This window comes from Gigantopelta aegis, chromosome 7, assembly GCF_016097555.1.
Source record: "Gigantopelta aegis isolate Gae_Host chromosome 7, Gae_host_genome, whole genome shotgun sequence".
In the NCBI taxonomy this organism is placed as follows: domain Eukaryota; kingdom Metazoa; phylum Mollusca; class Gastropoda; order Neomphalida; family Peltospiridae; genus Gigantopelta; species Gigantopelta aegis.
In genome coordinates, this window is record NC_054705.1 from 23,786,144 (window position 1) to 23,930,322 (window position 144,179).

The following is a 144,179-nucleotide window of genomic DNA, read 5'->3' on the forward strand; positions in this document are numbered from 1 at the left end:
ACTACCTGGCGTGGAAGGTTTGATACAAAGTTACCTCCACAAGGAGGCCACTGGTTTTATTAAACATATCAAGTTGGGAGACTCGGAAGGAAAGCCACCAAGAGTAACAATACCTCGGGAAGGTTTGTTGGATTCTCGTTTAATTAAACTATTTAAAGGAAACATAAGCGTACGAGACAGGGAGACAGGGCTGGAGCAAATCCTTAAATTTTGACAAAAAAGACAGATATTTGGTCAAAATGAGATTGCCTGCCTGAAACCTGTATTTCCGAAAATGTTTTCCATAATATTAATTGTAATCCATGTAAAAATGCATAGTGATTAGCTTGGACGCCTATATAGCCATTTGGCATAATGCTAATATGAATAAAAGTTGTTATTCAGATTCGGGAATTTTCGTTTAATTCGGTCAAAAATCAGCCTGCTCCACTACAAAAATGAGAGCCTGTACGCCTATGAAAGGAAATGGATAATTATGGACATATGTTTGCACATTTGGGGGTACTTTAGTATGAGAGAGTGTGCGTGGCGGGGAGGGGGAGTGAGAGAGTGCGATACGGTGGTGAAGTGGTTTTCTAACCACAGGTTTGTGTGATGCATCTGATGGCCGGCTGTCTCGTAATCTTCTCGCTTTCAGCTGAAGGACTAACTAGTCTAACAAGGTTAAAAAAAAGTCGACAGAGGCATGTTAGTGCTACCATTCTGGTACACAACTTCTCCACAAACACGACCCTCATTGGCCGCTGTGTACACAGCTGGGTACATCCCGGTGTATCTCAAGTACACGGGCTGAGGGGATCTTGGTGCAGCTGTCCAAAAAAAAAAAAAAAATTGTTTTATTTAACGACGCACTCAACACATTTTATTTACGGTTATATGGCGTCAGACATATGGTTAAGGACCACACGGATTTGGAGAGGAAACCCGCTGTCGCCACATAGGCTACTCTTTTACGACAGGCAGCAAGGGATCTTTTATTTGCGCTTCCCACAGGCAGGATAGCACAAACCATGGCCTTTGTTGAACCAGTTATGGAACACTGGTCGGTGCAAGTGGTTTACACCTACCCATTGAGCCTTGCGGAGCACTCACTCAGGGTTTGGAGTCGGTATCTGAATTAAAAATCCCATGCCTCGACTGGGATCCGAACCCAGTACCTACCAGCCTGTAGACCGATGGCCTAACCACTACTCCACCGAGGCCGGTCTGCAGCTGTCCAAGTTTTATAAACACCAGGCCTGGAGCAAAGCGAACTCTTATATGTTATCTTAAATTAGAGCTGGCATTTAGGGAACATCTTTGTAAAGTGGAAAGAAGCCAACATCAGACCTATCCTTAAGAAAGAAAAATACAAGCCAGAAAATAGCGGCCAATCTGTCTCAATAGTTGTGTGGGTAAACTGATGGAGTGAATCATAAAAAAGCGACTTATATGGCATCTGGAGTCTCTATCCTGACTCCATCACCGACAGGTTTATCGACAGTACCACAGTGCGGAAGATTAGCTGGCTTACTATACCCAGGACATAGAGAATGCCTTCCAAGAGAAAAGAGGCGGGATTTAGCTCAGTCAGTTGAGTGTTCGCTTGAGGTGGTTGCGTAGCAGGATCGAACCACCTCGGTGGATCCATTCAGCTGACTGTCTTTTTTTTCTCATTCAAGCCAGTGCACCACAACTGGACACAGGCCGTGGTATGTGCTTTCCTGTCTGTGGGAAAGTGCATATAAAAGATCCCTTGTTGCACTAGGAAAAATGTAGCGGTTTTTCCTCTGATGACTACGTGTCAGAATTACCAAATGTTTGACATCCAATAGCCAATGATTAATTAATCAATGTGCTCCAGTGGTGTCGTTAAACAAAACAAACTTCTTCCAAGAGAAACAAAAAGTGCATGCTGTCATCGCTGACCTGTCAAGAGGGCTTCTGCTCAAATTTCTGGACACAGGTGTTAATGGAAAGATGTACATATGGTCGAGCGATTACTGGTATCAACACACAGCAACAGTGACGGTAAACAACATGGCCGGCTACATTGTCAAAATGGGGAGGAGGAGTGCCCCATGGACTTTTAATCTCACGAAACCTCTTCCTTGTCTTCAACAATCACATCACATCAGTCACACGAAAGCAAGTCTCCAACACCCTACATGCTGAGTTGGATCAATCTAAGGATACACCAACAGCAACCTACAGTATTCAACTCATTATTAACAAAGTAAATGATAGGACGAAAAAGCGGGGACTCCAGCTTAACGAAACAAGAACAGTTTTGACACTCTTGTTTTTTGTCTACTCAAAAAAAAGAAAATCATGTGAAACCTAGGGCTAACACTGGGTACATATAATATGGAAGCTTCACATCGAAGCCACAAAGGCACGAGCTCTCAGAAAACTCACTGATAAAAAAAATGGCTGGAACCAACTGGGACCGCCAACTCCTAAATCTTCAAGTAGGTATACACTGGAACTATAAGATCTACCATGCCTAACCAACCTAAGCAAGTTGGATGAAGTGCAGCACATGGGACTCAGAATCATCCTTGATGCTAAGAAGAGCACTCCAATCAGAGGAATGGAAAAAACCCCAACTAACACCAACAGACCTTGAGGTGCTTATTCCTTGAGGTGCTTATTCAAGGAGAAAAGTTGACAAGACTGCCTTCACATCCCTTAAATCAAAAACTAAAGGACAAAACTAGAAACAGACTAAGATGCAAAGTCTCAACCACCAGGTGAAGGACCTGTAAAATGTCCATACAGATGTGCTTATTCAACATACCATTCAATATGAAGAGCTCTGCCAAATGTCTGGTTACCAACACATCACCTCCTAGAAATCAAGTTGCATGCTCCAGGATTTCCATGAACATGGATGGGAGCAATCAGCACCTTAACACCAAACACTCACCCTTGAAATGATAGACAAACGATGTCCAAAGATGACCTGGTTCCACGCATTCACAGATGGCTCAGCAGAGAAGAATGATGTATGGAAAGGTAGAATACGAGCATGCATCAGTAATTCAGAGGGGTCCTCAGCTTCCTTCTCAATTTCAGTTGTAGAGCAAAATGGTTGGCTTACAAATGAATGAATGAATGAATAAAACAAATGAATGGATGCACTATAATAATTATAGATTTGATTGACTAAATGAAAGTATGGATGGATTGATGGGTGGATGGATGGACATAATGCATGCATTGTTTGATGGATGGAGGAGTGGATGGAGGGTTGGATTAAAACGGACGGATTGGTGGTCAGGTTGTACAGGGTGGGTACTTTTTTTTTTTACTTGTGTGGCTATTGAATAGATGCATGAAATAATGAAATAAAGCTATTTGCGTTTAAATGCATATGCTGTATTGTAACAAATAGATGGCTCCACAGGTATTTCTCACGATGAATTACGTCAGCAGATGACAGGTCTGAAAGACAAGGATGTCGACCACAGCGAGGGGAAGGTTTTCGCCTACATCTACACCCTAGATGACTCACATTACAACCTCCAAGCGGACATATTCGACACATTTGAAGGTATGAAGTGATCTATATGGTAGAAAAGTGCCTTTAAAAGTGTTCTCTATATACATTTGTACGAAAGTCAGAATTATAAAATATTTAACATCTAATAACTAACGATTAATAAATCAATGTGTTAACGCTAAAATAAACTCTAACTTTAATTTCTGAATTTCAGAATCAGTTGGGAATTTCAACAGGCGTTTCTACACGAAAACGCCCTGAATCCAGTCATGTTTCCAAGCCTGAGGCAAGTATAACGTAACACATAGTGCTCAGTCGGTAGAGCACGCGCCAACTGAAGCCTTTGGGTTGTTGGATCGAACCTCTTCGGCGGTTCCACGGGTTTTCCCCCATCCCAACTAGTGCTACACGATTGGTATATCAAAGGTATGTGGTGTCCTATCTGTGGGTAAAAAAAATGAAATGTTTTATTTAACGATGCACTCAACACATTTTATTTACGGTTATATGGCGTCAGACATATGGTTAAGGACCACACAGATATTGAGATTAGCAGCAAGGGATCTTTTATATGCACCATCCCACAGACAGGGTAGTACATACCACGGCCTTTGATATACCAGTCGTGGCGCACTGGCTGGAATGAGAAATAGCCCAATGGGCCCACCGACGGGGATCGATCCCAGACCGACCGCGCATCGAGCGAGTGCTTTACCACTGGACTACGTCCCACCCTCTATCTGTGAGAAAGCCCGTGGAACCGCCGAAGAGGTTCGATCCAACAACCTAAAGGCTTCAGGCGGCGCGTGCTCTACCGACTGAGCACTATCTATTATGTTATACTTGCCTCAGCAAATGGGAACCATTACGGCCATGGATTCAAAGTATTATTTGCAGATTTCCCTTGAAACTTAGAGACATGGCCTGTTAAATTGGTTTTGACAAAAATCGATTTTGAAATACCTCAAAACATTATGATGTCCAGATATACATTTCTTTCTTTGGTTATGAAGATATTCATATTATAAGCAAGAAGAATGTAAGTAAATTATTATTTTAATAATGTAAAAATATTTTATTTGCTGAAACCTGCTGAAAATGGCATCAACGTAGGATAGTCCCTGTAACAGACGTCGAAAGTGACCAAATAAATATGTTTGTGTCACAGAAAGATGGAGACGGAGATCGTGAGCATGACGGCCGCCATGTTGAACGGAAGTGATGACGCTGTAGGCTCCCTGACAACAGGCGGAACAGAAAGTATCCTGATGGCCGTGAAGACATTCAGAGATCATGCCAGGAAACTGTATCACACACCCGGAGATTGTAAGTCTTCACCAATACGCCTAGCATACAACACATGACTAAGTTGTGATGGTAGTAGTGATGGTGGCAGTAGTTGTGGTTATGGTGGCAGTGACAGTAATAACAGCAATAGACTACTAGTAGCAGCAGCAGCATCAGCAGCAGCAGCAGCAGCAGCAGCAGCAGCACTACTACTAGTAGTAGTAGAAGCAGCAGCACCAACAGTAGTAGTAGTACTACTAATAGTAGGAACAGCAGTAATAGTAGCAGCAGTAATAACAATAGTAGTATAGTATAGTATAGTATAGTATAGTATAGTATAGTATAGTATAGTATAGTATAGTATAGTAGTAGCAGCAGCAGCAGCAGCAGCAGCACTACTACTAGTAGTAGTAGAAGCAGCAGCACCAACAGTAGTAGTAGTACTACTAATAGTAGGAACAGCAGTAATAGTAGCAGCAGTAATAACAATAGTAGTATAGTATAGTATAGTATAGTATAGTATAGTATAGTATAGTATAGTATAGTAGTAGCAGCAGCAGCAGCAGCAGCATCATCAGCAGCAGCATCATCAGCAGCAGCACTACTAGTAGTAGTAGTAGAAGCAGCAGCACCAACAGTAGTAGTAGTACTACTAATAGTAGGAACAGCAGTAATAGTAGCAGCAGTAATAACAACAGTAGTATAGTATAGTATAGTATAATATAGTATAGTATAGTATAGTATAGTATAGTAGTAGCAGCAGCAGCAGCAGTAATAGGAGGAGAAGGAGCAGCAGCAGCAGCAGGAGCAATAGTCATAGCAGAAGTAACCATGAGTAAACAAAAGGTGATTGTTGTAAAATTACATATCTTTATTTAAAATAGGTGTGTTCGATAACTCAGCACCTGGCAATAGACAAGGCTGGACAGTATTTTGGGATCAAAGTCATTCACACACCAGTCGATTCGGAATTTAAGGCAGATCTTGAGGCTCTGGAAAATGTAAGTTTTACTCATCAGAGATCTAGAGTAACGTGATAAATAATTGTAGTGTTTTAAAACATTAATCGTAGGTACGATTCGTTCACCACGAGCGATCTTTAGCAATATTTCTTCTTTGACCACAGCGTAATTATATTGTCTATACTTTGTCTGTATCATTAAGAGGACTGTGAAGGCAGAGTTGAAAGACCACTTTGACAATATCGTAAATGTACCTATAGGAATATACTCAGGTACTCCTTCGTTTTCCTGCGTTCAGTGTATATAGCTGACCATGTTTTAGATTTGGAGTCCAATTGTGTTGAAAAATAGCGCAGTCTAGATCACGTCTTCTTTGGTGCCCCAAAGCTTGTCAGTCAGCGTTGCTCTGTTCAGCCAGTGCTTTAAGCCTGCTTCGTTGTACAGGAAATAAGGAAATGTTTTATTTAACGACACATATTGAGAGAGGAAACCCGCTGTCGCCACTTCATGGGCTACTCTTTTCGATTAACAGCAAGGCATCTTTTATATGCACAAACAGGATAACACATACCACCTTTGATATACCAGTCGTGGTGCACTGGCTTGAGCGAGAAGTAGCCCAATGAGCCCACCGGCGGGGATCAAGCGAATGCTTTACCACTGGGCTACGTCCTGCCCCCTCGGTGTACGGGGGACAAGACTGCAGAATGTGCTCTGGAGACTGGGGTCCTGTTTGACATGGACTGCCACTCTCCAGACGATACACCCTTCTTCTTGTTTTGTCTCTAACAGAACTAGTGCTGCACTCCCAAGACATGGACTGCCACTCTCCAGACGATACATCCATCTTCTTGTTTTGTCTCTAACAGAACTAGTGCTGCACTCCCAAGACATGGACTGCCACTACCCAGACTATACACCCTTCTTCTTGTTTTGTCTCTAACAGAACTAGTGCTGCACTCCCAAGACATGGACTGCCACTCTCCAGACGATACACCCATCTTCTTGTTTTGTCTCTAACAGAACTAGTGCTGCACTCCCAAGACATGGACTGCCACTCTCCAGACGAAACATCCATCTTCTTGTTTTGTCTCTAACAGAACTACTGCTGCACTCCCAAGACATGGACTGCCACTCTCCAGACGATACATCCATCTTCTTCTTTTGTCTCTAACAGAACTACTGCTGCACTCCCAAGACATGGACTGCCACTCTCCAGACGATACACCCTTCTTCTTCTTTTGTCTCTAACAGAACTACTGCTGTACTCCTAAGACATGGACTGCCACTCTCCAGACGATACACCCTTCTTCTTGTTTTGTCTCTAACAGAACTAGTGCTGCACTCCCAAGACATGGACTGCCACCACCCAGACTATACACCCTTATTCTTGTTTTGTCTCTAACAGAACTAGTGCTGCACTCCCAAGACATGGACTGCCACTCTCCAGACGATACATCCATCTTCTTGTTTTGTCTCTAACAGAACTAGTGCTGCACTCCCAAGACATGGACTGCCACTCTCCAGACGATACATCCATCTTCTTGTTTTGTCTCTAACAGAACTACTGCTGCACTCCCAAGACATGGACTGCCACTCTCCAGACGATACACCCTTCTTCTTCTTTTGTCTCTAACAGAACTACTGCTGTACTCCCAAGACATGGACTGCCACTCTCCAGACGATACACCCTTCTTCTTGTTTTGTCTCTAACAGAACTAGTGCTGCACTCCCAAGACATGGACTGCCACTCTCCAGACGATACACCCTTCGTCTTGTGTTGTCTCTAACAGAACTACTGCTGCACTCCCAAGACATGGACTGCCACTCTCCAGACGATAACATCCTTCTTCTTGTGTTGTCTCTAACAGAACTACTGCTGTACTCCCAAGACATGGACTGCCACTCTCCAGACGATACATCCTTCTTCTTGTGTTGTCTCTAACAGAAATAATGCTGCACTCCCAAGACATGGACTGCCACTCTCCAGACGATACATCCTTCTTCTTGTGTTGTCTCTAACAGAAATAGTGCTGCACTCCCAAGACATGGACTACCACTCTCCAGACGATACATCTTTCTTCTTGTTTTGTCTCTAACAGAACTAGTGAGGCACTCCCAAGACATGGACTGCCACTCTCCAGACACACACACACACACACACACACACACACACACACACACACACATACACACACACCAATGAAGATATACAAATTCAAACGTTCCAGCCGTTATATAACTCCATATTTCCTACATTACAGGACAATCCTTCCTCGAGTCATATGGTATTGAATAATTAGTAGAACAATCTAATTAAAATTAGCTCCACTGGTTAATTACTATTACCTGTGGATCTAACAGAACCCCGTTGGAGCTCATGTCCAGTTGACCTTTCATTCGACCAATCAAAACCTTACTTGCAAAATCATGCCAGTGATTTGAAAACATTCGGGATTATGCCGAGGGTATACGAAATGATTCGGGTGAATTACGAAACTAATTTCAATATAACATTTTATATCAAATTCATTTCAAGACGAAAAAAACCCCGTGATGGTATAGCCATAAAATTTGTTTATACTAGTATATAATCCAGAGTTTATCACTGCACTTTTCCCCCTGTATTTTAATGTTGAAACAGACCAACAAGTTCGCCTATTGCATAAAATTTAATAGTCTCGCCCGATATTTTTACAATATGTATGCTCCTGAATAACGCTATAAAATGCGAAGAGTAATTGGTCGATATTTAAATTGTTATTTATAGATAAAATGTCACCTGGACATGGGAGTCCACGCAATGCTGTTAGATCTACTGGTAGACCAGTAGAGCTAATTTTAATCGGAATCATCAGCTTTACTGAACCAGGCACCAGTGGCACATACAGTAATATCCAATAGGGAGGAATGCGAAATGTCTATAGAAAATAACACATGAGTGGCCGTTAGATACCATTTATCTCCCAAACGAGTTGTTTGTATAGAGAATAATACACGGGTGGCCGTTAGATATCATTTATCTCCCAACGAGTTGTTTTAAAATGTATCTAGCGAGCGAAAGCGAGTTTGATACGTTTTGAAACGAGCTGTGAGATAAATGGTATCTAACGGGCACGAACGTATTATTCTATTTCTTACATATCTTCAGAAACCAGGTTTTAACATCTTTAGCGACTAAAAGATATTTACAACCCTTTGCACTTGTAGCTGACTTACGCGTCACATACACATAATTGCCAGGTCACAATGTAATCTATTTCCACCGTGCTGGGTTTTTTTATTGGACGTATGGCATTGGTGACCTGGTCATCACCTAGGAGCAGCCAGTCGTATGTCTTGAAATAGTGAACGCACGTACGTGTGTAAACAACTATATGTTATTAAAAATAACGCATGGTGTTCTCACCAACGGGTGTGCAAGAAAACGTGAGAAAACGCTGGATAGTACACGTCTCACTGTGTGGGATGACGCTTAATTTGTGCCAAATACATTAGAGTGAAGACAACTTGTCATTACAGACGGCGCGCATTCCCGTAATCTCTTAAAGTCCTAGCCATCAGGGAGCCTCGTTTTTTTAGTATGTCCTACACGTTATTTGAGTCGATTGTTTTCTAAATTGTACACAAAAATAATGTGGGGTTTTTTTTTTTTTTTTTTTTTCAAAACATTTTTACATCAAATCAAACTGAAATTATCTTTTTTAAAGCCATGTTCATGGAGGCTAGGACGGACTACTGCTATACCACTGGCGGCACTGACACTGTTTCTAGTTAATAAATAGCCAGTCATTACCGAATAGTGAATGGTATTAAATACGAACACTTGATATGGTTTATCCATGATTCTATAAACTTAGATTATAGGACTAGGAAGTAAGGGAGCAATGAAATGGTTTATTTAATGACACACTCAACACATTTTATTTACGGTTATATGGCGTTGGATATATGGTTAAGGGCCACATATATTGAGAGAGGAAATTCACTGTCGCCAATTCATGGGCTACTCTTTTCGATTAGCAGCAAGGGATCCTTTATATGCACCATCCCATAGATAGGATAGCACATACCATGGCATTTGATATACCAATCGTGATGCACTGGCTGGAGCGAGAAATAGCGCAATGGACCCACTGATCGACCCCAAAACCGACCGCGCATCAAGCGAGCGCTTTACCACTGGGCTACGTCCTGCCCTTATAGGACTAGTCAAGAATATAACCTCATTAATAACGAAGATTTTTGAAGGCGTGATCGGGGAGCCGATCCTCCTCCTCTCCCGGTGAAATTTTCATTACAATGTTTTGTTATTCTTTTTATTATTCATTATCATTCTTTTCAGTAAACATGTTGGTTGAATGTCACTATATTTGGTAGCGGTAGCTGCAGTCCCTCGAATATTTTTATTATTTAAGCATTTAGAATGGATGATCCAGTTCTGTTTGGTACATATACGATCCACCACATCGCTATAGTTTGACAATGCTCGCTTATCTACATTATCTAGGTCAACTGCAAACGCAGTGGCCAGCTTTGTTTTTCTTCAATTAGCGGGACGCCAGTAGAACTGGGACTTTAAGTGATTTGCGCAGGCGCTGAGCTTCTCACGTGATTTTGAACAAATTTAACTGTCTTGATTGAGGGGTCGTCTCATATCTCCAAAACATATTTATATCCATAGAGGTATGGTACAACATCTTTCCCGGAGTCGGTGGGGGATTTGGGGTGTCAATAATTATGTAACGCTCTAGGGGGAGAGGAAGAGGTCGGTGTATTCGATTTACGTATCATTTATCAAGACTATATGTTATGTCTATTCATTACTTAGACCTAAAAAGGTGGGGGGTTTTAATTGCGCGGTCGGTCTAGGATCGATCCCCATCGGCGGGCTCGTTCCAGCCAGTACGCCATGACTGATATATAAAAAGCCATGGTATGTGATATCCTGTCTGTGGGATGGTGCATATAAACGATCCCTTGCTAAAAAAAAATGTAGAGGATTACAGACTGTGTTGAGCGAATTTTATATGGCGTCATGCTCCCCCAGAAAATATATTTAATTTTTTTTTAGCTTGGGCAGGTAAGTGTTTCGACCCTCAATACCCTCCGCCTTTACATATACCCGTTTACTCTCTAAGATTTTATATCAAAATTACCAAATGTTTGACATCCAATAGGTGATGATTAATAAATCAATATGCTTTAACATTGATGTCGTTAAACAAAACAAAGTAACTTTACCCTTTCCATACGGAAGAATATTTATCTGAATTTGTTAATTATAACACTCGTAAAATTAAGAAGTGAAAACGCCCAATGTCTGCTTTATATATATATATATATATATATATATATATATATATATATATATATATATATATATATATATATATACATGCTCAATGTGTAATACAAACTAAACTTTGAAAGTTCTTCTAACACTTTATAAAATATTAATTCTGAAATAGGAAGATACGATTGTCGATAATACGTTGTCAAAATCAAACCGGTTTTAACGAAAGACTCTAGTACCGTATCCTGAACCGAATGTTCTTCGTACAGCGCAAGATTTCTCATTTAATTTTTTCAGACGACCCCTACAATTTCAAATCCGAAAACGCACCTGTTAACTGAAACTGACAACGGGCTGTCGTTTGTGCTTTGCTGAGCAATGGCGGCACAGGCGACGAATCGAGCATACATACTTTTGACGATATCCGTTGATAGCGAACACACACAAGTTTTTTAAAAGTGCATTTGAGCTTGTATTTCATATTTATACATGATGTTATAATATGGTAACCAGAGACTGTAACTTTAATATAACAAGATCATAGATCTATATACAATGGACATATCAAAATAAAGTGATAATCATCTTCTATATCGTCCTTATTGCACACTTTACAGTTTCTTTCTGATCTTTCTATACCATAATATCTCCATTGTTCAATGAGCAGCTGATGGGAAGAAACACGATTTTTTGTAATTTTGTCCGCCGACAGTGTTTCTGCTAGAAAGAAATTTTTGGGTATGGCGCTATGGAATTGAATGCAATCACAGTCAATAACTGGTATGGATAGCATCCCCCAGAAAGAAAATGGCTTAAAGGGACATACCCTAGTTTTAACCCGTGAAAATTAACACTATGTTTAGTTAATCTACAAACCCGTAACACATTTGGATAAAGTTACAATTGAGTGAAACACGAGTCTGTAACTTTCAAATGGTGAAATACCCTCTAAAAATAGACTAAAACTCGACTCCATAAACGCTACTTCTCAGACGCACGTGCGTTTTAAAAAAATTAGAAATGCATTTTGTGATATTAAAAACATCAGGATGACCAAAAACACTTCGAATGTACGGAAATGTATAATCTAAACAATAAAATCTAAGTAAAGTATGATTTAAGTTATCAAAAACGGTTATAATAGTAACAAAATATGCGTTAATGTTTAAAAACTAGGGTATGTCCCTTTAAGTTTAGTGTTAGGGTTAAGAAAATCATACAGTAATGATAACAGCAATTAATTTTGTCAAAAGGTTAACTTAAAACTAGACAAGAATGGCTAGAACTCTTCGGAGCTAATAAAGATCATTTCACTAATTACTGTCACGGCTATACCATAGTCGGTTTTCTCCTCCTTTGCAGGGATCTAGTGTGATTGTGTACAGGAACTCTGACCTCCGCAAGTATCAGATTTTCACATATGCCGAGTGGCCAGGCGGACTGTATGGATCTCCCAGTATAATTGGATCCAGAACAGGTTCGAATATATTTTTCAATACCCTCACGGTGTATTATCGCCTTTTCATGTAAAAAAAAAATATATATATATATATCGCATGGGCGTTAGGAGTTAAAAAATCCAACAACAACCCCCTCCCCCAACCCCCCCAAAACAAATCCACTCACAAAAACAAAAACAACAACAAAAAACAATACACTATATACAAATTCCCTTCCCTCTTTGCTCCAAGCAATTGTTTTTTTAATTTTAATGTATATTTACCGGGACAGCATGACCCAACCCGTCAAAAAGTAAACTTCGCTCGCCATAGTCTAGATACCCCAAGCACAATTTCCTACACACACGATCTTGCCATCATCCAATAAAACAAATTAGGTATTATTTGCATTAAAACCAAATCGAAAAACAATCCCATCTCAACCCCAATTAAAATGAGACCCACGGGACACGCAAAACAACGTACCTAATCAGCATCCACGAGTCCGTTCACACGACTCGAATACCCGTGCAAGGAAGAGCACTATCATTTAATTACATTGTCTACGTCACTTTGATATATGCTTGCCGCCGGTTACATTATAAGGCTGTGAGACATGGCGGGAAAACAAAAGTCGAATGTGTAAAATGCAATACAATGGCATGATTTGGCATCCATGTTCAGCACTGGAAGTAAGATGCATAATGCTGTTTTACTTTATTCCTTAGTCTCATTCTCATCTAGTGTAAGTGTCGCGTACTCGGGTCCGGGTTGAGTGTGACCCTCGAGTACTCCCGAGTCCAATATTTAGGATTCGTGGAGGCCCTATTCTTGAGCATCATGGAGAGAAACAAATCTCACATAACGTTGTATATTTATTGCAGGAGGTAACATTGCAGCGTCCTGGGCCTCGATGAAGGCTCTAGGCGAGTCGGGATACATGAAGAAAGCCAAAGAACTGATGGACATTACCGAGACTCTTAAGAACGGTATCAGGAAAATAGATGTATGTATGAAATGTATTTTGATTAACTTTGGAAACAAAATCCACATGATTAGACTTTACTCTTGCATGTTCAGAGCCGGTTTAAGGGTCCGCAGGGCTTGTAGCTTAAATGGCAGCGGGCCCCCCGTCCCAGGATGTATATTTTGCAACCCCTTCGGGCAGAGGGGGAAAATGTCCTGGGGGGGGGGGGGGGAATATACACATCACCGCGGGGACGGTAGCACGTGCTGCATGTGCTACTATAATAAACCGAGATTCAGACCTCGCGTGAATTTTTTTTATAAATTGTTCCCCTAACTTAGTTAAAATATTGCCATATTGACAGCATATAAATTCACGCGCGAAGGGGATCTAAAACTTACCCTGCTTGAACTAATCTCAGAACGAATAATGGGGAGCGAAAGTGATAGCTCCTGTTAAACTGCCATTTTCGAAGATGCAATTTTTGTTGTTGATACAATTATAGTTTGCCGTTGCGTGGCCGTATATAACCTAAAGATGTTAGTTGTGGATTTGGACTAAGCATCTTCAGTGAGAACATTTAAGTGGAGAGAGCATTAGTTACCACACATTCATCCACGGTTCCAGACAGTGCACCACGACTGGTATATCAAAGGCTGTAGCATGTGCTATGCTGCCTGTGGGATAGTGTAAATAAAAGTCCCCTTGCTACTAATGGAAGAATGTAGCGGATTTCCTCTCTAAGACTATTTATCAAAGTTACATAATGTTTTACATCCAATAGATGATGATTAATAAGTCAATGTCCTCTTATGGTGTAATAAAAAAACAAAAAAAACAAGAAAAAACAAACAATCTTTAACTTTCATCCAAGGTATTGGGGACGAATCTACGATTTCACCAGCGAAACTATACGATGCGCTTACGAGTATTGTGGTGTTCAAATCGTTTTTCTCTGTAACTCTAAATATAACAGGTAAGGAAAGGTCCAAAATAATGGTTTCTGGCAGGAGTCCTTTTGTAGATGGTTTTTCTGACACGAGTCTCAAGAAAATCAATCCACGGAGCGAGCTTTACCGAGCTCCAAGGATTGATTTTCTTCAGACCCGTGTCAGAAAAACCATCTACAAAAGGACTCCTGCCAGGAAGATATTTACTTTCCAAGTGTCCCGAGATAGGGTTGATAACTGCCGTTATATTAGCCTACGAAGCGTATATTTGGTCTTTTAACAATTACGGTATGCAACATCTGGCCATTTTTGTAGTCCCATTCAATATATAACTTTTTCTCTTTTTTGTTTGTTTTGATATTAGTAACCCAGCCTCCCCCCCCCCCCCCCCTCGACTGTTTTTGTTTTGTAGTCTTGTTTTTATAGTATTTTTTGTGTTGTTTCTCTGTGTGTGTGTGGGGGGGATGGTGGGTGGGTGGTTGTGTGTGTGTTTGGAAAAATATTTACGGGAATGTTTTTTTTTATTATTACGTTTTGTTTTGTGTTTTTGTTTTTACCTTTTCTTGTTTGTTAATTTATTCGTTTGTTTTATTGTTTTAGTCTGAATAACTTATCGTATGTAGAAAAAACCCCAACATAAATTGCACGGGCTGTGTATTTTGGGACAACCGAAAATGACGGCATTTGCCATTGGTTCAGCGGATCCCGACATGGATATTCTTGCCGTTTGTGACGTCATGGAAACAAGAGGTGAACACAGCTCATTTCTACAAATACATTACGACGTTCTATACTTAAATCTAATTGTTAATTGTATTTAGTAATTTGTATGATTTGCATAAACTTATTAATTTGAGACATCCCACCTTCCCAAACCACAAACGACAACAAAATCAACCAGGCGCTTGTGCTACTCAAGCAACTTTTCTTTCCTTTTCAAAATACTTTGTGGGGGACCTCGACTCGACCCTCCCCCATTAACTTTGCTCGCCAGTTTAGACGATTCCTGCTAAAATTCCTGCATAAGCACCTGTCAACTACTTTTCCCAAACATGATATATAGAGAATAGATCTATTACTACTATATGAATAGATGTTAGGTAGCATTTTATCTTTAAAAACTGTTTGCGTTGCCAAGTGTTTCAGGCTGGAAGATGGAGCGACACAAAACCCACCCTGTATCCACTGCTCCATACTCCCCCGCCATCGCAACTCCACGGACACTTTGCTCAATGATCTAGAGTTCAGCGTGAAAGAGGCCAAGGTACGTAACTCGTGTATGAAGTCAGGGTACACAACCTGAGCATGAAATCAAGGGGCGTAAACTCGCGAAAGAGGAGGCCAAAGTACGTTACTTGTATATAAAATCAGGGTTCATAATTCGTGCATGATATCAAGGTCAACTACTTTTATCCACATTCGTCTGCTGAAAAACGTTAACACTACAAGTCTAATATTAAAGTTGTTCAATGTCCAGACTACTTTCTAGAAATGATCCTCGGTTTCTAACATTTATTTCCAATTCATATGTTTAAGATCAATTCCAATTTCTAAGTCCAATTTTCCATATCAAAAGTATTCAAGTTCTAAACTCGGTATTCCGTGTGTAAAACAATCAGAAGTTTCGTATATGCGGAGAACTGAAATGCAGGGATTAAAATTTGACAAAATAAATTTCGTGGTTATTGGTCCCTTGGGTTTCATCTCAGATATAGTTTTCCGGACTGGTTTTTTTCACAATGCCTTAAGGTACATGTATCGAGCTGAAATTGTGTGTACATGATTATCACATGGAGTTACATATCAAGTATGACTTTAATTAGAATTGACCAATATTTACATTCATTGGAATTTATTCAAGGGCCATAACTGTCAATAATGGATTTTTTCATATTCAACAGTTATTGCCCTTGAACTCTGAACATTTATGGAGCCAGATACTGCTTTTACAGTGCTTGTTAATTTCCTTTGTTTGCAGGCGAACAAATCTCTGGCTAAGAAAGGAATGGCAGGGATGTACAATACGATGGCCAAGGTGCCTGACAAAACCATCATAAATTAATTTCTTCAGGAATTCTTCAACGAAATGTACAAGGTTCAGTAACCTTTACCAACTGGGATATTAATCAGACTAAATACCCAAGAACAAACAGTTGTTAGATGGACAGTTCATTCTTTTAAAAAAAAAAAGACTAAAATTTTGTTGCTATATATTCTTATATGACAAACAAATTTTTGTATTACAGAGAAACTTTTAAATTCAAATTGTGATGTACTTAAAGGGACATTCCAGAGTTTGCTGCAATTTTTAAGATGTTACGACTAACAGAGACATTTTAACGATTATAAATACATATCAAATATATTTTTCTACATAAAATATTAGTGGTTGTATATTAAACATGTTTCTGATCGTTCTAATATTTGTACTACATTAAATTTTATTTTATTTTCTAAAAAAAAAATTCTTTTGTTTTTACGAAATTAATTTAAGACAAATCCATTTGTGCTTCTTACAAATATTAAAACAACCAGAAACACATTGAATATACAGAAACTGATACTCTAAACATGAAAATATATACATTTGTAAATTTAATTGTAGAAATATTTTATTAGTCGGAAACATCTTGTAATGCAACAAACTCGGGAATGTCCCTTTAAAAGTTACTCAGTACTTAAAACGATAGTAACTATTATTTACTGATTAGTAACTACTATTTAACATTTTGGAATTGTGTTGTGATCTCTCCAATTCAATAATAAATGTTAACATGATTATGAACAAAATCTTCATTGTAAAAGTATGATCAGTTATTAATAAAAGACTGAAACATTACTGGAATAATTCTTGGGTTACAGAATACTAAAATATTATTACAGATGAATATTATTAAAAAAATAATAATAAAAAAAATGGAAGAAAACAGAGAGAGAGAAACTTAAAAATTATCTTTTCACAATGTCAAGATGGCAGAACTCCACACACCCAAAAAAAAAAAAAAAAAAAAAAAAAAACCCCAACATCATATACATTTTAAACCATTTATTGGCTACACAATACACAGTCAACGGCACAGGTTACAAAGTACAAACACTAACAAACTAAGACTAACGAGTTTTGTTTTAGTTAATGTCTTGGAGAAGAATCCTGTAATTTGGTGCATTGTTAATTTGTTTTGTTCCAAGTTCTTTTCCATGTACTGAAAATATAGAAACACTGAATAATGTTATGGATATATACCCTGTAGTTCTACCATGATCTATCCCTGTCCAGAGTCAGACCCCCGATCCTATCGGAGGCCGGACTCGGGATAGGCGTGTTCGAAACCGTAGTGGTATATGAACACGTTAAACAGTTATTAAGCTAAGCTACCATGATCTGAAAGTGTTTACAGGATTCTTTTTTGAAGGGGGTGGAATGCAAAGTTGTTATTGCATTTTACTACTTGCCTGTTAAAATTTAACTGTAGTCCATAAACAAAGACACTGATAATTCTACAATTATCATAGGAGAAACATCACTTCTAGTCAATATTCACTTCTAGCTGGTGTATATTGGTTAGAAAGATATACCGTAAATCCTTCAACGCAGGCTTTCATTTTTTTCATGAAGAATAATCCTTCTCCTTTCCTGTTGTACTGGTCATTATTGTTATATGCTTAAGCTTTTGATGTCATGTAACTTGACAAAGCTACAATAGAAGAAACAGGCCTTTATGTAAGGAAGGGATTTCTTCAAGGCAGGCTTCTTAATTTTTTTGCGATGGTTCGATACCTGGCCACTAATCGAAGCAGGCTTCTATCAGGTCAGCTCATAGATTTTAAAGGGACAGACCCTAGTTTTTAAACACCAAGGCATTTTTTTTTTTACTATTAGAGCCGTTTATAATCACTGGAATGAAACATTACTTATATTTTATTGTTTAGATTACCTATTTCCGTTCAACCGAAGTGTTTATGGCCATTCTGGTGTTTCTAATACCACAAAATGCATTTTTCATATTTTAAAAAACGCCCGTGCATCCGAGAAGTATGGAGTCGCGTTTTAGTCTATTTTAAAGGGTATTTCAATGTCAAAGACTCTTGTTTCACTCTGTTGTATCCAAATTTGTTGCAGGTTTGTAAATTAACCAAACTCGGTGTCCTTTTTTTCGAGCTCTACGTGAAAAATATGCCTTAGTGTTTAAAAACTAGGGTCCGTTCCTTTAATGTGCACATTCAGAACAAGCTGTTGTAGCATACACCTGTTATGGGCGCAGGTATCGGCTTTCGCCGGCTCCTCTGTCCAGGACATGATCTATTCAAGGCAGACCTCTATTCAAGGATTTATGGTAATTATATATCTATCCAAGGCTGTGTTATCCTGGCGGTGTATCTCATGGAATGGTGGCTATTCATTCATGTTGTCTCAGTGTGTTACACACATGTAATATAATTATAGCTGAAATACAACCAAATCCATTCCACGTGTGGACACATCAATTAAAAATGAAAGGTCGTGTGCACACCCCTACACCCCGTCATTTAGTGAGTGAAGAAAAATGGAATACAAATTAGTTAAACCTGCTATAAAGACCACCTTTAAATAGCAACCATACAGGAGATTTAAATTATAAGCCATTTAATATAACCAGTTTATAAAACAACCAGTTTTTTGTTTTGTTTTTTGTTACACAATGTCATGTAGCTAAAAACGTATCTATAGGTTACTGGGGGTGGGAGGTGGGGGGTGGGGCAGGTTATTAAATTGGATGCAAACCTGTTTAAGAGAAAACTATCTTTCGTTAATTCAACCCATGTGGTTTAATCTACTGTCCTTTAACCACCCCCGCCACCATTGTCTTTTTTTTCCCCACATATACAAATGGAGTTTGATGTCTATACATATGCATACCGGTTAACCTCTTTATAATGGATACCTGGGTGGTCTTTACAAGCAGGTTTGACTAGATGATGGATGTTTATTTACAATGATTACCATCTTACTACTGGTAGCAATAGAAACACATGACAGAAAGCACAATGAACGTTCAACGCAGTGATAGTAATTTGTGGTCTGAATCAGAACTGTCAACCTTCCCGGATTCTGCATGAGTCTCCTGGTATTTGAACATGTCTCCCGATCTCCCCCTGCCCCGTCAGACCGTCTGATGTCAACAGGACTCTTGGAGAGAGAGTTGGCAGAGTTTTAAGTCGAAGTGCCCAAATTATTAGCAATTTGGTAAAGGTGGAAAAAATCGGAAGGCAAATTAAACTTTCAAATAGCCAAATGGCTAAAAATGCTAGTAGCTCCACAAACGGATCTCTGTTTTTAAATTAAATTTTTGTTAATTCATAATGCAAATACATTTTACCAAATTCAACTTGGTTATGTGGTAAATGACTGCTTAAACCCAAAGATGTCGAGGACAGCAGGGGTGGGGGTGGGTGGAACCAGGTACAAATCTGTCACCACAGACCTGCCAGTTTCACATTTTGCACGTCGTAAAAGTGACCATCTTTTACAATGTCAACACTCGCAACGGTCCTTTTTCGAAAGATATGCACCCCACAAAAAATTCTGGATAGGGTTTTATGAGCATAGAGTTATTTTAACCAAGCAGCTTCCTGTTTTGAAACATAATGAACACCAACACTGTAGATGTAGCCCATTTTGAAACCATTTTGACATAAGAGATGGCACTGATACTGTCAAACACATGTAGTAAGTTATCTAAGAACATATTAGATTCTCAGCACAATAAATACAGTCTTGAGTACATACAACTATACAGTGATGGAATCACAACACATTTAGTAAGGACACCGTATTTACATTGCACTGGTCCAAAATATAACTGAACTTTTCAAGCAATTTGTTCAAGAAGTGTTAGCTTCTGAATAAAAATAAAACAACCAAAATAAATGTAAAAAAAAAACCAGAATGTGGTTGACAAATATTTTTTTTTACTATATTGACTTCCAAAAGAAGAAACTTTACACACATAAAATTTTAATAATTTGATAAATATTGTTGCTAATCGAAAAGAACTTTACAATCACTTAACATGTATATGAAGTGCATTGTCACGTTTAGATACTGAACTTCATGATACTTTCATATCCCACTATACCGGGAGGTTTTTTCTTTTCTAAATTAAATACAATTTCAAGCCTTGTAAAGTTCTTTTGGACGTCAATATAGCTCGAGTATCTACTGTAGCCCGTTTATTGTGGGAATAAACAGTCCACTGTTGGATGAATCTCGAGCTAACTTTTGGACATCAGTATAGCTCGAGTATCTACTGTAGCCCATTTATTGTGGGGATAAACAATAAACAGCTGGATGAATCTCGAGCTAACTTTTGGACGTCAGTATAGCTCGAGTATCTACTGTAGCCCATTTATTGTGGGGATAAACAATAAACAGTCCACAGCTGGATGAATCTCGAGCTAACTTTTGGACATCAGTATAGCTCGAGTATCTACTGTAGCCCATTTATTGTGGGGATAAACAATAAACAGTCCACAGCTGGATGAATCTCGAGCTAACTTTTGGACATCAGTATAGCTCGAGTATCTACTGTAGGCCATTTATTGTGGGGATAAACAATAAACAGTCCACAGCTAGATGAATCTCGAGCTAACTTTTGGACGTCAGTATAGCTCGAGTATCTACTGTAGCCCATTTATTGTGGGGATAAACAATAAACAGTCCACAGCTGGATGAATCTCGAGCTAACTTTTTTTTCTGTCAAAGTTATAGTGATGAACATTTTGGCAAATTTTGTATATTGGTGTATAACATCTTAAATCGTGACATACCCTCACAGGTGGAAATAAAATTCAGGTAAAATAGACAGGAATGCGTCAAGGTATTGGCTTTATTATTCAAAAGTTTTTCACACTAGACGCATGTCACATTATATCATCGACTCAATAAAGCCAATATCTTGTAGCAATAATCGGTTATTTGATTATTCTGCAATTTTGTGTTAAAAATCCCAGGTATAAAAGAGCATCATGTTTGTAACTGACTTCATGTAGTAAACTATGACATAACCGTCGTCAAAGGGGAATTAAAGTATTTTTCAATATAAATATGTAATAATATTACAAGATACAGTGACACCTGTTTAAACCGGATCATGTCGGGGACATATTATTTATCAGACTTAAGACAGAATCCAGTGATTACAGGGTCGAGTTTTAGAATTTACAATATTTGAGACCATGAAACTTTGCCGATTTTGACAGGATTCTGGTTTGTTCAGGGTCCGGTTTAGACAGGTTTCACTGTATATGTTAATTATAACCCAGACCTAATGTTTTTCAAATTCCACCTGAATTCATTAAAAATTTGTATATGTGCTCCTTGTAGCATATACAAAAAAATCATCCATTTTACATCCTAAAAACAGCAAAGAAAACAAGAAAATATCATACAATAACAATTTACTAGTTATGGTGGGAAGGAAAACAGCATTACAAAAAACGAAATGACAACATGAAATCTGCTTAACACGTAATAACAGTAATTGTGCATGTTGCACCCAATACATAGTAACATGGTCAGAATACAATACACAGCGGCTAGCGTTACCTTCACGGCAGTAGAAAGCAGGTGCAAATTAACAGTATTAATAATATTAATTTTTATATTAACATTAGTTTATCAAAAGTTAAAGCGTGGTGAAAGCTCACCAAGAAGCAAGCCTTCATCCCCATTGCAGTCGGTACTGAATATAAATTATATATATAGCACTTTTCGTCAAGAAAATGTTATGAAATAAAAATTATGTCTGAATAAATTCATATGCCTAAAACAACATATACATAAAACCAAAACTCATGTTATTTAGAAAAACAAAACCAACTTCTGATTTCCATTTAAAACAATGGAACTCCAAAAAGATCACATTTGAGAATATTTACATTAATTCTTACCCACCCCTCCAACCCCCAATTTGATAACTTGTTCAATATAAGTTATATAATTTCTCAAACCTGTACACCCTAAAAGAAAACCTTACACAAACTGGTACGGTTAATCAACTTAGTGCATTAAAAAACTGCTGATAACAAAAAAAAAACCTAAAAATATTTACAACTAATCACACAAAGTATAGGATATTTCACATCACTACTTCAATCAAATGCAAGATTAACAATATTTAGCACATTAAAAGGAGAAAATATTCATATGTAGTATATTAGACATGCCCGACTATTCATATGTAAAATATTAAATACGTGGAGATATTAATAATTTTAATGTAATATTATGTGGAAGTTTTATTTAACCTGTTAAATATGTGGAAATATTCATATGTAACATGTTACATAGCTGTAAGTACATACATGTATTAAGCTGTTAACATTAACTATTAACAGTAACAATTATATGTCAAATAATAAAGTTTAAATACTTTTGTTTTTAATGTTTCATACTAAGCAACAATCCAAGAAAAGTTATGGCTTTTACAATTTATAATTTCACAAAGCCTAAAATTTATCACTTTTTTCTGTAATAGGGATTTCAAAAAACATATTACCATTTAAGTAAACAAAAAACCACAAACTTAATTTTTATGTGACCCTGCATAACTAATAAAAAATTGCATTTTTTTTTTGTATGAGGATAATGGACTATCTCGGAATTTAACATATCTGCATCCAATCTTTTAAAAAGTAAATCTTATATATGCCATTTCCAGCGTTTCTTCTAAAAATAAACAGTTACCATTGACTTAACTACTGCAGTAGCTATTAGTTAACAAATCGGCTTCCAATGAAAAGAACAAGAAAAGAAAAGCTCATTTATTATCATACAATTTCCTTAATATTTATGCCATTTCCAAATGTTTCTATCTCATACAAATAGCAACTACAGACACAACGGAGTGTGTGTGGTAACCATAATTTCATATATTTGTTCAGAAACAAAACAGGAAAAAACAAAAGGAGCACAAATCTAAAAAAAAATCTTAAGGTTTGTTACAAAATAGATATAAAACTGACATTATAACTGAATTTGAACTTTCCATTATTTAGCAAATATATTCAGCATCAGAATTTTATTTTTTTTAAATCAGAATTTACCATACTGAATAAAAAAAAAAAGAAAAAAAAAAGAGCATAAAATCTTTAAAAATCTGAATCTTTGTTACAAAACAGAGATAAAACTGACATAATTATAACTGAATTTAACTAACCACTATTTAATATATATATTCTGCATAAGAAAAAATAAAATAAAATAAGAATAAAAAATAAAAAATCAGTATTGATTATACTCTGAATAAATGTTTTTTGTTTTCTTTTAAAAAATAAGCACAATGTCATAATCTCTCTAAACTTAAGTGTGTCTGACATATGGAATCATATCACATGCAGCTTGTCTTCATCCGGTCAGTTGAAGTCACGATTTCGCAGGACGCAGGGTGCGACCAGCGTCCACACGTACAGCACGACACAGACCCAGCTGGAGGAGATCTTCACCCACACGGATGCCATGTTCGCATTCAGGGTGCTGAAGTCAGAGCTCGGACTGGTAGAAAACAAAGAAAAGGAATGTTGATTTAAGGATTGTTCTACGTATGGCTATATGTCTGACTTGGTTATTGCAATATTAGAGAGAGAGAGAGAGAGAGAGAGAGAGAGAGAGAGAGAGAGAGAGAGAGAGAGAGAGAGAGAGAGAGAGAGAGAGAGAGAGAGAGAGAGAGAGAGAGAGAGAGAGAGAGAGAGAGAGATAGTACGTACTTGAACCAGTTGGTGAGTGTCATGACGTAAGGCAAGGCAGAGAGAGAGACGTACTTGAACCAGTTTGTGAGTGTCATGACGTAGAGAGAGAGAGAGAGAGAGAGAGAGAGAGAGAGAGAGAGAGAGACGTACTTGAACCAGTTTGTGAGTGTCATCATGACGTAGAGAGAGAGAGAGAGAAAGAGACACGTACTTGAACCAGTTGGTGAGTGTCATCATGACGTAGAGAGAGAGAGAGATGTACTTGAACCAGTTTGTGAGTATCATCATGACAGAGAGAGAGAGAGAGAGAGAGAGAGAGAGAGAGAGAGAGAGGGAGAGAGGGTAGGGGGAGAGAGAGAGAGAGAGAGAGAGAGAGGGCTACTTGACTTGGACCAGTTTGTGAGTGTCATGTCGGATCATGACATAGAGAGAGAGAGAGAGAGAGAGTCATCATGACATAGAGAGAGAGAGAGAGAGAGAGAGAGAGAGAGAGAGAGACGTACTTGAACCAGTTTGTGAGTATCATCATGACAGAGAGAGAGAGAGACGTACTTGAATCAGTTGGTGAGTGTCATCATGACGTAAGAGAGAGAGAGAGAGAGAGAGAGAGAGAGAGAGAGAGAGAGAGAGAGAGAGAAAGAGAGAGAGAGAGAGACAGAGACATACTTGAACCAGTTGGTGAGTGTCATCATGACGTAGAGTGCTGCGAGGGACAGCATGAAGTGGAAGAAGGAGTAGCTGTACGCCACCTGGTCTTCCTCGTTATCCCACACCTTCTGTTTACCGTCCTCCATGGTCGTGTCAGTCGAGCCTGCAACACACAACAAGTCACCACAATTCACTGTCTTGCCTAACATACTGAATGTCAATGATAGCTACATCCATGAGGTGCTATCTCAATGCATGTTAAAAAACCCACCAAAAACAACAACAACAACAACTAAGAATTCTGCAGAATTCAAAGTCTGCCTAACAGACTCAGAGTCATAATGGTTTAAATGTTAAAAAGAACAGCAAAATTAAATATATTTTTTTTATAATTATTTATTTTTGTCAATGTTATGAACATCAAATATGTGCACCTATAAACCAGGTTTTATTAGGACCTAGACTTGTAGTTTGTGAGAAACTTATCTAAACCAGGTTTTATTAGGACCTAGACTGGTAGTTTGTGAGAAACTTATCTAAACCAGGTTTTATTAGGACCTAGACTGGTAGTTTGTGAGAAACTTATCTAAACCAGGTTTTATTAGGACCTAGACTGGTAGTTTGTGAGAAACTTATCTAAACCAGGTTTTATTAGGACCTAGACTTGTAGTTTGTGAGAAACTTATCTAAACCAGGTTTTATTAGGACCTAGACTGGTAGTTTGTGAGAAACTTATCTAAACCAGGTTTTATTAGGACCTAGACTGGTAGTTTGTGAGAAACTTTTCTAAACCAGGTTTTATTAGGACCTAGACTGGTAGTTTGTGAGAAACTTATCTAAACCAGGTTTTATTAGGACCTAGACTGGTAGTTTGTGAGAAACTTATCTAAACGCAAAATCTTCAACGTTAATCTTAATAATAAAAAACTAACACAAACGTTGCCGCTACAAAAGTGAAAATACTTGCCGAAAACCATTTTTTGAACTCAAAATTTCAAGGTATTTTCAATTGAAAAAATCAAAACAAAAGCCACAATTTGGAAAACAAATCTTTTTTCTTTTATTATATTTCCATTTCCGGTGAGTGTCGTGTGCAAAACGGCGGGAAATATGAATTGGGGAATGCACTATATACAGTATACAGTATGTCGACTGACGTGACGTCGGGCGAGATATCTCGCCTGCAGTACTCAGAAGGTTAATATAACCTCAAACAACAGAAGTCACGTGGTCATGCAAGACTGATTTATTCCACATGGGCTGAGATCATGGATATTGGGTCTGTTTTGCATGACTAGGGATGGGAGACAATACAATTCTATTATCGTACCTGTGTCTGTCTGTAAAATAGTCTTCTCCGACATGGTCAACTTTCCGACCTGACTATTGGATGATGTGCGGATGCTGAAATGACATAGAACACATAAAAGAGTACATTTCAACGATGCTGACTTTTATTCACTAATATATAGTGGGACTGTTCGTTTCCACTAAAGCACACAGATTTATTAATCATCGGTTATTGGATGTCGAACATTTGATAATTTAATGCACTGTAAAAATCAGGAAACGTTTAATGACTACAATGTGATCACCAGGAATGCTAGTTACGGTATTTAACGGAAACTTTTGCCTACGTCTCGGTTACCTTTACGGGATATGGACGCTATTTCTTCGTAGCAGCGCCGCCACAGATCACAGCGGCACGTTTCCCACCAATATTATCGCCTGTTTTGTTCAAATAAAGTTGTAGTTGTATACATATTTAAGTTTCTTCACGACTGACACGCATCAGGCACCATAAAGATGTCTTATGTATTGGTAAGCCCTTAAAATTCGCAATGTACAATATCGTCTGGCTATTTTTATCCCCTTGACAACCATGTTGGTTGTAAGTAGTTTTCTCCGCTATCTTCTTCAGAGAACTGCAGAAACTGCTTCGAGTAATATATATATTTGTTTTTCACTTACATAAAATTATTTATTAACTGTAGGTATTTTAAAACCATATACTGTCCGTTATGAGCTCATGAGGAATATTTGGCGATCACTAATAGTAATAGTGCTAATAATAACACTAAATTGATTAATTAAAGACTACACTACTAGCACAAAGTTAACATTATTTACAGTTCTTCATCTCAGATCTGAGATAAGCCACTACAATAATGCACAAAATATACACTAATATTAAAATGACATTCTACCACTATACTACTAGCAAACGGCTAGCACTGTTAGTACTTTAAAAAACGACGACCACTTTTCGCACCCTTATTTTGGCTTTGTACACAATAAATATCCTACAGTAATGTCACTTAAAATCCATATTTCGTAAATAGTACAGTTTTTTTAATCCCAAGATTTTCTTCAGTGTAGTGCATTAGTAATGTTTAAAAAAAATAAAAAAAATTCTATATCAATTTTGCATTGAAATGTTTCCAGCGTTCTTAAAACGCAAACGTCATTCACCCAGTTTATTGTTCTTGTAAAGAGTTGTAAAGTGATGTCATGCAAATTAAAAAAATATATATCTATATTATTACAATGCTTCGCCACATTAAAATAAAAACTGGTCTGTTTACCTTGACCTCTGTCAAAAAAGTTCCGAGAGCAGACAATGCAGTTTAAATGTCGGTGTGTTTTTATTTTTCATAATTTTAGACAAACTATTAAGTTTAAGTTTTAAAAGATAAAAGAAATAAAAAAATACATTTCGTCAAATATATCATAAAACAAAAATTACTCTAGTAGATTATATATTTTCATGTATGGATATTTCACATTCTCATGAGATTCTCGTATTATCTGTCATGGCTGCCGAAGAATGCTTTTAGTCTTGATAATTGTTAATCTGCATTGTATTAATTATATTTGCAACAACAATTAATTTAATATATATCAACGATATCGAGCAAGTGTTTCCAACAAAGTGTGAATGTTTTTTCACATAACACTAAAGTTTGTTTTTGCTACACATGGGGTATATGCCTCATCTCATAGCGCTGAACAGAAGACCGTGTCGATGTCAGCGCTACGTTATCGTATCTACAGGAATGCCGACTTCATCATCACAAAGATGGTGTCACGTTCTCACCTGGAGTAGAGAATGGCAAACAGCCAGATGAGCAGTGCGAGGACACTCTGCCAGTCGAAGATGCTCTGTTTCTCGGGACTGCCAGTCTGCCCACCGGTGGGATCCGTAATATTAGATCCCGTCAACTTCAGGCTAGGGTTGCAGGCTCGGTCTGAAAAAGATAAAACAAAGCTCAAACTAACTTTAAAATTGTAAACTAAAATTATAGCAATATTAAATGGACAAAGTGTTACTATTATAATTTTTAAAATATATATCTTACAAGAATATTGCAAAATTAAATCTCTTAAAACATATTCAGTGTTAGGCACTCATAAATATTCATCTTAAAAACACTTAAAAAAAAAAAATAATAATAATAATTTAAAACATGAAAATATTCATAGATGCAACAGTTTCAAAACTTATCATTATTTTTTAAAATATGCAGTGATAAACATACCCAACACAAAATGGCTCAAAACAGAGAATATATAGTTTTTAAAATTTTAATTTGAGTGACAGACGAATATCAACTGAAAATTGATTAGCAAATTTTATGCTATAGAACTGTATTGCCATCTCTGAAACTCGAGTAGTGATTTGAGATGTGATACTGAATGAAATATACCCTGCAAAATAATTCACTTGAGATCATAATTACTTTGCAACTGAACTATAAAATCATGCATTAATCATACTACTTGCCTGAATTTTTTCAAGCCTTATAAACGTAATACTACCGTACTACATTTTAATGGAACATAATGAAAATACAAATCTACACTTAACATGTTTCATACCAGCCATCTACTTTGTGGCTGAAATATGTAGCCCAGCGGTAAAGCGATGAGTCTAGGATCAATCCCCGTCAGTGGCCCATTAAGCTATTTCTTGTTAGAGGCAGTACATCACAACTGGTATATACAAAATTGTGGTATGTGCTATCCTGTATGTGCGGCATTGCATATAAAAGATCCATTGCTACTCACTGAAAAAATGAAACGAGTTTCCTATCTAAGACTATATATATGAGAATTACCAAATGTTTGACATCCAATAGCCGTTGATAAATAAATCAATGTGTTCTAGTGGTGTCGTTAAACAAAACAGAGTGAGTTGACAACAATAAGGTACCTGGATTGTTAGTCATGGCTGACCACGTCAGGTACTGCACATACAGAGTAATCAGTGAGGCTTGAAGTAGGCCAGAACGTGGCTGGACTGGGAAAAACAAACAAAAAACATAATATTATATACATAATGTACAAACGTATATACACACACACACACCACACAATATACATAATGTACGAATATACAGACACACACACAGACCACACACACACAATATTCATTTAAGAACTGTCTGTTATTTCTTTTACATTCATCGGGACATGGACAAAAACTATCAGCTACAAACTGCGAATAAGTCTGTGGTTGATTTTTTTAGTTTACTCCTATGAACATAAAAGAAATAACAGACAATCCTCATAATTAAATTTGAAACATACTTAATATATAATAACACTGAAAATTGATATTTTATTTTAAAATATTTTTTTGGTTCTCACGTTCATAAAGATAAAGTAACAATATAAAGATTTATTAATATCAGGTATGATGTTACCTGATCGCATTATTTTTATTGTCATTGAGAAATGAACAAATGTGCGTGACTACGGCTTGACCAATGGGATGGCTTTTAATTGTAATGAACATAAAGAAAATGTGTTCATACATCTATACATACTTACCAGTGCCTAATTTACATGTACACACAACTTGAGACGAAATTTGTGAGACCAAAAATAAGGTTATTATCTCCTGAGCCAGTATCTTAATACTGATGTACTAGTGAAACCCGATATACAAACAATATATAGAAGTTTATAAACCTATACAAATTAACTACAAACAACACCTGTAATTACCCATGGCAATTAGCAATGCCGTGGAGTTATTAATTCTTTTTTGTTTCAATGGCACGTGTTTTTAGCTGCAGACATTTTCTTAAAGGGACAGAGTCGAGACCCTAGTTTTTAAACACTAAAAGTATATTTTTCACTATTAGAGCCGTTTATGAGCACTGAAATCAAACATTACTTATATTTTATTGTTTACTAGATAATCCATTTCTGTACAACCGAAGTGTTTCTGGTCATCTTGGCGTTTCTAATACCACAACATGCAAAATTCTGAGTCGAGTTTTAGTCTATTTTTAACAATATTTCACCATTTTCAACGTCACAGAAGCTTGTTTCACTCTCTTGTAACGTTATCCAAATGTGTTACAGGTCTGTAGATTAACCAAACTTAGTGTCCATTTTCATGGGTTGAAACTGGGGTCTGCACCTTTAATTAAAGGGGTTGACACACACACGCATTTACAATATTATGGATCAATCCACTAACCTATACTGAAAAACTGGCATGAAAAGAAAACTAAAAGCTGATGGGGAAATAACAGGTGTGTGGCACAGATAGCCACAAGAGAAAAGCACCTGTCGCAGTTGATGAGACAAGGACTGGGATGTAGAGGTGGGAAGCAAAAGAAATTGAAAGTTAGGAGGAGCTTCCAGATTGGGAAGAAATGAGATGGAATTCAAAGGAGAGAAAGGCAAGGGGCAGTGGGATATAAAAAATAACAATAAAAAAAAAAAAACAACAACAACTGATATTGTCTTACACTCTTGAATCATGGGCAGAATGGAGAGCGTGCTGATCGCAATACAGAGGATCAAGTTGAACGAGACGAAGAACTTGTGAAGCTTGCATTCCTCTCCCTGCAATCAAACACACGCAAGCGTAACTCATCAGTAAATCATTTTAACCATTCTTACTAATCAAGTCTAATTTCAAGGTAAACAGACGGTGCTATTTCTTTCAAAAATACATCCGCCCGTTACCACCACCCCCACTATACTGATACATGTATAAAGAGAGAACGAAAACTAGCTCACTCCAAAAAGTAACATTAATAAAAATGGGTTGTGGTGGTAAAGATAGGATACGCAATACACGTGCAACTTTTACAATCTGTTTTTTTGTTTTTTTTACCATTTTGTACTGCTAATTGATGGATATGTGCTCATAGGTTTTTTTAAAATCACCTTTCCACAAGTTGCCTTCTTTAGAAACAATGAAATGTAATTGAAAAGCACTAATTTAACCGTTTGGAATTCATTCTCTCGCAAGTTTGTCTTCTCAGTTCATTTACTAACTACTCCAAGCAGAGTATTGTTCTAGTAGATTAATCTACCACGATCAAGTGTAATTACCCAGAGGCAATTAAATGCGTTCCACAGTTAGTTTCTTAATTGATACACTGTGAAGTTGTCAGACTGAATTGGTACTAGTATCTGTGAAGGTGTGAACATTGCTTATCTGCTGTACCTTGTCACTGTTGTTTAAAAAACTCTCTAAAAAAAATTAATTCGCCATAGTCTAGATCCCCACCCTTGTACAATTTCCAGCACATTCGCCTAACAATACGCTTCAACAGTCAGTAACACATTTAGGCCTACATGGGTGTTGTCTGAGCTAGACTGTCTGTGAGCCTGTCGCATGAGTTTGTGGGACCACTCTCTCTTCAAACTCTCAGACACTTCACACTTAATTATTATCTATTAATAGATGTTCCTCAAGTTCTTCACAATTCATCCGTGTAAGTGTACAGTGCTAGTGATTTCGCCGTACAGTGTCTGGCACTGCGAAGTCAGGCTAGTCAGAGTGAAGTTTGGGCTCACTTCACCCAGGTCGTGTGAGCCCTGGCTTACGTGAAAGCAACAGTAAGATTAACACTTTGTACTCGTAACTGGGAATACAAAGTATACAGTAAAACAAGATTTAAACCATATTTATTATAAAGTTAACCTTTAATGAGAAGTAATTTCAAATTAAACATGCGATAGTGTTTTCCACTTACCAAAAAAACCTACCCGATTTCTTTTCATTGTACATCTCCTATGAACAGATAACTCTGATTTCAAAGTTTAAAAAAATATCAAGGGGATAATTTATACAATATTCAAAACACCATCTGCTGTGACTTAATTTTATGCTACCAATTTTTTTTTTTTTTTATAATGAGCACTTTTTACAGCAGCCAATGAACATGACATAAAAACTCTCTTCGTTGTAATAAGAACCAAACCAAACTCACATTAGCATAAAACACATAGAACAGGACAATGGCCGCTATCGCGAGAATGTAGAACACAACCGTAAAGAAGAAGAGACCTGCAAAAAAAAAAAAAAAAAAAAATATATATATATACATTTTTTAAAAATATATTATTTCAAATTTAACATTTCAAAATTATTATCCATGTCTACAAAAAAAAACCCACCCAAAAAACCCTCTAACACCCCCAAGAATTAGAATGCCCAACTACAAAATCTTTCAGAGTATTTTCAAATTGGTTGATTACACGTTTTTTAAAATATGCAAAGAAGTTTCAAGTGCAAACAAAATGTTAAGATTTTAAATTAAAAGTAATATGCCTATAGCAAATAAGTTACTGTAATAGCCTTTTTGAGAAGGATTTCTGCTGACATGTTGGTGTTTGTACATGAATATATATAACATTTTAATGTCAAAAGCCTAACTTTTAATTTGAATTTAATAAACATAATAAAAACGTAAGGGCATTATAAATAATATAGATAACAAAATTATGGTATATAATTCTGATTTCTGTAATAAGAGATGAGGTTTACATAATGATGGACAAAGGTTTCGAAAAAGATAAATGACTTGCTTTTGGAATCAGCCAAAATAAAAATAAAAGATTGATTCTTAACATGTCATCAATTTTGCACTGGTTATTTGGTGTCTAAAATATAAGCACGATTGCTTTCAAATTTGGAACTTAGTTGAGATCAAGAGAGAGAGAGAGAGAGAGAGAGAGAGAGAGAGAGAGAGAGAGAGAGAGAGAGAGAGAGAGAGGAGAGAGAGAGAGAGAACCAGACGAGATTTTACTATTGCCTACTGTAGAGAGAACATACTTTAACCAGTTGATTTTACTATTGCCTACTGTAAGTAGTACTTAAACTACTATAGACCGCTAGTTCATTTCACTGTTGTGTGATATATAGTAGGCACTAAAACCCTTAAACCGATGAAGTGTGAACGTACCGAAGTAGTAACACTTGTTATCAGTGTCTTCGTACTTCTGCACCCAGCTCTCTGCCCACCCATGGGCAAAATCAATGAGCAAAATCAGCTGGATGATGATGAAGATGGCTGCGCCTATCATTCCGATGACCATCAGTGCTGAAAACAAAATTACTATGATGATTATGATGTCCTTTATTTTCATCATCTTATATTTAAGTTAGGTATCTGAAAGCACACTGATATCGGTTTTAATCCTGCAACAACTGTTTCTATCGACAGATTATGATGTCCAATTAAAGCAAAGTCATAAACGTATACTAGCAGAGTTACATTTAAAAATCTCTCATTTGACCTCTAGGTCATCATACAATATAGATGAAATAAAAGAAATAATAGCTTTTCAACTTAATTTTTATGAACAGCAGGATAAAAATAATAACTAGTTAATGACGTAGAATATCGGCTTTATCCTATTCAGGCTGAATGAGAATTTCCCATTCTTACCGTTACAGGATAAAGCAGATATCCGATGTCATTAACTAGTTATTCTCTATATAACTTTTCTGCCTGTCCTGTTCTGGAACTGAGTTAGTTAACTGGGTTAGTTAAAGAAAAGGAAGGAGCGTTTGAGACAGCAGAACATTTCAAACTGCAGCTGTTATTTTGTGTCTACCATATGGTCAAATTCTGGCAGTTTGTCTAAAGAGGCAGAGTGTTAAAAAAAGAAAGAAAGTTTGTTTTGTTTAACGACAACACTAGAGCACATTGATATATTAATCATCGGCTATTGGATGTCAAACATTTGGTAATTTTAACATATAGTCTTCGAGGAAACCTGCTACAATTTTCCATTAGTAGCAAGTGAAGGGATCTTTTATATGCACCATCCCAAAGACAGGACAGCACATACCACAGCATTTGGCACACCAGTTGTGAAGCACTGGCTGGAACGAGAAACAGTCCAATAGGTCCACTGACGGCGAAACGTTTGAGGAGACAGCAGGACATCTCAAACGACAACTGTTAATTTGTGTCTTAACAAATGGTCATATTTTGGCAGTTTGTCTACAAGAGGCAGAGACAGATAACCCGGTGGTACCACAGACTAACCCTAGTCCTACCAAATAGCAGACTGATTATTTCACAATGTCATGCGAATTCCTCAAAGACAAGAAAGCAGGTATCTATTTCGATATATCAGAATCTCTCAGTCTCTTATATGCACTTTTCAAGACAGGAAAACACATACCACATCCCTTGAAATACCATTCAACTGACTTTACATGGAATCAGTCCCTAGGACAGTACATACCATACACTATGATATACCGATCATGGCACCCCAGTTGAAATGGGAAATAATTTAAGGACTCACCATGTCGGTAGACAAATAAATCAATTTTTAATTTTCAAAAATAAAATTGGCTACAAATTTCAGCATTTGACTGATTAACATTTTGCTCAAATCAGCCATGTGTCAAAATTCACAATGACATTTTATGCAAATTGGTTAAAAGAAAATTCAGGTGGGATGTAGCTCAGTCAGTTGAGTGCTCACTTAAGGTGCTTGCGTCACAGGATCAAATCACCTTGGTGGATCCATTCAACTCACTGGGTTTTCCCCCGTTCCAACCAGTGCACCACAACTGGTCAGAGGCTGTGGTATGTGCTTTCCTGTCTGTGGGAAAGTGCATATAAAAGATACCTCGCTGCATTAGGAAAACGTCATCAGAAATGTGCACCCTCTGTGCTTAATCCTATGGGACTTTCCAAATTCCATATCACCAAACCCACCCTCCGCCTGTTACTGGCCCGGTCGGACTGCTGGTGCTCTCTTGAACCTGCCAGTGCAGGCGGGCCTCCTTCCAACCCACCCCAACTTTCCTGTCCTGGACGGAGGAGCTGGCCGAGGCCGGCACTTGTGCCCATGACAGGCGTGTGCTACAACAGCTTGCTCTGAACGTGCACGTTAAACACTCATTCCATTCCATTAGGAAAACTGTAGCAGGTTTCCTGATGACTACATGTCAGAATTACCAAATGTTTGGCATCCAATAGCCGATGATTAATTAATCAATGTGCTCTAGTGGTGTTGTTACACAAAACAAGCTTTAAACAAACTATAACTTTAAAAGAAATCTTTTCCTGGGTAGTGAATGATCCCACTACACCACAGATGAGTTCCCCACCCACTGAGCTACAGACAGTCGATACAATCATTAATAGCAAGGCATCTTTTATATGAACTTTCCCACAGACAGAAAAGCACATGCCACGGCCTTTGACCAGTTGTGGTGCACTAGTTGGAATGATAAAAAAAAACCAATCAAGTATATGGATCCGAGGTGGTTTGATCCTGCGAAGCAAGCACCTCAGGTGTGCGCTCAACCAACTAAGCTAAATCCCGCCCGTCCATACAATCAATGTAAAAGAACAATAACATACTGCTTCCAAACGCGCCACGGGGAATGAAGAAGGCTCCAACACATATACCAATCAGTATTAGAATCTTGAAGAACCAGAATCTGAAAAACAAAATGAACAAGACTATTCATTTTAAAAAAGAAAAAAAAAAGAAATGCCAACCCCCCAAAAAAAATCCCTCTCCCCAAAAAGAGTAGGTGAGACATAAACATAAATGTTTGTCTTAAGTTATGACCCCTTCTGTAGTAGGAGGAGTCACGTGAATGTACCAAGGGTCGTTTTGTTCAGTATCGTACAATGACTGGCTACGCAAGTTATAGAGAATGCTACACAATTTATTAAACAGTAGAATATTATTTATTAAACAGTAGCTGCTAATCAATTTTCAACATATGTGCACATTGTGATGCCCATCCATACATGCAGATGCATGTATAAACCAAGTTTCACTGATCTAGGACTTCTAGTTTGTGAAACAAATGAAGCTAAACACAAAAGTTAAGATCACCATTACCAGAAAAGTAATAATTGTGATACCTCGTATATCTCTCCTTTTCACTTTGCAAAGTTGATCAATACACAAATGACGATGCTATAATTTTAATTACCCGTTCTGTATGCCTGATCGTGGATCCTTAGACGAGTTCACCTTGATCATGATGAGACAGAAGAGGAAGAAGAATGCCGCCATGGCGAAACAAACCCGATACACGGACAGGTAACCCACAAACTCATCACACTGCTGTTTGGCAGCAATTTGGAAAGACACACCAGACCCCCCGACATCTCCTATAAAATCTTTACACAGTCCAGGAATCTGAAATCAAGCAGAAATACTGAAATACAGGATCAACAGAGAATACATCAATCACAACCAGTGTTTCTCAATTAACAGTTGTAAACAGGGCTCGAAAGTAAGGATTTGTCTTCCACAGCAATTTTTAAAAGAACTGCCATGGGCGAAACACCCACCGATGGCAATTTTGAGCAGGGCATGCATGTGACAATTTTTTTTTCAAGTAACATTTGCAACAAATAAACATGACTGAAAGATTATTTTGTTGTATGTAGACATATTTGAAATGTTAAATATTGGCAGATAATGCACACCAGGCCTGGTGCTTATAAAACACCAAAAAGAAATGCATTACCTAGATTTGGTTTTGCGTAGCCCCTAATGTATCACACACATTTTTATTTGTCAGAGTCTGGACAAATAAATCCTGCCTCCTTTCCCCCTCCCACTTTTTAAACCCTAACAAACACTGGCAACAAGTCGTACAACCCACCTTGTCTAGCTCCGTCCGTAGGCCTGGTGTCAACATCACCGCCGCCACGATCGTTCCAAGGAGCAGCAGCAACGCATATCCGATACGACTGGCCGTCGAGTTCTTGCATGACGGGCAACAGGCGCAGCACAAACTACATGCAGCAGAGCCAAAACAACATGCCACCTGAAAAAATAAAGTGATGACACTGATTACAAACAATTTTAGTTTCGTATTTGCCAGGTCAAGATATCAGGCTCGAAATGGCAGCCTGCAAAAACCCCTCTTTTTTAGACTTACATGTATGTACGTGTACCAGGTGAAATAGAAGTTCGCATGTACACATCTTTTAGATGTCTATCCTAATGCCAGAGCACTGCCTTATTCTGTTACATAAGTGGCAGCATACCACTACAAGTACAGTTATCATTTGGTAATGAAAATAACAACAGAGCCATGGGATCTGTGATTTAAAAAAATTAACTAGCCTTGATTAAAATTTCACTAGCCCTACTTTAATTAAATACAATTTTACTAATAGGAATAATTGGATGTGTCACCTAAAGAAGGAGATAGAGCTTAAAAACCCTTAGATTTGAGGGGAGGAAGGGTCAGGATATTCACATTTACAAAACAGACTTAAATGCAGCATTTGACACACAAAAGTCACTAGCCATCGGGCATGGCAATAGTAGCTTACTAGCCCAACATTGAATATCACTAGCCACTGGGGTGGAGCTACCATAGTCTAGAAGCCCTGAAACAAGTAACTACAAAGCAATGGGTTAATTTAATACTAAAGTGGTCAACCTACTTGTAAAATTTATCATCTAAAATTTGAAAAGGCATTTCACTGGGGGGGGGGGGGGGGGTTGGAAGCCTACATGGTAGCTGTCATAAACTGTACTATATCAAGCTGAAAAAGTAATGTAACTTTTTACCATTACCAAATGTACATGGTCCAGAGATGGGCGTAGCACAAATAAGTATCAAGCATGGGATAGCTTGTTATTACATTGTACATAACAATTTTTAAATAGATCTCACTGTTGGACTGGACTCTGTCTACTTAAGGTTCAAGCCCATCACCAGTGTGTGGGCAGGGAGACAGAAACATAGATGATCATTAGTCTGAAGGGATGTAGAATGTGTGGTTGTTCTACGTTCGAATCTTGTTACACACTCTATATGTTGCTGGTATTCAAAACTTGTGGCACCATGTTTTAAACATTTCTCAACCGAAATAGTGCAACAAATGGAGATACAAACCAAAAATGTATAACCTACCATACTCACTAAATTCTGATTGAAGTACTTTTGTCATTATAAACAAAATAAATCTTCCAACAGTGCTTCGAGTTCTAGATTATGGTAGCCCCACTCCAATGGCTAGTGATATTCAATGTTGGGCTAGTAAATAACTAATACTGCCATGCCCGACGGCTAGTGAAATTTTTGGATCAAATATTGAATTTAAGTCTATTTTGTAAATATGAATATCTTGCCCCCCACCCCTATCCACCAATGTTAGTTTTTAAGCTATATCTCTCTATTTAGGTAATATATCTGATTATTACTAAACCCTGCTTCCAACGACAACCGTCAAAAGTTCCTCACCATTTTAAATATGCTACATACAGGGGTGGGAATTGGTGAACTGTAAAAAAGAGGAAATCTAGAGGGGTCCCGGAAATTCTTGAAATCCTAGCTTAAAATCTGTGCCATCGGACACATTTCGGAGAAAAGAACAATTAAAATGCGAGGAAACGCAATGTTCCATGAGAGAAAAACAGCTGATCCGAGGAGAATTCCCACCCCTGTACATAGAGGGAAGCAACTCGCCATGCAAGTTAAGAAAAGTATTGACATTTGCACTAAGATGATCATCATGTGACAGTATGACAAGTCATCATGACATCAAACTGATCAATTCATTATGATCATAATGATGGCATTAAAAGAAAAAGTAACTGAAAATAAACAATACCCTATATACATAACAGTTAATGAATTGTTGCTGTGTTAATATTAAAGCAAATGAACAACTACATTAAAATTATAATTTAAAACAATGGCTTTTGTTTCTGGCAATGTTAGACAGCTTGAAGTTTAGTTTTGATGCGATGGACCCATGGAGGCTGAAATTGTAAATATAACAGTTTCATAACCGATTATTTACCGTTCCTATAATACAACCCATTTTGATCAGCACTGTTTGCGTGTAAAACTCTGTTTTAATTTACGTCTCCTTCAATCACAATGTGACAATGAGTCAACTTCTTCCGTGTTTATATCCGATTAATATGGCTACCGTCTTGTTGACGTAAGATTCTATTTCCGGTAAATTGAGGTCTCAGATAACACTTTTGAAAACGGTCTATTGTTAAAACCTTTCCATTCATTTAATTTCCGTGTTAATTTTGTTTCTTTGCTTAAACATGTATCCAATTAAGATACAGCTACACTGCCCTAGAAAACCCCCACAGCTGTCCGTTGTCTGTTCAGGACAGTGGATCAGATTTATTACAAAATGTTAACTTTATCGGCAATGGGAATTCATTTGGTCTAAGGGAACCTATGATAAAAGAGACTATTGATTAGAGTTATCTACCTTGACAATTGGAGGGGGGGGGTATCCGGAATAATAGGTGGCGCCTCGCAGATGTTTCCGGCAAATGTTTCCCTGACGAGATTTCAACAAATTGCTAATTATTAGTTAAATAGGTTTGTATCTATTTTGTGACAGTTATTTCTTGAGTATTATACTGACTCTTTTACTAACGAGCTGTATTTACATTTATATTTTTTGTAAAGAAACATAATTATTGTTGTCAAATTTGGTTAGTCATGACATATGCAGTGACACTGACAGGTTTTTTCTTCTTTGTAAGTAAGCCGTATAAGGGCCTAGCCTACATTTTTATTTTTAAATTACGTGTATTGATATAATAGCAAGGACTTTATAGTGACAGCAAAGGAAAGTCCTACCAAAACCTATAGCCTTTTGGGCCTCCTTGGTAGTCCAGTGTGTGATTTTGGTTTAAACAATTTAAGTGTCATATATTATACGGTCTTCCTGTTTGCAAATCTTTAGAGCACATCGCCAATCCAGGGAGCCCTGCCATGCGTCTCCAGTAGAACAGACGACACACTGAATGTTTTGCATGAAATCATGGAAAAGATCGCTAAAATTAAAGACTGTAGTTTCCGATTATTTTGATATAATATATTTTGACTGTGTCATTTCGAAGAATCAATGCAATTTGTAATTTTGTACAAATAACTTTTATGAACCAATGTGTGGGCTTGTATGCTAGCCAAGCTACGGAGTCATGTCCTTAAAATCGCACACTGCCGTCGTTCCATGAAACGATATTAGCACTATACTATCATTGTAAATACGGTACCTACTTTATATATAGCTATCGGACTATAAATTTTCCCCTACAATCAGCAGCCTGTTTCACAAAATAATCTAGCTCAATGTAAATTACAGTGAAAATTTACAATTGGTATTTATGAGGCCACAAACATAGATCTATCTGTCTAAGGCCGAAAAAATATTATTGCTTGTTTCCTATTATATGCTGGAAAAATATAGGGTAGGTAGGTAGGAAAAACATTTTATTTTGGAAAATAATTTTATTTATGGATATTAAATAAAGGTGTTGACTACCGGTATCCAAAATAACCTCTGCATGTATAGAAATGCATTATGCAAACCAACAATACCATTCATCACAGTGTTTTCCCTAGAAGTGAAGTAAGGTATGGTAAAGTGACGTTTTGGGGGCATATTTTATGTGCAGTTTTAAATACATACATGTATTTAGCCCTGTCAGTTAAGTATTTACAAACCTAACCTTCATTAAATGCCTTGGTGGTGTCGTGGTAGGTACTGCTTTTTTTTCCATTATACAATTTTCAAAAGGACAAAAACCGTATGGCCATTTTAATTAAAAAAAGGAAATATGTAGTACTATCCACATAGGTATGTTTAAAGGCTTCTTTTTACATGGGCAACTTATAAATTTATAAAAGGCAAGGGATTTTGATTTTGAGGGCAACATGGTGCTAACCTATCTGTGGGAGAGTACATACAAAAGACCCCTTGCTGTTTAATAATAGGCAGAAGGTTTACTCTCATACTAACACTTAACTTCTTTACTGGTCCAGGACAGACTTGGTTGAACCTTAATTGGATAGAAACCAGTAAATAAGTTATAACAATTTCTTTTCATGAAAACTGAAAAGAAGAGTTCTATATTTATCTATTCAACAATAACATTTAAGAAAAATGTTATGAATATTATCTTTCCTAGTGTATCTAAGAAATGGTAGACTTACCAATTTTATAATTTGCAATGTTTGGTTTGAAGCAATCAGTTGGCCCAATGAATAGAAATGCAGTACAAATGCTCAGAATGCTCAAACGAATGTTGAAAAGTAAAGTTTGTTTTATTTAACGATGCCACTAGAGCACATTGATTTTTATCTTTAATATCATCGGCTATTGGACGTCAAACACATGGTCATTCTGACACTGTTTTTAGCGGAAACCCGCGAAGTTCGCAGTGACCACCTACAAAAAATAACGAAATGCATCGAGATCTTACTGACATATTTAATCATTTGATTTGGCAGTAAACTCCATCAGTATCGGTAAACATTCCCTCCCCTAGTTTATCAGAAGATCACTAAATTTCTACACGGCCAGTTTGTCGCTGGAATAAATCATTAAATATAGTTATTATTATTATTATTATTAATCGGAACACCTCGCTACGCTAGATGTAGAGTAAATCGGAAAAGATCGCATATATTCGTGAAAACAGTTTTCTGACTCTTCGCCTGATATCTCACGAAAGTTACCGAACTTCAGTTTTAAGGGAAGTAACTCCATCAATCGTTAGAAGAAAACATTTCGTGGCTAACTGGTCGCCATTAAAACTAAATTTGCGACAGTAAAACCACCGATATATGTCCGCAAATCGGAAAACACAGTATGGTTATCCCCTAAATGACACCAAATTAGTGCTTGTGATAGTTTTGGAATGTTTCGTGGAAATAGTTGTTATATTAAAAAAACGTTTTTGGATATACAAAAAAAGTTTTAAGGTTGGCAGGTTCAAATTAGGGTCGGTCGGGTAATCGGAAACAAACAATATTTTATGATAAGCCTAATGGCAGTTAAAAATAATGAAGATTTTATTATTTTCTAAGAAGGGTACGTGATTTATCCTAGTGTCAGCTATGTTTTTGATACGATAAGCAAAAAATTTAATTATAATAAAAACAATACTTTGTACATTCAATAATACTTTACCTACATGTATATCTCAATTAAGTGACATTAGTCTATCGTGAAAAACAATGTACCATCTCCCATGAATTTACCGCAAAGTTTTCCTCCCCAAAATACTTAACCGCTAAGTCATACATTTGTGTACAGATGTTTCTGCTTTATTTTGACAAACATTATATGTTTTCGATAGTTTTATTGGCTGTCTATTGTTGTCCTTGTTATGGTAGTGTAGCTAGGGTCTATACTCCATTCAGTAATTTACATCAAAATCTTCATTTGAAAATAAAATCTGTTTGTAACTTGTAAAAGATATTGAATAATTTTCAGACCAATAAACAGTATTCACTGAAAATATATTTACATTATATTTTTGTCATAGGTTAATGTCTAATCCTCTAAACCAAAATTTGGCAATTTGGATTGCCACCTTAAGTACCCTGACAGATCGAGGTACAGAACTATATTATAGTATATATTTATAACTCCACCAAACCACCTTGATTTGTAGTAAATGTACATGTAAACATGCCCCCACCAGAAATTACTGAAAAGAACTTTGCTGTGAATGATATAATAGATAACCCAACCAGCCTTCCATAAATTTTATTACACACATGTTCAGTGTAATAATCACGTGACATATCGTCTAACTTTGACAGGTCAGATGTCAGTGTTGCAGACGATAACTTAGTGGGGATTTCTGATACCAGGATTTCACTATGTGAGGCATTTCATTAGTACCAAAATATAGCATTAGGAAAAACTGATAACATGCACACTATTTATGGTATTATAATTAAAACATAAAGCTGGCAGCTTGCTTGAAGCATTTTTATGTTCAGAGAAAAAAAGACTGTTGTTTATGTTCAGGTTGATCTAGTGACGCAATATCTTGCATAATCTCGCAATCCATGCAGTTACAAAGTATCGAAATTGTATGACGTTACTGTACGATAATTGTAAAGTATCTTAATCTGATATCAATGAAGGATGGAAATGTTTTATTTAATGACACACTCAACACATTTTATTTACGGTTATATGGCGTCAGACATATATATGGTTGAGGACCACATATATTGAGGGATGAAACTCGCTGTCGCAACTTCATGGGCTATTCTTTTCGATTAGCAACAAGGGATTTTTTCGATGCCACATCCCACAGACAGGATAGCACATACCACAGCCTTTGATGTACCAGTCGTGGTGCACTGGCTGGAGCAAGAATGATACCAATGAATACATTTGAAAAGTTCTAAATAGTTGGCAACCAACAAATTATTTAACTTCTTGGCACTGCATGTAAGGTTGCTTTGTGGAACAGTTGTAAATCTTAAGTGTGGTAGACATACAAGTTGCTATCTTAAGTCACTACAATTAACCTTAGCCATGATTTGTACGTGGAACAAGGTCCTGGAGACTAGCAAATCATTATAATCCAGCTAGGCTAATTAGACCATTTTGTGATACTTCATATTGCTTGTACCGGTGGTGTAGTGGTTAGGCCATCAGTCTACAGGCGGGTAGGCTATCCCATGAACAATGTATCTTTTTAATCTTTTAAACACAAATAATTATGGTACCTTAATTGTACATGTAAGTGTTAGCAACATCCTTTACATTATACACGTAGGTCACGATCGCATGTAAGACATTTTTGTTTGTTAATGTTTAGTCATCAAAACATATTAAACATTCTTCTTCAACAACAGTTAAAAGTTTGTTTTATTTAACAACATCACTAGAACACGTTGAATTATGTCTGAATCCATATAACCGTAAATAAAATGTGTTGAGTGCGTCGTTAAATAAAAAACACTTCTTCTTCATATTGCTTGTATTAAGGTCGCCTTCCATAGTTGTACACCGGGCTCGACCTCAGTGGTAGCCCAGGCTGTTTTAGTTACCAGTTTCCCCATCGGGCTACAGATGTCTAAACCCGGTAGTCCACCAAGCTACTTGATGTTTTTTGCACATCCAGTTACTCCACAATCAATAGGATGCTTGAACATCGTTTTTTTCTTACATGTATTTATACATACATCAAGGAATGTGTGGGAAAGGCACAATGATAATTTTAACCAGTTAGCTATGTAGGGCACCATAAAAAATGTCTTGACATCAGTAGTCCGATGTTTAGAGCACAATGTTTGATAAGTTCATATCAATTATCAAACATACTGCAAAGTTCAACTGCAACGTTTTAGTGCTCACCATTGTTTCTCATTTATGGAGTATACATTTTCAAGGAGTAGTTTGTTTTAAAATACAGTCAATTGAAAATGTATTAGCAACTGCTGTTTAATATGTTTTAAAAGTGTGTAGCAATCTCTGAAACTTGCGTACTGAATTGCAACACAATGTTCATTGATTTTAATTGGAACACATTATTTAATTGCAGATTAGAATAACTACATGCACATGAAGTATGCTTAGTGGGGATGCTTACCCTGTTTCAGTATATGTCAGTCTGTTGTTTTATAATTAAAATTAGTAATTTGTTGTCTGAGGGGTGGGGCATAGCCCAGTGGTAAAAGCAAAACCCTTGCTTGATGCACAGTCGTCGGTTTGGGATTGATCCAGGGCTGTTGATGGGCCCATTGGGCTATTTCTTATCCCAGCCAGTACACCACGACTGGTATATCGACGGCTGTGGTATGTGCTATCCTGTGTGGGATCGTGCATACAGTGCTCGAACGTAACAGTGGCACCGACGGCAATTGCCATAGTTGCAATATGAATTGCTTAATATAACATATATCAACTGTTTTCGTTTGATGTATGTAAACGGAAGTCATACTGTTTTCAGGAATATTTCGATCATTCGGAACACTGGTGAGGTGTGTTGCTTTTGTAGCAATCTCGCAAATTAATTGTAACCAATTTCAAAATAAAACGATATTTCTATGTTTATTTACTTGTTTACTTACATGTACATGTACTAGTTACTCCCTGTTACATATAATTATCGGTTTTACAGGGGGTGCAGAAAGTACTTGCCTGCTCGCCAAATGCAAGTGAAAATTCTGACGGATGAGTTTTAAAATACAACTACCGGTACCAGTTCGACGGGCGATCTATCTTTTTTTGATTGATTGTATTATAATTTTATTTATTTATTTATTTTGCATTGAATCCGCATTTCTGTATCAGCCATGCAATAATTCCAAACCATTCAAACAAACGGTTTAGAAGGATGTCATACATGCATCGCATTGCCAATAGATGACTTAAGAGTTCAGAACTGTGCAAGCGTGACATTCTGAAAACAGATTATAGTGAAAACGGAACCTAGCGTTGGCCGAAACAGCACCACAATCTATGGCTATATGGCTAAAAATGAAACCCCCAAGAATGTATGGCTAAACTGGTATCATTATATGAACGATAATATCTTCAATAAAACAACAGCTATATTAATAATTTTTTATTTTGTTTTATTTTTATGTCTATATAGCGGAGATAAAGTGTTAGCAGTTAGCTAGAAGTCGGTGAAATGCAATCAAATGAAATGTTGTTTCAGGTTTAAAAAAAAGTATCGTTTTCGCCATTACATTGAGATGGCAAATTGGTTTCGTTTTCGCTAACAAAAATGGCTCGTTTTTGATAGTGGTTCCAATTTAGCTTACGTACCGGTAATTCCCAGAAAACAGGGTCTGTTTACATTGAAAGTATGTTAGCGATATGTAAATTTTGTAAATCTATATGAAAAAAATTTGAATAGCGTAGTCTTGATCAGAATTTTCAACATACATGTATGTATTGATTTGTCAATCAAGTTTTGGGGTTTGATTTCATTCATGTGATGTTGATAACTTACCAAGTGTCCTTAATGTTTTTGTCATTAAATATATAAATATATATTAAAATATTGCTAAACAAAGGTATATTTTCTAGGCTGGCGGACTAGTAGAAATTCTTCTGAGCTAGTACATTTTAGTTGGTTCTTGTCCAGTGGGCTAGCGAAATATTTTCCATTTCTGCTCCCCTGAAAAGTTTTACTTTAAAAATGTTGTGTGTTGTCAGGGGGGCAGAAATTAGTGTTTGCAGAATTTGTCGTGTACACTTACGCCTGACGTCAGTGAAAAGAACAGTGATTAATAATTAACTATTTGACAGTGGTGGTTATATAGTGATAGTCGTAAAGTTAATCAGTGAGAATGGTTAGTAATTAATTATTAATGAGCAGTTAAAACTTCAAAATGACAGTAATTAAATTAGTATTTGTTTGATGATTATTAATAGGACTAAAATGAAAAGTAAGGATGGTTGTATAATTGTAAACAGGCCCATAGCCAGTGGGGGGGGGGGGGGGGGGGGATCTTGTTTGAGAGTTTTGCTCAAATGAAAAAAACAATCGGATTTTACATTTAAAAGTCCTTGTCCCCAAATGACTGGGATAATGTAGCCGGGTTTGTTATAATATGTGCTCTATCCTGTCTGTGTGATGGTGCATATAAAAGATCCCTTGCTACTACTGAACATTTTTAGCAGGTTTCCTTTCTAAGACTATATGTCAGAATTACCAAAAACAGAAAACAAGTAGAACAGAAGGTGATCGAGACATGAAAGGGCTTGCAGTGAACTCGTATGGAAAACTTACTCGTATGGGGGAAAATGCAGTGAACTCGTATGGAAATCCACAAGTGAACTCGTATGGAAGACTTACTCGTATGGGGGAAAATGCAGTGAACTCATATGGAAATTACAAACTGATATATCCAATACTGTATAGCAACTTGTGTGTAGTTTTTATGCAGAGTTCGACAAATCCGCTAGCCCGACGGAATTGTCTGGTCATTCGGGCAAGGATGCTGTTGATGTCACATGTCATTCGGGAAAAATGTGCCCATAAGCCTATGCATGAAACAAAATATATAACGACACGAAAATAGGTGACCACGGGTGACACGAAAATAGGTGACCACGGGTGACACGAAAATAGGTGACTGCCGTTGACGCACAAACTGCGGTTGACACACAAATTGTTGACTGATGGTGACATAAATAAGAAGCATGTATACAAAACAAGTGTCAAAATACACATTTAAGAGAAATATCAAAGTATATCTATCCATACATCCCCATACGAGTTCACCATTATTTTTTCCATACGAGTTCGTTTTCCATACAAGTTTTCCGTTCATACGAGTTAGTTTCCATACGAGTTCACCGCATCCCCATGAAAGCTCCTCTAGAGGACAGAAAACCCCCCAGGTTGACACAGAAGTAAAGAGAAACATGTTTACTGCTTTCAACAAAGTCCTCAACTTATTTTAAAATGTCTATATTTTACTGAGTTGTTAACGGCAGATCACCAAATAGTAGAGTATTATAGTTGAGATTCAAATATTTCTGTAAATGGGTATTGCGTTGCACCGTAAAAGGTGGACAATGACATGGGAAATGTTCTGTATAGATCTTCAATAGGATGTCCACAAGCAAATTGAAAACAATCCTAGATATCTAGGATTGTTTTCAATGTGATATATAAATGTATGACTATTTATAGGTTACTGTTAGCCATTTTCAGTCGATAGTGTAGTATCTGTTAACTTCTGTTAGTACCATTATAAAAGGTCATACAGTGAAACCTCTCAAAACCGGACCCTCTGTACACCGGACATTTTTCATGATCCTTTTTTTAAATTCAGTACAGAACTTAACCTCTCTAAACCAGACACCTCTTAACACTGAAGAAAGATCCTCCATCTCGGTGTGCGCATTGTCACTATACTCTGATGGTTCGCCACATTTTGGTGGAGTGTACATGTACATGTAAGCATCTGAAAGAAACTTGAAAAGATATATTTGGTCAGAGAAATGTGATGGAATCATTTCGATTCCATCCAGAATTTGCTTTACAATTTTTACGTGATACTGACTTTCACTCTAAATTTTAATTTTATATATGTGTGATATTTTTTTATTTTTTGCACAGTTCTTTACACTGTGTTTTTATTTGAATATTGAATTTTTATATTGATGTGGTTCATCATTTAATGTTTTGCATTTACCATAGTTTGACACCCAATAGCTGATGTATTTTTCATGCTGGGGTGTCGTTAAACATACATTCATTCATTCATTCATTCATTCATTCATTCATTTGCATACAAGAGCTACAATGTACATTGTATCAGCTGAGCAGAAAGTCTCGAGTACCATTTTGCTCAGCTGATACTAGTACACGTGTAGCTCTTGTGTGCTGAAGACTTAGTATTTAAATTAGTTCTGTAAGTAATTGTCCAGTGTCATGTATTTTTTCAGACAAATCTCTGTAACTGGGATTACCTGTTTAAAAAATATGTCGTCCAGTTGATATTTAATTTGGACCAGTGCTGATTAAGTGCAAAATATGTGAAGATATTCACCAAACCTGGATGGCTGAAAAGGTATTGGACCGCACCGAACGTTGTTGCTTTATGATTAGTTGTGCAGCAGCATGTTAGCCTTATGTTATATTATTTATTTACGTTTGCACACCACACTGTAGCTTTTACATCTTTTACTTTTGTTTTACGTTTAATTCTGATAGCTAGAAAGGTATAAATAAATTATTTATTATTATCTGGACACCTAAAGGCTTGGGCTGTGTTTTTGTTTTTGATTTGTGCACTAGCTGTGTCTTATTTGCATGCTGCTTAACTATAATTTGTACCCTTGTTCCTATAAGGGAATAGCAAAGCCCAGTGGTAAAGTGCTCACTTGATGCACGGTCGGACTAGGATCGATCCCCGTCGGTGAACCCATTGGGCTATTTCTACATGTAGTTCCGGCCAGAGCATTATGACTGGTATATCATAGGCTGTAGTATGTGCTACCCTGTCTGTGGGATGGTACATATAAAATAAATACATGCAGTGTTCTCCCAATCCACTATCAGATTGGTGGCTTTGTGGGTCAATACGTTACATAGCTCAGTTACAATGCTCGCCTGATGCACGGTCATTCTGATATCGATCCCCGTCGGTGGGCCCATTGGGCTATTTCTCGTTCTAGCCAGTGCTCCACAACTGGTTTAACAGAGACCATTGTATGTACTATCTCTGTGTGTGGAATGGTGCATATAAAAGATCCCTTGCTGCATGCTAATCAAAAAGAGTAGCCCATGATTTGGCGACAGCGGATTTCCTCTCTCAATATCTTGTGGTCCATAGCCATATGTCCGACACGAGTGCTGTCTTTAAATAAAACATTTCCTAGCTTCCTTCCTTTGTGCTTTATAAAAGCATGTACAAACCAGATTTCTGGGTAAACCAGCTTGATTTCAAAGTCTTGTCTGGCTTCCATTAATCTAGTATCAATAAAACCCTGCCTATATAAAGCTGATGCTGTCTTGTCTAGATGTAGATTTTGGATGCAAATTCAAGAATAAAAGAATGATTAGTGCAGTAATTAGCTCTGTCTACACCGGCACATGATTTTACCTTTTGAACAATATATGACAGCAATTCCCCAGTAATTAGAACACCAATATTGAAAGTGAAATAAAATAATTGCACCTATTTGTAGGTTAATAGATACATTTGTTCTGATCTGCACGTTTTGTAATGATTAAATTTGTGGCTTGATTAATCAGATTATTATTAGTATGTGTTTATATACCTACATGTATAAGTACATGCTTTTTCTCATACATATGTTTAATATTGTCTTTTTTATGTTCATATTTTTCTATCACTATAACCCAAGAACCGGAACTCTGGATAAAATCTGTCTATACCAGCATTGTTTGTAAACTGTCATACTAGTATTTTTTCGGTCCCAAGTGAATCCAATTTTAGAGTCCACTGATATATATATATATATATGGGCCATACAGAATTTAATCCCATCATAAACGTAAATTCTTATCATATATACTATAATGGAAAGTTAGTGACACAGACATCAGCAGTGGTTTGATCTAAAGGGGTGTCCCCTTAAATATTGCAACAGTTACATTTTTATTTTATTGTTTTGTATTATTTTTATGTTTGAGAATCAAAGGAATCTCATTGGAAATGTTTGTGGCCTTCAGCTGCATGTCACTGGGGCTATATGCATATCGATTTTCTGGATCTGCCACTGGCCTTGTAATCATATCTATGTATGTACATTAAAAAGATTCCAGGTGAGGCCATATGACCGCCCCCTCGATCCCACCCTCTGTCCAGTGTGGGGTATTTGTACATGTGGCACTTACACTTACACATGGTTTCAGAAAAGTTTGACAGCACTGCATATACATTTAGGTGGGGTTTTTAAAGATATAACTGGAAACTTGTACAGGTATTTGTTTCTATTCAAATACCTTTTTGTTTTCTTCTGGTTTTTTGTAGTTTACTTAATTATGATGCAGTTTCATGACACTGATTACAGTTGATTGCCCATTAATATATACTGATGGAAAGAATTAAAGGAACACGTATTTTGAGACCAGATTTAATTTACTACTGGAGTACAAGTGGTTGTATGCAGGGTTCTAGAATTTTTATAAAATCCTCTAGCCATGGGATCAGCTAATATACTAGTGATTAAAATATTGTACTAGCCCCGATAAAAAATTCACTAGCCCAACTTTAAGTTAATATAATTTTACTAATTAATAGTATAATCAGATATGTCACCTGAAGAGGAAGCTTAAAGACAACTGCAACATTTGACTTCTTTTTTTTTCACTAGGCGTCGAGCATGGCAATATTAGTTATTTAATAGCCCAACATTGAATATCACTAGCCATGGGAGTGGGACTACCATAATCTAGAAGCCCTGGTATGTCTGCATGAAATACGGAGCTGTAATGTGGGATTGAATGTCAGTGATATGGGATTGTCAATTCAGTCAACTGTTTGTCACTAACATCCACTAGACACGTTAAACCAAATGGCCATGTCGGGAACCAATCAAATAGTTTGCGAACTTTAGTGAAACGTTTGCTGGCTGAACTTGGGGCAGATGTGTGGACAATCTAGGATCGATGCATATCGGTAGGCCCATTGGGCTATTTCTCTTGTAAATCAAAGGCTGTGGGATGGCCTTGCATATAAAAGGTGACTTAATTAAGTACTACTAATGGGAAAAATGTAGCAGGTTTCCTCTCAAAGACTATATGTCAGAATTACCAAATGTTTGACATCCAATTGCTGATGATTAATAAATCAATGTGCTCTAGTGGTGTCGTTAAACAAAATAAACTTTTTTGTTTTTACTTGTAACTCCTGAAAACAATCTTCGCCATGAGCAAAATCAAGGCGAGCTGAAGACTGCTCTCCTGAAATGGTGCCAGGCGAGCAGTCACATGAAATTCATTAAACATTTTACTGCAAGGGCAGGTGATCAGTTTGCAACTCTTCTAAAATGTTTTAGGCGAGAGTGGAGGGGATCGAGAGGCAGTGATCACTAGCAATTCCTGATGCTCTCCGAAAATGTTTGAGGCGAGTGTGGAGGGGATCGAGAGGCAGTGATCACTAGCAATTCCTGATGCTCTCCGAAAATGTTTGAGGCGAGTGTGGAGGGGATCGAGAGGCAGTGATCACTAGCAATTCCTGATGCTCTCCGAAAATGTTTGAGGCGAGTGTGGAGGGGATCGAGAGGCAGTGATCACTAGCAATTCCTGATGACTCCTAAAATGTTTTAGGCGAGTGGAGGGGTTTGAGGGGCAGTGATCACTAGCAATTTCTGATGACTCTCCTAAAATGTTTTAGGCGAGTATGGAGGGGATTGAGAGGCAGTGATCACTAGCAATTCCTGATGACTACTAGTACATGTAAGTCATGTTCAAGTAACTATAGCAACAATCGGTCAACAGGCTAGTAGGTACTGGGTTCGGATCCCAGTCGAGGCATGGGATTTTTAATCCAGATACCGACTCCAAACCCTGAGTGAGTGCTCCACAAGGCTCAATGGGTAGGTGTAAACCACTTGCACCGACCAGTGATCCATAACTGGTTCAACAAAGGCCATGGTTTGTGCTATCCTACCTGTGGGAAGCGCAAATAAAAGATCCCTTACTGCTAATCGGAAAGAGTAGCTCATGAAGTGGCGACAGCGGGTTTCCTCTCAAAATCTATGTGGTCCTTAACAATATGTCTGACGCCATATAACCGTAAATAAAATGTTTTGAATGTGTCGTTCAATAAAACATTTCTTTCTTTCTTTCTTTAGCAACAACAAGGTAAACAGGAATCCAGTCAGCAGTGCAAAAAAACAGTTTGTTTTTCTACAGCTTCTGTAATTTGACATTTACATGTAGCATGCACTAATTAGTTTCAGCTGGAGTACGGATATTTTAGCTTGTTTTTGTGGCAATTACGCAAAAGTGCGAATCAGAGATGATGATGTTTGATTTCCGTCAGACCAAAACATTTTAACATAATGCTAACAGTGTTGTTATGGCTAAAAATTAAAGGAATATAGGGCTACCTACCTACCCAGCCACCCACCCACCCACCAAAAATTGTAAACTACGCCACAGTATAAGCAATAACTTGAAAGCCTAGCTATCCCATGAACAATGTACCTTTTTAATCTGTCAAACACAAATAATTATGGTACCTTAATTGTACATGTAAGTGTTAGCAACATCCTTTACATTATACACGTAGGTCACGATCGCATGTAAGACATTTTTGTTTGTTAATGTTTAGTCATCAAAACATGTTAAACATTCTTCTTCAACAACAGTTAAAAGTTTGTTTTATTTAACAACATCACTAGAACACATTGAATTATTTATCATTGGCTATATTGCATGTCAAACGTATTAATTTTTACATGTAATCTTTGAGAGGAAACCCGCTAAATTGTTCCATTAGTAGCAAGGGATCTTTTATATATGCACCATGCCACAGACAGGATAGCACACACCACAGCCTTTGTTATATCAGTCGTGGTGCACTGGCTGGAATAACAAATTATCCAATGGGCCCACTGACGGGGATTGATCCCAGACCGACCATGCATCAGGCAAATGCTAAACCTACCCCATGCAGCCCTTATTCAACAACAGTACCCATATTCTTTATTTTGTTCTAAATTTTGCAGTACTTTGTGGGGTTTTTAAAGTTTCATGACATAATATTGTATTTATATACTATATAATAAACATGCAGGGATCACATGCACTGACGATAATTTAGTTTTGGACAATTTTCAGATATGTAGAGTGTTTCTTTGAAAAATATTACAAAATGGCTAATTTTAAACAAATTGTATTAGCAAGATACTTAATGTTGTAGCCACTTTGCATAGCAATTGGCTAATTAATTTGGCTACATGTGTGTAAAACTTAAACAGGCTTTGTAAATTTGGCCCTTAAATTAATTATTAGTGTACCGGAGTATATAAAAAGCTGCGAAAAACTGACTTGCAAGGATTTTAAGAGAGTGCATGCTAAGGTATCATTAAACAGGCAAGCCACATACCTTTCTTCTATATTGTTATAATAACATACATTTCATTTCAATTTATTTTTGTGCTAAGTACGGTTAACGCATGCTGTCCTGGGCACACACCTCAGCTATCTGGGCTATCTGGGCTGTCTGTCTAGGACAGTGGGTTAGTTGTTGGTGGTTATTGAGAGAGAAGAAGGTATAGTGGCCTATTGAGTTGTTAAAACTTGCTCTGGGTGGCAGTTGGTACCGGGCTGTGAACCCGTATACCAGTCTTATATCAGATGGCTTAACCACAACACCATATCGAAGCCGGTTAACATGTATATCGAAGCCGGTTAACATGTACATGTACCTATATATTCAATGTAAAGTACATGTACAAGTACACATGCAGTTAATTGAGTCTTTTTCATGTCTGACATAGAAAAAGTTTATTTGCTTGAACGAGTCTCAAAAACATTCGTTTGTATCATTTTGGTTTCAACAATATGAATTTAATTAATGTTCATTTTCTTTTTCCAGATGTCTTAAAATTTGCCAAGTGATTTACATGTAACAATGCTGAAATGGAGGTAGGCTTGCCTGCAACATTTTCTGCATTTTTCATTTTATGCGCAAATGTTGTCTCTGTGCATAGTGTGACATGTTATTTCAAATATAATATAGTCGTACAGGGTATATCAACAGGGTGTAAAATTTTTGGAATTCTATATTAATTAATAACATTTGCAGGGCATTAAAATGTGAATAGCAATTTTGCTACTACGGTTGATGACAATACTCATCGTACCCTTGTTTTGTCTTTGCACACAGTAAATTTGTTTCTGACAATAATTTTGTGGTATATATTTGACAAATTCATATTTTTCATTTCTTTTAAAACTTAAATTTAATTTTTTGTGTAAAATTATGTAAATGCTTAGTATGTCTGCTTAGTATAAAATTTGAAACTATTTTGAGAGGGGCCACAGTAATTTTAAGTAGACTGGTTTTTATTCTAATGTAGAGAAACACTGGCATAATATACCTGTAGCTAATTTAGAATTTGAATGACGTCATACAGTATCTACAAAATATGGATTTGAAGTGAAATTACAGCAAGATACAGTGCATGGTATATTTATTGTGTATGAAGCCAAACAAGGGTACAAACAGTGACTGTTGGCAGCCATTTGTTCTTTCATTTACTAGCTGTGTGGTCTTTAAACATATGTCTGCCACCATATAGCCATGGGTAAAAACATGAATGTGTTGGGTTTTTGTTTTTGTTGTTGCTGTTTGTTTAATGGCTATTGAGGACATTAATTTATTGATCATTGGCTATTTGATGTCAGGCATTTGGTAATTCTGACACATAATGTACATGTAGTGTTCAGAGTAAACTACCGTAACTAGCCCATGTACTCTGACGATAAGGGAGCTATAGACAGACATTTGGGTTACCGTCAGAGTAATCAGCGAAGAGTCAACTAGCTAGCCCATGTACTCTGACGATAAGGGAGCTAGACGGACATTTGGGTTACCGTCAGAGTAATCAGCGAAGAGTAAATTAGTGAGCCCATGTACTCTGACGATAAGGGAGCTAGACGGACATTTGGGTTACTGGCAGAGTAATCAGCGAAGAGTCAACTAGCTAGCCCATGTACTCTGACGATAAGGGAGCTAGACGGACATTTGGGTTACCGTCAGAGTAACCAGCGAAGAGTCAACTAGCTAGCCCATGTACTCTGACGATAAGGGAGCTAGACGGACATTTGGGTTACCGTCAGAGTAATCAGCGAAGAGTCAACTAGCTAGCCCATGTACTCTGACGATAAGGGAGCTAGACGGACATTTGGGTTACCGTCAGAGTAATCAGCGAAGAGTAAATTAGTGAGCCCATGTACTCTGACGATAAGGGACCTATAGACAAACATTTGGGTTACTGGCAGAGTACTCGGTGAAGAGTAAACCTGCTACATTTTTTAATTAAAAGGAAGGGATGTTTTATATGCACTTTCGGACAGGCAGGACAGCACATACCTTTGATATACTACTCGTGAGGCAATGGTTGGGATGGTGAAAATTACTAAATGATAACAACTTTGCATATGATATGCTATAGTAGGTTTACTAGGTTTAAGCTGGGCGCCAAACATTAATTAGTAGCAATTTGGCAAACTAACTCTGAAAGTTTGTAGCCAAATTCAATTAACGTTTAGCTAAACAGAATTAGCTTAAAAAATAACTGTTAGAAACAAATTAGCTTTTTGGCGAGTTTTATATATATTCCATAATGACAGTGTAAACCCTGAATTACAAATATCAGGTAAAATAGCAAAATGAGGACATACATGTACGTGCTCTGGCATAAGGGTAGGTAACTCAAACAAAATTGTCATCCTATATTGAGTTTCCATGAGTACTCAAGTACTCGGGCACGGGTCGAGTCTAGCAAGACTCAAACCCATTCACAGGACTCTAGTATCCATACAAGGTGGAACACAATGAGCAACTATAATACAATGGACAATGTCGGACAATAATTTCAGCAGTAGATAATCAACGATATAAGTTAAACAATAATTATATGATCATACGCTTGTTGCTCTTTTTAAACTGGCCGTCCGTCTGTCACAACACTTCTAAGTGCAATACAGTAGCATGATTTGACATCCATATTCAGCGCTGGAATTACAATGTATGATGCTATTTTACTTTATTCCTTAATCTCATCATCATCTAGTGTAAGTGTCGGGTATTCGGGTCCGGGTCGAGTTTGACCTTTGAGTACTATTAGACTCGTGAAAGCCCTAGTTTTAGAGGTACCAAGTGACGGTACTTCTTGAAAACAGCATTCATCTAGCACTCTTAATTTGCACAGAATATTTTCTGACATAGAAATTGTTTTGAAATATAATGTCATACAAAAGTGAAGGGTTATGCATGTGCAAACCATATATACGACAGTGTGACATATTTATTCAAGTGTTTTTTTCTTCTCTCACACACTTTGGTTAACTCTGATATTTCCTCTCAGTGATTAATATTATTTTTGAACTGAATTGGACTAATATAGAACTATTTGTGTAATAAAAATACTTCATGTCATTATCTGTGTTTAGCCAGGACCTAATCGATAGCTTCAGCTAATCAATAAGACGGGACACTGCGACGCGTTCGCTGTAGAATTAACTTTCATTGTACACGCCATATAGCAGCTAGATACACATGCAGGTAAACTATTACGGGAATGTAGTAAAAGGTAGATTGGTTTTTAAAAAAAAATACTTTAGCTATATATATATGTGCACTATTTATTTTAAAGTACATACACTCTACATGTAAATAACTATTTATATATTATATATATATATATATATATATATATATATATATATATATATATATATATATATATATATATATATATATAGAGGTTATATATATATGTATGTATATATATATATAGAGGTTATTACCAGAGTGTTTTTCGGTATCGTCAATATCATATATTAGGAATAAAAATTGTATTTTGTGAGCCTCTGCCATGGCGAGCATAATACATTATTTTTATTCCTAATATACACATGTATGATATTGACGATACCGAAATACACGAGGGTAATAATCTCTTTATCATATAAGCTCAAGCTTAATACAACGTGTTTTTGTAAACTGTACACGCAACTTTAATTCCAGTCCGCCATTACTAGATGTAAGAATATGTGGCTCGGTGTATTTTTGAATGGAAATGGCGTCAAACACGAATGACGTCATTTTGGATGTCCTTGCATTAAAATAAAGTTATGCCTAACGTTTTTTGTTTTCTGAACACTGGACAGCTTTCAGTGTCAAATTGTCATTGAAATGTTTTTATTTGATGACTATGAATGCATATGTCAATCATGGAGTGTCACCCAAGTACGTTTGCTTAAATGTCAATAAACCTAGTGCCGAGACCTCGACTAATTTACATCTAATTTGCAAAGTTATCAAATTCTTAAAGTATGTGATCTGAAAAATATCACATACTTTGATTGCACTGAAAATGTAAGATATTATATGATAAATATATATATATATATATATATATATATTTATTAAATGTTTAATATTTTTACCTTTTATATAGTAATTTCTGTGCATTTAACTTTAATTTATTATATAATATCTTGCTGTGATATAGGGCCTACATCTGTATTTCATGCACAATTTTGTTGTTGTTTATATTAATTATTTGTCGGCTGTTTTGTATTTTTAAAATTTAACTTCCTTTTTACATATGTTTACCATGCAGACAAAAAATCTGGAAATGAAACCAAAAATATTGTTTGCGGAGAAGAATACAATGTAAAGTAATATTATTATTAAAAACTGTTATGAAGAAAAACCTTTTATTTACGTTAATTGTAAATTTTGGCACTTCAGTTGTCTAAAATTTGACAAATAAAATTAAAATCATTTTATATATATATATACATGTATATGCAGGCAGGACATAAAACATTTGCTTGATGTGCTGTCAATCTATGGTTAATTCCTGTCAGTGGGTCCATTGGGCTATTTCTTGCTCCAGCCAGTGCACCTAGCACAACTGGTATATCAAAGGCCTTAGTGTGTACTATCCTGTCTATGGGATGGTGCATATAAAAGATCCCTTGTTACTAATGGAAAACTGTAGCGGGTTTCCTATTTAAGTATCAGGGTTTTTGCCAGAGGGTAAAATTGGTATGGTGCCATACCCAAATTGTTTTGCAGATTTTTTTTTTTTTAAGTTGACCTTAATTTTTGACAAAATTAATGACTCTTTATCACTACTGTATGATTTTGTCGACCCTAACCCTAAACCTAACCCATTTTCTTTCTGAGGAGCCCCCCATCCCCTCATGCATACCCCTTATCGAATGTGGTTGTATTCAGCACACACATTGTAAATATCCAATTTCATATACCACCATTCCCCAAAAACATTTCTGGCAAAAACCCTGAGTATATATGTCGAAATTACCAAATGTTTGACATCCAATAGCCATTTATTAACAAATATATGTGCTCTAGTGGTGGTGTTAAACAAAAACAAACATTCAGATGCAGATACAAGTATACGCTGCCATTTAAAGTATGTCAAGATGCTGTTAAACTAATATTTGAATGATCCCTTGCTGCTTTATTGCAAGAAGTAGTTCTATGTGCCTGTATTTGTATGTGAATGATCCCTTGCTGCTTTATTGCAAGAAGTAGTTCTATGTGCCTGTAATTGTATGTGGCTGCAGGTTTCTTCTCAGCCAATTAAGTGTCAGAATAGGCTCATTAGCCATATATATATATATGTTAACCATAGTTTAAAATGTGCTGAGGTTTAACTTGTTAAACAGACATTCCTTTCCTTTGTTTATAAGGCCTAACTGAATACATGTTGGTTCATGTGTGTACATACATGTATGTGTAATATTTAGGTGATTAATATTTAAAGAAAGAAAAAAAAAGTTCATTTCATTGTAAATTATTTTTGTGCTTGTATCATATATTAAGGTTTAAATATGCTGTGCTAAACACACACCCCAGCTATCATGGCGGTCTGACCATACGATAGAACAGTGAGTTGGTAGTTATTTAAAGCACAGGTACTCTTTTATATGTAACTACATGTGTATATCTAGTATTAGTAATTGGGGTTTATATTTGGGCGTACCTGTGATTTAGAGAGAAAAGTCGGTATAGTGACCAACATGCATGTACACTTACCCACTGAGATGTTGAAACTTGACCTGGGTGTGAGAGGTGCTGGTACTGGGAGGTGAACCCAGAACCTACTAGCCTTAAGGCTTATATAGCCACTATACACCACTGTGGCTGCTTTCACAGGCTTATAACCACTACGTACACCAAGTGCTGTGGCTATGTGGAAAGCAAGTCATCAAGCAGAGTTTAAATAAAATGCCACTCTAGATTCAATTTAAGTGAATCTCATTCTATAAGCAGAAGAATAAACACAGGTGCGTGTACAAACTGCACATATGCCAAGTTAGGAATCGATTAAGAGGCATAATGGCTTTCTCTCGTAACGGGTTTCTGTAATAATATCTTGCACAGCTGAGCCGCAAATATCCCTTCAGCTATTCGTGTCATCAATTGAAGTCTTATGTTGTCTATGACAGCAGCAGTGTATTCAGGTGGCCACTGTCAGTCCTGGCTGATTGGTCAATAACCATGTCTCAAGGTTCTGTAAAAAAAAAAAAAAATTTAAAAAAAAAATTTAGTGAAAAGTGGAGCTTAATTGAGTACAGTGTATTCGAGGAATTTTTTCTCACATTTAATTTGAGTTTCTTTGTTTGTTTATACATGTAGTAGAAACATTGAAAGCAGAGTGGAAAATAAACAGTTTCTGTGTGTGTTTATGATAGTACGAAGTCACAAAGTCTTTGATAACAGTTGCTGACTGTACATGTAAGTGGTTCCTATCTTTAAATTAAAACAAAAAGTTTCATCTCTGAATTTACAAAGGAATTCTCTAAATTCTTTGTAACATACACATTCTTTCTGTCTACATGCATCTTGGTTTATAAATATCTACGTGCAGATTTAAGAAAATGTTTTATCTTTGAATTTATAAATTCAAAGGAATTCTTATATGACTTATATCAACGGCCGTGGTATGTGTTATCCTGTCTGTGGAATGGTGCATATAAAAGATCCCTTACCGCTAATTGAAAAGAGTAGCCCATGAAGTGGCGACAGTGGGTTTCCTTCCTCAATATCTGTGTGGTCCTTAACCATATGGCCGACGCCATATAACTGTAAATAAAATGTGTACAGTGCGTCGTTAAATAAAACATTTCCTTCCTTCATTGTTAATTATTATTCAAAATTATCATGACATACGTTTAGTTGCTGGCTGCTGATTGGAGTCTCTATACAGTGAAACCTCTCAAAAACTAGACCCTCCAGACATTTTTCATGATCCCTTTTTAAATATCTGTGCAGAAGAAAACCTCTCTAAACTGGATACCTCTTAAAACCGGACCTTTTACTTGGTTTTCTAGGGTGTCTGGTTTAGAGGATTTGCACTGTACTACGGACAATTTTGTATCTGAATTCAGTGTAATATTTCTTGTTGTACAGAGTCTGGATCGATATACATTTAGTTGAAGACTAAGTGTACAGATTAGTGTTAGAAATAAGCAGTATTTTTCACTTGTTCCAATAAGTGATTTGTTGTTAGTAGAAACATTGTAAATTAACAGAGTGGAAAATACCAGTTTATATATGTACATGTACACATGTATGTATATGTCTGTGTTTGTACAAAATATTTTTTTTTTTTTTAACGACACCACTAGAGCACATTGATATATTTATCATCGGCTATTGGATATCAAACATTTGGTAATTTTGATGTATAGTCTTATAGAGCGGAAACCTGCTACATTTTTCCATTTGTAACAAGGGATCTTTTATATGCTCCAGTCAGTGCACCACAAGTGGTACATCAAAGGCTGTGATATGTGCTGTCCTGTCAATGGGATGATGCCTTGCTGCTAATCAAAAAGAGTAGCCCATAAGTGGCGACAGTGGGTTTCCTCTCAATATCTGTGTGGTCCTTAACCATAAGTCTGATGCCATATAACTGTAAATAAAATGTGTTGAGTGCGTCGTTAAATAAAAAATTTCTTTCTTTCTTTTTCTTTAATATGCACCATCCCACAGATCCAATAGCATATACCACGACCTTTAATATACCAGTTGTGGTGCACTGGCTGGGATGAGAAATAACCTGGTGGGGTGTTTGTACAAAGATGTGATAAACAATTGCTGACTATATACTGAGTACTTGCAAGACAGCTGATGACAGTTGTTGACAGTGATTCGGACCGATTCCTGTCTTTGGATTCCACAATATGTTTCATCCAGCGAACATATTCAGTATCGTGTCACGATGACCTGCACAAGTTTCAACGATTGCGCTACACAATTTTAAAACATTAAGCAGTACATGTTGATAATCAATATTCAGTTGATATTCAATATCGCTAATCGAGTTTTTGAAAACAAAATGTTCCCTACATCTCAGAATGTACAAAATAATTTCTCTTAATTCTTGTGATAACAATGACTACAAAGTCATTGTAATATGTACATTTGTACATATTCTTTCTGGCTACTGCCATGGGGCGGGATTTAGCTCAGTCCGTTGAGTGCTCACCTGAGGTGCTTATGTTGCAGGATTGAACCGCCTCGGTGGATCCATTGAACTGATTAGTGTTTTTCTCATTCCAACCAGTGCACCTCAACGGGTCAAATCCGTGGTATATGTGCTTTTCCTGTCTGTGGGAAAGTGCATATAAAAGATCCCTTGCTACTAATGGAAACTTGTAGCGGGTTTCCTCTCTAAGACTGTCAGAATTATCAAATGTTTGACATCCAATATCCGATGATTGATTAATCAGTGTGCTCTAGTGGTGTCATTAAACAAAACAAACTTTGTTTCTGACTGATGGTTTCCCTTCAGGTTCATTGTGGAAATAAATCATCTCTGAATTTACTCATTTAAAGGAATTCGTTCAAGACTTCATTGTATAAAATTGTACTGTTTAAAATTATCATGACATACATGTATGTACGTCATTTAGTTGTGACTGCTGATTTGAGTCTTATGGACAATTTTAAATCTTTGAATTCACAGTAATAATTCTTGTTGTACAGAGTCATCGTAATCTATCGACAGACATTTCGAAATGTATTTTTAGACTTTCACTATTGTCCACTAGACTTATAAAAATCTCTTCACATGCCCCCAAATCTTCATGCAGATCTCAATCCCTTTGGGAGCTCAGCTCATTTGCCTTTGGCAAATCCAAATTTGCCCTTTTTAGAATTCTGTGACCCCCACCCCCATTACTAAATGCTGGACCCACCCCTTCTGTTGCCCTACCAACCCCTCCCTCAAAATAAAGTGTATAGATATTTAAACTCTGCCCCCTACCCACGCACTTGTATATATATGTATGTACAGTAAGCGACACCATGAAGTTATCTGACGTTAAGCCATATGTAGTTCGTTTCTAAATAGTCATTAATTAACCCAGATGAGTACTCTAGTGTAGCTGTAATTACCTTGCCACACCCAGGAATAGAATTAACCCATATACAGGATACCATACATTAGGTGCTTGGTAACCTACATGTGTATATATAGGTTACAACACATTTAAAAAGTTTACAATTCCCATTTTGGTTTCTATAAAATCCCTTTACGACATACTTAAGCTAGGAATCCGTGGGTACATATTATTGTGCTTGTGATGTGTATTGTGCTTGTGATGTGTATTGTGCATGTGATGTATATTATGCATGTGATGTGTATTGGAACGATCACAGAGGAGTTTGGGAATTCATGTAGGCCTACATATGTATTGTGCATTATTCAACACGCATTGCATACATATGGAAGTGCTTCAATTGATTTCTTTATTATCCACATGGTTCAACATAACCGAGTTAATAGAAATCATACGAAGCACACATGTAATAACAAGGTAATGATTTAATTTTAGGAAGCGATGTCATAACATGACGTTGATTCCCCAGTCCTAGCTCAGATTGTGCATGTGAAATATCAAGTTGTGAGTGAAACATTTTTAGATGGCCCTTGGTATTCATAAAAAATAACAATAATAATATGTATAATAAAAATTAAAAAGTTTGTTTTGTTTAACGACACCACTGGAGCATGGTATGTATATGTCAAGTATTATTCATTTCAAAACCAGTGTTTGGTTTACTTCCCCAGTATTGCATACACTGAAAGTAGCCTTTGTACATGTACATGTGTAGCTCTAATTGTTACCGGTTTTTAGTGGGAACCATACACTGGTTTCTACAATGTATAAATTAATGTGTGTAACATTATGCATTATACAAGTGACTGAGTACTGGTTAATTTGTAAATAGAAAAAAGACAAAAGAAGTTTTATTAACATTAATTATAAAAAGAAGTTAACTTTAAACATGTTTTTTTAGTAGTATATGTGTAGAAGTTTAATTATTTCTTTTGTTTTATTCTTTTTAATATGGAAAAAGGAACAGAAGAAAGTGTAAAGGAAACAGAAAAAGTAAGTTAGGGTGGTAGGCTATGCCAAGTTTTGAAAGTTTGAAAATATGATTTCAAATCATGCATGTATATTCAGTGATCCCCAGCCAAGGTAGAACAAAAATAGATGGCACGATCATTACAGAATTAATAGCAAATTTGAAAACCCACAAAAAACTATTTAAAAAACCATACCGCACCCTCCTCAAAACCCCACAAACAAAACAAAATGCCAAAGAAACTCCCGAATATATAGGCCTACATATAGGGAATAACTGGTTACTGTACTAAGATATCGGCTTTATCATTTGACCTAAAGTCCCAACCAAATTGTTAACAACTATATGATAAATTACTATCCTACCTTTAATTACCGTTACATTTTCCCCAAATTTTGTTCAGACACAATTTGTGAAAACCCCCATTAAAGTGACACAGTTTCCACATATGAGACTGTAATGATGTCACCAGTATCGACTTCGGTGAGATCGCATAGGGTAAAACCATGCATTTCTGCCATCTGCCATTTTGCTTTTTTGTGGAATACTCTTAAGGATTCCCAGCCTCCATGAACTTTGTTTATTGTAAATAATTTCAGTTTGATTTAACATAAGAAGGAAAGTAAAAGTGTTTTGAAAATAAAAGAAATTAAAAAAAACCCAACCCAACCCCACACTCTTTTTATGTGCTACAATGTATATAGAAAACAGTTGGCTCAGAAATATATACTCTTCAAAAGAAGAAACGCAAAACCACATTGTCGTAACATTTGGAGAATTGATTTAATTATTGAATGGTGCATGAGTCCGATAATTACCAAATGTTGCAGGATTGTTCACAATTCACTCTAGTCCATTGTGAGTAAGTGATAGGACACACCACCAAGGTCACGGTCATCTGGAGTCAATACCGGGTGTGGCCTCCGCGTGTGTTGACAACTGCCTGGCACCGCCTGCCCATTGAAGCAACCAGAGTACGGATGACGTCCCGGGGGATGGTGGCCCACTCGGCCTGCAAGGCTGCTGCCAGCTCGGGCAGGGTCTGGGGCTGTGGTTGTCGCTGTCGGAGGCGTCGGTCCAACTCGTCCCATAGATGCTCAATTGGGTTCAAATCCGGTGATATCGATGGCCAAGGAAGGACATTAATGTTGTTGTTCTGTAGGAAAGCCGTTGTGAGACGTGCTGTGTGAGGCCTGGCGTTGTCATGTTGGAACACTGCGTTGTCGTTGGCCATAACTGGAACGATGTGTGGCCAGAGGCTCTGGTCAATGTAGCCCTGTGCATTCAGGTTGCCCTGCACGTGGACCAGGTCAATTCTGCCAGTGTGTGAGATGGCTGCCCACACCATGACACTACCCCCGCCGAATCTGTCCACTTCCTGCACGCAGTTTGCCGCATAACGTTCACCACGACGCCTATACACCCGACATCTTCCATCATGACGTCGGAGCAGAAATCGGGACTCGTCACTGAACCACACCTGTCTCCATCGCAGTTGAGGCCATTGTCGATGAATCTGGCACCACTGCAGTCGGAGTCGACGGTGTTGTGGTGTTAAGATGACACCTCGAACTGGACGTCTGGCACGAATTCCTACCTCATGTAGGCGGTTCCGTACGGTCTGGTCGGATATCCTGCGCAAACATGGTATTGCTGCGGCTGTGGAGGTGGCAGTAGTCAATCGTTCCCGAAGGTGGCATACCCGGATGTAGCGGTCCTGCCCGGGGGTAGTGACCCGTGGTCGACCGGATCTAGGGAGGTCACGTGTTGATCCATGTTGCTGGTAACGGTCCCACAGTCTGGAGATGGTGCTTGGGGACACATGGAATGCCCTGGCAACGGCCGTTCTGGATTCGCCTGCGTCTAGTCGGCCGATGGCATTGTTTCTCTGCGGTTCACTGAGACGTGGCATGTCCTGGATTGTCAACTGTCGGCCAGATACAGAGGCCAGGCAAGCGAACACCCTGCACTTTTATACTGTCAGTGTTCATGTTGCACGTGCAGACAACGCACGTGCAGTGGTGACATGGTTTGCACGTGGCTGCGTTTTTGCGAATATTCACATTTTGGAACTTTATTGTACAGTAGCTGCGTTTTATCGAATGTAACCGTGGGAATGTGTTTGGGACATGCAATGACCTTGTATTCACAAAGCATGAACCGGTAGGAAACATAAAATCGGAGTTATAACCCATTTGTACCCTTTTGCGTTTCTTTTTTTGAAGAGTATATAACTTGTAGTACATACCATAATAAGAAAAGAACATTCCATGGTGGGAACGACTATAGATCCTGTCAGCCAAGTTTTGAAGTTGGTGGCTAGCCTATAGCTATTTAATTTATGTGTTTGAGGGAGGGGTACCTACCTGTGTGTATTTATATGTAGACACCAAAATACCATTCATGAAGTAACTAAACAGTTCTAGTGAGGCAGGTATACATCAAAGGTATGTGTTTTCCTATCTGTGGGAAAATGCATATAAAAGATCCCTTGCTGCTAATGGAAAAATGTGGCAGGTTTCCTCTGATGATGTTAGAATTACCAAATGTTTGACATTCATTAGCTGATGATTAATTAATCAATGTGCTCTAGTGGATTCGTTAAACAAAACAAACTTTATATATATTAGTACATTTAATAATGTTTTGTTGTTCGCCATATTCATTAGGAAACATTACGATTTATGCACTAAGTCTTGAAACAATTGCAGCTTATTTTATTATCTATTGTTTTATACGACGTCCAGTATTACAATTAAAGCAAAACAATTGAATATTTTCCTTTAAAATGCGATATTATTAAGTAACTGATAATTAATGTGTTGTTCTTATGTTAAAATGAAAGTAATAATAGTATTTTCTGGCATATTACTCAATAATTTACTGGATACTGAAATGAATCTGGCCAAGAACTATAAACAATTGACGCTTGACTGGTCACCTCATATGACACACTAAAGTAAAACAATAGATCGACAGTATGTTATGTCAGCTATGACGCTAAACATGTTGGTGTCTTGACGTCAGTTGTGTGATTTTGTTTTTGATTTTGGAGTACATCCAAAATGTCACGTTGACTTTGACTTTGAACTATACAATGCATATATACTTGTAATAACTTGAGCAAACTTTTGACAAAAATATATACATGTATATACATGTACATGTACAGGTATATACAGATGTAGTTCTATTTCATCAGTCAGATTAGGGCCTGCTCAATGGACCCAGGGTTCTGCCATTGGGTAAAGTGGGAATGGAGCAATACCCAAATTTTGGGGCAGATGGGTTTTTTTTTAACCTTTTGACAAAATTAATTACTCTTATAATGACTGTATGATTTTCTTAACACTAACCCTAAACTTAACCCATTTTCTTTCTGGGGGAGACCTCCTATACTCCTTGTTGATTGTGGTTGCATTCAATTTCATAGCACTATATACCCACAAAATATGTTCTGGCAGAAACACTGGGACCAGAAGGATTTTTCTCATTCCAACTAGTGCCTCACAACTGGTATATCAAAGGCTTTGATGAAAAACATTTACAGCTTTCCTCTGATTAAGAATGTGTGTCATAATTAACAAATGTTTGACATCCAGTTGCTGTTGATCAATGTTCTGTGTTAGTGTTAAACAAAACAAACTACTGTACATGTAACTGATATTTTCAATGGGTTTCCTGTTAGTTTCAAAGAGAGATGATGCAATCTGTAACACCCTCTCCCCCCACCCCATACCCAACAGCCCTGTATGGTATTCAGCTACATGTAGGTTTAATGGATTCTTGGAAACATTCCGTCATAAATAATAATTTAAGTAAATTTTCTCCCAAATGTTGAGTATAATAGTAGAACAATTAATGTATATGCATGCAGCTCCATTCTTAATACTTACTAAATTTCAGATACATCTTACTGTTGATTTGTGTAAATTTCATGTAATAATTAACATTTTTTAGAAAATAACTGTTGCTTTCTGTTATTTTTCAAGTTTAATAGACAATTAGACGAAATATTTTGCTCACCCATAGCTAGCCCTGCGTGCATGCATGCAAGAAGAGTTGAATATTCGTTTCCAAAATTATATAATATGTCTGTTTTAATATGATGTTATTATACATGTATATAACTCCACAGTGTCAAAGTTTCCATGAAAATACAATCTACACAATTAAAGAGTACATACATACTATGTCATGTTGCAGTTTATTAAATTATGTTTTTCTCAAAACAATGTAAATTGATAAATAATGTGTTGAACTCTTCATGTACATCCCAAAAAAAAAAAAAAAGTTTTATTTAACGACGCACTCAACACAAGTCATTTACGGTTATATGGCGTCAGACATATGGTTAAGGACCACACAGATTTTGAGAGGAAACCCGCTGTCGCCACTACATGGGCTACTCTTCTGATTAGCAGCAAGGGATCTTTTATTTGCGCTTCCCACAGGCAGGATAGCACAAACCATGGCCTTTGTTGAACCAGTTATGGATCACTGGTCGGTGCAAGTGGTTTACACCTACCCATTGAGCCTTGCGAAGCACTCACTCAGGGTTTGGAGTCGGTATCTGGATTAAAAATCCCATGCCTCGACAGGGATCCGAACCCAGTACCTACCAGCCTGTAGACCGATGGCCTACCACGACACCACTGTGGCCGGTTAAAATGCATTTGAAGCTGCAGGTACTAGAGACGGGATGTATAGCCCAGTGATAAAGTGCCTGCCTGATGTGCAGTCAGTCTAACTAGGATTGATCCTGTTTGCTGGGGCGGGATTTAGCTCAGTCGGTTGAGTGCTCACTTGAGGTGCTTGCGTCACAGGATCAAACCACCTCGGTTCACCCATTCAACTGATTTTCTTTTTTTTTCTAGTTCAACCAGTGCTCCACAACTGGACAAAGGCCATGGTATGTGCTTTCCTGTCTGTGTGGAAAGTGCATATAAAAGATTCCTTTTGTTGCATTAGGATAAATGTAACAGATTTCCTCTGATGACTACGAGTCAAAATAACCATATGTTTGACTTCAATAGCCGATGATTAATTAATCATTGTGCTCTAGTGGTGTCGTTAAAGAAAATAAGCTTTGATCTCGTTTGGTTGACCCAATGGGCTATTTCTAGTTCCAGCCAGTGCACTATATTACTGGTGTATCAAAGTCAGTGGTATGTGCTATCCTATCTGTGGGATATGGTGCACATCAAAGATTCCTTGCTACTACTGGAAACATGTATCAGGTTTCTTCTCTAAGGCTATATATACATGTCAGAATTACCAATTTGGCATACAATAGCCAATGATTAATAAATCAATGTGCTCTAGTGGTGTCATTAAACAAAACTTTAACCTTGATGCTACTAAAAACATTGCAGCCAGCAGAAAAGCAGTACCGGTGTATGTTTACTTTTGACATGATAGATAATAGGAGCAGCAATTTGTAAGTACTGGTTAATTTAATAAGTAACAATGCTTTTAACAATCTGTAATGGCCCCAAAGTATTTCACACCAATAACTGCGGTCATTGGCTTTTACATGGAACTGTGCATACCTAGAAAATGTACAAACATCGTAATCAGATTGTTGTTTGCCGATTCTGGGAACTGCTGTGTATTATTGTGTTTCAGTAATAACCAGTGTTTGTAGCTACATGTATTACAGGTAAATAATTCATCTACACACATGGCTGTATTAATTACTGTCTTGGGAAAAATATTCTTTGTTTGGATGGAAACACGTAGTGATCAGGGTTTCTGCCAGAGGGTAAAACGGGTATGGCGCCATAAATTAATTACTTTTATCGTTACTGTATGATTTTCTTAACCCTAATCCTAAGCTTAACCCATTTTCTATGGGGGGGGGGGGGCCTCCACCCCACCCACTATTTACTGTGGTTGCATTCAATTCCATAGCACCATACCCAAAAATTTCTTTCTGGCAGAAACACTGGTGATGTATATACTGCTACAAACATTTACCATTTTGAGATGAAACCCGCTGTCACCACTACATGGGCTACTCTTTCTGATTAGCAGCAAGGGATCTTTTATTTGCGCTTCCCACAGGCAGGATAACAAACCATGGCCTTTGTTGAACCAATTATGGATCACTGGTCGGTGCAAGTGGTTTACACCTAACATTGAGCCTTGCGGAGCACTCACTCAGGTTTGGAGTCGGTATCTGGATTAAAAATCCCATGCCTCGACTGGTATCCGAACCAAGTACCTACCAGCCTGTAGACCGATGGCCTAACCACGACGCCACCGAGGCCGGTAGGTATATGTGAAGGCACGTTAATACTAATTTAGAGTTTAGGCAAACATGCAGTGATACTTTGAAAAGCTGACTATGGGTTGCTTACCTCATGTCTGTCATAATAATTGCTTTAGTTTGGTGTGTGCATATGATACCTACATATATGTACTGTAGCATGTAAAATATGTAATAATAGCCATTAGCTCTATACAGTACTCTTCAACGACCTACAGTGTACTTGTCCTGTAAGACGAGTGCCTTTTCATTGTACTTGCCCCATCTGAAATGTGCTTGTATCACCTGAATGTTTCTCTTGAAATAGTCCAGCAATATTTACCTTGCTTTTCAGATGACTTATCTTACAGTGTAGGGCATAAGCTTATGAGACACTTGGACAGTGTGTTGAAAAAGGGGGAGGGGTAGTACCCAGTATACTGCTAAAATCCCATACACACTGGATTTGGAAAAAATATATAATAATAAAACAAAATCATTAAGTTGTAAGTAATGTGTGCAGGGAACATTTTGTTCAATAATGTGTCACAATTCTCAACTTTAATTAGTTATTCGCGTTCCAGTTTTCAGCTGATCACCAACTATTGCTATAATCAACATTTTAAAAACAAAATATTCCCTGATGTGTCCTGGTAATTTAATGGTAAACATGCATGGAGCTGTAATGGTCAGGAATATTTTACCCTGCCTATATCAGTATATATACTCTTCAAAAGAAGAAACGCAAAACCACATTGTCGTAACATTTGGAGAATTGATTTAATTATTGAATGGTGAGTCCGATAATTACCAAATGTTGCAGGATTGTTCACAATTCACTCTAGTCCATTGTGAGTAAGTGATAGGACACACCACCAAGGTCAAGGTCATCTGGAGTCAATACCGGGTGTGGCCTCCGCGTGTGTTGACAACCGCCTGCCCATTGAAGCAACCAGAGTACGGATGACGTCCCGGGGGATGGTGGCCCACTCGGCCTGCAAGGCTGCTGCCAGCTCGGGCAGGGTCTGGGGCTGTGGTTGTCGCTGTCGGAGGCGTCGGTCCAACTCGTCCCATAAATGCTCAATTGGGTTCAAATCCGGAGATATCGATGGCCAAGGAAGGACATTAATGTTGTTGTTCTGTAGGAAAGCCGTTGTGAGACGTGCTGTGTGAGGCCTGGCGTTGTCATGTTGGAACACTGCATTGGCGTTGGCCATAACTGGAACGATGTGTGGCCGGAGGATCTGGTCAATGTAGCCATGTGCATTCAGGTTGCCCTGCACGTGGACCAGGTCAGTTCTGCCAGTGTGTGAGATGGCTGCCCACACCATGACACTACCCCCGCCGAATCTGTCCACTTCCTGCACGCAGTTTGCCGCATAACGTTCACCACGACGCCTATACACGCGACATCTTCCATCATGACGTCGGAGCAGAAATCGGGACTCGTCACTGAACCACACCTGTCTCCATCGCAGTTGAGGCCATTGTCGATGAATCTGGCACCACTGCAGTCGGAGTCGACGGTGTTGTGGTGTTAAGATGACACCTCGAACTGGACGTCTGGCACGAATTCCTACCTCACGTAGGCGGTTCCGTACGGTCTGGTCGGATATCCTGCGCAAACCTGGTATTGCTGCGGCTGTGGAGGTGGCAGTAGTCAATCGTTCCCGAAGGTGGCGTACCCGGATGTAGCGGTCCTGCCCGGGGGTAGTGACCCGTGGTCGACCGGATCTAGGGAGGTCACGTGTTGATCCATGTTGCTGGTAACGGTCCCACAGTCTGGAGATGGTGCTTGGGGACACATGGAATGCCCTGGCAACGGCCGTTCTGGATTCGCCTGCGTCTAGTCGGCCGATGGCATTGTTTCTCTGCGGTTCACTGAGACGTGGCATGTCCTGGATTGTCAACTGTCGGCCAGATACAGAGGCCAGGCAAGCGAACACCGTGCACTTTTATACTGTCGATGTTCATGTTGCACGTGCAGACAACGCACGTGCAGTGGTGACATGGTTTGCACGTGGCTGCATTTTTGCGAATATTCACATTTTGGAACTTTATTGTACAGTAGCTGCGTTTTATCGAATGTAACCATGGGAATGTGTTTGGGACATGCAATGACCTTATATTCACAAAGCATGAACCGGTAGGAAACATAAAATCGGAGTTATAACCCATTAGTACCCTTTTGCATTTACCAGCCTCGGTGGCGTCGTGGCAGGCCATCGGTCTACAGGCTGGTAGGTACTGGGTTCGGATCCCAGTCGAGGCATGGGATTTTTAATCCAGATACCGACTCCAAACCCTGAGTGAGTGCTCCGCAAGGCTCAATGGGTAGGTGTAAACCACTTGCACCGACCAGTGATCCATAACTGGTTCAACAAAGGCCTTGGTTTGTGCCATCCTGCCTGTGGGAAGTGCAAATAAAAGATCCCTTGCTGCCAATCGGAAGAGTAGCCCATGTAATGGCGACAGCGGGTTTCCTCTCAAAATCTGTGTGGTCCTTAACCATATTATATCTGACGCCATATAACTGTAAATAAAATGTGTTGAGTGCGTTGTTAAATAAAACATTCCTTTCCTTTCCTTTCCTTTTGCGTTTCTTTTTTTGAAGAGTATATAATAAACATGGCCATTGCTCTTATGGCTCTCTGTAGTGGTAAGTGCTTGTCTGGGATGCAGTGAGTTGTAGCAGCATTCAGTTATCCTAGATGGACTGATGCACTGAAGGCTGTGATATTTACTTTAGATCATGTCTGGGAGCGTCTACGTGTATGAAAGATCTCAGGCTGCTTTTCCAGCCTGTGAAATTCTGATCATCTTGCGACAGCAATTTAGTATAAATAATAACCAAATAAGTATCCAGTAATGATAAAAATGCCATCACAGATCAATTTTGCAATGCCTTTTTGTGATAGCACTGCTAATTGATTTCCATTGTCAATTCTGAGGGCTGTTTTCGGAAGTGTGGCCGAAGTGGGTTTCCTCTATCTGTGGACGAAGTGACCGTGTACATGTGTATGTATGTTATAATTACATCAAATAGCCGTAGTTTAAAATGTGCTGAGATGTCATTCAACAGATAGAAATTACTCACCCGCTCGCCAAATGCGAGTAAAAATTCTCATGGACGAGTTGAAAAATGCAACTATCAGTCCGACAGGTGATATGTCTTTTTCTGACTCACAGTATTTTGTTTTTATTTTATAAATTTTGAATTTTTTAAATCTATATGAAAGAAATGCGAGAAACTGTCTTAATTAGAATATTTCAAAATATATATATCATTTGTTGTGATGACAGTGCATATTATAATATTATTAAACATTAATATATTGTTGCTGGCGGACTAGTAGAAATTCTGGCGGGCTAGTAAATTTTACAGTGAAACCCCTCTAAACTGGGCACCGTCTGTACCACGTATGACCGGTTTTAAGAGGTATCCAGTTTAGAGAGGTTAATTTCTGTACTGATTTTTATAAAAGGACTGAAAAATGTCCGGTTTTGGGGGAATTCCCATTTACAGAGGGTCCGGATTTGAAAGGTTTCACTGTATTTTTCGTTTCTGTACCCCTGAAAGTTCATTTCCAAACATAATTTTCCAGTTCAGCATTGAAGGTGCATACTGGTATTAGTACCACTCAACAATAACGATTCCATCTACAAAATCTACCGCCAACTGTTTTTAATGCTTGCAATTATAAACTTCTCTGCATCCATTAAAGGGACATTCCTGAGTTTGCTGCAATTTTTTAGATGTTATCGACTAACAGAGACTTTTTAATGATTGTAATTACATATCAAATGTATTTTTCTGCATGAAATATTAGTGGCTGTATATTAAACGTGTTTCTGATCGTTTTAATATTTGTACTAGGTTAAATTTCATTTTAATTCATAAAATAAGGTTTTTTCATACGTACAAAATTATTTAAGACAAAATCCAGTTTGGGCTTCTTACAAATATTAAGATGACTAGAAACACATTGAATATACAGACACTGCTATTCTAAACAAGAAAATTTATTTAATATGTATGTTTAATCGTAGAAATCTTTTATTAGTTGGAAACGTCTTACAATTAATGCAGTAAACTCAGGAATGTCTCTTTAAATATGACCACATACTTTTTTTTTTAAATGGCCTCTTGTTTTCAAAGATAGTGGACACCATGGATCTATGCTTATTAGTATTGAACAGGATATTAAAACTGTGTTTTGTGTGATACACACTACAGGCTGAGTTTACGAAGCTAGTATTTCTTAATTAAACGCAGGTGTTTTAAGCATTGTAAATGTATGTAGTTGCATGTGTGTAAAACATAAACAGGCTTTGTAAATTTGTCACATTATATTCATCATGTTGCAGCAACGTACATCATGTGTGTTTTTCTGAAAATGACACAAATGATTGTATAGCATTTTGGATAAAACCCTTAAATATTCCTTTTCATTGCTATTGCAGAGGATTAAACGTGCATTTTTAGAATTGTAAAAAATACATTTTGGGGTAGTACGGGTAACATTTGAGTGGGTTTAATTGACTGTATATCGAGGTAGGTGTTGATGTTGTCATCATATGGGTGACATTTGAGCGGATTTGACTGTATATTGAGCCTGGTCTTGGTGTTGTCATCTTACGGGTGACATTTGAGTTCGTTTTGACTGTATATTGAGCTAGGTGTTCATGTTATCATACGGGTGACATTTGAGTTCGTTTTGACTGCATATTGAGCCTGGTCTTGATTTTGTCATCATACAGGTGACATTTGAGTTGGTTTGACTGTATATTGAGCTAGGTGTTCATGTTATCATACGGGTGACATTTGAGTTGGTTTAACTGTATATTGAGCTAGGTGTTCATGTTATCATACGGGTGACATTTGAGTTGGTTTAACTGTATACAACGTTTGAGACTGTAAGCAGCTTTAAAAGATGTGATGGCTTTAAAAAAAAGTGGGAACTTAAAGGTTACAGCAACTTAAAGGCACAGAACCTAGTTTCAGACCATGAAAATAGACACTAACTTTAGTTGCTCTACAAACACATCTAAATAACGTTATAACAGAGACAAGCCAAAGTCGGTGGTGTTGAACGGGAAAATACTGTCTAAAAATAACTAGAGCATGTCTCAGTAACCATTACTTCACAGACAAACGTGCGTTTTTAAAATTGTGAAAAATACATTTTGGGGTATAACAAAAACCTGGATGACCAGAACCACTTCAGGTATATAAAAATGAATATTCTAATTATAAAATGAAAGGACTTATAATTTAAATTACGAAAAATGGCTTTAATAGTGAAAACTATGTTGTAGTGTTTAAAAACTAGGGTTTGTACCTTTAAAATAACGTTAAAAGCAGAAAACTTGTAGTAAAATATTTGAGAGGACATTGCATATTTTTCATTTCTGATAAAGGCTACATGTATTTCAGTTTTATAAAACTTGAAAACCCTGTATTAAAATTATAATTTTTCAGCTAAAAGGCAAAAGGACCGCATGGTCAACTCTTGAATATAGTGACGTGTGATTTTCCCTGCCTACAACTGTGTACGTGTAGTATACATACTAAAAATTATCAAGAATGATGTATCACATATGAAAGTTAAAAGTTTGTTTTGTTTAATAACACCACTAGAGCACATTGATTTATCATTCATTGGCTATTAATAATTGGATCTCAAACATTTGGTAACGTTTTTACATTTACTGTCTTAGAAAGGAAATCTGCTACATTTTTCCATTCGTAGCAAAGGATCTTTTATATGCACTATCCCACAGACAGGTTAGCGCATACCATAGCCTTTGATATACCAGTCGTGTTGCACTAGCTGGAATGAAAAATAGCCCTATAATTGGCCCACCAATCCTTGACCGACCATGCATCAAGCAAGCGCTTTACCACTGGGCTACAAAGTACTTGTACATTCCGCCCTATCACCTACTAATAACAGTGTTATCCTTGTTTTGAAATACAATTTGGAATGTTTATAGGTACTATGTATTTTGTCAAATGCTTTGCCACACATACATGTATGTAAAACCAAAAGTGGGAATAACACTTTTTACTTGTTATAAATTGGGAATATACATACTTACAAGTGTAAAATATACAATAAATTTATATTTAAATTAAAAATGTTATTATACAGTTAACCTTTAAAAGAAAATTGACTGTGCATTACAGAGGTGTCCATCTGAACATGTTTGACTCGTGTATATCGAGCTATATTATATATGATGATGGTACATGTACATCAGTACATGTAGGTCTAGCTTGATGTCATATATGTGATATTTGAGCATGTTTGACTGCATGTATATTGAGCCTGGTCTTGGATGTTGTCATCATATGGGTCATATTTGTGTGGGTTTGACTGTATATAGAGTTAGGTGTTGACGTTGTCATCATATGGGTCATATATGTGATATTTGAGCATGTTTGACTGCATGTATATTGAGCCTGGTCTTGGATGTTGTCATCATATGGGTCATATTTGTGTGGGTTTGACTGTATATAGAGTTAGGTGTTGACGTTGTCATCATATGGGTCATATTTGTGTGGGTTTGACTGTATATAGAGTTAGGTGTTGACGTTGTCATCATATGGGTCATATTTGTGTGGGTTTGACTGTATATAGAGTTAGGTGTTGATGTTGTCATCATATGGGTCATATTTGTGTGGGTTTGACTGTATACAGAGTTAGGTGTTGACGTTGTCATCATATGGGTCATATTTGTGTGGGTTTGACTGTATATAGAGTTAGGTGTTGACGTTGTCATCATATGGGTCATATTTGTGTGGGTTTGACTGTATATAGAGTTAGGTGTTGACGTTGTCATCATATGGGTCATATTTGTGTGGGTTTGACTGTATATAGAGTTAGGTGTTGACGTTGTCATCATATGGGTCATATTTGTGTGGGTTTGACTGTATATAGAGTTAGGTGTTGACGTCATCATATGGGTCATATTTGTGTGGGTTTGACTGTATATAGAGTTAGGTGTTGATGTTGTCATCATATGGGTCATATTTGTGTGGGTTTGACTGTATATAGAGTTAGGTGTTGACGTTGTCATCATATGGGTCATATTTGTGTGGGTTTGACTGTATATAGAGTTAGGTGTTGACGTTGTCATCATTCAGGTGACATTTGAGTGGACGTGACTGTATTTTGAACCAGGACCCATATTCACAAAATATCGTAAGCCTAGTTTTACACGTAAACGTAAATCTACGACTGAAGAGCTATTCACGAAACAACGAAAACGTAAGTTACGTGTAAAGTTGGACGTAAATATAAGAGTGCCTCAGGTTGCAACTAACGCTGTACGTAAGTTGTGTACATATAATAAATCAAGCACGATCGCCGTTATTTACTATTATTTACGGAAACTAGCAGCATTTTCAATAAATGAAGCAGTTTGCTATGGCGAACACCCACGGTTTGAACATATTTTTGTTCGTGATCGAACGGATGTTTTCGACTTGGCCAATTTCTCCTGAGTTATCTTTTCCTATTTAAGAAATGTCCTCAAGTTCGTACCAAAACGCGGATCCCCACCAATACCAAAATGCCATGGTTCACTGTTCGCAATGTTATTGTTAGCAGACGACAAACAAAATTGCGTTTTGCGCATTTGTTATTTACCCGGTAGCCATCGTTTCTAATGTGTTTTTATTAATTACTCCAGTGATAATGTTAAATCGTAGATTTACATCCAACTAAGTTACGTTTATATTTACGACCATCTTTGAGAATAAGGTGCTTCTTGCATGTAAACGTAAATCTACGGCACACGTAAGTGGTAGACGTAAATTTACACTTTTTTGTGAATATGGGTCCTGGTCTTGATATTGTCATCATACGGGTGACGTTTGATTGTATATTGAGCCTGGTCTTGATGTTGTCATCATGTGGGTGGCATTTGAGCGGGTCCGACTGTATATCGAGCCTGGTCTTGATGTTGATATATGGGTGATATGTGATGGACAACAGCATTAGACTCTCCGTCAATCAATATGTAGATGTATCACGTGCGGCATGCACTTAGTGGCCACATACGGTGTACACAGATGACATGAAGGTTACCCAGCGAGTAAACACGTGAGGTGTTAGATATACTTCATCCTGGAGATTAATTTATTGTGGATAATAACTTAAAGGTAATTTAGTTTAATCAGTGTAGTACAAGTACTAATTAATACATACGTATGTAGTGTTAATGGTCTTTTTGATATTTTTCTGTATTTTACATGTATTTCTGTTATTATTGAGCTTGAAATATTTGTGGTCCAAGAATTTATGGTTTAAACTGTACTGACATGAAGTGTTGAAGTCTTCTTTTATCTCAGATCGATTCCTGTGACTGTCAGTGAGCCCATTTAGCTATTTCTCATATCCTGTCTGTGAGATAGTGCATACGTGTGTGTGTGTGTGTGTGTGTGTGTGTGTGTGTGTGTGTGTGTGTGTGTGTGTGTGTAAAAGATCCCATGCTGCTAATCAGCAGCCATGGTTGTTTTGGGGGACAGGATTTAGCTCAGTTGGTTGAGTGCTCGCCTGAGGTGCTTGCATCACGGGATCGAATCACCTCGGTGGATTTATTTAACTGATTTGGTTTTTTCTTGTTCCAACTAGTGCACCACAACTGGTCAAAGGCCGTGGTATGTGCTTTCCTGTCCCTGTATATAAAAGATCCCTTGCTGCATTAGGAAAAATGTAGCGGGTTTCCTCTAGTGACTACGAGTGTTTGACATCCAATAGCCAATGATTAATTAATCAATGTGCTCTAGTGGTGTTGTTAAACAAAACAAACTTCTTCCTTGGTCTTTTGTTACATGTATCTGTCTGATGCCATATAACCATAAATAAAAATGAATCTGCATGTATTCAAAATAGGGCGGGACATAGTCTAGTGGTAAAGCACTTGCCTGATGTGTGGTCGGTCTGGGATTGATCCCATTTGGTGGCCCTTTGGGGTATTTCTTGTTCCAACCAGTGCACCATGACTGGTATATCAAAGGCTGTGTTACATGTATGTACTATCCTGTCTGTGGGATAGTACATATAAAAAATCTCTCGCTACAAAATAAAAAATAAAAAAAAATAAAAAAATATATATATAGTGGGTTTCCTCGTTAAGACTACCTACATGTATACATTGTATGTCAAAATGACCAAATGTTTGTCATCCATTAGCTGATAATTAATAAATCAATGTACTCTATAGTGGTGCCATATAACCATAAAAAAGAATCTACATCTATTGAAATGTCAACTTTGTAACAGATATTACATGTATCGTAAGTGTTGGAAGATGCCGATAACTTGACTGGTGGCATGAGTTTATAAATATATAAGCAATTTATTTAATTACATAATGTTCAAAAAACATTAAGAGTTATGAATTATTAAATACAGTCAAATCCACTTAATTGGATGTCGGATTATTGAATATTTATATGCACGGAACCATTTGCCATTATGACAATATATCAAGCAATTTAGAATGTTTTCGTAAATATCAATTCTTTATGATCGTACGTAATACCATACTAGTTGTATTAATTACAATAATGTTCAAAAAACAAAATACTTAAGAAATTATGTCATGAGGCCCAAATTATTAAATATATCAATATATGCATGTAGCCCTGTTATAAATATATTTGACTAATCAATATATGCATGCAATTTAGAATGTTTATAATCAATTCTGCATGGTCGTATTAATGATAATAATGTTAAAAAAACATTAAGAGTTATGAATTATTAAATATATCACAATACATGTATATACATGTAGCCCTGTTATAAATCTATAAAGCAATTTAGAATGTTTATAATCAATTCTGCATGGTCGTATTAATGATAATAATGTTAAAAAAACAAAGAGTTATGATTTATTAAATGTATCATTACATGTAGCGCCGTTATAAATCTATAAAGCAATTTAGACTGTTTGTAATCAATACTGGTCGTATTATAAAAATAATGTTCTAATACCATTAAGAGTTAAAAACTAGTTGCATTCTTTATGTTTAAGATAACTGGTTGGGGTACAAAAAATTCCTATCAATACATCCATAATGTTGATCACCTTTCAAGTGGTAGCCCATTGGTTTATTTCCCGTTCCAGCCAGTACTGCACCAAGACTGGTTTATCAAAGATTGTAGTATATGCTGTCCTGCTCTCTGGATGGTGCATATAAAAGATACCTTGCTACTAATGGACAAATGTAACGGGTTTCTTCTCTAATGTCAGAATTACCAAATAAAGTAAATTCTCTGTTTATAATCACAAGTTTAAAATCACAACATTTCGTCAACTAAATGTTGACATCGTCAGGAGAAAACTAAACATTTAGTTTTCAGCTGGTAATGGGGTGGGGTGAAACATTAAGGACACCTATCTTCAGAGTGAGGGGGCCAGTCTCCCTTCCACCTGCTTCTGACACCTATTGTAATGAAATTTACTTTTCGGGTCCCAATCTGGGGACCACGGGTTCGGCTACCCCTTTCGGTTGTAGACTTTTGCTGGTACTAAGAGTCTATTAATAATTCTCTAGAAGGCTGAAATTACTATAAACCAGACCGACTTGGCTAGCACAGAAAACCCAAAGTAACAAATAAACAGATTACACATTTATTCGAGGGAGTACAAACAAATAACAAATATGTATGGTAGTCCTCTAAGAATCCATATATGAATTGACTACCACTAAATAAGTAAATTTACACCCACATATCCATACAAATAAATGTTTATATTTAGGGACGTGTATGAATGTGTCGTGGATAATCCCGACAAAGAGAATATTCGCGGAATTGAATTTACATCTGCAGGACAGCCCACACCAAATAATTAGGCTCTACACCGTACACGATTACCCATCCATGCCGGTGTACACGAACTTCGTTAAATCATATATATTGGACAGCCCCCTTCAAAGCTATTTTTAACCAAAACACCCTATTAAAGTAGTCGTTAATCCATATAATTAGGACTCACTTATTCGGAATGGGGTTACAAACCATCGACAATGACGAAGACCGCTTATTAAAATCAACGAGATCCTAATTTAATCAGGTTTAATTTATTCAGACAGGTCGTCCGTTCTCTAACTCAGCCAAAACGATTAAGCGGACAGTTCGTGCACGGTAAAAACACGGAATTATATATGGGACGATTACACCTTACACGTAACACGGGTCATTGCCTGACTCACTTTACGTAGTTAATTTATAATTTTAATAACCGAAACTTATAAGATATACATTGGTTAAACGTATGTTTAAATGGGCAGACAGCTAGGAATGGAAGCAAACATGTTTACATATATATAAAACGAAAAACAACACAGCACCCAAAAACTAACCTCACAGAAAAACAACCCGAGCGCAAGTGGGGATAAATAACGTGTGTCGAAAAATGATCTAACCTGACCAACCTAATTGGTTGATTCAGTCAGGCCACACTCTTGCACGGACTTCTGCTGACAACATTTAAAACGGTTGCACGACACTTATTGTATTATCCCTCGTAGCAACGAAAAAATAACATTCCTGATATTCATAAGTGAGTAGAGTTAGATCATGCTGTTAATGTAATTAGTAAGAGATATAATCAGAATCTTAACTGAATATAATAACCAAGGAAAATATGAAAAGATAGACAGACTGAAAACCAGGAACGCTACATACCCTTCCACTACATCGCCTAGCTATGCCCTCATAGCGCGGAATTTACTACATCTAGAATTGTAAGCACCGGAGAGATCATCATATTTTAAGAGGTTACCATTAATTTAGTGTTTGCTTCCAAACATAGCCTATCCCATACACACAGATCTTTTGGATTTGTAGTTCCAATACGGTTACCTCGACCTCAATCAGATTAAATGGTAACCTGACAAAAGAAAACATAACAATGATTAGACATAACATAAAAAAAAAAACCCAAAGTAACAATACAATGACTTGCGCTTCGAGTAAAAAAAACCCAAATACGTTAAGAAACCATGTAGCAGGCACATGCTTATCTACTAAAACTGTAGGAGTCCAGGACATACCTGATATAAATATGATATTCATTAAGTTCCTTTAGCATTCCAGAATACCCCAAAACTCTGTACATGTATAACTTAAAATGGGTAATAAATTATGCAAATTTCGAACAATAAATCCTCCTCCATGGTTAAAATACTGACAGTATATCACCTACGGCACTTAACCATAGAGTGGTAATCCCACCCCTTACATACACCCAGTGAGTCATTACCATCACAAATTCACATTACAATAGCAAAAACAAATAGTTCATTTATATACACAGAGATCCAGGTTTACTCTGGAATAACTACCGAATAGGACAGACAGAAACTAAAATATCAATATACCTCAAACTACTGTTACGCAAAAACAAACTCTCCAATATAAAGTACATATTTTCGGTTTTTATGGTTCAGTCCTTGTAGAAGAATCACACATGTGGCCAATAACCACCCAGCTCATACATGTAGATAATATTCAGGATACAGTTAAGTTGATAAATCAGCAGGTGACACCTCCTTCAATCACCATATTAGACGTGGCGATTCACAAATAATAGAATAGTTCATTCAATCACCATTTTATACTAGGTGATCAACACAACAGTCCATATTTACACAATCACCATATTAGACATGACGATTCACAGATAATAGAATAGTTCATTCAATCACCATTTTATACTAGGTGATCAACACAACAGTCCATATTAACACAATCACCATATTAGACGTGACGATTCACAGATAATAGAATAGTTCATTCAGTCCAATATTCCATATAATTCTTCAACCTCCAACAGCGATACAGATCCAGAGGTTAAGTTCAAATACTGCACAGCACCACAGTCGCCCCCACAGGAAACCAACGAGATTCCGGAAATAGTTCATGATTATTTAGTGATCCACAAATGGTTTTATAATCTGTTTAATAGAGGAATAAACTGATCCGGTTACAGTCTATTATGATATCCAGTTGTGAATCCTTCATTATGATTATTCTATAAAGAAATTCCAATCCGGAAATAGTTCATAATGAAGTCCCAATCCAGGAACTATTATATTCATGTTTATTCAAGTAGAGAATCCCAGTTCCGGAAACAGTTCATGACGTATAGCAATTCATGATTTCTCCAACCTCAGAAAATATTACTATATATTTCTTCACAATCACTAGGAATTACCATGCCATTTTATACTGCTGAGTATGCATGAGCTGGATGGAAGCAGTGTCTTTAAAATCACATCTCGGATCTAGAACCACCATAAACCGATTTTTAAAAACAAATGCATGTGGAGAATTTTACATGGTTATAAAAAACACTTAAATACAAAAAAAAAAAATGCTTAACCATATATTAGCTTATATACATAGCAAGAAATACTGTGGAAAACAAAATGCCATGATAAATCGTACTCCCCAGATCTCATCCAATCAGGACATCTACGTCTCCGTCTGGTTTCAACATTGCATGTGCACTGCCACGTTAATGGTTTTTGTACAAGAGGTTTGCCCATGTTTGCCTCCATTCCTACTGAACTACAGTCCCCGGGTATAGCCTGAATCAATCTATGTCTACATCTCATAATTTCCTCCAAGGTCCCATTGATCTCCCTCTCAATTTCTATGCGAGCCTCATCAATGTCTGGTATAGGAATTCTAGATGCCATGTTAAGATTATGTAGTTTATTTTAGACAAATAATAAACTTTTCGGTTCCCGGTCGATGCACCACTTGTAATGAAATTTACTTTTCGGGTCCCAATCTGGGGACCACGGGTTCGGCTACCCCTTTCGGTTGTAGACTTTTGCTGGTACTAAGAGTCTATTAATAATTCTCTAGAAAGCTGAAATTACTATAAACCAGACCGACTTGGCTAGCACAGAAAACCCAAACTAACAAATAAACAGATTACACATTTATTCGAGGGAGTACAAACAAATAACAAATATGTATGTAGTCCTCTAAGAATCCATATATGAATTGACTACCACTAAATAAGTAAATTTACACCCACATATCCATACAAATAAATATTTATATTTAGGGACGTGTATGAATGTGTCGTGGATAATCCCGACAAAGAGAATATTCGCAGAATTGAATTTACATCTGCAGGACAGCCCACACCAAATAATTAGGCTCTACACTTTACACGATTACCCATCCATGCCGGTGTACACGAACTCCGTTAAATCATATATATTGGACAGCCCCCTTCAAATAATTATTTTTAACCAAAACACCCTATTAAAGCAGTCGTTAATCCATATAATCAGGACTCACTTATTCGGAATGGGGTTACAAACCATCGACAATGACGAAAACCGCTTATTAAAATCAACGAGATCCTAATTTAATCAGGTTTAATTTATTCAGACGGGTCGTCTGTTCTCTAACTCAGCCAAAACGATTAAGCGGACAGTTCGTGCACGGTAAAAACACGGAATTATATATGGGACGATTACACCTTACACATAACACGGGTCATTGCATGACTCGCTTTACGTAGCTAATTTATAATTTTAATAACCAAATCTTATAGGATATACATTGGTTAAATGTATGTATAAATGGGCAGACAGCTAGGAATGGAAGCAAACATGTTTACATATATATAAAACGAAAAACAACACAGCACCCAAAAACTAACCTCACAGAAAAACAACCCGAGCGCAAGTGGGGATAAATAACGTGCGTCGAAAAATTATCTAACCTGACCAACCTGATTGGTTGATTCAGTCAGGCCACACTCTTGCACGGACTTCTGCCGACAACATTTAAAACGGTTGCACGACACTTATTGTATTATCCCTCGTAGCAATGAGAAAATAACGTTCCTGATATTCATAAGTGAGTAGAGTTAGATCATGCTGTTAATGTAATTAGTAAGAGATATAATCAGAATCTTAACTGAATATAATAACCAAGGAAAATATGAAAAGATAGACAGACTGAAAACCAGGAACGCTACACTATGATAATTTACATATTTGACGCATTCATTTGTTTTAGAGAAGGACCCTCCTCAGTGTGAACATTGTCAGTGTAGTCACAGGAAAAAAAGTCACAATTTAGTATAGAAAAAAAAATCACATGAAAAAAAGTCACAATTTTTATATACTCTTCAAAAAAAGAAACGCAAAAGGGTACAAATGGGTTATAACTCCGATTTTATGTTTCCTACCGGTTCATGCTTTGTGAATATAAGGTCATTGCATGTCCCAAACACATTCCCACGGTTACATTCGATAAAACGCAGCTACTGTACAATAAAGTTCCAAAATGTGAATATTCGCAAAAATGCAGCCACGTGCAAACCATGTCACCACTGCACGTGCGTTGTCTGCACGTGCAACATGAACACCGACAGTATAAAAGTGCAGGGTGTTCGCTTGCCTGGCCTCTGTATCTGGCCGACAGTTGACAATCCAGGACATGCCACGTCTCAGTGAACCGCAGAGAAACAATGCCATCGGCCGACTAGACGCAGGCGAATCCAGAACGGCAGTTGCCAGGGCATTCCATGTGTCCCCAAGCACCATCTCCAGACTGTGGGACCGTTACCAGCAACATGGATCAACACGTGACCTCCCTAGATCCGGTCGACCACGGGTCACTACCCCCGGGCAGGACCGCTACATCCGGGTACGCCACCTTCGGGAAAGATTGACTACTGCCACCTCCACAGCCGCAGCAATACCAGGTTTGCGCAGGATATCCGACCAGACCGTACGGAACCGCCTACGTGAGGTAGGAATTCGTGCCAGACGTCCAGTTCGAGGTGTCATCTTAACACCACAACACCGTCGACTCCGACTGCAGTGGTGCCAGATTCATCGACAATGGCCTCAACTGCGATGGAGACAGGTGTGGTTCAGTGACGAGTCCCGATTTCTGCTCTGACGTCATGATGGAAGATGTCGCGTGTATAGGCGTCGTGGTGAACGTTATGCGGCAAACTGCGTGCAGGAAGTGGACAGATTCGGCGGGGGTAGTGTCATGGTGTGGGCAGCCATCTCACACACTGGCAGAACTGACCTGGTCCACGTGCAGGGCAACCTGAATGCACAGGGCTACATTGACCAGATCCTCCGGCCACACATCGTTCCAGTTATGGCCAACGCCAACGCAGTGTTCCAACATGACAACGCCAGGCCTCACACAGCACGTCTCACAACGGCTTTCCTACAGAACAACAACATTAATGTCCTTCCTTGGCCATCGATATCACCGGATTTGAACCTAATTGAGCATCTATGGGACGAGTTGGACCGACACCTCCGACAGCGACAACCACAGCCCCAGACCCTGCCCGAGCTGGCAGCAGCCTTGCAGGCCGAGTGGGCCACCATCCCCCGGGACGTCATCCGTACTCTGGTTGCTTCAATGGGCAGGCGGTGCCAGGCAGTTGTCAACACACGCAGAGGCCACACCCGGTATTGACTCCAGATGACCTTGACCTTGGTGGTGTGTCCTATCACTTACTCACAATGGACTAGAGTGAATTGTGAACAATCCTGCAACATTTGGTAATTATCGGACTCACCATTCAATAATTAAATCAATTCTCCAAATGTTACGACAATGTGGTTTTGCGTTTCTTCTTTTGAAGAGTATATAACAAAATGTATGGGTTTGTAGAGTATTGAATGTGGCATCATACTCATAGTATGCATGGGGTAATTGTTAAGTAGGTCAATTAGGCTAGATTAAAGAAAGAGGCCTCATATTGTGCATGGGTGGTGACTAATTGTTACACTTATTAATTAGGGTCAATTAGGCAGGATTAAAGAAAGAGTCTTCATATTGTGCAGGGGTGATGCTTGGGTCTAGCTTACTGATTAGGATAGATTTAAACTAATGGCTTCCTATTGTAAATGATTTATAAAATGCCTAAGGTTAAATGTGTTTCACTATATATAGATATATTCTCCAGCTTGCTAGTATCAGAAGTATATTTAATATGGAAGTTATTCATAGCAATAAGGGTGGTCACAAAATCTGTCCTGCCTAATTGACCCTAATTAATAAGTGTGAGGATTATGTTTACTTTCTATCTTTACCCCACTAAGTAATGTGGCAGAATTTCTTCATGGTATTGGGTGGAACATCCGCCTAAACCACCAACATTAAAATCACAGAACATTTAACAAAAATCTCTTAATTAAAAATTGTGACTTTTTTTCCTATGACTTTTTTTCCTGTGGTTTTTTGTCTGTGACTTTTTTTTCCTAGATTCGTCAGTGTACACCGACTGTGTTCCACATTTTGGTGGAGTGATCATCTGAAGCCGACGAGAAATGATATATTTGGCAACAGAAATGTTTTGGAATCTTTTAAATTCCACCCATAATTAATTTTAAAGTTTTTAAAACACTTTGATTTCTATACAAAGTTTTTAAATGTACTTACATGTACCTTGATTTATGTATTGTATTATACTTTTCCCCACAGTTCCTTACACTGTGGATTTACATAATTATATCAATAATATCTTCATATACACCCGTTTAATAGCCAATATGTATTTTTGTGCTGGGGTGTTGTTAAACATTCATTCATTCATTTATTGATTGATTTATTCATTGATTGATTGATTTATTCAATGATTCATTCATTCATTCATCATTCATTCATTCATTCATTCATTCATTCATTCATTCATATGCTAATTGGCAATGGTCAAACCATGGTTCTAAAATAAGTACTATTCAAAACTACTTTTGATGTGATTATGGATAATAAGAAGTATACATTTTAGACTATAACAATATTAACATTTTTGTTAGTTCGGCTACTAGTAGATTATTTTAAACTGTTACGAGTTGATTGTGAAATAGTATATAATGAAATATAATAGCTTTTCAGTGAGATACAATACATTATGTAAAAGAGGTGATTGATTATAGGGTGATTATAGGGTGGCTGTGTAACGGTTCAGGGATTCCCTTGTTTGCTTGTAACAGCGCATGTGCAGTGCGTGACTAACTGGTGTTAGACTAGTCTCCCAAAGAATAGTTTTCTGGTATTTGGACAGAGTTGGTGAAATAGAAATGATGTCTGAAATAAGACTTTGTGCTAAGATCAATGTAACAGCTTGGACTTGGTGAAATCAGACAACAGAAATTTAATGCTACTTCTTAATCTTTGGAAAACAATTCATACATGTACAGGTATATCAGTCTGCACTATTAATCGGTACGGGACTGCATTCGTTGTATGCTCGGACAATTTGAAGGTATACATTTTTATATTTTACCCTCTTAAAAAAAATCCATGCGTAATATAAATACATGTTTCTTTTAAGTTGATTATAAATTCTATCTTAATTTTGTTTGTATCTACCCCCAGTTAGCAAGAATAATCATGTTTTTGTTTATTACTACTAAAATTATATGCATTTTTGTATTTCTTAAACTGTATGTGTTGGTGGTCCGGGTATGCATAAATAAGACTCATATTTGACCTAGCTGACTGCCCCCAACCCTGCAGTTGCCCACGGCAATCGGCAATGCCGTGGAGATTGCTGTGGAGTTTTTAATTCTCCATGGACATTTTCTTAATTGCAGGGGTTGTGCCCCTTTAAAGGTCAGTAGATTTTGGTAAAATGTTACTAGTGTCCTATTATTTTAGACAGTTTTGATTACATACATTCAGTGTTTCTGCCAGAAAGAAATTTTTGGGTATTGCGCTGTGGAATTGAATGCAACCACAGTCAACAGGGGTATGGTGGGCCTCCCCACAAAGAAAATGGGTTATATTTAGGGTTAGGATTAAGAAAATCATACAATAAAGATAAGAATCATTAATTGTGTCAAAATGTTAACTTAAAAGAATAAAATATTTGGGTATGGCGCCATACCCGTTTACCCTCTGGCAGAAACCCTGATATTGTACATGTATGATTTCTAAACATTGTGTCAGTAAAATTTGACCTGTGAGACATGTACAAAAACTTGTACATGGTGCATGTTCATGCATTTATGAAATCTACAGTGGTAAAGCGCTCACTTGGTATGCACGGTTTGTTTGGGATCGATCCCCGTCGGTGGGCCCATTGGGGCTACATCTCGTTCCAGCCAGTGCACCACGACTGGTACATCAAAGGCCGTGGTATGTGCTAGCCTGTCTGGGATGGTGCATATAAAAGATCCCTTGCTGCTAAGTGAAAAGAATAGCCCATAAAGTGGCGACAGCGGGTTTCCTCTCTCTATATCTGTATGGTCCTTAACCTTATGTCTGACGACATATAACTGTAAATAAAATGTGTTGAGTGCGTCGTTAAATAAAAAACATATCTTTTTTTCCGTAAAATGAAATGTGTTGAGTGCGTTGTTAAATAAAAAATTTCTTCCTTTCTTATGAAATGTGCATTGGGCTAGCATCCGTTACACATTGGTTTATAATGATACTTGTCATTTTGTCAGTCATTCTAGATTGTTTAAATCATTAAAGTTAAGAACAGTCGGAAGAATCTGTATTTTGTTTATAATCATATTTAAAGAAAAATTACAAAAATATCTTGTGGCTCTTAATTAATTTGTTGAGTACTAGTATATGCATTATGGCATCCAAGAACATGCTTGATGAGTCTTTGATCACAGCATTGGACCCCCTTGGTGGACTCTGGATATCATTGGGACCCCCTATGTGGACTCAATCTCTGATTGGATATCATTGGACCCCCTTGGTGGACTCAATCTCTGATTGGATATCATTGGACCCCCTATATGGACTTGATCTCTGATTGGATATCATTGGACCCCCTATGTGGACTCAATCTCTGATTGGATATCATTGGACCCCCTATGTGGACTCAATCTCTGATTGGATATCAAAGGCAGTGGAATATGTGATCTGATCTCTGTAGGAAGCGCTCGCTTGATGCATGGTCGGTGTGGGATCGATCCCTGTCGGTGGGCCCATTGAGCTATTTCTCGTTCCAGCCAGTGCACCACAACTGGTATATCAAAGGCTGTGGTATGTACTACCCTGTCTGTGTGATGGTGCATATAAAAGATCCCTTGCTGCTAATCGAAAAGAGTAGCTCATGAAATGGCGACGGCGGGTTTCCTCTCTCAATATCTGTGTGGTTCTTAACCATATGTCCGACGCCATATAACTGTAAATGTGTTGAGTGAGTTGTTTATAATAAAACATTTCCTTCCTTCCTCTCCAACAGACAGGATATAACACAGACCCTAGCCATTGATATTCTGGTCATGGCAAATAGCCCAATATCGGAAAAAAAGAAGAAGAAAAAGCATTAATTTCCAAGATTTTAGAGTAGGTAATTTTACATTTCGGACCCTCTTGGTGGGATCCCCCACCCCCCCTCCCCCACCCCAATATGGCTATGTCAGTGAAGCCAGAAACATTAAATTCTAACCAGAATGACCATATAATATGCTCATTGGGGTGTGCACCTTTTATGACTTGTTGTGTGAGATCCTTTTCTGCACTGTACATGATGTGTTTAACGCCTCACTGATTCACTCAGATGACTGTTCATTCCAAGGGGTTAATTACAGGTCATTATGGGTAATGGGTAATCACTGTTTGATCAAAACAGTTGGAATTCAATAATCTTTCAGAGGCATTCTGGGTAATGTCTTGATCAGTTTATGCATGTTACAGCTGGTTTCTGTGTACACCTGACAGGTATTTATAATAATGCACGTACACATGTGTAAACATATATATACATGCCATATAGTTTACATGTACCTTGTACCTTAAGTATAAACTTTTGTGTCAAGGATAAATTAATGTCTTCCAAGTTGGGATCCCCACTGAAGGTAAGAGCTGATGTATACTTGGGAGGAGTCTCTGGCAGACACCCATCCCCCACCCCCATCACACCTCTTGTTTTTTCCCTTAAACTTTACACTGGTAGAGGACCATGTCCCCTCCCCCTCCCCTACTTACATCTCTTGTTTTCCACCCTCAAACTTTACATCTTCCTTTCGCTGTTAGAGGTCCATATCTCCCTACCCCTAATCACGCCTCGTTTTCCCCCTCAAACTCTGTCACTGGCATCCCCCTCTCCTAATTACACCTCTTGTTTTTCCCTCTCAAATTCTGTATCTTCTGTCACTGGCAGAGAATCCCCCCCCCCCCCCATCACACCTCTTGTTTCCCCCCTCAAACTTTACATATTCTTGTCACTGGCAAAGGACCATTCCCCCTCCCCCTTATTACAAGTCTTGTTTTTGCCCCTCCGAGTCAAACTTTACATCTTCCTGTCACTGGCAGAGGACCATTCCCCCCCCCCCCCCCTCCCAATCACACCTCTTGTTTTTCCTTGTCACTGGCAAAGGACCATTGCCCCTCCCTGTAATCACACCTCTTGTTTTTGCCCCTCCGAGTCAAACTTTACATCTTCCTGTCACTGGCAGAGGATCATCCCCCCCCCCCCCCCCCAATTACACCTCTTGTTTTCCCCCTCATACTTTTACATCTTCCCTAGACCTCATAACATGTACAACTCAAGGCAGTGTGGCTCCCCCCCCCCCCATCCCCTTCCCCCTCCCCATTGTGTGTGGCCTCCCACTATTAAATCCTGGCTATATAACAATGGGAGAGGGGTACAACTCCTGCAATTGCCTACAATTGGCAATGCCATGGAGTTTTTAATTCTTCACAACACTTTTTTGCCTTGGACTATATCTACATGTACATGTATATTCAGGAGAGGTCTTTTTTCAATGGCATGTTTTTTTGCAGTGCACATATTCTCAATTGCAGAGATTGGGGATAGAGGGCTCATCTCTGATTTGTCTCTAACAGTAGACCCATTGTTCAATGTTGTTATTTTCTCCATCCGGTAGATTTCAAAGGGCATGGTATGTGGTTTCTTGTCTCTTGGAAAGATCATATAGAAAAGCCCTTGTTGGTTTTTGGTAAAAGTAGCATTTGTGGCAACAGTGGGTTTCCTTTCATATGCTCTAGATCAAGAGTTTCAATAACTGCAGCTTTGGCACCAAATACAATGTACCATTGTTTGGCACCCAATAGCCGACAATCTTTTTCATGCTGGAACGTTGTTAAACATTCATTTATTCAATCATTCATTCCAAATTCAATTCAGGTATATTATATTTGGTGGACCCCCAGAAACTTTAACCATACTGAATATGGAATGACTTAAAAAGTATGGGGACTGTAACTTTGATACTTCATAACCATTACTATATGAATATTTGTCACCTCCAATAAACATTTTAGGTTCACAAGTCAAATATTATTTTTAAAATAGCAACATGCAGAATAAAAATTAAAAAATTTAATTTAAAAAATGTGACGCCAGACAGGAGGGTAATAAATGCCACAAATGTTGCATTGTTTTTATTTACAAATTTGAATTTGTTGCTTTTTACAGGCAATCCCCAAACTTTTTTTTTTTTATCTAATTCCATGTTCAGTAGGATTTTTTTTGAGGTGTGGGGGGGCACCTGATATAATGTACCGGTACTAACACATTATAGGCTTTAATTCCGTTCTTAAAATATACTTCACATGTTTCCTATTTATATACCGAAGTTAAACTTGTGCTAAGCAGTCACATCTGTCGTTCATACTTTTACTCGTATTAATTAGAGATGGACGCTTTCAGAGGGGAAGGTCAGGGCATAATGTAGCCGAGAGATTGTGTGTTCGCCTGGGATGTGATGGCTAATTGAATACTACAAGTACATTCGTGTCCAGTAGATCAGTCTAACATGCACTTTTAAAAACATACCCAACTCCATTTTACTCATTAGATACATTTTAAAACAAAATAACTCCAAATAAATTATGGCATCTGAAAGCCACTTATGTTGTATTCTGTATTTAAATTAAGTTGGGTATATATGGCATCTGAAAGCCACTCGTGTTGTATTCTGTATTTAAATTAAGTTGGGCATATGGCATCTGAAAGCCTCTCATGTTGTATTCTGTATTTAAATTAAGTTGGGCATATGGCATCTGAAAGCCACTCATGTTGTATTCTGTATTTAAATTAAGTTGGGCATATGGCATCTGAAAGCCACTTATGTTGTATTCTGTATTTAAATTAAGTTGGGTATATATGGCATCTGAAAGCCACTCATGTTGTATTCTGTATTTAATGGGTATATGGCATCTGAAAGCCACTCATGTTGTATTCTGTATTTAAATTAAGTAGGGTATATGGCATCTGAAAGCCACTCATGTTGTGTTCTGTCTTTAAATTAAGTTGGGTATATATGGCATCTGAAAGACACTCATGTTGTATTCTGTATTTAAATTAAGTAGGGTATATGGCATCTGAAAGCCACTCATGTTGTGTTCTGTCTTTAAATTAAGTTGGGTATATATGGCATCTGAAAGCCACTCATGTTGTGTTCTGTATTTAAATTAAGTTGGGTATATGGCATCTGAAAGCCACTTATGTTGTGTTCTGTCTTTAAATCAAGTTGGGTATATGGCATCTGAAAGCCACTCATGTTGTGTTCTGTCTTTAAATTAAGTTGGGTATATGGCATCTGAAAGCCACTGATGTTGTATTCTGTATTTAAATTAAGTTGGGTATATAGCATCTGAAAGCCAATGATTATGTTGTATTCTCTATTTAAAGTTGGGTTAAAATTAAATTATTAAATGGCTCGTATTACAAAACAGCACACAATAGCAAGCTGCATGTGCACGTACACAGAAAATGGATTGAATCGATAAGACATGGATGTCTTATGGTGGTTCACTGATTAGTTCATGCCTGTTTAGAAATTTAAAATCAATTGTTTGGGTGATTAGTTGTAAACATGCATTAGGAATCTTAGATGAAGGTTATAGTCAGCATTGTTATGGATGGATGAATGAATGGATCAGTCAAGGTTACACACCACTATTAATTACTCCATGCAGTTCAATACCGTTTCTGTGTCAGAATGTATTCTGTGAAAAATACAACACATACTACTCATGCCTGAGCACCGCCCTGTGTTGCTGTTATGCAAGTGGCACTGTATGTATATACCACTTGTACAGTTGTTATCAGTTAGTACTACTCATGCCTGAGCACCGCCCGGTGTTGCTGTTATGCAAGTGGCACTGTATGTATATACCACTTGACATGGATGTCTTCATGGTGGTTCACTGATTAGTTCCATGCCTGTTTAGAAATACTAGTTGTAAAACTGTATCAATTGCGTCTTGACAGCTTTTGTGATTAGTTGTAAACATGCATTAGGAATCTTAGATGAAGTGTTATAGTCAGCATTGTTATGGATGGATGCAAGTGACTGTATGTATATACCACTTGATCAGTTAGTACAAGGTTACACACCCACTTGCACAGTTGTTAAGTTACTACTCATGCCTGAGCACCGCCTTCTGTTATAAGTGGCACTGTTTCTGTGTTATCAGAGTACTGTATTCTGTTATGCAAAAATTGTTACAACACTCATGCCTGAGCACCATACTACTGTATCATGCCTGAGCACCGCCCTGTGTTGCTGTTATGCAAGTGGCACTGTATGTATATACCACTTGTACAGTTGTTATCAGTTAGTACTACTCATGCCTGAGCACCGCCCGGTGTTGCTGTTATGCAAGTGGCACTGTATGTATATACCACTTGCACAGTTGTTATCAGTTAGTACTACTCATGCCGGAGCACCGCCCTGTGTTGCTGTTATGCAAGTGGCACTGTATGTATATACCACTTGCACAGTTGTTATCAGTTAGTACTACTCATGCCTGAGCACCGCCCGGTGTTGCTGTTGTACAAGTGGCACTGTATGTATATACCACTTGCACAGTTGTTATCAGTTAGTACTACTCATGCCTGAGCACCATCTCGTGTTGCTGTTATGCAAGTGGCACTGTATGTATATACCACTTGCACAGTTGTTATCAGTTAGTACTACTCATGCCTGAGCACCGCCCTGTGTTGCTGTTATGCAAGTGACACTGTATGTATATACCACTTGCACAGTTGTTATCAGTTAGTACTACTCATGCCTGAGCACCGCCCGGTGTTGCTGTTATGCAAGTGGCACTGTATGTATATACCACTTGCACAGTTGTTATCAGTTAGTACTACTCATGCCTGAGCACCGCCCGGTGTTGCTGTTATGGAAGTGGCACTGTATGTATATACCACTTGCACAGTTGTTATCAGTTAGTACTACTCATGCCTGAGCACCGCCCGGTGTTGCTGTTATGCAAGTGGCACTGTATGTATATACCACTTGCACAGTTGTTATCAGTTAGTACTACTCATGCCTGAGCACCGCCCGGTGTTGCTGTTATGCAAGTGGCACTGTATGTATATACCACTTGCACAGTTGTTATCAGTTAGTACTACTCATGCCTGAGCACCGCCCGGTGTTGCTGTTATGCAAGTGGCACTGTATGTATATACCACTTGCACAGTTGTTATCAGTTAGTACTACATATAACCAGCAACTTTAAACCATACATTGATTATTTAAATACCACAGGTCAACCAATGATTAATCTGAGCTCTATATATACATGTAGGCCAATATAGGCCTTTTGTTATTTTTGAAGGAACAAAATCATGAATTGCATTAAGATGAACACCTCTGGATGGAATTGTGAGCAACACCGAATACTAATAGACTTCATCATAATGCAGTCATGTGGGATAGAAAAAGTACACATGAGGTGGTGGAAATTTTGACACGGGACGAGGCTTGTCAAGTCCTAGGGTCAAAATTTCCACCATCGAGGGTGTACTTTTTCTATCCCACATGACCGCATTATGATGGAGTCTTTTTCTCTCATCGTTTCGATAAATTAACCATTGTTTTACATGAACAAACAAAGATAGCTGAAAAAAGAACTTCTTTAGTGGACCATTTTATCATAAATAAACTACACTATCATATTTGCCACGTCTGCAGTGAGTTTCATGTGTTAAATTAACAAGCTATTATAATGAAGGTTTTAATAACAAAATATTGATCTAAAACTAACCAACTCACATTAATATGACATCATGATCATAATATTACCAACGAAGTAATATTCCCCATGTTAAACGCAATGACGTTATAGCCTATACAAGACAGATTTATTCCGTATGGGCTGACGTCATGGAATGGATCTGTCTTGCATACGTTTGTAGCTAGTGATGGGAGAAATTATGGTCTAGGCTAGACATGAGTCGTTGACTTCAGTGTAGCTGTATGATCATATATAATTAGGGCTTAACCAGAACCCAGAAATAACAAGGGAGTAGTTGGCTGTAATAATAGTTTTTCAGCACTCCTACGTCAATTTTGTTCCTAGTAGGAAGATATATGAAGTGGATCGGGGGGGGGGGGGGGGGGGGGGGGGGGGGGCACATGGTGCGGAGGAGGCACAAACATGTTTTATGTTTGGTTTATATTTTTAAATTATTAATTTAAAAGTAAGATGAAAAAGTAACTTGTTTTGAATCCCAAGTTTGTTGGGGAGGGTGCATCTGGGATATTTGATTCGTACATGTGAAAACTATATGTATATGTACTTACGTGTATATATACAATATATATATATAGATATATATATATAAAATTTTGTGGGTTTTTTTGTTATGTTAATGACCCTTATCAGAATGGGGAGGGGCTGTGGCTGTATGTTAAGTAATATTATCTTCAAAAATCTTAACATCAAATGAACATAGAAATTTGTTTCTTTATTTTTATAGAATTGTTTTTAATACCAAGTACATACAGCTCCATAATAATTTCCAGACCATTCCTAAGTATTTTGGCAATTCCCTCCTATACCTGCTACCTATCCTCCCAGTGGTAAAGCGTACGGTTGGTTTAAGATCGATCCCCGCCAGTGTGCCCATTGGGCTATTTCTTGTTCCAGCCAGTGCACCACGAGTGATACGTGATATCCTGTCTGTGGGATGATGCATATAAAAGAACCGTTTCTGCTAATCAAAAAGAGAAGCCCATGAAATGGCGACAGCGGGTTTCCTCTCAAAATATCTATGTGGTCTGACACCATATAACCGTAAATAAAATGTATCGAGTGTGTCATTAAATAAAACATTCCCTTCCCTTCCCTTCCCTCCCCTAACCACCAACCAGCCCGTGCCAACATTTGTGGAATGGCCCTAAAACTGAAGTCTGTGTGCACATGCAGTATGGAGGCAGGTCTATCCTAATAAATTGATGTTTGTGTGCGCCCGTGGTTTTAATGTAATTATAGATAATTATATTAACATGCTATTCCCTGAGGACAACACATGGATTAAAATTGTCAGCTGTTAGGATAATGAACTTAAGAGAACCGTCCCTCTCGGTGTGCATGCATGTGATCATTAAACCAGCTCTCCTGTTCCTGTTGGAATCGGCCCGGTGCCCAACAGGGGCACTTTGTACATGTATGTAGCTAGATGAATAGGTTCTCTCCTATGGGGTGATGATCGATTAAAGCAGGATCGATTACTCTCCAAGTCTTCAAAGTCATTTTGTGGAATGAATGGCAAGCAATCTCTGCTTCTGACATTTTAAGGGGCGGGACGTAGCCCAGTTGATAAAGTGCTCGCTTAATGCACGGTCGGTTTAGGATCAATCCCCGTCGGTGGCCCCATTGGGCTATTTCTCGTTCCAGCCAGTGCCTCCACAACTGGTGTAATAAAGGTCGTGGTATGTACTGTCCTGTCTGTGTGATGGTGCATATAAAATATCCCTTGCTGCTAATCGAAAAGAATAGCCCATGAAGTAGCGACAGCGTGTTTACTCTCTCTCTATCTGTGTGGTCCTTAACCATACATGTATGTCTGACGCCATATAACCGTAAATACAGTGTGTTGAGTGCGTCTTTAAATAAAACAGTTCCTTCCTGACATTTTAATCTGGATGCAGACTCTAGAAACTATAAGAAGGAATTCTTTAGAGACTGCTAGTACTGATAGTGAATATATAAAAGTCCCTTGCTGCTCATCAAAACATATAACCTATAAAGTGGTGACAGCGGGTTTCATCTCTCATCATCTGTGTTGTTCACAACCCGACATATTCATATACATGTATCTGTAAATAAGAACATGTTGAGTGCTTGTACTGATGGTGCATACAGGTTTCATCTCTCATCATCTGTGTTGTTCACAACCCGACACATTCATATACATGTATCTGTAAATAAGAACATGTTGAGTGCTTGTACTGATGGTGCATACAGGTTTCATCTCTCATCATCTGTGTTGTTCACAACCCGACACATTCATATACATGTATCTGTAAATAAGAACGTGTTGAGTGCTTGTACTGATGTTGCATACGGGTTTCATCTCTCATCATCTGTGTTGTTCACAACCCGACACATTCATATACATGTATCTGTAAATAAGAACATGTTGAGTGCTTGTACTGATGGTGCATACAGGTTTCATCTCTCATCATCTGTGTTGTCCACAACCCGACACATTCATATACATGTATCTGTAAATAAGAAAGTGTTGAGTGCTTGTACTGATGTTGCATACGGGTTTCATCTCTCATCATCTGTGTTGTTCACAACCCGACACATTCATATACATGTATCTGTAAATAAGAACATGTTGAGTGCTTGTACTGATGGTGCATACAGGTTTCATCTCTCATCATCTGTGTTGTCCACAACCCGACACATTCATATACATGTATCTGTAAATAAGAACGTGTTGAGTGCTTGTACTGATGTTGCATACGGGTTTCATCTCTCATCATCTGTGTTGTTCACAACCCGACACATTCATATACATGTATCTGTAAATAAGAACGTGTTGAGTGCTTGTGCTGATGGTACATACGGGTTACATCTTTCTTGTCCTTAATAACCATATTTCTGATGCCATTATATAACAATGAATAAAAATGTGTTGAGTGCGTCAGTAAAAGTCGTTTCTTACTTTCTGGGGGCGGGATGTAGCCCAATGGTAAAATGTCTGCCTTATGCGCTGTCGGTTTGGAATCGATCCTCATCGGTGGGCCCATTGGGTTATTTTTCCTCCCGGCCAGTGCACCACGACTAGTATATCAAAGGCTGTGATATGTGTTCTCCTGTCTTGTGGGATATATAGTGCTTATAAAAGATCCCTTGCTACTAATGGAGAAATCCTCTTTAAGACTATATAGTATATACACAACATGTACATGTATGTCAAAATTACCGAATGTTTGACATCCAATAGACGATGATTAATAAATCAATGTGCTCTAGTGGTGTCGTTAATTAAAACTAAACTTCAACTCTTTCTTTCTTTCTGTAGCTCTATATATAGCTGTAGTTTAAAATGTGCCCAGGTGTCACTATAAATACTGTAAATCTCGTAATAGAGGCCTGTAGTCGTCTATTTTTTTCATAATGCTCTTGTTTTCTTTCTTTTTTGCATGCAAAATTTTCTAACATAAACTTATTGTAAGTTCATATTCAAATGTAGGCTTCCAAACTTTTTTGGCACACGTGGAGACCTCTTATCTCACTAAGAAATGATAAATCCTTCTCCTTTCCTGTTTTCACCATACGTTTGTAAGCAATGGAAATGACGAGCATGCATACATGTATATGTAGTGTGGTCATTAACCTGACAAAGTTACAATAACAGAAGTTGGCCTTCAAAGAAGGCAGGATTCTGTTCAAGGCAGGTCTCTTATTGTTTTTGAGATGTTCTGAGCCCCGAACTCTTAATCAAGGCAGGCCTCTATTCAAGGCACCGGCTGGTAGGTACTGGGTTCGGATCCCAGTCGAGGCATGGGATTTTTAATCCAGATACCGACTCCAAACCCTGAGTGAGTGCTCCGCAAGGCTCAATGGGTAGGTGTAAACCACTTGCACCGACCAGTGATCCATAACTGGTTCAACAAAGGCCATGGTTTGTGCTATCCTGCCTGTGGGAAGCGCAAATAAAAGATCCCTTGCTGCCTGTCGTAAAAAAGATTAGCCTATGTGGCGACAGCGGGTTTCCTCTAAAAACAGTGTCAGAATGACCATATGTTTGACGTCCAATAGCTGATGATAAGATTAAAAATCAATGTGCTCTAGTGGCGTCGTTAAATAAAACAAACTTTACTTTATTATTCAAGGCTGGCCTCTATTCAAGGATATACGGTATGCAGTTTATTCCTTTCGATTCTTGTGCTGTTGTGTCTTACAAAAAAGTAACAATTGGCTAGGCTGATCTTTGTTGTTGATCGTGCACAGCTTGTCACATTGATTATAGTTCAGTGTTGACAGCTAGGTTATTTCTACATTTGTATGAAAGCAAAGCAATTCATAAAGCTTTATACGGTTTTAATGGTCTGAATGTACCAGTGTATTCACTGACTCTATTGTTCTTTCTTTCTTTTTTTAGCACTGAAAAATGAAATATTTTTATATCACTCTTGTATTTTCACTGTAAGGGTGGTGGGGGTGGGGGTGGGATGTAGCCTAGTGGTAAAGTGCTTGCTTAATGTGTGGTTGGTCTAGGATCAATCCCCATTGGTGGGCCCATTGGGCTGTTTCTCGTTTCTGCCAGTGCACCACGACTGGTAAATCAAAGGTCGTGGGATAGTGCATATAAAAGATCCCTTGCTACCAATGCAAAAAACTAGCGAGTTTCATCTCTAAGACTGCATTTGTGTATGTCAAAATTACCAAATGTTTGACATTAATTAACAGCCGATGATTAATAAATCTATGTACTTTAGTGGTGTCGTTAAACAAAACCAACTTTTTTCACTGTACAGTAACATTCATTGTGTTTGTCATTGTGTATGTCCTGTAAGTACTGTACTGTACACAGTGCAGGCCTCTGATATTTAAACATCTGCGTGACCCATTTATCGGTTATGCAGATATAAATTAAACGTCTGCGTGGCCCATTTATCGGTTATGCAGATATAAATCCATTTAACCCATTTCTCTATTTATGTAACCTGTTACATCCATGTAAATGGTACTCCAAATTTTGTGTGAACAATAAACAGGTTATGCAAAATTAGATTCACGCAAGCAACTTGCGGACGAAAATGATCATAATTCTCACAATTTTCAGAGGCCTGTGTGGATATCACATTCTAAGAGTGGGGAGAGAATGTTCTCTTTTCTAATTAATCCCCATTGTTTGCTGCTCCTTGGTGTGGTGCAGGAATGGCAACAATCTGAAGGCGAATACAGCACATGCTTCAGTGTTCAGTGCTTCTCTTGGACATTTTATCTGTGATAATGTTTTCAAATATGTCTTTGATTATATGCAATTTTGGTTTTGTTTACCACAGCTCCACACACTGTTTACATTGTCTGACCACAGCTAGAGTTTGGTTTTGTCTTTTAAAAGATTTTATTTTTGGTGTGATTACATTGTGCTGATGTTTCACAGCTGTTTACTTGCAAATCTGTTTTTTTGTGTTTTGTTTTGTCTTGATAATTCGGTTCAGTATTGGTTTGTTTACCACAGCTCCATGCATACATTGTTTTCATGGTCTGTCCAATCATTTATTTCAGGCTTTTTGAAGGTTGTATTTTTGGTTGATGTGGGGTGGGACTTAGGCCAGTGGTAAAGCGCTCCTGATGTGCGGTCAGTCTAGGATCGGTCCCCGTCGGTGGGCTCATCGGGCTATTTCTCGTTCCAGTCAGTGCACCACGACTGGTATGTGGAAAAGTGCATATAAAAGATCCCTTCATTGCTAGTAATGGAAAAATGTGGCAGGTTTCCTCTCTGAGTCTATATGTTTATTTAAAATTATTCAGTTTGAATCCGTTATGTGTTTTCTTGCCCGCTGGACTGAATTAGCCAGCTTTTGTACGGTGCTAGATAAATCTGTCTAGCACCGTGGTGCTGGACGATTTCAACATATACTCTTCAAAAAAAGAAACGCAAAAGGGTACAAATGGGTTATAACTCCGATTTTATGTTTCCTACCGGTTCATGCTTTGTGAATATAAGGTCATTGCATGTCCCAAACACATTCCCACGGTTACATTCGATAAAACGCAGCTACTGTACAATAAAGTTCCAAAATGTGAATATTCGCAAAAACGCAGCCACGTGCAAACCATGTCACCACTGCACGTGCGTTGTCTGCACGTGCAACATGAACACCGACAGTATAAAAGTGCAGGGAGTTCGCTTGCCTGGCCTCTGTATCTGGCCGACAGTTGACAATCCAGGACATGCCACGTCTCAGTGAACCGCAGAGAAACAATGCCATCGGCCGACTAGACGCAGGCGAATCCAGAACGGCCGTTGCCAGGGCATTCCATGTGTCCCCAAGCACCATCTCCAGACTGTGGGACCGTTACCAGCAACATGGATCAACACGTGACCTCCCTAGATCCGGTCGACCACGAGTCACTACCCCCGGGCAGGACCGCTACATCCGGGTACGCCACCTTCGGGAACGATTGACTACTGCCACCTCCACAGCCGCAGCAATACCAGGTTTGCGCAGGATATCCGACCAGACCGTACGGAACCGCCTACGTGAGGTAGGAATTCGTGCCAGACGTCCAGATCGAGGTGTCATCTTAACACCACAACACCGTCGACTCCGACTGCAGTGGTGCCAGATTCATCGACAATGGCCTCAACTGCGATGGAGACAGGTGTGGTTCAGTGACGAGTCCCGATTTCTGCTCCGACGTCATGATGGAAGATGTCGCGTGTATAGGCGTCGTGGTGAACGTTATGCGGAAAACTGCGTGCAGGAAGTGGACAGATTCGGCGGGGGTAGTGTCATGGTGTGGGCAGCCATCTCACACACTGGCAGAACTGACCTGGTCCACGTGCAGGGCAACCTGAATGCACAGGGCTACATTGACCAGATCCTCCGGCCACACATCGTTCCAGTTATGGCCAACGCCAACGCAGTGTTCCAACATGACAACGCCAGGCCTCACACAGCACGTCTCACAACGGCTTTCCTACAGAACAACAACATTAATGTCCTTCCTTGGCCATCAATATCACCGGATTTGAACCCAATTGAGCATCTATGGGACGAGTTGGACCGACGCCTCCGACAGCGACATCCACAGCCCCAGACCCTGCCCGAGCTGGCAGCAGCCTTGCAGGCCGAGTGGGCCACCATCCCCCGGGACGTCATCCGTACTCTGGTTGCTTCAATGGGCAGGCGGTGCCAGGCAGTTGTCAACACACGCGGAGGCCACACCCGGTATTGACTCCAGATGACCTTGACCTTGGTGGTGTGTCCTATCACTTACTCACAATTGACTAGAGTGAATTGTGAACAATCCTGCAACATTTGGTAATTATCGGACTCACCATTCAATAATTAAATCAATTCTCCAAATGTTACGACAATGTGGTTTTGCGTTTCTTCTTTTGAAGAGTATATTAATATTTTCTACAAATTAATATTTTCAACTTTATATGTATTGGTAAGTTGTTACATTTTTACGTCATTGCATAAGGTGGACTATATTCTTCCGTGTATGATTAAATGAGTTTGCAGGTGAAATGTATACGAATTGTTCTACAATGAAAAGACAATAGCTTACAAAATTAATATTTTGTTACTGTAATTAAATGGGCAAGAAAAAGAATATCGCCGTTGTGAGGTATAGATAAGGCAATTCCAACCCTCAGGACAAAATGTTTTTTGTCCCTCGAGATGGAATTGCCTTATCTATATCTCACAACGGCGATAGATTCTATTAATCTACATGTGCATGCCATGTTACCATTTTGACATTCTCTTTACCAAATTCATTTTATACTAAAAAATATATACATGTTCATATATGTTAAAATATTCACATTTCTTTTAAATGTCCAGTATAGTTTTAAAATGATACATTGTTTGAAATATTTTATCTTTATAAATTTAAATAAATACTGCTAAATAATTTTGTCATAAATTCATAGTGTAAAAATGACACAATACCATGTACTAGCATGGTTCGAATTTAACGGGAGGGGGTAGGGGGGGGGGGGGGAGTGAGTGCAGAAGGCAAATTCCACTAAAAATACACAATATGCTTTCTTATACTCCATTTAGAATATTCATTTTCGTACATGTATGAAGTGGTTCAGGTCATCCAGGTTTTTGTAATACCCCAAAATGCACTTCTAAAAAACGCATGTTCGTCTGAGAAGTTAGAGTTATCTATACAATCTCTAGTCTATTTTTAGATGGTATTTCCCTGTTAAAACACCACATACTTTAGCTTCTCTCTTTATAACCTTATCCAAATGTGTTGCATGTTTGTAGATTAAGTAAACTTAGTGTCCATTTTCACGGACCGAAACTGCTTTAAAAATATTTCTTATCTTCCCTCTAGACCAAAGTGTCCAAGTAACAAAGAAATGGCCACACAGGTCGTTTAACATGTGCCGAGGCATGCAGGGCTAGCTCTGGCATATTTCTTATCTTCCCTCTAGACCAAAGTGTCCAAGTAACAAAGAAATGGCCACACAGGTCGTTTAACATGTGCCGAGGCATGCAGTACTAGCTCTGGCATATTTCTTATCTTCCCTCTAGACCAAAGTGTCCAAGTAACAAAGAAATGGCCACACAGGTCGTTTAACATGTGCCGAGGCATGCAGGGCTAGCTCTGGCATATTTCTTATCTTCCCTCTAGACCAAAGTGTCCAAGTAACAAAGAAATGGCCACACAGGTCGTTTAACATGTGCCGAGGCATGCAGGGCTAGCTCTGGCATATTTCTTATCTTCCCTCTAGACCAAAGTGTCCAAGTAACAAAGAAATGGCCACACAGGTCGTTTAACATGTGCCGAGGCATGCAGGGCTAGCTCTGGCATATTTCTTATCTTCCCTCTAGACCAAAGTGTCCAAGTAACAAAGAAATGGCCACACAGGTCGTTTAACATGTGCCGAGGCATGCAGGGCTAGCTCTGGCATATTTCTTATCTTCCCTCTAGACCAAAGTGTCCAAGTAACAAAGAAATGGCCACACAGGTCGTTTAACATGTGCCGAGGCATGCAGGGCTAGCGCTGGCATATTTCTTATCTTCCCTCTAGACCAAAGTGTCCAAGTAACAAAGAAATGGCCACACAGGTCGTTTAACATGTGCCGAGGCATGCAGTACTAGCTCTGGCATATTTCTTATCTTCCCTCTAGACCAAAGTGTCCAAGTAACAAAGAAATGGCCACACAGGTCGTTTAACATGTGCCGAGGCATGCAGTACTAGCTCTGGCATATTTCTTATCTTCCCTCTAGACCAAAGTGTCCCAAGTAACAAAGAAATGGCCACACAGGTCGTTTAACATGTGCCGAGGCATGCAGTACTAGCTCTGGCATATTTCTTATCTTCCCTCTAGACCAAAGTGTCCAAGTAACAAAGAAATGGCCACACAGGTCATTTAACATGTGCCGAGGCATGCAGTACTAGCTCTGGCATATTTCTTATCTTCCCTCTAGACCAAAGTGTCCAAGTAACAAAGAAATGGCCACACAGGTCGTTTAACATGTGCCGAGGCATGCAGGGCTAGCTCTGGCATATTTCTTATCTTCCCTCTAGACCAAAGTGTCCAAGTAACAAAGAAATGGCCACACAGGTCGTTTAACATGTGCCGAGGCATGCAGGGCTAGCTCTGGCATATTTCTTATCTTCCCTCTAGACCAAAGTGTCCAAGTAACAAAGAAATGGCCACACAGGTCGTTTAACATGTGCCGAGGCATGCAGGGCTAGCTCTGGCATATTTCTTATCTTCCCTCTAGACCAAAGTGTCCAAGTAACAAAGGAATGGCCACACAGGTCGTTTAACATGTGCCGAGGCATGCAGGGCTAGCTCTGGCATATTTCTTATCTTCCCTCTAGACCAAAGTGTCCAAGTAACAAAGAAATGGCCACACAGGTCGTTTAACATGTGCCGAGGCATGCAGGGCTAGCTCTGGCATATTTCTTATCTTCCCTCTAGACCAAAGTGTCCAAGTAACAAAGAAATGGCCACACAGGTCGTTTAACATGTGCCGAGGCATGCAGGGCTAGCTCTGGCATATTTCTTATCTTCCCTCTAGACCAAAGTGTCCAAGTAACAAAGAAATGGCCACACAGGTCGTTTAACATGTGCCGAGGCATGCAGGGCTAGCTCTGGCATATTTCTTATCTTCCCTCTAGACCAAAGTGTCCAAGTAACAAAGAAATGGCCACACAGGTCGTTTAACATGTGCCGAGGCATGCAGGGCTAGCTCTGGCATATTTCTTATCTTCCCTCTAGACCAAAGTGTCCAAGTAACAAAGAAATGGCCACACAGGTCGTTTAACATGTGCCGAGGCATGCAGGGCTAGCTCTGGCATATTTCTTATCTTCCCTCTAGACCAAAGTGTCCAAGTAACAAAGAAATGGCCACACAGGTCGTTTAACATGTGCCGAGGCATGCAGGGCTAGCTCTGGCATATTTCTTATCTTCCCTCTAGACCAAAGTGTCCAAGTAACAAAGAAATGGCCACACAGGTCGTTTAACATGTGCCGAGGTATGCAGGGCTAGCTCTGGCATATTTCTTATCTTCCCTCTAGACCAAAGTGTCCAAGTAACAAAGAAATGGCCACACAGGTCGTTTAACATGTGCCGAGGCATGCAGGGCTAGCTCTGGCATATTTCTTATCTTCCCTCTAGACCAAAGTGTCCAAGTAACAAAGAAATGGCCACACAGGTCGTTTAACATGTGCCGAGGCATGCAGGGCTAGCTCTGGCATATTCGTCAAATTAACCAGTTGTGAATTTTAAAGTGAATTTTAAAGTAAATAATAAAAATAAAAAAATGAATTTTAGTTTAATTAGGCTAAATGATTTTATGTAATGATAGATACACAATGTATTTTCTTGTAGAAAATAAACTGGGCTTCTACAATTATCGAAGTTTAATAGATAATTTGGCAAAATTGTGTGCTCGCCCAGAACTACGTGTAAAACTACATGTAGGTTGGGTGTCATTAAACAAATATTCTTTCCAAAGACCAAAATGTCAAAGTATAGCAACCAGGTTGCAGTTGTCAGGGTTGGTCTGGGTTGGACCAAGCCATATGCAGGTGGTGATCGACCACTCCTGTAGTGCTCGATCAACACATACATGTACAGATAAAGATCGTTTTAAAACTGGGTCACTGCAGTTAAGTGATGTGATGTACATTGTACTTCAAAGTTGAATGTACATTGAAGTCACAGACCCTATAGTTCAACTCCTGCAATTAAGAAAACATCCACAGCAAAAAAAAGTGCCATAGAGAATTAAAAACTCCACAGCATAGCTGATTGCCGTGGTCAGTTGCAGGGGTTGTAGTTTGAGTCGTGAAAATAAAGTGAACTTAAAGTGAAATAACAGTTTGAGATGATACCCTATACAAACAGACCTGTCAACCTTTAGTCAAGAGAAAGCAGGAGGTGTACGTGTGTTGAAAAAGCAGGAGATTTTGTAAAAAACCCAGATGTTTTAGCTGCACACGATTTAACGCAACTTTTTAAAAAGTACTATAATAAGTTATATGAACACTACATAATGTCATGTATACTTGTCAACCTTAGTTATTGGCATTAAACCAACAAAAAATTTAATACATATTTTTAAAAATAACTCTTTTATCCCAAAATCTTAACACTAACAATTTAAACATTAATTAGTACATGTACATTTACAGTATTACACTTACAGGTTGCATCATCGTTATTTGTGTTTTGTGAAAAGTAGACTCAAGACAAATTTATATAGGCCTAAATCTTATAAATTAATATTCAGTTTTTACGACAATAAGGTACAGTGGCGTTGTACTTATTAAAATCACCATAACCATGCAATAAACATTGTATTTCCACTAATCATTTCTACTAATGATAAGTAAAAGGTCATTACTGACATCGTGTAAAATATACCGGAATTTACCTACATTGTATTTCCGTGAGTAACGTTATGTCAAACACAAGATTTATTAATTGTAGGAAAATAATCCCTTGAAGTGTACTCATGTTACTAACATTTTACTGCACAAACCTACAAATCTAATTGATTCAAGTATTGTTTATACAGCTAATTGATCTTTCTGTTGTCTTGCTTTGACATGTGATTTTGACATTGTGTGTATTGATGCATGTGTTCCCCGTCTACTCTGGCACTTCCAGCCACAGAACTTTGCGTTATGTAATCCAGTGGGAAGACATTTTATGAGTTATAGGTGTTATTAGGACTAAATTGGATAGTTTTATATATGGCAACACTGAATGTCAATACACAGCCACAGCTTGAATTTTTTTTATGCTTAGAAAATAACGATTTCCCGGGAGAAACGTTTTTCCCGCGGGAGACTTGATCAAATACCAGGATTCTCCCGCGGAATCCAGGAGGGTTGACAGGTCTGTATACAAATACACCAGAGCTCGGTTTTATAATTGTTACTTGTTGGAAATTTGTGCATTTTTAGAATTATTGAAAATATGCATTTCGTGCTACAACGTATGCCAGGATGACCATATAAACACTCAGGTGTACAGAAGTGAACAATCTCAACAATCGGTGATGTGTGATTTCAATTAACGAAAAATGGATCTGATAGTCACAAATACGTGGTAGTTTTTAAGAATTAGGTTCTGTCACTTTAAAGGTGAGACTCGTTCCAGCCAGTGCACCACGACTGGTATATAAAAGGCTGTGGTATGTACTGTCCTGTCTATGGGATGGTGCATTATGTCTATTCTTTTGGTGTGCATGCTATATTCTCAATCTGTTTCCTGCTACGATAATCGCTCACCTGGAGCATATGATATCTTTAAAGATGGAGGCCTGATTTCAAATGACTTTCCATGTAGCACACTTAGTTGACATCCCTTGAATCGGCTTTCAGAAGTAAAAGCACCTGTAGTAGTAATTGTGCTGTTTGTTAAGTCTTATTTCCCCGACACCACTGCATACTCTGTTTTTGTTCTATTTGTGATCTGCCAGTGAGGTCATTGGTGTCGTTGTGCAATCTGCAATCTGTCGAGGAACGTACAGGTAGCTAGGTGTGTCTCAGTCTTGCCGTGGCTAGTCTCTTCGATGGTCATACATCTTGGATACGGTTTCTTTCTTGTGCTGGAAGTGTCTGTACTAGTTGTATATACATGTATGTACATGTAGTTGTGTGTAAGTAAACCTATTTTAATAATCCTTGATGGTCATAGAGATGTTTTTGTTCCTTTGCTATATAACATTGTACAGTGTACATTATTTGATCAGTACGGTACTTTGTCAGACGACATTTTGTTGAGTATCGCGCCACAGTTTGTTTCAGGGATTGCTATACAATTCTAAAATGTTAACTTGGTTCCTAAGTGAATTTTTTAGATCAGTTACCAAGTGGTTACCCTGTTGATTAAACATTTTTAATCAAAATGTTCCTGGTTTCACGGAAAATGTTGTTCAGTATTGTGTCGCGATTTGCTACACAAGCTTCAGAGATCGCTGTACACGGTTTTAAAACATTAAATGGTAGTTGCTAATCAATTGTCAGTTGACTGTAGATATGTCGCTAATCAAGATTTTGAAACGGAATGTTCCCTCTGTTTATCAGATATCAAATATACTATGTATATATTAAGTAAAGTATTTAAAGGCACTGCCCTGAGTGTACTGCCACTGTAAGATTATTCTGACTAACAGAGCCTGTTTAACAACTAAATTACATGTTGAATACTGTTTATTTGGAATATCAGCTACAAATGTATATTCTACATGTATATGTGTGTGGATGCCCTAATGTTTGTAAAACAATGTAACTTTCATCAAAATTACTTCCGAATATACTTTCGTTCCAGCCAGTGTTCCACAACTGGTGTAACAAAGGCTGTGGTGTATATATACTGATGGAAAGAAATAAAGGAACACATCAAATTGTAGACCAGATTTAATTCACAACTAGCATAGTAATGCCTGTATTTCATACCAAGTTGTAATGTGGGATTGAATGTCTGTAGTGTTGAATGTGCTGCCGATATGTTCCCAGTCAACTTCTGACAATATGAATTGATTTTTGATGCAGTCGTTATTTCTTGTTGCTATCTGTGTGATCCTTTATTTCTTTCCATCAGTATATACTATCCTGTCTATGGGATGCTAGGTGCATATAAAAGATCCCTTGATACTAATCAAAAAGAGTAGCCCATGAAGTGGGGACAGCGGGTTTCTTCTCTCAATATCTGTGTGGTCCTTAACCATATGTCCGACGTCATATAACTATAAATAAAATCAGTTGAGTGTGTTGTTAAAACATTTCGTTCGTTCCTAATATACTTTTTTTTATACATACAGAATCATTGGGAACTAAAATATAGTCTTAGCTTAATTCATGAAACATTCAGGCAGTCAGAAACACTTTGTATATATACAGACACTGATATTCTGAACTAGAAAATGCATTTAATATGGGGTGGGACGTAGCCCAGTGGTAAAGCACTCGCTTGATGCAAGGTGTGTTTGGGATTGATCCCAGTCATATATTTCTATATTTCTCTATGCGCTATATTTCTCTATCCAGCCAATGCACCACGATTCGTATATATCAAAGGCTGTGGTATTTAGTTAAAGCAATACTTAGAACAATGTGTAAAGTTGTTTACATTGGATCTACATGTATATATGTACATGTATAGATATCGAAAATAAAAGGCTTTTAGAAAGAAAGAAAATGTCATACCTGTATATGTAATAAATAGACTATTTTAAACTTAATATTGGTAGTTATCAAATTTATGTCCCTCCATGAAATAATTTTATTTTGTTGCTCACTAAAGCTTGATAAGAGACATTGAGTGAAATGTATTTCACTAGAGTCATCAGTGTGACAGTTTGTATCAATTTAAAGTAGTGTAGCCAACTGAACAGTCGATCGTTGGTGTGAAATATTGTTCCCTGAGCTTTTTAATTGGTCGCAGAAATTATGTAATTATAGTGTGTACTGTTTGTTTGTCTGATTTAATTTCCCCTGCTTAAATTATGCTGACTCCTTCTTTACACTTATTTTCGTGTTTATATACAATTGAGGTTCAAGCACACTGTCCTGGGCACACACCTCAACTATCTAGACAGGGCCCCATTTTACGAAGCAATCTTAGTGCTAAGATCACCTTACGTGCATAAGGTACCACAGGCTTAGGAAGTGAGGGGGGCAAGGGGGCATGTGCCCCCCCCCCCCCCCCACACTTTTCAGATATTTTGCTTTATATTTGCTTTATAATAGTGTAAAAGTGTGCCCCACTCCCACCCCCCACCCCCACAATTTTTGGCACCTTCCTATGCCACTGGGTACAGTTGAATCTCGTTGTCTCGAACCCCGTAAGTGTTGGAGAAAGTGTTCGACCCTTTGAGTAGTTCAACCCAACCATTTGGTCGACATTGTGTAAGTGTAACTCGGGACTTCAGTTTTGGTTCGAGCGTCGCGGTGTAGTCAACCCTTCCGAGTTCGACCCAATGAGATTCTACTGTACTTAACTAGTTATACATTTTAAGGTGATCTTAGTGCTAAGATTGGTAAAACGGGGCCCTGGACTGGGTTAGCGAGATGGACGTCGGTGTAGTCGCTCCGTGTGGTAGCTGGTACTGGGATTTGAACCTTGTACCCAGCAGCCTTAAGGCTGTTGGCTTAACCACTACATGACAGAGGCCGATAAATATGCTGTTTGTCGGTGAGGTGCAGTTGTAGGAACATTGTCATTGTTTTCAAAGAGAGCTGTGATTATAATGAACACAGTACAAATCCCCCAAGGCTTGAACTTCATCATTTTCTATGATGGTAAACAGTCTCTGCTTGTGACAGTATAATCGTGAAGCAAACGCTACAGATTTTAAGACATTGAGAAGAGCTTGTAGAATGCTTTTCCTGTAATACGCTTTAACGTTATGTTCATTTAAACTAATCATTTTCTTTCCTCTCTTTTTTTTCCTGTTCCAAACCGTACTATTTAAGGATAGTAGTTGATAGCTCCCCTTAACATGTGAATTAAACAATATGTACATACATTGTACTACAAAAGGAAGGACACTCACTGAAACTAATTTTGTTTTAGCCAAATTTTATGTAATTATGTACATGCATGTGCATTGTAGAGTATTTCTTCGCAAATTATTCAAAGGTGGTCAATTAAAAAAATTAGTAGCTATTTATAATTTTATTAATTGTTGAAGCCACTTTGAATATGAGCAGTTGGCTAATTTGGAAATGGACAGGGTGATCACTGATGATAGTACACTGAAAAGGAATAAATATCAATGTTTAGTATGGTAATTTATTATCCACATAGTTCAGGATACGTGTGTTATAATGATTTCACATGCACCACGAATGACGTAATTTTGTGAATGACGTCATAACTTAATGTGCTTTCCTCAGTGTCGTTTCATCGTCTCTTTTTAGTTACGTTTGAAACATTTTGACATAGTCCTAGTTTGTTATTCATAAAAATAATATTTTGGATAATGTGGATAATAAAGAAATTATTACACTCGCGTGTGAATCGTACTGATTTTACGAAATTCGTGTCAGGATTCATGTATTTCCTTCATTCTTGCTCGGGTAATACAATAATCCTGACTCTGTTTCGTAAAATCAGTACGACACACAAGCTTGTATAATAATCTATATATATTAAATAGTTCCCCATATAACATATAAGCTGGAGAAGCATTTAATTACTCGACCCTTAAATGGGTTTTCATGGCAAGGTCTACTATAATTGAAAATGATTTAATATTTGTTTATAATAGTAAATACACTAGAATTATATACCTTAAATGGGAATAACCATACTTACACATATAATGCACATGTAGGCTACATGCGTACATAGTTTTAGATGTTATTTTAAAAAATAATTAAATAAAATTTTAAATACTTGACACACATTGAGATTATCAGGTATCCATACATTGCAGATGCCATTACTGAGCGACTCTAAATTAGTTTATGATAGCAGTGTTCTTGCTGCTCCATTAAGTGGGGTGGGCTGCCCCACTATTAATTTTGCCACCCCACTTTCGTGTTTTGCTGCCCTCTTTACTTTTTTGCATCCCTCTTTATTTTCCTGTGCCCCTCTTTATTTTCCCGCATCATACTGTACCGGTATTTTACAGTGCAGGGGCCTAATTCACGAAGGTCTCTTAGGCTCTGCTAGACAACATAGCATCCTCTTTTCAAGTCTTTTAGCTTTGCACTGTGAGATCGAAAAGTTGCGAGAGTTTAGTAAATTAGGCCCCAGGTATCTTCATTATTTTTTAGATATCTTGAAATCTTTAATAATAATAGAACTTTGCCTGTGAATGTCAGACCGACAATATACATATATTTTCGGTTCAACTAACGTTATGATACGTAAAGATGAATCTGCTTTCAGGTATGTTATATGCCAACTTTTTTGTGCCAAATAATAAGGGGAAGGTCTTACCACAAAGTTGACCAACATTCAACGATATATGGTAACCAAGCTTTGGCTTTTCGGGGGGTGGGGGGGGGGGTTGGAAGGGCGGGGCAGGGGTCATACAGCCGCCCTTACTTTAATTTTCACCCAGCAAGAACACCAGGTAGGCAAGCCATTTAATTCCACAGAAGACTTGTTTACTAATGATACACAGACCCAGTTAATCTTGACCACAGTTTAAGCTGCAGATACACTCACAAACATTGTTTTGTTTACAGCATATGCTGTGCACACATTAGTTACTAGTGATTTAGATAAATGAATTGTGTTATGTTAATATGAATAAATAATCCTCTAGAGAAAGGATGCATCTTATGAATAAACATTCCCATGCAGGGTTTCTGCCAGAGGGTGAAATGGGTATGGGGCCATACCTAATTTATTTTACAGATTTTTTTTTTTAAATTAACCTTTCGATAAAATTAATTACTCTTATCATTACTGAACGATTTTCTTAACCCTAACCCTAAACGTAACCCATTTTCTTTCATGGGTAGGCCCGCCATACCACCTGTTGACTGTGGTTACCTTCAATTCCATACACTGCCGTGTTGACAAAAATGCTTTGATCTATATGTGTAAATGACTTCCCAATCTTCGCTGTTAGCAAAATCAAGTTGAGCTGAAGATCGCTGTCATTAAATGATGTCATACGAGCAGTGACATTCATTAAAAATGTTATTGCAATTTAAGGCAATCAAGGTGAGAGTGGAGAAGCTAAGGTGTGAGTGATAACTCTCCTCTTTTGTTGAAGACTGACTTCCTACTTTGAAATGTATTGAATGCATGGTTAATAATACTGTTTTTATTTCTACACTGATGGATTCATATTGAATACATGTACATTGTTAATGGTATTGTTTTTATTGCCAGACAGAATGTAGCAGGTTTCTTCTCTGTGACTATACTGAGTCAAAATTACCTAATTTTAGACGTCCAATAGGCTGTGATTAATAAATCAATGTGCTCTAGTGGTGTCACTAAACAAATAAACTTTTGACTTTATTTCCAGACAGATAGATTCATTTGGAACATATATATACTATATGCACCTTTCAATGGTATTTTTTCTGTTGTCAGAGACATGAAAACATATTGAATGCACTGTTAAATGTATTCCCCATCAGTGGACTCATTGGGCTGTTTCTCGTTCCAGCCAGTTCACCACTATTGGTATATTAAAAGCCGTGGTATGTGCTATCCTGTCTGTGGGATGGTGCATATAAAAGACCCTTTGCTACTAATTGAAAAATGTAGCAAGTTTCCTTTCTAAGACTATATGTCAAAATTACCAAATGTTTGACATCCAATAGCTGATGATTAATAAACAATGTGCTCTAATGGTGTCGTTAAACAAAACAAACTTTGTTAACTGTATTGTGTTTTTATTGCCAGGCTGACGCAATGACAGAGGTAGAAGTTCAAGCGAATTTGGAGGATTTCATCCAAACTGGCCGCACTGGCCGGAGGAATGCAGTGGGTGACATCCTCACAGACCCACACTCACAGCTGTCCACTGGAGGGCTGTCAATTGACATGGACAAACTCAAATGTTCAGGTTTGTATTAAGTCTTCAGAAAAACACTGTTTCAGTAAATATTAAGGGCTGATAATCAGACAATTTTTATCACATTTGGGCCCATTGTGTACCACGACTAGCTGGCATATCAAAGGCCGTGGTATGTGCTATTCTGTCTGTGGAATGGTGCATATAAAAGATCCCTTGCTGTTAATGGAAAAATCTAGCAGGTTTCTTATCTTTGTCTGTATGTCAGAATTACCAAATGTTTGACATCTAATAGATGATGATTAATAAAGAAGTGTGCTCTAGTGGTGTCTTTAAACAAAACAAACTTTTTTGTCAGCTGGTATCATTGACAATGTTTACTAGGCAGCATCATTTTATGACAATGTCGAAAATGGTTGGGTACTGTGTTATAAATACTGATGAAACGACATTTGTATATTAGACCAATTGTTACCCATTTATATACGGTGAATGCAAAAACACGTGAAAACTAATTTTACACAGAAAAGTGCTTGAATTTTGCCTTCCAAACTTTGAATAGGGTTAATGCGAAGATGTCTTAATAATTTGAATAAATAAATTAAATTTTATTATTTGAAAATATTTTTGAACTTTTTAAACATTAAAATGTGTTTTTCTGTAAACCATGACCTTGGGATATATCCCGTTCTGGCTTAAATATTTTTATTTTTTGATCTGTTGATAGGTCATTTAATGTACATTCCTGTTTTCATTTCAGATGACTCGGCTAACAAGTCAAACAGCAACAACGGCCCCAGTCCTGAAGGGGCTGTCGGGGGAGATGTGAAGGGCTCATAGCAACAACTCAGGGGGAGGGGGCGGGAATATTGGTGCTAGCTAGTCATCGTTGCCTAAGCAACGGCTCACAAACGAAACTGTTGAGAATACTACTAGGGACTACATGTAAGTCTTGGACTTCATCACTGGCATGATGTCATCAGTGTGGTATGATGGCATCAGTGTGGCATGATGGCATCAGTGTGGTATGCCATCATCACTGGCATGACTTTATCAGTGTGGTATAACTTCTTCAGTGGCATGATGTCATCAGTGTGGTATGCCATCATCACTGAAATGACTTCCTCAGAGTGGTATGACATCATCTTTGGCATAACTTCATCACTGGTGCACCTGTCCAGTTGGTGTTGGTAGAGCTTGGGAAGTTTCCTCCAGAAGGTTCTAGGAATGAAGAACAACCACTGCCTTGTCTTGTCAGTTGCTCATTGCCTGGTGTTTCCATGGCAATGGTTAGCGAGAAGAAAGTAACGGCATCTTGTTATTGTCGTCATGACATCCATGTTTGTTGCCTTGAGTCTCCATGGCAGCAGCTTGTGAGAAACAAAATAATCATCCAGAAAGAAATAATCTTTGTCAAATAGAAGCAGACGTCACCTCTATTTTGCGAGTTGCCACAGTAACACAAAGGTGGTGAAAACAACAGAGTAAAATGCTGCTAATTATTTTACCTGTTTATTGAATTTGTTTTAATATGTATACAAGTGAAGATGCTGCTGTTTGTCAGTCTTCGTAACTTGTTTTTTTTTTTCTCATAGTTTTACTTGTTGCCATAGCAATTGTTTGTATATTTGTGCATTTTTTCGGAGGTTAGAATTGCTCAGAGATGAGATCTGATTTTTTTTTAGTTTTTGTGCAGAATGCTGAATGTTTCAAATAAGAATACATACATGTATGTAGAAATACTGATTGTCCACTAATTTTTAACAAGGTGCACACACCGATTCACAATAAGGTGCACAGTTCAATTCTCAATAAGGAGCAGCACACACCAAATCTCAGTAAGGTGCACACACTAATTCTCAGTAAAGTGCACACACCAATTCTCAGTAAGGTGCACAGTTCAATTCTCAATAAGGAGCAGCACACACCATATCTCAGTAAGGTGCACACACCAAATCTCAGTAAGGTGCACACACCAATTCTCAATAAGGTGCACACACTAGTTCTCAATAAGGTGCACAGTCCAGTTCTCAGTAAAGTGCACACACCAATTCTCAATAAGGTGCACACACCAATTCTCAATAAGGTGCACACACTAGTTCTCAATAAGGCCGGTGCACATACCACAATAAGGTGCACAGTCCAGTTCTCAGTAAAGTGCACACACCAATTCTCAGTAAGGTGCACACACCAATTCTCAATAAGGTGCACACACTAGTTCTCAATAAGGCCGGTGCACACCCCAATCATTCTCAGTATTAAGGTACATGAACGTAGTGCTTATAAACCCTCTGTAGTCTTTATGAAGATTTGATTTCAGTATGTTGACCATTTCAAATTCTATTGCAGCATGCGTTTGTCTGGGTAGAGTGTAAGCCTTTTGTGGAGTAATTTGTAACATAGAACTGTACGGAGACCCAGGCTAAACGGATAGACATAATAATGTGTGGGTTGAGATCCTAAAGTAACATGGATTGTAGATATTGCAAGTTGGAAACACTGTACATCTGTTTATCCTGCAACCACCGTTTCTATTGACAGAATATTGATGACCGATAACTACATTACAAAATAACTCATTTAATCTCTAGGGCATCATACAATGTGGCTAAAATAACAAATAATAGCTTTTCTCCTTAAGGTTTATGGTCTGCAGGATAAAGATAATAACTAGTTAGTGACGTTGGATATCTGCTTTATCCTGTTTAGGCTGAATGAGAAATCTCATTCTTACCGTCACAGAATAAAGCAGATATTCGATGTCATTAATCAGTTATTCTCTATTTGTATATGTTGGTGTGATGCCTTGATTATTTCTTTCCATCAGTGTATTCACTATCAGGTTGGGGTAATAAAGTCACAGATTTCACGCTAGGCTTCTCAACACCGTGGCTTGCATGCTATATTTTCCACCACTAATCAACTTCTAGACCGAAGTCTGTACAAGGGGTTGTTGTAAACACACAACTTAATTAAACACCTCTTGGATTTTTCAACCATCACTCTCTCAGCCAGTCTGAAATATAATGAAATAATTAATGTTATCAGAAAGATAAGTTCTTGCTTAACAAAAGCACAAATGATGATGACAATGTTCAGTAGTTTAATTGCGTTTATAATAGTTTTGACAGTACGGTATTTGAAGCAGAATGAAAATCACAGTAACTATGGATGGGGATTGTTCTTCACTCTGATATACATGACCAATTCTTTGAGAAAACATTCTTTGTAACGTCGTGAAGAGTGGAACTGTTGTATGCCGAGATGACAGAGTCTACCCTTCTTATCTCCCCCCCCCCCAGTGAGTCTGTCACAATCAACAGGTAGTTGGTGGCATTCCAGATACTACCGGCCTTGGTGGTGTTGTGGTTACCCATTGGACTTGAGGCTGGGTTTGGTTCCCAGTACCTGCTCCCACTCAAAGCATAGCTTTAAGACCACTGCACCAACTTCACTCTCACTAACAGCTAACCACTATTTTGTTATTTCAGCTTATTTTCGTGCTTCTATGGGTAAGTTGTTAGTGGTTAGTGAGAGAGAAGAGGGTGTAGTGGTTTTACGCCTACTCATTGAGTCATTAAAATCTGCTCTGGGTGTGAGCCGGTACCGGGATGCGAACCCAAGTACCTACCAGCCTTATGTCTGATGGCTTAACTACACCACCGAGGCCGGTCGTAACCGCTAACCCACTGTCCTGGACAGAGAGCCCATACAGATAGCTGAGATGTGTGTCCAGGACAGTATGCTTAAACCTTAATTGCATATAAGCACAGAAATAAGCATAAACAACTCCAGATAATGTACTGCCACTAAGGCTGCTAGAAGATCCCATAGATGGAAGGTCTTTATGCGGAGAAGTCAAATAAAACAATTTTATCAAAGGGTAAATCAGTGTCCATTAGTATTTCTGGGGGTGCTTAATTAATTTCTTTGTGTGTATAATATATATATATATATATAACAACAGCATCACTTCTTATTGTTATTGTTTGATGAGAACTATGGCATGTCTTCATGTTGGTGTACATGCAGTTGGTTTATCATCAGAAGCTGCATGTTTCCATACTGGAGCTCGTATTGATGTAGCAGCACTCTGTTCTCCTGTAGCTGGCATTGGGATCGTGCCTGGTGCTTATAAATCTTTTAGAGTCTAGACTCAAGACTAATAGTCTGAGACATACAAACCATCATTAAAGATTGAGTCTAAAAGTTTTACAAGCATGGGCCCTGAACACTAGAACAGTTTGGTTTTGCAAAGGGTCACCCATTTTTCCCTACATTGATATTTAAATGTTAATAATATGTTTTTTTCCTATAGATACTGATTTTTAAATGTAATATTTTCCTGAATACTGATTTTTTAATGTAGTATATTTGCCTCTGCATTGATTTTTAAATGTAATATTTTCCTCTGTACTGATGTTTTAATGTAATGATGGAATGAAATGTATTTGTTACGTAAAATTGGTGCAAAGCCTTATAAGTAGATTTTAAATGGAATTTAAAAAAACAGCAAAAATATTATTTACTAGATAATTTTATGATGACACTTTGGTACAGGTAATAATTATTTGTTACTCATATGGTTAAAAATATCTTGGTTCATATCAAAGTTATACGTCCCACTAGAACGCCAAGTGGGCCGTAACACGTTGACACCACACAATTATGTCATCGATTGGCACACTACAACCTTACAGGAACGTCGACCAAATGAGTTAAAGTGATATAAATTAAGATCGAATATGGGTAATAAGTACAATATTAAACTCGCTACCATTTCATATCATGTTTATGTCCCTCGTGAAATACTATTCATTGTCACTCACGAAGGTTTGTGACAGTTGAACATTATTTCACTCGGGATATAAACATGATAAAAATGGAAGCTCATTTAATATCCTATAAATACCTGATAGTATAACAAAGGGGGGAAAAGGCCGTCACCAAAACATTTTCTACAGTGGCACTGCTGATTGGTTTTGCAAATTTTTGCAAGTATTTTGTTACGGTATGTGCGAGATTCATGAAGTGTAAAATTGTTTTAATTTGCTGCTTTCCTTAGATTATTATTACATTAACCTTTTCGTGTCAGTGCTGGAATCCTTGTCATGGGTATTGGAGAAGATTTTTGTGATGTTAGACTAATAGTGGTGTGCTGTTGTCCACCATGTTGACAATGTAATAAATTGACAGCACGCTGTAACGCTACGAAAGGGTTAACTTGACCTCTGACCAAGTGCATTATGGAAGAGTATGACCATTTGATTGGCTGTTCAGATATTTGGACTATTTGATTGGCTGTTGTAATATATTTGGACCATTTGATTGGCTGTTCAGATATTTGGACCATTTTATTGGCTGTTTGGATATTTGGACCAATCCTTGGGTTCATGACCAGGTTCATGTATTTATGAAAAGAGAAAATGATTTTTAAATAAAAGTTTATTCATTGTTGTTATAATATGATCAAGAGGGGGGAAAAAGGCAGCTGAAAAGTTAAAAACTGATGAAAATGATATTCACCTACAAAATACATGTATATAATAATATTTCAAAATGTTTTCTCAAAATGTCCACAAAGAGTTTTACATTTTGTTGATCAATGAAGAGATAACTCCAAACATGTATGTTCCGAGTTGAATATTCAGAACAGCATCGAGTTCTGTAGAACAGTTGTATGAGCTTGTGTTAAGAATGGGATTGAGCATTTCAGGACAACATTGAATTCTAAGTGAACAGTATTGAGTTCTGAATTAACAGCTTAGGGTTCTAATTGAACAGCATTGGGTTATGAATGAACATCATTGAGTTATGAATGAACAGCATTCAATTTTGAATGCACAGCATTGAGTTCTGATAGAAATGTGTCAAGTTCTGAATTAATAACATTGAGTTCTGAATTAACAGCATTGAGTGAATGTCATTGAGTTTGGAAGAAATGTGTTGGAATTCTGAAGAACAGCACTGAGATTTAGCGATCAATGTTGAGTTTTAATGCCCAGCATTTAGTTGTTTGGAAATAATAGCATTTTAAAGCTTTGAGTTGTGAACAACAACATTGAGATTTGAAGAACAGCATTAGTTTCTAGAAGTATTTAAAAAATTATCTCCGAGTATTGAACGACAGCGTTGAATTTTGGAGAACATTATTGACTTTACAAGAACAGCCTTGCTTTCTAGAAGAAGAAAAAAGTGTTTTGAAGATTGGCTTTGATATCTAAAGAACAACACCATGATTTGAACGACGACAACATTAAACAGGCCTCTGAGAACTGGAAAATAGCGTAATCCGTTAACGGGTTTTGCAGAACCAAATTCAAGTAACCCTTTTGATTGTTGCATAACCCATCATGACCATGTAAATGGTGTCCTAAATTTTAATGTGCAAATGAAAAATGGATTGAGACTTGAGAAAGTGACACGTGAACAAAACTTGTTTACACAATTTTTAGAGGCATGTTGAGTTAGAAGAATCTGTGCATACACAAGTTGTGTGTATGTTGGCCAGCGCATGCTGAAATGAATGTGCTTTACTTTTGTTTGTTGGAACAAAGTTAAGAGTTTAAATCTGAAATGTGGAATGTGTGCATGTATATACCAGAGGTGGGAATTCTCCTCAGATCAGCTGTTTTTCTCTCATGGAACTTTGCGTTTCTTCGCATTTTAATCGTCCTTTCCTCCAAAAATGTGTCAGATGGCACAGATTTTAACCTAGGATTTCAAGAATTTCCGGGACCCCTCTAGATTTCCTCTTTTTTTTTCAGTTCACTAATTCCCACCCCTGGGAAAAAATTGTGTGTGTATTAATTTTGCGTCATTCGTACCCAATCTCAAGTCGCGAACTTTATACACACGCATTATTTTTTTCACAGATGCCAATGGTCAATCGCCAAAGTTGAACATGCACTATCGTGCATATTCTATAAAAAAAACCATGTTGCAATATTAATCCAGTTTACAGTAATAGATCTGATGGGGTGGTTGGTGGGTGGGTGGGGGTTCTTCTTCGTTTTGTTGGTAGTTGCTAAGGAAATGGACTGATATTTTTAAAACAAGAATCTGCTGTTAATAAACATGTTTTTTGTGAAGACATTTTTAGAGCTGGTATGGTGGTCTGCAGAAATCCAAACGGTCGTTTTACTTGACATTTTGGACGTGTGTGTTAAATGTTCTTGGTGTGTTTCTGCCATAATAGACTTCGTTTTTTAATAGTCTTTAACTGTTACAGTTCACATGTTAATGCCATTTGTTTCATTTTGTGTGGCCTGTTTGTTTCAGCTAAGTTTGTAACATCAATTTTGTTACAGTAGCACTTTCTTTTTAGTTCATAGAGCTAAAAGTCTATTCAGGTTGAGTCTTTGTAAAATAATTTACATGTATTTGAATACTGAATTGTTTTAAATGCAGTTATTTTATTTTAGTTGTTTTATTGTATTGCACAATTACAGTTTCAAGAATTACATCATTTGTGTGTTTTTTAATATGTAAATTTATGTTAATATCTTTGTGTTGCAATAACAGTAAATGTAATTATATTGTTTTTCATGAAACTACATTAAATATAACTTTGGATTTGTAATGAATCGGAAGTAATTTTTTTTTTAAATAAAATAAAATATTTTAATTTATAATTTAAAAACCTCAACATATTCCACATCATCTGTCTTACCTGTAGAAATCTCTTCAGTGACACAGTGCAGCAATGGTAAAATGATAAATGTGTTCGTAGCAATCACAAGAGGCCAGTAATACATGTATATTAATTTGCCTTCCAAAAGGAGGTGGTGTGTGGGGGGGGAATGTATTATTTACAGAGAGGGGTGGGGAAGCTGTGCCACCCCCCACTTTTGATGGCTATGTTTTAATTTTCACAACTGACTGAGAGATACAGAACACATTAAACCAACAATAAAGTCAGCTACTTAAAATATATGAGTTGTTTAGCTTGTAGGATCCCTTTGGTAGACCCATTGGTTGTTGGGCTGGTGTATCATGCCAACTAGTGCCCTACACATCATGGAAGACTGGGAAAGTCGTGGAATTTGAGATTTAAAAATCCAGGTCTGGAAAACTATGATTTTCAATAAAAAGTCATGGAAAGTCGTGGAGAATCATAATATTACTTCCGCCCCTCAACCCACCTTGAAGAAAAAAAAGGACGTGAAGATAAAATTATAATAGGTCAGGTCAGAGAGTTTACCGTGTACATTCAGAGCAAGCTGTTATAGCGCACCCATTATGAAAAACTGAAAAAGCGATATTAAGCACCAAGTTCAACGTAAGTGCATTAGGTTAGTTATTAGTTATGCACTTACGGTGATCTTAGGGCTAAGTGCATTAGGTAGTTATGCACTTAAGGTGATCTTAGAGCTAAGATCGCTTTGTGGAACGGGGCACACGCAGGTCTGGAAAACTATGATTTTCAATAAAAAGTCGTGTAAAGTTGTGGAGAACAATAATATTACTTTTGCCCCTCACTCCACCCTGAAAAAAAACAGAACACCTGAAGATAAAATCATAATAAATTGGTAAATTTTGTTATTACAGCATTATGTTACAAGCGTAATGCATACCGAGAATTAATCATACGACTGGTGTGTTGATACTTTTACAGCGTTACATTGCATGCGTAATGCATACAACTGAAAATCGCAGTTCCAATTTTTGAGGGTACCTTGACCTAGTTTCAACTTATGGTGTATATATACTGCATAACAACTGAATAATATAAATCCATGGTTGAAAAATTCCTTTGCTCAAACACTTTGGGTACCAGACGATGTTACAACTAGGCAACCATTTTCATCAGGCTACCATGCAGACAATATATGGGGATTTTTGGTTGTGGGTTTTGTTTTTTTGGTTGTGGGGAGGTTATTTGTTGTGGAGTTTTTTCCAGTTGCTTATCTGTTTGCTCAACATGCAAAGTGGACACAAACATATTAATATTGAGGGCCAACGCTAATACTCAAATCTCAGCTGCCAAATCTTACAAAACTGTTTTACCAAATAAACAGAATTGCAGAACAATTTTTCTGTGCGCAGTGCACTGAATGTTTTGACATGTCTGTAGCTGAACGTTCCCATGTTGTTGCAAGACCTTTAACCTTTTATACTGAACAATTCATATATCACAAAAATATATTTTGTATAACACATTAAAAAAATATTTATTTTAAAGTACTGTAGTTCTATAATTACTACATGTACGTGAACTCTAACATTTCAAGCGTAACTTTTTCTAGAGCAAGTATGTACCAAAATATTTTTTAAAATAATATTAAATGTATGAACAAATATATCCAATCTTTCTAATTTTTTATTTGTTTTTTACCTCTATGTATTGTATTGCACATTACTTTGCAGCAAAAGTATGTACTATGATTATACTAATATTGTGCTTTGACATAGATTTACCAGGTACACATGTACTACCATACACATCGATATTATTTTATTAAGTTTGGTGTACTAGTATTACATAACGAGGCATCCTTTAACTCGTGTCATACTGAAACATATTTCACTTAATATTGATATGTTCTCATTTGATATATTATGTACCTGTATCTATGTACATTGTATATGTATTTTATTTTTGTTATGACATGTTTATGTGGTTGGATATATTACTTGATGTATGATCTCTGTCTTGTGTAAGTTAATACTAGGCTCAGACTATCAACTGCCAGCAGAAAGTTGGCAAACTCAACGGTTGCCCAACTCTTGACTTATGAGATTAACAACTAATAGGTTATACAATGAGAATCGAGTTGTAAGAGCGCTCAAACTAGCATCTAGAAGTCGTGACAGCAGAAAGTTGGCCAACTTTGTGCTGGCAATTGGTAAGTCTGGTCCTAGCATTAGATAACACTAAGTTCATGAGTCATTTTTAAAAGTTCTTTTTTTTAGGACATAACAAACATAAATAATTTAATACAGATGATTATAATGAGATGAATGGTCAGGGGTCGAAATTGGCTAAAATTCCAACCAGACATTCAGTCCAGCAAGCTACAAAAACATATTGGACCAAACGCAGTGTTCAGTCAGCTGGTTTTTGTTGTTGCTTTTAATTTTTTGACTGCTTTTCAAAGTGGTTGGAGTTTCAAGGCGATTTTGCCCATTTGTAAAAGTTATATGACCCTTGAACTTAGATATTACAACCATCACAGTTTTCCAGACTTTCCTTTGTAATACAACCCTTCCATATATGGTTTTGTTTTGTTTCACGATTCCTCTAGACATTGGCCTGAAATTGTGTACATTTAGCATGTAGTTACAGATCAGATTTGAGTTTTATGGGGTTTTGCTCCTTTTTCACACAGAGTTATGGCCCTTGAATTTCAGTGTTATAACCATCAGTTTTCTGGACTTTACTTGAAATTTTGCATATAGCTGTATAATGTAGAGCTACAGATCAAGTTTTACTTTCATGGGGTTTTAACCCCTTTTAACAGAGTTATGGCCCTTGAACTTAGATACTATAACAGCCATCACAACATGACAGTTTTCAGGTCTTTTCTTTGCATTGCTTCAAGATGTTGACCTGAAAATTTATGTATAGCTTCATGTATGATTTTGACAGCGCGACTGATGGTGCACTATATAACTTCAGTGATGCAGTCGGTATAATAAAACATGTATATCCCACAGGGTAATAGTGCAAAATACTGAAACATGATAGATGTTTTAATTTTTGCCAATAATTACCAAGCAGATCTGACAATTGAATTGAAACCTTCATTCATTGGACCATATTCACATGTGTGTATGAAATATATTCACGTGTGTATGAAATATATTCTACATGTGTGTATGAAATATATTCTACATGTGTGTATGAAATATATTTTCATGGGTCACAAAGTGCATGAAGCATATTCTGTCTGTATGAAATATATTCTATATGTGTGCATGAAATATAGCTACAAGTGTGTTCGGAATATATTCTACATGAGCGTTCGTAATATATTCTACATATGTACAAAATATATTCTACATACACATGTATTTCAAATGTATCTGTATGAAACTATTTTTCACTTACAAATATTTTGTCTACACATGTATCATTTGTATTACATTATGTTTTCTACATGTATGAAATGTATTCCATGTGTTTATATGTATGGGATATATTCCATGTGTTTCTGACATGTATGTATGAAATCTATTCCATGTGTATATGACGTGTACTGTACATGTTTGAGTGAGGTATTTTTTACATACACATGAAACTATAGTTCTACATACATGTTCATGTGTGTGACATGTGTAATTATCATTTGCTTTTCTTCTCGTTTGAAGACATTTATAATTTACTGAGTAAGTTTAATGTTGTGTTGCAATATTTCAGTGGTTGAATTATTTTTTGCTTTTTAACTACTATGACTGAAATAAACTTTTCCACTGTTCACAAAGGTATTTTATTGTTTCTGTTTTTATTTCTTTTTTATTTTCTTCTCTTTTTTTCCTTTTTAGGGTGCGTGGGTTGGGGTTCAATCAATTGGAGGCTTTTGGAGTTTTTTGGATGTCAGACATTTGGTAATTTTAATTTATAGTCTTAACCTGCTACATTTTTCCATTAGTAGCAAGGGACATTTTATTTGCACCATCCAATAGACAGGATAGCACATACCATGGTCTTTGTTACAACAGTCATAGTGGACTGGCTGAAATGAGAAATAGCCCAATGGTTACACAATTCTAAAAATTATAATTTGAGTTTGTCAGAAGTAATTAAACAGGAAACTGACAAAAGGTGTTTTGAATTTCCATTACTCTTCCTGTATTGAAAGAGTAATGGAAATAGCATCTGAATGTGTATTCTATTTTATTACACACCAGTGTAAGATATTGCTCATGCCATAACAATCGCAATATCTGCCTAGTGTAATATCAGCGTGGCGTGAGTGTGACGTAGATCACTTGTTGACCCAGTTCGTAGACAAATAACGTGTAGTAGGTCTCGACATCTGCTCACTTCTGCATTGCAGTTGGTTTGTAATAAATAAAATACTAAACTAACTTGCCTGTCATACCATTTTTTATGAAACTCGTGAACAGTGTTGGTATCTGACTCTTTCGCTCGTCAGATACCAAAACTGTTCACTCATTTCATAAAAATGGTATGATGGACAAGCTCGTTTAGTATTCTATATATTACTAGCATTCAATATACAATACACACAGACTTGTAGCAGAATCCTTGGCCTAAATAGTGAAAGCGGAAACCCGTTTCCACCATATCATTGGCCTTTTTAGAAGTTTGTGACCCCACTTCACAAAATCCTGGATCCGTCCCGGCATATAGGGATCTTCATATGCACTTTCGCACAGACAGGATAGCACATACCACCACCTGTTATACATGTATGTATTTAGTGGAGGTGGAGACAGATGCGTCCCTAAAAACAAAACCTCTGCCCATTTGGTGTACCTAAGGAACGGGATTTATCTATGTCAGTTGAGGTGCTTGTGTCACAGGATCAAATCACCTCGCTGGATCCATTCAACTGATTGGATTTTTTTCTCGTTCTCGAAAATGTAACAAATTTCCTCTGATGACTTCATGTCAGAATTACCAAATGTTTTACATCCAACAGCCAATGATTAATTAATCAATGTGCTCTAGTGGTGTCATTAAACAAAACAAACTTTTAAGCTTTGAATACCTCCTTGTTACTGTATCGTGAATGCTATGCACTGCCCCCATCCCCACCCCCACCCCCACCCCCACCCCCTCCTACTTTAGGCAACGTATGGCCCTGTCAAGGAAAATGAATCATATATGTTGTATGACACTTGTCTACCACTGCAACTTGTTAGTTTTGTTTAATGACGCCACTAGAACACTTTGATTTACAAATTACTGAAATGCTTTTTCCATACCACAGCCTTTGATGTTGCATCCATGGGACACTGGTTGGGATGGGGAAAACCCCCAGTGGGTCATTCAAAGATATTTGACCCTACGATAATCACTCAGGCAAGTGCTTTACCAACTGAGCTACCCCCGCCCCTAGCCCCCCCCCCCAAAAAAAAAAATAAGAAGAAGAAGAAAAAAGAGGGTAAGAATAATTTGTTTACAGCACCTCGACACATTTTAAACTACTATATTTCACGTCCCAGCCAGTGCACCACGACTGGTATACCAAAGGCCGTGGTATGTGCTATCCTGTCTGTGGGTTGATGCATATAACAAATCCCTTGCTACTAATGGTGAGCCTTTTGGTACACCAGCCTAAGACTAGTCGGATTGGGTGAAAATACATTGGCTCCACCAAGACGGATCGATCCTGTGACTGTCTGGACGTGAAGTATATTCCACTAATACAGACAGTTGTATGCATGACAAATGGTTATAGCATATAACAACATCAACTGTTCTTGAATTAACCACACACCGGAAGAAAAAACGAAAGAAAGAAAAAAGTGTGTTTTGGGGAATGTGCCAAAGACAATAACTAATGTGGGTCAGCAATTAAAAAAAAAAAATTTACCTTTTCTTTTTTTAATTGTTATAAATTCTTCTCCTTTTTTTTCTCTTTTTTTTTTCTTTTTTCTTTTTTCATTTTTTCCTTTTTTTTTTTAAATTATATTTTAATTTTGTTATATTCATTCACATCTTCACCTTTTTCACCTAGAACAAAAACAACAACGGCAACAAACCATTGAAAAACAAATTGGGGTGTGCCCTTTTTTTATAGGTAGGTTTGGGTTCCCGGAAATATTTTTTCACCCATAATATCTCAGTGGGGTATAATTGATTTTATATTGAGGGGAGGGTGACGACAACCACACCATCGGTCATATATTGGTGACTAAAATATGAAAGGAACAAAAACAGGTGTGATTGGGGAGAACATGCCCCCCCCCCCCCCCCCCCCCCCCCCCACGTCTGACTAACCTAGTGCCTCTTCTACAAAGCTCTCAAAACCGGACCCTCTGTAAACCGGAATTCCCTCAAGACTGGACTTTTTAAAATATCTGTACAGAAGAGAACCTCTCTAAACCGGATACCTCATTAAACCGGACTTTTTACTTGGTCACGAGGGTGTCCGGTTTAGAGGAGTTTCACTGTACTAGGTAGGACCTGTGAACAAAGCCCACCTACCCCTCCCCATACACACCCATTTATTGTTTTCCTCAATCTGATTAAAAATAGTGGAGCTAATTTTAATTAGATTGTGTTTTCCTTTGATCATTATGATAATCAGCGCACGGTATAGACTGATTGATTGGTATAGAAGATCAATATAGTGATATGTAGCCTCAATGATCAGTTTTGGATACTTCTGCATAATCAATAACTGTGACGTCACGCTATTAAACCTCGCAGAGTGAACTGTTTGTGAATTCAGATCTGCGATTGAAACACACACCTGACAGAAATGACTAAATGTTCACACTGGTGTCAGCATTTTATAAATACATTTTGTATCACAAAAAAAAAAAAAAAAAAAAAAAGTCCTGTATAAAAATAGAACACATGCATAGACCTATACTGCGACCTACAAAGTGACTGAGTTGTAAAATATATCTAAAAATTAAAGCGGCATACTTGATTTTAATCCTTTAACAAAAAAACAAAACAAAAAAACACAAAAAAATTATGACACCAGACACCATTCTTATATTATTTATCTGCAGTCACTCAATCAGCCACAATCTATATTCCCATGTGAGTTTTAATACTGACGTATGAACATAAAATGTGTCCAAGTGCACAAATTTCTATTTAATGATCTAACAGATACGATTCATAATAAAATGATTCTTCTGGGGAACGCCCTAACACTAACCCCCCTTCTCCAAAAAAAATCCACACCCCCCAAAACAAACACAAAAAAATAACACAAACAAAAACTACAAAAAAACAAGCAAACAAAATACCCAACCAACTTAACAAACAAATAAAGAAACTTAATACAGAAAACTACATATTTTGAACTAAGACTATGGGACAAATTATTCATTTTGCATTATTCTATTGTTATTCACATTGCGCGTACAGAGAGAAGTACAAGGAAGATCGTGTTTTGTTACAACTGCCCCTTTCTGGTTTACATCCTGATTTGCAGCCACACTGGATCAACTCACTTACAGCTCGAGGGGCGGGGAGGGTGAGACGCCTCACTGGAACATAAACTCATTCCTCTACACACCCGTCATTTTTGTTCAGGAGGAGAAAGAGCCAGACATGTTGTTTGTTATGATAGAATGGAATGGAATGATTGTTTAACGTGCACATTCAGAGCAAGCTGTTGTAGCGCACGTCTGTGCTGGGCACAGGTGCCAGCCTCGGCCGGCTCCTCCGTCCAGGACAGGAAAGGTGGAGGTGGGACCGCCTGCAATGGCAGGTGCAAGGGAGCACCAGCAGTCCGACCGTAGCCGGTAACAGGCGAAGGGTGGTATGGTGCTACAGAATTTGGAATGTCCCGTAGGATTAAGCCAAAGAGAATGGGTGCGCATTTTTGATGAAGGAATTTAGGCGCAATTTTGAATGGTCGATCTAAATTGAAAGGTATGAAGCTACCTATAGGTTTGGAATTAGTAGGCCGAGAGTAGCTCGTTAATTTGACCTATGAGATGCTGACATGTCTCTATAAAGGGCCCTTAAAAGGGCCTGAACTGTTCAGCTCTTTGTTTATGATTTACCACGCATGGCTTTGTAATTGGGGTGTGTGATATGATACATTATGACAATACGAGTAGGAGACATCTTTGCCTTCATGTTCGTCGAGTGGCGTAGCGTGGGTTGCCAGCGCTCGGCGCAAGGCAGGTATTGCGCACTCCCTAACCAGTGGACCGTTAGCACTCCCCGAGTCCCTTCCACCAGTCCACACTACGCCACTGGAAGCAGCTCTCATCTGAACGCTGATAGGGTTGTGGAATCTGTCGAGCATGGTAGAAAACACTTCTCCAAAGCCTTTACGTACAGTGGCAGCTCACCGCTAACTGGCACAGTTGAGATAGCACCTTCACCAAGCTCCTGGAAGAAGCTGATGGCCGGGTCATGTTCATCAAGCTTCAAGACAAGCTTTATTCAAGGCCACTGGACCAAAATACATCAGTAATAAACAAATAACATGTGTGTGGTATAACATAGGACATCACCACTTTCTTTTTGAATTACAGATACATGATATAAAAACACTGATAAATTAAATAGCAGTAGATCATAATAGATGAAGTGGCGACAGCGGGTTTCCTCTCTCAATATCTGTGTGGTCCTTAACCATATGTCCGACGCCATATAACCGTAAATAAAGTGTGTTGAGTGCGTCGTTAAATAAAACATTTCTTTCTTTTCACTAGAGCTACTCAAAACGCTCTATGAATACTGTTTGACGGCCTGAAAGCTTCCACGTGGTTGGTGTTTTCTTCGTGATATCAGTAATGAAAACTCAGTTTGGAAGGAAGGAAGGAAATGTTTTAGAGTCAGCTGGATCAAACGCTAGCAACGGATATGCCTACTATAAAATGAACTGAACCTAAATTAATTTAATAAGTAGGCCTGATGATATTTCAATTTATCTGCCTACAATAGGAATAGATTTGGTGCAGGGCACCCTGTACACCTTGTCATTACCGGCCTCGGTGGTGTCGTAGTTAAGTCATCGGACATAAGGCTGGTAGGGACTGGGTTCGCAGCCCGGTACCGGCTCCCTACCAGAGCGAGTTTTAACGACTCAATGGGTAGGTGTAAGACCACTACACCCTCTTCTTTCTCACTAACCACTAACAACTAACCCACTGTCCTGGACAGATAGCCCATACAACTGAGGTGTGTGCCCAGGACAGCGTGCTTGAACCTTAATTGGTTATAAGCACAAACATAAGTTGACCCCCCCCCCCCCCCCCCCCCCAACCAACAAAAACAAAAAATATCATTATTCATCAGCAAGTGAAGCAAATAATCGTTTTATGGCGTTTGATTCTAAATACGTTTAGCTAAACAATTGCAAAACAGTACATCCCTTTGTTTTCCGACAACACAGATGGGAAACAAAATCTTCAATACCCGTTTTTGTTTCGGTATAATATTGTTTTCAATGCCACGTGCGTCCAGACTGGACTGGACTGGACTGGACTGGACTGATTGTTTAACGTTCACATTCAGAGAATGCTCTTGTAGCGCACACCTGTCCTGGGCACAGGTACCGGCCTCAGCCGGTTTCTCTATCCAGGACAAGAACGGAGTTTTAGGGGGGGGGGGGGGTGGGTAGGAGGAGGGACCGCCTGCACTGGCAGGTGCAAGGGAGCACCAGCAGCCCGACCGTGGTCGGTAACAGGCGGGTGGGGGTGTTATGGTGCTATGGAATTTTGAGTCCCTTAGGATTTAAGCTAAAGAGAAATGGTGCGCATTTTGATGAAGGAAATTAGACGCAATTTGGAACGGTCGGTCTAATAAAAATGGTGTGGGAGCTACGAATAGGTTTGGATATTAGTAAGCCGAGAGTAGCTCAGATGCGTCCGGCCTAACTGATCGCGTTTTGTATAGTCTTTTGTATACTGAGCTCCACTGGAAACGCACAACCCAGTGTTTCAGTTGTTATTACTATTGCATGTGTGGTGCTCCAATAAAACACACTCTACCCCTAATCCCTGTATACAATTTTCAATTTTGGGGTTATTTATTTTCTACCAGAATGCACCCAGTTATACAAATGAGTAAAATGTATACATCTTATGTTTTCTACTCATATCTTTTTCACACTACCAGCCCATTGGGCCAATTTCTCACTTCAGCCAGTGCACCACGAATGGTTTATTTATTAAAGGCCGTGGTATGTGCTATCCTGTCTACGGAATGGTGCATATAAAAGATCTCTTGTTACTAAGGATAAAATGTAGCTGATTTTCTTTCTTAGACTATATGTCTAAAATTACTAAATGTTTGACATCCAATAGCTGATGATTAATAACTTTAAACACCCCCAACCCCCCCCCCCCCAAAAAAAACAACACAACAACAACAAAAAAACACCTAAAACTATTATTAATAGGTGTGTGAGGGCGGGGCATAGCCCAGGGGTAAAGCGCTCGCTTGATGTGCGGTCAGTCTAGGATCGATCACTGTTGGTGGGCCCATTTGGGCTATTTCTCGTTCTAACCAGTTCACTATGACTGGATATCAAAGGCCATGGTATATGATTTCATGTCTGTGGGATGGTACGTATAAAAGATCCCTTGCTACTAATGACAAAATGTAGCTGGTTTCCTCTCTATGACTGTGTCAAAATGACCATATGTTTGACATCCAATAGCCGATGATTAATAATCAAATCACCTCGGTGGATCCATTCATCTGATTGTTTTTTTTCTTGTTCCAACCAGGGCACTACAAGTGGTCATAGGCCGTGATATGTGCTTTCCTGTATGTGGGAAAGTGCATATAAAAGATCCCTTGCTGCATTAGGAAAACTGTAGCGGGTTTTCTCTGATGACTACATGTTAGAATTACCAAATGTTTGACATCCGATAGCCGATGATTAATTAATCAATGCGCTCTAGTGGTGTCGTTAAACAAAACAAACTTTAGCAATGCGCTCTAATGGTGTTGTTAAACAAAACAAACTTTAACAATGCGCTCTAGTGGAGTTGTAACGGAGACAGCCGTCTGAACATTAACTTTTGACCGTGGTCGGAAACAACTGGAGTAGCATTTTAATGATCGAAAGCCAATGCATGGAGTAATTAACCCAATAAGGTTCCCCGTATTATTTAGATGGTATCGGTATTGTTGATAGTTTTAGAGAATTAGTGCATAAATGACAGATCTATCAAAAATAAGGGACCCAGCTGCAAAACGAAACGAGGGGATATAAGCTGGGAGTTCTTTCTGTATAGGGACTTGGGGTGGCAACCACTTACATGGAGGACATGCAAACGCTGTCAGCTGGGTGAACTATATTAGTCCAGTTTACATGCCTAACTACGTTGTACTGCTCTGTTGTAACTGAAAGGTATTTTGGCATTCAAGTAGTATAATTGTGTATTCTTGTTACGCTTAGTGTGGGAAAGACAAGTGGTAATCTAAGTCAGAGCGACTAAAGTAAACTGTAGGCGTCACTTACCCAAAACATGAGGTGGTGTGAGACCGGTTGTAACAGGCCATGTAATGATGTAAGTACTGTATCGCTTAGCTGGTATTTTATAATACATATTTGAAACTAAACTTGTGTTATTGTCGGTCTAGTGAATTTAACGTTGGTTAATAGCACACACACACACAAACACACACACACACACACACACACACACACACACACACACACACACACACACACACACAGACAGACACACACACACGCATGCACGCACACACACACGCACACACACACACCACACCCATATATATATATATATATATATATATATATATATATATATATATACACACACACACACACGATCTTGTTTCCTGAATACCCCTAATACCAGCCACTATACAGGGAGATCTATATGCATGTATGGGTTGGAATATTTGGAGAAATATTGTTAAACCCGTTGCGGGTTTCTGATTCGGTTGCCAGGGAAGTTAGTGGTGGAGCAGTTGCCGGTAACGACGTTGAAAGCTCCGTGACAGGTGTCGTTAGACAAAACATACGACAGGTGCGTTTTCCGTGGAGTCCAGTATACTGACTTTGGAACAGAAACCCTTCCTGGCGTTGAACGTGACGTTGAAATGTGATGCTATACTAACCGGCGTATAAAAGAACATTTGAATAGCTTCGTGACAGTCTTTGTGTTATACGTTACAGTTAGTTCACCAAACATAAAGATCCCAGCTCTTTGTAAAAAAACACAAAAATGTATATTGGGTTACTCAAAAACATTAGGGCGATCAGAAATGCATTGGATATAGTGACACAAGTATTCTAAACAAGAAAATACAGTGCAGGCGTGACAGTATCTCCGCTCTAATAGTCAGAAGTTATGTTCCCAAAGCCATCACCAGTGGGTGATATAAGTGGTGTGTGTGTGTGAGGGGTGTGTGTGTGTGTGTCAGGTGCCCACCCCTAAAATTTGTTACAGTTATATATATATATATATATATATATATATATATATATATATATATATATATATATATATATATATATATATATTGTATTTTGACGTTAGAGAATCCGAGGAATCCATTCGGGAATGTTTATGGTCCTCGCCCCCCCCCCCCCCCCCAAAAAAAAAGAAAAAGAAAAAAAAGATAAGGATTTTCTGGATCCGCCTCTGATCATTATGCGTGACGGTATAGTAAACTTCGTGGACCAATGTTGCATGTTCTCGAACGTGTCTCTGTGTATGTAGGTAGCCTATAGTCCGGGATAGACCTGACTCCGCACAACATACTTTTGCTTTGCTATTTATTTGTTAGAACAGACCTTCACGGTGAACAATTGGGTGGTCTGCTTTGCTGGAAACATTACAAACAAAAGTTATGACCATATGTTCATATATACTGTTTTTTGTTGAATCGCGGGCTGTATTGAATCGGGGCATTTGAGATTTCATCAATTGTTTTAGCAATTAACCACCTATAGTATTAATTACTTTTCCTGTTGGACAAGCATAAGTACAAACAGCAATCAGCCACGAAAATTGTAGTATATCCATATTGTGTTTTAATTTTACTTTTGCAATTAATGTGTCTTATACATGAAACTAAATTGGCCAAAAGCACACTATCTGTATGTACATTAAAACAACTGTAGTTTTAGTATTTTATAACTATCAAACCCAAAACATATAGCACACTGTCAAATGTATATGCATGTTAATGTTTACATACTAGTGAGTAATGTCAGTGAAACTGTAAAATTACACGTCGATCATTTTATGGAAGCAGATAAGAGCTATAAAAGTTAAAACCGTAATACAAGGCAGATCAGTAATGAACTTCACATCAAGACACTGTCTATTAATACAGCATATAATTTCAGTGTTTTATTCAAATAAATATTAGATGGTTATTTAGATTTTAAAATATGAATAACACTAAAAATCATCAAAGCTATGGAAAAACAAATGAAGTTTGTACCACCGTATCTTGGAGGTAGTATTTAAACACGTTGCAGCAATTTGTAGACTGCTAAATTTATAGGAATAACTGATGAAACGGTTCCTTTTTTATCATTTGCTTTATAAAATATATTCAACTGTGCGAATGTCAGCTATTTTGTTTTAATTGTTATGATGTTCTTATGCTTCCACACTTGAAAATATAAATAACGTGAAACAAAGTTGCCATTTTTCATTAAGTGGTCCATTTACGAATTTAGAAAGCATTTATAATTAATTAATAATAATACATTTGCCAGTCAGTTTTAATATTAGTGCTGCAACCATAAACCGGTATACCGCGATATTTCAACTCGATGCGAATCGCGGTACAATTTTGCATATCGCAATTTTTATACATTGTTGTTTCCAAGTTGTAATACGTTTTATCAGAATTAAGCTGATATCTTTGAATAGGCCTCTCATTTTCTAGTGAATTTAAGTAAATACCATCCCCCCTCCAATAAAAATAAATAACTACATATACTATGCACAGAAAATCCAGAAATAGTAACCATGATGATTTCTGTAAAGAAAAGTATGGACTAAAGGATTTAGCATATCCGCTGTAGCTAATAAACAAAGTTCAAAAATATATTTATTCCTTCTGCTTTAATCTGAATATATATATATATATATATATATATATATATATATATATATATATGTTTTTTTTTTTTTTTCTTTGTTTTTTTTCTTTGTTTTTTTAATAATATCAAATATATATCGCAATACAATTTTGACCATTCTGTGGCACCTTATTGAATATATAGTAATACAATAATTAAGAAACATGATCCAACAAAATTCAGTCATACTGTTTATTATTATTATTTTTAATTATTGTCATAAGTTTGTACTATGCCCTATAGAAGTAGTTTGGTGTATCACAATTCAGTATAAACTACGAGAATCAATAAATTAAAGTGTGCTTCGCAAGAAAAACGGCAAGACTACTTTGATAACAAATTGGACGGGACGTAGCCCAGTGGTAAAGCGCTCGCTTGTTGCGCGGTCGGTCTAGGGTCGATCCCTGTCAACGGGCTCGTTGGGCTATTTCTCGTTCCAGCCAGTACACCAAGACTGGTCTATCAAAGGCCGTGGTATATGCTATCCTGTCTGTGGGATGGTGCATATAACAAATCCCTTGCTGCTAATAGAAAAGATGTAGCGGGTTTCCTCTCTAAGACTATATGTCAAAATTACAAATGTTTGACATCCAATAGCCGATGATTAATAAATCAATGTGCTCTAGTGGTGTCGTTAAACAAAACAAACTTTTATTTGGTATTAAATAACACATTATTTTTCGATCATGGGTTTAAGCGTTGTTCTTATTTTCGGTTACTGCACTTCTTTTAATTAAAACAAGGCAGATTGTCTACGTTTACCCATAGTCACATATTGAATGGCTTCTGTTTTAACATACTATAGGTTGATACAACTCAACACCACTTTATTGTGTAAGCTTTCATCTCTGCTATTAGTAATGTTTCACAATATTATCCCAAAAGATAGGAATTTAGAAGTATTATTTGAAATGTGGAAACTGGTACAGGAAGTTTACTTACTGCTTATGAAAACTATCCAGCAAGCTAATCATTCCTGTCAATCGTTAATTATTCACTGCTGTCTGACACATTTCCTTAGGTCACCAGTGCAAAGACAAGCAATCACACATTTCATATTAGCCTTTGTTCATGTACAGCCTCGCAGATCTTAGCTTATATCTTGTATCGACAGTACTTGGGACATCTTGCAGTGATCAGACTCCTTCATCATCACTGTTGCACATCTCATTAAAATGCAGTCTCGGCAGAAGAATGCAAAGCAAATTTTCTTTGGTGATAAAATAATACATTGAGGTTGTCATCAGTCATCTCGTCCATACAGACACTTGAACAGGTGTTTTTTTTAGCCAACTAAACATTTCACCATCGAGATTAAGGGTACATTGCCAGTGTTTTCAACATCCTTTCCTCACGTGTAGGAACAGGTCATAGGATCACACCCAGTTAGGATGTACTGAGAAGAGATGGCAACCATGTTATACTTTGCTTCATTCTGCCATAGCTACAGTCTAGTTATGATCCAAATTGTAGACATAGTATTCACAGTTTGCATAATAGTATGATTGCTAAAGCCAGCATATTGGAGTACGGTATATAATTATGTGAATCACCGTTGAGCTGGCGAAGACTCTGACTGAGGTGGCTTGAGGTAGGGGGCCGTATCTAACACAATCGGCAGAACGCATACTTGTGATGATTTGGTTGTATGTTTGGTGCCAGTCAGTAGACCCATTTTATGCTTGGGTTTTCCCATACGAATCAGTGGTATACGACCCGTATATTAAACACCATGGTTAGTGTTGCTTATGAAATATCCTTTCCTGCTAAAGGAAAATACAGCGGGTTTCCACCAGGATTAAAATTATGCCAGAATTATTAAATATTTGACATTAGCCGATTATCAATAAATCAACGTGTTCCAATGGTGTCATTAAATAAAACAAAATATAAGTGAACTGGCTAGCAGCTCGATGTGCAGACATGAGTACTAGCTAGCATCGCAGGATGAGACAGGGCCTGCATCGTAGAAAGACCAGCCACTGGTGCAACTGATTGTCGTCTCCGTGCTAATCCTGCTTACGTTTTCCTCCTAGGGCATATCTTAGGCTGTGGACTCTATCCATAAACTATCATACTTACTTGACCCATTCGTTTATTTTGAAGAAAGATCCTCCACCTCAGTGCACTCTGACGGTACGCCACATTTTGGTGGATAATTGTCCTCATCTCAAAGAAACTAGAAAATATATATTTGGACAACGAACTTCGATGGAATCCTTTCGATACCATCCAGAACTTGTATTACAATTTCTTCGAGATACTGATTTTATTCAAAATTTTAATATTACCTATCTGTGATATTTGTATTTTTGCATGGTTCTTTACACTGTATTTTTATTTAACTGTTGAATTTTTATATTGATGTTGATCATCACTTGATCATCAGTTTTGCTTGACCATAGTTTGACACCCAATAGCCGATGTATTTGTCGTGCTGAGGTGTCGTTAAACTAATAAAAATACTGTGACTGTGGATTCAGTTTGAATCACACAAAATATCTTATCAAACGAGTATTAACCTATCTAAGGTCACATTGTAGCTGGACTTTCTTGAAATATATAAACAAACTGGATGAATTACAAATACCAAGTTTAGTTTACTCGAAGAATGCATTTCTCACTTGCATTTTCCTTTTGGTTTATGGTTTGATGCCTGTACCCTGGTTGCGTAAAATAATATATTTACAGGCAATGTTTTAATTGTGGGCACATAACGCAGGTACATGTATACTGATTTGGGATTAATTTTAGGATGTCATAGGCGTACAGGTTCCTATTTTCGTAGGGAGAAGGAGGGGGGGGGGGGGGGCAGGCTGGCTTTTGCCCAAATGAAACATTTATCCATCTTAGCATTACTACCAAACAGCTATATATGGTTATAAACGAATCACTACACATTTTTACATGGATTTCAACTAATTATGAGGGTAGAATGATAGAAATACATGGTAAAATTTTTTTTCCGGAATATCTGTATCATTTCTGCCTGAATTTGAGGTTTTGCTCAAGCACTAGGAAGCAGTTGCCCCCCCCCCCCCCCCATCTCGTATTCTAATGTAGGCTGTTGCTGCCTATGCTAGACAGATAACATGTTAATAGGGGTCACTTATCAATAAAGAATTCGGTGAAATTAAATGTCTACCAAAACCTTATTCAATATTCAGTGTAGCTGATGGTTGCATCCATAGATGTTTTTCTCAATGTATATGTATGCTAAAAAAAACCAAAACCTTACACAAAAAAAATACCATCAATTAATATTTTATTTAATGAATTTGATTTTTTTAACAGTCATTGAGATGAAGTTTCATAGATGAAACTATAAATCAATGTAAGACTTATAGTTTGTGAGAAATGGTGCTAAAAGAAAAACTTTAAAGTTGAGCTAAATATAAAAGATGACGCAGTTACCACAGATACCGCCGCCGTTGTAAAGGTAATACCTATATCTTGTCTTTTACTTCGTAAAGGCGAGACAAATCATCCAGGGGGAACAAAACAATCAACTAAGACAGGTGGCTGTTGACTATGGATGGCGACACGTTTAGGTTTGACTGTACTTCCGTTTCTCATTGCATAGCCATTGTTTCTTCTAATAGGTGTTTAAATATTACTTTCTTCTTCGTAGATCCAAAGTAGAAAGGGTCAAAATATCCATACACATATACTCACACCAATACAGATTTGTGTTTAGTTCAGGTAGGAAGTGATCATTCAAGCTTAGATAGTTTCCTTTGGTATAGGGGGGGGGGGGGGGGGGGGGGGGAGTGTAGATTGACAATGGGCGGGCCACATAGTTGTTCACAATCTTCCTGGTACATGCATTTATAACACGCCTATGAATCCATGCATCAGAACGCATAGCATCTGACCGGCCTCGGTGGCGTCGTGGCAGGCCATCGGTCTACAGGCTGGTAGGTACTGGGTTCGGATCCCAGTCGACGCATGGGATTTTTAATCCAGATACCGACTCCAAACCCTGAGTGAGTGCTCCGCAAGGCTCAATGGGTAGGTGTAAACCACTTGCACCGACCAGTGATCCATAACTGGTTCAACAAAGGCCATGGTTTGTGCTATCCTGCCTGTGGGAAGCGCAAATAAAAGATCCCTTGCTGCCTGTCGTTAAAAAGAGTAGCCTATGTGGCGACAGCGGGTTTCCTCTAAAAACAGTGTCAGAATGACCATATGTTTGACGTCCAATAGCCGATGATAAGATTAAAAATCAATGTGCTCTAGTGGCGTCGTTAAATAAAACAAACTTTTTGCATAGCATCTGTCGAACTGACTTTTAGTTTCTTTTATTTACTTTTAATTTGATTTTCGTGTATATATGTCCAATTAATGTTCAAGCATGCTATCCTGGGCACTTACTTCAGTTATCTGGGCTGTATGTCCATGTCAGTGGGTTAATGGTTAATTGTTTGCCATTATTAGAATGCATTTAATGAGCTACAGTAACAAGAGGTTCTGTAAGGAAGAACATAATCTTTTTTTTATATTATTATTTTATTTTTATTTTTTGCTACAAAAATATTGCATAGTATATGTATAAATGTAGCTATAATTTTTGTTTGCAAATTTTTTGGCAAAGCGGACCACCCAATTCTATCACAAGAAGGCCTATTCAAACAAAATAAAAGTGTGTTAGGTGAAGTCAGGTTCAACCCATTTTTGAGGGCTTTGAGACCTGTGGATCCCGGACTACGATAGCGCTGTATTAACAACAGGTCCAACCCTGCTGTGAACAGTGCCCTTTATTACAAGTCCTACAGTACTGTGTATCTGTCGTTTAACCAATCATTAGATGCACGGGCTGGGGGCGGAACGTAGCCCAGTGGTACAGCGCTCGCTCGATATGCTGTCGGTCTGGGATCGATCCCTGTCGGTGGGCCCATTGGGTTATTTCTCGTTTCTCTCCCCCGCTGCGTTCTCAACTCCCCAGCTCTATTCCCCACTGCCGCGCTCCGTTCCCCGCTCCCCCGCTCCGTTCCCCACTGTCCCGCTCTGCCACCCACTGCTCCGCTCCGTCCCCCACTGTCCCGCTCCGTCCCCCACTGCTCCGCTCCATTCTCCACCTTCGTTCCGTCTCCCATTCACCTGCTCCGTTCCCCACTCCTTCGTTCCGTTCTCCACCTCCACTCCGTTCCCCACTGCCCTGCTCCGTTCTCCACCTCCACTCCGTTCCCCACTGCCCTGCTCCGTTTTCCACCTCCACTCCGTTCCCCACTGCCCTGCTCCGTTCTCCACCTCCACTCCGTTCCCCACTCCTTCGCTCCGTTCTCCACCTCCACTCCGTTCCCCACTGCCCTGCTCCGTTCTCCACCTCCACTCCGTTCCCCACTCCTTCGCTCCGTTCTCCACCTCCACTCCGTTCCCCACTCCTTCGCTCCGTTCTCCACCTCCACTCCGTTCCCCACTGTCCCGCTCCGTTCAACACTCCGATCCCCCGCTCCGTTTCACACTCCCTCGCTCCTTTCCACACTTCGTTCCCCACTCTGTCCCACACTCCCCCAATTGAAACTGTCAAATATTGCAAAATAAGGCACTGGCGGCTAGTTTTTTTAACGTCAGATTTTTTTTGCTTTCCCACGCTCCATTTCTGTCCAACTTTTAATATGTTGTTCAGTATGTCTGAAGGTACAAAAAATGACAATAAAACGTTTTGTTGCAATTTTTTTGATGTATGAGTATTTTGGCGCTATATTGACCCGCCCACCCGGCTCCGTTCCGCACTCCTGACTTTGACGTTTTCTTTATATAACTACACACCCAATTCACGTGACACAACAGGCTGCATGCCGTAAACGTCACAGATCGTAGGTACCTGTACTTTAAGCTGATATTATACAATAATACTAAAAACCATATCTTACTAAAAACCATATCTTGTAGGTCGACAATACACGTTCAATATCTGGTTATTACTACTGCACGTAAGTCACTACTCGCTAAACTGATTCTCCATTTCTGGACACTTGGTTAGGTAAGTTAAATTCTTTACTATTGACTTAAACCGAACAGCGTCTCATGCTATTCATGGTGGACAAGAATGCATTTTATATAGGCCAGTCCTTTAATGGCGCTAGCGAAATATCATAACGTTAACAGGTAATTCTTCAAGCAGCTAAATATTGTAGAATATTAAAGTCACCCATCTCAGTTTTCAAGGTAGTGCCTTTATGTTTCGCATAGTATTAATTTAGAGTTATTACAAATACCAGGACGAAAAACACAACCTTAAGGTGACCCATTTTCTAAAATTGATAATTTAAGAAAAAGGTAATTCAAGGTGTATGTTAACTGTCATTAACAAGACGTCAACTGTAACAGGAAAACTATTTTATATTGCTTTTTATTAGCTAGACAGCGGTTCTAAGTTCTTGTATTAACTTGACTGCTTGCACAATCGCAGGTGTCATCAGGTCAGATCAGATCCGGTTAAGTGCTTTAACGTGTACATTAAGAAGCTGATTTCGCGCACGTCTGCCGTGGGCGCAGGTGTCGACTCCTCTATTCAAGACTGTCAGGGAAGGATGGGTCCAAATGAACACAGCCAGCTTGACCGGGGCCTGTAGCGAGCGGGATGGTTTTGGTGCTATTAAACTTGCAAATTTCCCGTATAATAGGATTATATAACCAAAGACAAACCGTTTTTTAAAATTCTATTAACTTTTTTACTAATTGCTATTTTAAAAAATTCAGCCCATTTTCAACTCTAACCGTCCCCCCCCCCCCCCCCCCCCCCCCCCCCACCCCCATCCCGAGTCAGGCCACCGATCAAATCTAATTTCTTTTTGATCGCCAGATCTAATCTAGCGACCAAATTTAATGAGTAGAATTTTCTTTATAAATTATATTAATTAGAGATGCGCATAAAATTTTTAAAGGCCCACTGTTTAATTTTTGGATGTAAATTTCAAAATTGTCCCCTTAATTTTTTTCTGTCCCGGGACAAGCCCCTGGCTATCCAGAGACAGGCCCCGGGACGGACATGCTCGAAACTCTAGTGGTATATGAGCATGTAAAAATTATTCGCACTCGCACCCGTTAAGTAAGTTGTACGCATATTATTTTGAGCGGTTCACCTAAAATAAAACGGAGCTAGTTGTTTTGACTTAGTTGGCCGAATGAGAAGCTCGTTTCTAGAACCAGCTGCATGCATGGTGCAAAATCATTATTTAAATATATAGGTCAGTCAATTATTACATGTAGCTGGCGAGGTAAAACGGAACTGTAGGAAGGACAGGAAGAAAGGAAATGTTTTAACGACGCATTCAACACATTTTATTTACGGTTATATGGCGTTGGACATGTGGTTAAGGACCACACAGATATAAAGGGAGGAAACCCGCTGTCGCCACTTCATGGGCTACTCTTTTCGATTAGCACCAAGGGATCTTTTATATGCACCATCCCACAGACAGGATAGTACATACCACGGCCTTTGTTACACCAGTTATGGAGCACTGGCTGGAATTCTAGGAAATCTGTATATTACATGTATAAATGATTCGTGGAACTCCCGAGCTGGATGCCGTTGTTAACATCTTTCTGACCAGGGCCGTCCGAGCCGGGAGTGTGTGTGTGTGTGTGTATGTGTGTGTCTGTGTGTGTGTATGTGTGTGTTTTCATATACTATCAAATTCAAGCAGACTTAACCTATAATGCCCATGAAGACACTAGCAACAAAATCAAACCTACTGGAACACAATCTCTGACTGTATTATCACTGTGTAGATTCCGATCGTTTTTCATCACAACTAATGCCCCACGACTGGTATATCACAGTGCAAATTAAAGATCGCTGACTTTTAAGGTTTTTTTTCGGTAGTAGGTATAACGGCAACGGGTTTCTAATCTTATCTTTGTGGGTTCTAACCAT

The 144,179-nt window shown here is 37.9% G+C and overlaps 3 protein-coding genes across 6 annotated transcripts; 2 read left to right on the plus strand and 1 right to left on the minus strand.

Annotated features, from left to right (window-relative positions):
* The first annotated feature begins 9,129 nt into the window (after positions 1-9,129).
* On the plus strand, positions 9,130-16,447 carry LOC121377982 (sphingosine-1-phosphate lyase-like). The gene is given in 7 exon segments (XM_041506078.1): positions 9,130-9,162; positions 12,392-12,506; positions 13,353-13,474; positions 15,009-15,135; positions 15,532-15,546; positions 15,549-15,649; positions 16,364-16,447. Coding segments are annotated over 7 exon segments (597 nt in total).
* Positions 16,448-19,093: 2,646 nt separating this feature from the next.
* LOC121377060 (serine incorporator 3-like) lies at positions 19,094-38,971 on the minus strand. The gene is made up of 12 exons (XM_041504919.1): positions 38,829-38,971; positions 36,671-36,835; positions 35,990-36,198; positions 35,403-35,482; positions 32,976-33,113; positions 32,001-32,077; positions 30,525-30,621; positions 28,973-29,059; positions 27,857-28,007; positions 26,090-26,163; positions 24,778-24,922; positions 19,094-23,917 (listed from the first exon to the last, which is right to left on the minus strand). The coding sequence occupies exons 1-12, from the start codon at positions 38,847-38,849 to the stop codon at positions 23,779-23,781; spliced, it is 1,383 nt and encodes a 460-aa protein (XP_041360853.1). The 5' UTR covers positions 38,850-38,971; the 3' UTR covers positions 19,094-23,778.
* A 305-nt stretch (positions 38,972-39,276) lies between these two features.
* Positions 39,277-118,167, plus strand: LOC121377135 (cAMP-dependent protein kinase inhibitor alpha-like). Of its 4 annotated transcripts, XM_041505027.1 has the most exons (5): positions 39,286-39,373; positions 48,225-48,349; positions 53,855-53,904; positions 114,482-114,644; positions 115,354-118,167. In XM_041505027.1, the coding sequence occupies exons 3-5, from the start codon at positions 53,899-53,901 to the stop codon at positions 115,431-115,433; spliced, it is 249 nt and encodes an 82-aa protein (XP_041360961.1). In that variant the 5' UTR covers positions 39,286-39,373; positions 48,225-48,349; positions 53,855-53,898; the 3' UTR covers positions 115,434-118,167. The 4 variants fall into 4 exon arrangements, with proteins under 4 accessions (XP_041360962.1, XP_041360961.1, XP_041360960.1 ...); XM_041505026.1 differs by lacking the exon at positions 53,855-53,904; XM_041505028.1 differs by lacking the exons at positions 48,225-48,349; positions 53,855-53,904 and having other exon boundaries at positions 39,277-39,373.
* Positions 118,168-144,179: the final 26,012 nt, after the last annotated feature.

Coding starts and splice junctions, on each gene's coding strand:
- LOC121377135 (XM_041505025.1), top strand. CDS start 63,385: ATGGAAAAAGGAACAGAAGAAAGTGTAAAGGAAACAGAAAAA. Junction 63,427..114,481: donor GTGTAAAGGAAACAGAAAAA/GTAAGTTAGGGT, acceptor TTTTATTGCCAG/GCTGACGCAATGACAGAGGT. Junction 114,645..115,353: donor GGACAAACTCAAATGTTCAG/GTTTGTATTAAG, acceptor TTTTCATTTCAG/ATGACTCGGCTAACAAGTCA.
- LOC121377060 (XM_041504919.1), bottom strand. CDS start 38,849: ATGGGTTGTATTATAGGAACG. Junction 36,836..38,828: donor TGGGTTGTATTATAGGAACG/GTAAATAATCGG, acceptor TTATTTTTTCAG/GTGGCATGTTGTTTTGGCTC. Junction 28,008..28,972: donor AGCCATGACTAACAATCCAG/GTACCTTATTGT, acceptor TATCTTTTTCAG/ACCGAGCCTGCAACCCTAGC.